The sequence below is a fragment of the Juglans regia genome, chromosome 9 (assembly GCF_001411555.2).
Source record: "Juglans regia cultivar Chandler chromosome 9, Walnut 2.0, whole genome shotgun sequence".
Lineage (NCBI taxonomy): Eukaryota > Viridiplantae > Streptophyta > Magnoliopsida > Fagales > Juglandaceae > Juglans > Juglans regia.
Genome location: NC_049909.1, coordinates 22,409,548 through 22,550,958, shown reverse-complemented (window position 1 = coordinate 22,550,958; position 141,411 = coordinate 22,409,548). Strand labels below are relative to the sequence as shown.

The window sequence follows — 141,411 nt, the reverse complement described above, 5'->3', positions numbered from 1 at the left end:
TGGTGGTGATTTGTGTTCGTTTTCTGTTTTTGATATTAGTAACATTGTCTATGTATTCTATGTAGGTACCGGCATTTGATGTTGAATATGGTGTCGCTCTTGCCCCACTGTAAGAAGGATAACAAGGTTGAGTCGAAGGCTAGTAAGGGCGCCACTTTGAACGAGCTGGTCGAGCTGAAAGGTTGCTCTTCCTGCCTTTTTTTCGAGGTGATTTATTTTTATTTGATTTAGGAATTACATCCATATATGCTGTGAGTAATTGCTACTAGACATGGTATATAACTGGTACTCAAAGGGATTTAATTTAACGTATTGCAAGCTGATTATGGATTTGTTTTAATTCAAGAAGATTAGTTGATTCATTTTTGCTTTACTTCAGCTGTCATCTACGAATGAAACGTTTTCTTGTTCTTCTATTTCAGTGCAGGAAGCATCAAGATCTTTATCTATGGATGGCAAAATGCCCCAACGGGCCATCTGTCAAATTTTTAGTTAATGCTGGTAAGCTTCTCTTTTGATTTCTAACTATATGGGAGTTTAGTATTCCTCCACCGAAAGGGTGGACTATAAAAAAATAGGGGTACGGTTCCTCTTCTTGAAAAAAAAAAACTATATGGGAGTTTCATATGGGATGAATGACGGAAATGAACCATTTTGAGCAATGAGATTATTCGATTCCTTCCATAAATAGATATGGATAATACGTACGTGTAGAAATTTGAGAAAATATGGGTGACAAACAAAGTGATTCTTTTCCTTTCATTTCCAGTGCACACAATGGGGGAATTGAAGCTTACTGGGAATCATCTAAATGGGTCTCGTCCTATTTTGACATTCTCGGACAATTTTGACAAAGATGCTCATTGGAAAATTTTGAAAGAGATGATAATTCAGGTACTTTGGTTTTTCCCCCTTTCCGCTGAAGCAACAATTCTGTCAAACTAATAAATCACATTTATATTCTATCTACACAGATTAATTTTATATTATAGTTCCTTGTGTAATGTGAAGAATCGTTCTTTCAATCCTCAAATGCACCATCTTGATATACATAGTAGACATATTTATCTAATAGCATTGATCAACACCACAATAATTAGCCCAAATTATTTCTTCTTTCTTTCTTTTTTTTTTTTTCTTTTCTTTTTTTTTTTTTTTCCTTCTAAGCAAGCTTGCATATATTATAAATAAATAAAGTACTACAAAGTTTAGGGTGGATCTTTCCCGCTATGAAGAAATAACAGACATCTAGATAAAAGGTTAGTGGGTATACAACCAAAAACAAGGTTGGTTGCTGCCCATTGCATATATTATTTCATTTAATAATTGCTGTTATCTGATATGTCACTTTCTTCTGTCGAATTGACCAACACCATTACATGCTTGTGTGCCTAGTAACTTATAAACTCTTTTTCTTTTCTTTTTTTTTTCTTTTTAAATGTGGATATATAGTATGCCATGAATTTGGTATTAAAAATGATCTTAAAATGATTTTTTGCTTAGTTGTTTCTGATCTTAATTTCACAGTTCTATGCTACTATTTTATTTTACGGATTATTATATTGGTGTCAATTACTTGTCAAATGTGCATACTGACATTCTTTTGTTTCACCTCCCCAGATATTTGGAATACCAAAGGAACACAGGAAATCTAAGCCTTATCATGATCATGTGTTTGTTTTCTCCATTGTTGATGACCACATATGGTTCCGGAATTACCAGGTTGGTAAAAGGATAAATTCATAATGGAGGCTTTACTTATTGAAAGAGAAAAAAAGTAATGGAGACTTTAGGCTTGCCCTAAGGTTCCAAAGTTGGTGCTGGTTTTTTTCTTATTTGACAGTGAGCATTTCTGTATGTTAAAAGTGTGAAGGGTGTACGTATAAAAAAAAAAAGTGTGAATCATTTCCTGATGATGCAAGTTTTTTTAGGGCAAAAAAAAGTCTCTCCAAGGCAAGGCCCTTCGGACCCACCCCTGCAAAGTGAACTCTGATCCTGTGCACCGCACCCTTGAAAGTTTCCCTACATGGAACTGGTTAAATCGCTGGCTTTTCACCATGGGGTGTGGCCCCAAATGATTGTTTGCACCCATGAGATGTTGAACCTTGGATCTTGAAGGGAGTGATATCCCAAGACCAAGGCCTTCACCACTTGGGCCAACCCCTTGGGGTTAGGGCAGAAACTTCTTATGCAGAGAACAAGTGAGTTTTTATCCCTCCCCTTTGTTAAGACAAGGACTGAGGTTGACTTGTTGTGAGTAGGACTTTGTGAGTAGAGATTCTGTTGTATGGCCACAGGAGGGAGGGAGGGAGGGAGGGACATACTAAATCCATGGCATATATCATATAGTTTTATGGATCTGGATTCTGTTGCCAATAGCCACCCTCAACTAAGCTAGGCTTTGTACCTTGTGATTTATGGAACTGGTTTCTTTTTTAGTTTTCCAGAAATAACAGTTTCTCTCCTGTAAGGATTTGAAAAGACCTTGAAGCTCTCAATTTACAATATCTAGCAACAGCAATACATAGGAAAGTTTTCAGTCATGGTATCGATGCATATATTTCTTGATTTTCTTTTGCAGATATCTGTTCCTCATAATGAAGCAGATAAAGTGCCCCGAGGTGGCCTTGAGAATATGACCCTTATTGAGGTTTGCAGGATTTGCTTCATAATATATGTACTGTATCAGGTAATTGTCGTAGTAGTTTAAATCTGAAGATGCTCTTGTATAGGTTGGTCCACGGTTCTGCTTGAACCCAATCAAGGTATTCAGTGGCAGCTTTGGAGGACCTACTCTATACGAGAATCCATTTTACATATCACCAAATCAGGTATTCATTGGTGTCCCGTCATCCCCCCGCTACCCTTTCTTTCCTTTTTATTCTTAGAATTTCTTATAAATCATGGATTATGCTCATCAATTTTGTGCTTCCAGATTCGAGCGTTGGAAAAAAGGAAAAAGGCTGGGAAGTATGCAAAGAAAGTCAAAGCAAAGACAAGGAGAAAGACGCACGAGCTATCTAACCCATTGGAGCCTGACGAGTTTGCAGATATGTGGAAAGAATAATTAATACATTTGAAGACCTCATCCTTTCTGGTAAAACACGTAGCAGAATTTCCTCTTCACCTTGCATCCTCCTCTAAACGGCAGATTTTACAAAATGATCCTGCCTTATCTGGTGTTTGATATTGCTCCCCAGTTGATTAGCTTAAGCGTTCAAGTTGGCTTGTCCAGATTTTCTATATTTTATTTGCTTCTTTGTTATGATTTATCTTTCTCTTATTGTGTTGCAAAATAAATATCTAGCTATTATTTCATATCATTCTTTATAGATTTAAAATCCCTTTCGTTCGTGTATTTCCATGACAAATATCTAGCTATTATTGCTGTCAGAGACCTCTACAAATGATATTAACATCCAGATCTTGCTATGTACTTGAGACAGGATTTAGAATGTTTTGTAGAATGGACTTGAATCGGCAGCATCTCCCACAAAGTACTTGAAAACTTATCGATTACTCGCTTTGTTCTGTCGAACATGACTATATTCATCCATTCTAAGTAATGACTAAGACCCTTGCAACCCAAGTTGGTGTTTGTTTGAATTGCCGATGTTGTTTGCTTGCGACACAAAAGAAGTCCATTTTTCATTTTTTCTCACGAGTTCTAGTGCCTCCAATTGAAAAGACGCATGTCTATTAACTTTTTGGTACGTTTTCCTTTTCATCTTTTATTTGGGAGAACCATCCATGGAAAAAAAGGAACAAAGAAAAGAAAGACGAACAAACTATAAAAAGACGAAAGCACAGTGTCAACATTTAAGTTTGATGTGAATCCCAGTGGGTCCAATTGGTTTCACTTCCGACACGTGGAATGCTGTTGACCCTTGTGTACTTGTCAACTTTGAAGTTGGCTCCACACATTGCCCCTTCACTGTCTACCCTGGGCATGGCTTTCATCTTGTTCATCGGATGCTCAAAGCTCATCAAACCTTCCTCGCTGTGGAAAATACACCCTGCACACACATACAAACCACCACCATGAGAGGCCCATGTTATCTCTTTGTACGCAATATAGAGAGAAGATACGGTTTATTTAAATTGGCTCTCTGCATCATGTTATGCCGGGGTGTTTCCATGAAAAACTGATTTTACCCGTTTTGATTGAAGATGTAAATGGGAAAACCGGGGAACAGAAAAATAATTGCTGAAAGTTCCTTAAGTTACCTGTTGGGAAGGGGGCAAATGATTTGGCACAGCCAGCTTTGATGACTTCCAAATCATCAGAAATCACCACAGAGCCATCAGCAGCAACACCCCAGTAAAGTTTAACACCACCATCAGAACCCTGCTTCCATAATGAACACTTTTGTGAAGATCATCACAAGCTACTTCTAATCACCATATTGAAAATTATTACTCTTTTCCTAGGGTGGGTGAAATGGGTAAAAGAACAAAGGCTTGCATACCAGTGCAGCAAAGACAGTTCCAGCCTTGCTATCATAGACAACAAAGGCAAAGCTGCCATCAAGATCCTTAATAACCTGATCAGCTGGGTATGGACCCCTGTCACGAAGTGTGCGGTAGGCTTCGATCACAAACATGGCCTCATTACTGCCCTTTGAAAGACCATACTGCTTATTCAGTGAGAATAGGTTGTTCAAGCTCCCCAAGAAGAGGCAATATATATCTTCAAACCCACAGAACAACCTGCAATCACCCACAAATTCAATAGAAATACATCTGACATGAATGGACAAAAGAAACTTACCTTTGGTGGAGTGGACAAGGAGGGTCTTGCCCAGCATAAGCAAGCACGGCTGCATCTCCAAAGGTCATGAAGGAAGTGTTACGAGGATGATGAGAAAGGAAATCGTTGAGAGTTTCCTCAGGAAGCTTAGGCTGCTTAGAGTCATTGTAAGATGAAGGACTGTTGAGCTCCTCGGGCGGGTGAGCAAAAGCCTTGTGAAATATAGCCAACATTTCTTCCTCTCTCTCTCACTCTCGATGTGAAGGGAAAGCAGTCAGGAGAGATCTTGGAGTATTTATGTTGTCACCTTTGTGACATTTAGCTGTCAGATTTTATCTTCTAGTGTGATGGATAAGGATTAATTCTCGTACTTTCAAATGCTCTTATCTTTTTATTTTTATTTTTTATTTTTTTTCCAAAGACGACAAAGCTGCCTATTTTTCCAACCTTATTTATTTATCTATCATAAAAAATTAAATGAAAGATACTGACCAATAAAAAGAAAAGAATGAAAGATAAATAAATAAAAAAAGCAACTGCCACGTAGGAGTTTTATGCAGCCGTGCTTGCTTATGCTAGTTTCATGTTAGCTAAATGTTGTCAACTCTAATATATAAATAAATAAAGCCGTTGTTTTCAGAGTATTCCGTGGGCAGAGTATTGCCATTGTTTTGTTGTTTTGAACCTAATGAATGACTCCGCAACGTCACACTTATTTCCCTTTTCTTCAGTGGATATCTCGTATTACGTCTTATAATTTTCTATTTTAAATATATATTTTTTTCAATTTGAAAATATATATTTATAAAATTCACATTTTGTAAATATATTTATCCAAATTATAAAAATTATTTGAGGCAGGAAATTTTATAAATTTATATTTTGCATCTCATGCTACAAATACAGTTGCTTGCAATTTGCAAAGCTTTAATGGTATTCCAAAGCGGGTTTGCACATCGAATTCTTCTACGACTGCGGTAAGAGAAGTCTATAACCTAATTTATTTTAAGAACTTTATATATTGCTTAGTTGTAAAATAATTATATCGGTATCATTTATTTTAAGGTTGTATTTGGATGTTGAACTGAGTTGAATTAAGTTGAGTTGAGATGATAAAATATTGTTAAAATATTATTTTTTAATATTATTATTATTTTGAGATTTGAAAAAGTTGAATTATTTATTATATTTTATGTTGAAATTTGAAAAATTTATAATGATGAGTTGAGATGAATTTATTTACCAAACAAAGAATCTTTCGGTTCTAAATCATTTTTAGTGCATTTATTATCATAAAATGATTTAGGTAAATTTGGAATGTACAAAACCTCGTGCTAGGGGTGGGCAACAGGGCCCGTCCCCCATCCGCCAAATGCGAGGGGCGGCACCCACAATGGGGGTGGGAGCGGGATGGGGTGCACCCCTGCCCCTCCCCCGCTTTTATTATATATATAAATATTTATATGTAAAAAAAAAATCATGGTATAAAATGACGTCGTTTCATACCTGGGATTTTTTTTTTTTTTTTACTTAATAACAAATGACTAAACGATGGTTAAGAAACCCCCCCTCCCCAACGACTTACTCCCTCTCCCTTAGCCCCCTCTCTCTTAGCCCCCCCCTCTCTCTCTCTCTCATCTCCGTGGCCATCCAAGACTCCAACCGTCATTGTCGTTGTTCCCACTACGACGTCGCTGTTGCCGTCGCCATCATCGTCCGTCTGCATCTCTCTCTCTCTCTCTCTCATCTCCGTTGCCATCCAAGACTAGCCGTTGTTCCCACTACGACGTCGCCGTCGCTGAAGGTAAGAATCTGCTAGTCTTCGATTTCACAGTTTTTATTTTTTGTTGAGTTATGAAATGGAGATCGGAGAAATGATGAGATTTAATCGGAGATGGAGGATGAGATTGTATTTGTGAATTGTGTGCTGTGGAGACTCAATTGTGCATGTGTTTTGATGATTGATGACTGTTGTGCATTAATTTTTGTGAATCTGTTCCATGATAGTATTTTTGTGGGTTTGTGATGTGTTTTGATGATTGAATACGTGATAGTGATAATAATTTTGTGGGTTTCAAAATTCAGATTGAAAACTTAAATTAATTTAGGGTTCCAATCCGAAACCCTAAATTAGATTGAAACTTCTAAATTAATTTAGAGTTTAAAAATTTTTGGGTTATTCTCAATAGGTAAAAATTTAAAAGCATAGAAAAAGAGCAAAGACCTTCTGAGTTGAGCAAAATCATCAGGATATTCTCTTGATCATTTGCAAATATATAGTCGAATGATTTGAAAAATAAATATGTTTACTCACAACTGTGACTGATAATATCAACTCATGATGTCGGATATAGAATTACAATGACACTGAAATTGCCATGCATGCAATAATAAGTGGATTTTTTGCCCTAAGAAATATCTTGTTTTTGCCAATAAATTTATATATATTGGCAATCCTCTTAGACTCTTAGTGAATGAAGATTCTATAGAACTTAAAACATGGAATTAGTGGCTATTATGAATTATGCTTTGTATAGATTGTGTATGAATATATTGCTTATTTCCAAATATAAAAATTAAGATATTAATTAATGTGATAAACCTTTATTTCTAAGAATTTGTTTTTAGAAAACTAACAGCAGATAATGTGATATTAATTAATGTGATAAACCTCTCTCTCTCTCCAAATAGATAATTAAGGTTATGTTTGAAAGTTGAAGTGAGTTAAGTTGAGTTGAGTTGAGATGATAAAATATTATTAAAATATTATTATTTTGAGATTTGAAAAAGTTGAATTGTTTATTATATTTTGTGTTGGAATTTGAAAAAGTTGTAATGATGAGTTGAGATGAGTTGAGAGGAGTTAAGTAATCAAACGAATAAAAGTTTATGATGTGACTTTCATAATAGACAAGCACTAAAAACAATAGTATGTTTTTAATTAACAGAATGCATGTTTCTTGATTCTTGGTTACTTTAAGTTTCTATTAAAATAGAGAGTATCATATCAAATTTAATTGTTATAGTGAAACATGAGACGACGTCTATGACTACCTCCGATGCATTATAACTTTGTGTGGATTGGACTCACCATTGCCAATTTGCCATGGTTTGCACAATATGAATGTATTTTAAATTTTTATAATGTTTATAACTTTATAATTCTAATTTCTTTTATTTTTAACTTATTAATATTGCATGTTTTATAATCTTGACACAACTCAGTGAACTCATCACAACTCAAATTGATCAAACTTGAAATGTTATGATTTTATTAATTTACAATTAATTGTAATGTTGCTATAATAGTTAGTAGTACAATTTATAATATTTATTATTTTTAGATGAGTTTGTAATATTGTAATAGTTTATTAGTTCTCTTAATTTGTATAATTATAATAACTTAGTGTCTTAGTGATGATTATTAATTAATATTTAATAGTATTAGTTGAAACCTAGTATATAATTATTAGTTAATATTTTCTATTCAATATCCATATAATTTATTTTTTATTTTTTTGTAATATATTTATTTTTGTAGTTAAATTTTGCCCAAAAATAAGTTTGAATGAGTTTCTGGGCCATTTTGGGTCCAAATAACAAAACTAGGCCAAAGGCCCAATGGGGAGGGGGGCAGACGAATGGAGGTCCACAGCAGACGAGGTACCCCGCCCCCGCATGGATGGGGGCAGAGTACGGGGAAGGGGTGACCCCATCCCCAAGGGGGCGAGTAGCACCCCTACCTCGTGCAGTTTCTTTGTAAATGTAAAAGAGTTGCATGAGATACTCATTTTTTATGGTGTGTTCTACTTTTATTTTAAGGGATTTACATAGAGTTTGCACCCCCTAAATAGGGTTGAAGAATTTTTGGTCCAAACTGGAAAAACCGGATTGAAAATGTGTGTGGTGGTTTTGGTCCAACATTTGTGGGATCGAAGGGGTTTAGTCTGGTCCCCAAGGTCTGCTAATTTGAAACCAACCGAATTAGTATATATATTTTTTAAAATATTTTTTTATATAGTAGTTGTATAAATTAATTATGTAATTTTAATCTAATCTATTATTATTGACCATATAAAATATAAAATAATATATGTTATAAATTAATAATGCATTATAAATCATATGATAATATATGTAGAAACATAATACATTCATACATGCTCTTCTATTTACATTTAATTAAAGTAATTAGGTAATTTTTTTTTTTAAATACCTAAGTTGCAAGCAATCATGAATAATCCATATACAATGAAATTATTTGATATTCATTAACCATATATAAAATGTAGGACATTATTAATAATTATGTATAATAAAGAGTAAAGTCTAAGCTAGTAAGTAGTAACTATCAACATCATAAATATATTTATAGTTAAATATTTTTTTTAATGAGTTAGTTATATAATCCACATTAATAATTCACTTAATTTTAATTTTAGTAATTTAAATAACTTTTTTATTAATTTATTTGCAGAAAAAAAAAAAGATGAAACAAAATAACTGGTTCGGTCTAGTCCAAGAAAATAATGGACCGAAAGTTTCAGTTCATCATCCCCCGGACCGAACCGATTTACACCCCTATTCATAAACTTATATATAACATTACTCTTTATTACATGATTCCAATCACATTAGCGTTCTTAATTACCTAAGAAAATGAATGATTAATGTCTACATAAGGTGTCGATTATTTGTATTATATTATTAATATTCTCCCTCACATATGTGCAAGACTCCTTCTTAATAAGCATGTCCAACATACAAAATATTTAATTAAATAGAATAAAGTGTATAGTCAGAATTCAACGTCATGGCTGCTACTATAATATCATGTAAAATCACTAATTATTTGTATTATATTTTTCAACACATTCCAAGGTTTTTTAGATTTGAAGCTGGTTGGTTCTCCCGCAAAAGTTTCAATCAATTAGCTGATTGGAACTAAAATGAGCAAGATATGAAAACCCTTTTGAAAATGCCGACACTTTTGAAAATGTTAAACAAGATGAGAACTACGCAGAAGTTTTGAAGAAATTTTGATATTTAGCAACAAATATCGCTAGAAGAATAAATTACCAAACATTCTCGATTACAATTTTATGCAAATTCTACAGGAATGAGAGGGAAAATAATCTTATGGAGCTCAGTTCTGACTAAAACAAAAAAACTATAACAACCAACATGCAGAAAGCAGATGGTAGCTCCCCCGAGTGTTATGCGCTTTCAGAAACGTCTGTGTCATGATCTGCTGTTTCTTGGATAAAAATTTCAGTAGGTTCGAGGCATCCTCTCAAAGTGTCGTGACCAAGTTGTGCTCTTTCATTGTCTCCAAATCCAAATAGTCGTCCACGGTTAGTGACCACAACAGTGTGGTATAGCCCAGTGCTGATTTGAGATACTCGGTGAGCTCTTAAGCATTCAAGGATCTGAGGCCTCGTGACTTTATCAGATAGTCCCCGCTCTGGGAACCCAAGGCTACCGAATGCCATCCACCCAAAGCCATAAACTGAACCGTCATCAACCAGAACAAAGGTTTTCCTTTTTCTTGCACAGACCTACAGGATGATAAGCATTGAGCATCATCATGGATGGGAATCAGCAATCTCAGTCACAAGAAAGGAGTAAAACAGGCAGTGGATAAAGATGACTCTAGCTTGATGAAATTAACAGTTTTGTAACAATAAATGTTCCATTTCCTTGTTAATAAACTACTGCATGTTTTCTTAACGAGAGAGATGGTGGACGACAGTAGTTTTCTCCCACACGTAATAATGAATTTCGGCATAAATGATGGAAGTAAATGGATGAACAAACCTGCACGGCAAGATTGCCCATAAGGCCGTTCAAAAGTTCTGGAGTAGTCTTATCAACCTCATCTCCATGGCCTAAAGCACCACAGTAGCCTTTACCCCAAGTATATACCTTCATCCAACATAGCAGAAAATTAATTCTTGCAACTATTGAAAGTAAACAAAAACCATGTACATTCCATGCTCGCAACAGGAAAAAGGCATGCTCTTTACAATAATAATAAACATCTAGAATTCAGAGACTAACAAGTCCACTGGAGTCAAGTGCCACGGCATGCTCATCACCAGCAGAGACACGAAGCACATGAATACTCTTTCTCCGAAATTTCTGAATTACACGTGGCTGGAACTCATCATGCTGTTCTCCATGGCCAAGACAGAAGTTAGAACCCGATCCAAAAGAGTAGACTGCTCCATTGTCAGTAACAGCTAAGACATAACTTGGGCCAGCAGCAATCTGAACTATAGAACCAACTCCCTCAAGCACTTCAATCACTTTGGGAGTTGGTCTGTCTAGGGTGTCACCATGACCAAGCTGACCATGGGTGTTGGCCCCACACGTATAAACCTGGCCTTGTCTCGTGAGGAAGACTGTGAAATTATGTCCAGCGGCAACCTGAAACAAATTTCAACTTCATATTAAATAATTTCTTGCAGAAAGAAAGTAAAAATAATTTGTCAAAATCAAGTCTTCAACTGACAGAGGCCAACCAAAATCAACTCTATATCTGAAGGGAGATGGGGAGGGGGAGTGGAAGAGGGGTAGGAGTATAGGAGAAGAGAAACATAGCACTAGGGTGAAGAGAGCAGAAGAGAAAGCATATTATTGCCTCTTAATGGTGAGAGGAAAGAGTTATTATATTCTCAAGCAGGTGTATAAAGCCTGCCATCCACATCATTTAAATGGTAAGATTTGATTTGTAAGATTCATGTTTTAAAATTTATATTCCAAATCAAATTATATCATGTAAGCACTTTTCTAGGTGTGCTCTACACACCGGCTTGAAAATAGAAATTTTGAGAGGAAAAAAACCTTTCAGTAAATTCATACTGCCCTTGTTAAACTCAAGGTGCTAAATGTATCATTGGAAGAAAAGGTATGTTTATTGTTTAGAGATGGCTTAGAATGTTAAAACCAGCCAGCACAAGGTCAGCAGTAGTTTCTTCAAATTTATGATGTTTCACTGACTGCTAAGGTTAGGACTTCATGCATATATTTCACCTCACAACCACTATATACTTGTTACATAAAGCAGACAATCATTGAACTTAAGGAGCAAAGACGTCTTGGGAAGGAAATCTTTGGATGACAACTAAACACAGACAACAACCAATAACTCAAAATTCAACAACTTCCTCATTCACACTAAAATTGAAAACAAATTACAAACAAAAAGAAAAACAAAAGCATACCAGGATAATGTGAAAAGCAACACACATTAGCTTGCCAATCTATAGAAACTATCAACTAAAACATATCAAATCCATTAAATCCAGAACCCAAATAACTAAAATCTAAAATTATTCTTAAAAAATAAGAATCGTAGTATGCAAGTACCTGCTTACAAGAAGCTCCCTTCAATGCTTCAACAAGCCTAGGCCTAAAAATGGGGCGGGTTGTATCTCTGTGCCCACAACAAAATGATGAATTATCTCCACAAGTGAAAATCTGCATCAATAATGGGCAGCGCCGCATGATTATGGTAGACGTCTCATAATAATGGGCAGCACAACACGCATACACACGCATTCACAAAACTTGTCCCACACCAAAATCTATTATAAGAATGATATGACACATGCAGCATGGTTCAGGCATCTGGATGATGCAAAAGACAAATAGCACAGATCTCAGATATGTTGCCTGGACATTGCCACATCTAACAGTTCTTCACCCACTTTTTTGTTTCATACACCAGAATAATGACCTTGAAGAAAATCCAATATAGTCACCTTAAACTTCTTTTTCCCTTTTCTTTTCTTTCCCCCCACACACACACACCTATCCATGATACCAGAATCGACAACCTCACCCTCTGTCCTGTTCTTACAAAGGAAAAGGAGGAGTGACTTGAACTAGAGCTTTTTGGCAGATATGGTGCTGGACACTAAACTACCTTGAACATGCTAATACCTAGTAGTTCGCTCAGAATAATTAGACTGTCAAAGTACGAGGAGTTACCAACCTCTCCAGACTGCATGACAAAAGCAGCATGATTTTGGGATGCTGAAACTTGCACAACCTGAGCCAAAGATGGGAAATCAATTCGGGTAAATGCTACACATTGTGTTGTTTCAGGACCATGACCAAGAACACCAGACAAGCTGGAACCACAAGAGTACACTGATGAATTGTTGATCAGCAACGTGTGATACCTTCCAGTGGTAATCTGCATCTGCTTACAAAAAATTTGACAATAAATTACTGCTATGCAACAAATTTTCACCAAAAAGAAAAAGAGGAGCTTAGTATCAAAAATCAACTATCTTGCAGATTATTATTATCAACATCATTTTCTAAGGAGATTCTTGAATAATAATATTCTCATAATTCCACAATGGTCAATGTAATAGCGTTTGATATTCCTAAACAACTAAATTTGCAGTACCAGAATTTGTGACAATAGATAAACATTATTCAACATGCTAAAAGGGGAGAGAGAGAGAGAGAGAGTGATATTGATTATGTAAATTTAGACTTATTTTCTATGTAAACTCATTCAAAAAAGGCCTGGGATGTACAAAAGAGCACCCCCAAATATGAGACAAGAGAAACTAAAACTCAATATTATCCTCTTTCCACATATTTGAGGTTCCATACCAAGTAAAATTCAGGGCTAAGCCTATGTAACCTCTACCTGAATTCCAGTATACTCAATTATTTTTACTTTCCATATGATAGTTAAAGAAGTACCCAATATTAATCTACACAATTATATAAGCAAGCACACTTTTTCGATCATCCCTGACCCCCACCTCCAAAACGTACACATAGTTTAACCATGTAAAAGCAACAGCATGTGTAAAAGAAATAGTACATTGCCTGATGAGGTCTCCACCATCTCAGACGATTGCTCCACCGATTGCAAAAACCTCAACAGCCGCTTCCAGTTCCCAACACAGCGATCAGTCAACATCATCTGAGCCTTCTCAGTCATCCGAACGTACACATTGCTGGACACACATAGCTGAAATGCCGCAAAGTCCACCAATGACCGGAATTTTTTTGGGTATAACCCCTGATTCCCACCAAAGGTTCTAGAAGTCAACTCCAAACAAACAAGATCAGTTGCACTGAGTCGGCCCGAGGTCAAAATCTCCAAAATCAAATGTGATGGCAATTCCTCGATCAAAACCGACCTAAACCGATCCGCCATTTTGCTAAATTTGAGCTCTCTCAACCCCACAAGTACAAACTCAAATTAGATTTCCCGTCAAGTCCCGACTTTTTAAGGTTAACTTAAACTAAGCAAGCAATTTTACCTATTGAACACTGATGAAATATCAAATTTTTAGGCGAAATCTAAGGCAATTGAAGCAGCATATAAAGAACACATCGGAAGGAAGAAAAATATAGGAAATTGAGTAGGATAATGGGGGTCTAGATGAGAAATTCACGGGTGGTTGAAACAGTGATTGGAAATAAATCATCAGAAGAGTCAAATCCACACCCCGGAGGATCGTAAATTCGAAGCAATGCGAGGGTTGGCCTGCAAATCAGGGGAAAAAATAAAAATAACAGACAATTATAACAACGACATCAACAGAAAGCAAAATGTTTAATAACTAATGATACAAAAATTGGCTGAGTCCCGCGGGCCGGAGGTGGGGGTGGGGTTGGGGAAGCTTAGTTCGCGATTGTAGCTGATCGAGAATGTAGGTTTTGGAGAAGGAACTTAAATCAAAGAGCTGAAGAGAAGCACATAATTGGCGAAATCTCACCGAGAAAACTGGTCTTTTAGCCGACAAATTGCTAAATTAAGCTCCAAAATAATGAATTCGGGGAGCGAACTGACAAAAGTATTCCACTAAGACAGAAGAGAAAGTTCTAGGGTTTCGAGCGTTCTTTTATAGCGGCATTTCCTAGCTGTCATGCTTTTCTCTCTCTAGTCTAAGCCCGCTGTATCTGTGACTGTTTCTCTCCTCTCTCAAACACACACACACTAAGGAATCTCCGTGCGTGGAATTTCGTGGGATTTTGGAGGGGAGGTTTCTCCAACAACTTCGCTTCCACTTCCCTTGTCTTTTCGTGTGTCTGATGACACGTGTGATTTTTGGGTGGCGACACATAGTCAGAATGACGGGACTTTTGCGTCACCGGGTACTATTCTCCATTCCAAGGATTGTGCGATAAGCGATCGCGCGGGTACTCTAAAAACTAATGTCGCGCTATTTGGAGAACACGTGTCCTGGTCACCCCTGATTAGAAAAGAGATTTTGCCAGTGCTTGAGATTTATTATCTTTCTAAACCGTAAAAAAATTATTACTAATATATTTAAAATCTTTTATATCATATATTATTTATATATTTTAATATATCAAGTGTGGGTAAAATCTTTTAAATAAAATTATTCAAAAATTATATATTTAACATATTTATATCATCGACAGTCTAATTTTGACTAGCTTTTCCTGACAAGTTTGGCGCGTGTTTCTAAGGTTGTGTCGGTGCATGCGTTGGATTGGCCTGTGTATTGATGATTGGGTCATCCCCAACCTGAAGCAACAAAGCGGCGTGATTGGTTGCCTCTATCATTTTTCTTAAAAAAAATACTACATCCAGTATCCACGGCGCCTCGCAAGTTGATTTTAGAAAATAAATCCTTCTAATATATAAATTTACTTTTAAAAAATTTCTTTAAAAAAAACATATAAATAAAAGAGAGAACGAGGTGCTAGCCTTAACGATTAAATCCATATTTGAATTAAAAATTCACATCAACTTATTTTATCATTATAATTTTTTTAAATTCTCACAAAATATAATAAACAATTCAATTTTTTTAAATATCAAAATAATAATAATATTAAAAAAATAATATTCTAACAATATTTTATTCAACTCATTTAAAATTATCTCTCAATCCAAAAAGAGTCAATCAACTATTGCTTAATTCAGCAGCTGAGTCAAAACTTGCCTAAAATGCAAGGAAATGCTATATGGGTAGCTCGTTGTTATATCCTAATTGTAGATTTGGTAGAGATTACCAAAATCAGGATGGTGCAAAGAAGTACCCATATCTCGTGTTTTTTCTCTATTTTTAAAAACAGAACACAGTAGCATCGTAACTTATTAACTTGTCCAATCAGGCCCAAAGATTAAGGCTCATGCACCGGCTCCAGTTCCCAGTTCAATACTCTGGGTGGATTTGGGAAACCCAAGAATTCTTCAGACTTGCTCAGTCTGCTCAGATGTTGCAAATTGATTGTCAGCATCAGGTGCCAATCTAAACTTCAGAATCTTATGAAGCCGTGCCACTGGTTTTACACCCTTGCTTGGCGCTCCATTCGGATCTATTATACATTTTCCTGAGAAAAGGTTTGCTTCGGATGGTCCTGTCTCTTCGTGAACCACTGAGGTAGCATCTGCAAAGAGAAGCGGATTTAGCACACATCCTTAGCCAGAGGTCAATGTGACTTCTAGTTCTTCTGTCATATGGGGGCTCGACCAAGGTAATAAAGGCAGCTGCAATAACCATCATTCTAGTGATATTATATCCCAAACTTCCCTTCTACAACACTAACAAGCAAGCATTTCATGAAAGTGAAATTAAGTAAACAGTAGTATAAATACTCTGCAACACCCTACATATGTTTCGAATTAATGGAAGTGGGGGGAAATTCTGAATCCCTCTTAACTTCTTGGCAAACAAACCGAGTATGACATGTTACAAGGAACCAAAACCATTCACCTTCTTCCGTGAAAACCAAGCATGTGCCAATTGTTTCTTCATATTCACCTATCTGTAAGGAGACCAGTATTAGTAAAGGCTTAAAAGGAACCATGACCCAAGCCTCACAAATTAACACAAGAATCAACGAGGAAACAAAAGATAAAACAATTGGAGTTCATGATACCAAAGTACTAAATTCTACTTAAAGTTATTCCATCAATGCATCAACCTCAAAAATCTCTATCGAGTAACATACTAACTACCAATATAATGAATTGATGAAAGCTAAAATTTCCATCTGGAAGATCAAGGAGGAAGTAAAGATTAATTTCTGACCATCGCTAGCTAAAACCCTAAATTATAATTGTCTGACTATATTTTATGAAAGACATGGCCATCTCCACATAAAGCTGATATCATGGGTTTTAAATCAAGATTGTTATTTCACTCCAGAAATGGACACTTAAAACAGAAAAGAGGAAATGAAGACAATTACTGTAAGACAAAAATTATCCCAACAAATGTTAAGACAAGAATTTTGTCTGACAACAACTCCTAAAGAAACAAAGAAAACATATATTCAAAATCTGGATGGGAAAAACAAAAGGAAAAAAAAAATATACCTGTTTAGATAATTAACTTTCACACTCAAAGCAATGCAAAATTATCAATTGGCAAAAAACTCACCAACTTCAATTTGTCATCAATAATTAATACTGGATTCAATGTGTCCAGGCCCTAAAAATACAAGCAAACGAATGGTAATGAGATTTGAGAAACTAAAATGGATCCATGTAGAACTGAATCAAAGAAGAAAATGAAATTGGACGAAAGACTATAGAAAAAATTCCGACTACCAAAAAAAATATATAAACTCAAAATGTTGCTGAACATCAACATATACACTCAATATACACACACACACAGCCCCACATATATAATTTTCAAACAATGATGTCTCGCATGTCTAGAACTTACAGAGAGAACATATGGTGCATTTGACGGGATGTCAAGTTGCCCAGAAACACTGTTGAGATCAAGCAAAACGAATTCTTCTTCATCCCCTTGATGATGTTGCACCGAGCTTACCTCCATATCTTAAACACAAACAAAAACATGTAGAAGGGAAGTCAGTTTAACATGTCGAGCATTGTGTTCACCATCAAAGTGTTAAACTTCATACCAGAGGCAGAAGTCAAGACTCATTTTCTTAGAACTCTATACAAGTGGATGAACAATTGAACACTCGATCTTGCTTTTTCTTCTTTCGTTTTTCAGGATTTCTATCACTTCAATTTTGCAATAATGTGTCTCCTTGAGGATTCTGACCCTTTCTTTTCAAACCCTAGAAGCAAATCGACGTAGAAAAACAAAACCTCTAATAAATTTTAGTTCTGGGTACCTTGTGTTGTGCCTATCAATGCAAGGACAGAAACCCATCATCAGGTTTTTGGAGACTCAAATGTGGTTATACAAGCTATAATCAACAATTCCAGAGTCTCAGATTGGATTCTGCAACCCATCATCAGAGATATTAAGCACCACCTTGACTCTTTTGATGAATGGAAGGCAGAAAAAATTCATCGACTTAAATATCGATGCACGCACAACATGGCGCAATGGGCAGCTTCAACGCAGGCCTATGGAAACATCCCTTTAATCCAAATCCCGCCTTCTCTATTAGACTTCCATAGTGGCAAGGACCCCCCTAGATAATTTGTATTTTAATAATTCTGCACTAGCGACTTTCTTGTTTTGATAAGTTTTTACTAATAAAAGCTTGATTATTTAAAAAAAAAAATAGATTAGTAATTTTATTAATCTTAGATTTTATCATACTAATTATATTTGTTAATGTAGTATAGTTTAGGCCTATGGAAACAGCCCTTTAATCCAAATCCTCTATTAGACTTCCACAGTGGCAAGGACCCCGCTAGATAATTTGTATTTTAATAATTCTGCATTAGTGACTTTCTTGTTTTGTTAAGTTTTTACTAATGAAAGCTTGATTATTAAAAAAAAAAAAAAAAGCTTCGTAATTTTATTAATCTTAGACTTTATGATACTAATTATATTTATTAATGTAGTATATTTTAAATGATCTTATACGTTAACCATATAAATAGCATTCCCTTAAATTATGTCGTGATAAGTATAATTGACGAAGAAAAAATTTATTTTCAAGCTTGAGCTTTGACACAACTAACATGCAATAATAATAAAAATATTAGTATTTTAAATTTTTTATAACTCTAATGAGTGCCATAATAATTGAGAATATAGTAGTGCTACATGTACTTACATTTTTACTTGCACTTTTACTTACAAGATTCATTTTGTTAGTTTTCTTTTAAAATTCAAAAATTTCAATTTCAAATTTCATGATTTTCAGCGTATAAATAAGTGAAATGTGGAGAAATAAGTTTTGTATAAGTTTTTCTTAAGTATATTTAGTATTTTTCATTGAGAATAACAATGTTTAAGATGAAAAAATGGGTATTTATTTATTGCTTTTAGTAATTTTTTCTTAAACTTGGGTCGACACTAAGCTGACCCAAAACCACTAAGGTCCAGTCCAACACTATTCTTGATCTATCATTGTTCTTTATTTATTTATTTATTTTTTTTTTTTGGGGGGGGAGTCTATTCAACTTCCGGTTTAAACCAACACACACCACACACTTGACGTGGCGAACCGGTTTGTTCGCCCACGTCACGGTTCACCTACGTCTGCCCTCACCAGACGAAAACGATCTCCCACTCCCTCGCCCGTAACCCCTCACCAGCGAAGACCCCCTCACGCCAGTCACCTCTCATTTTCGCCGTCACGCCGTCACGCCTCCACCCAGCAACCCTCACCCTCACTTTCGCCGTCACCCCTTGCCCGAGCACCCGTCACCCTCATTTTTTCCGGGTCAATTAAACTCACCCAGTTCAAGCAGTTTTCTTTTTGACACTTACTCACACCAAGTAGGTCTTCAATCCATTCCTAAGGGGGAAGCGGGGGTGGGGTGGGGGTCAGTTTCCATTTAAGCTATGGTTCACTAGCACAAATGCCTAAAGGCTTCATCTTCCTACTCTAATAGGAATCAGATCTGCAAGTAAAATCCCTTGTTGAACTCAGACGAGTAACAGAAAGTTGTTAACCTGAAATTCACCTTGACTAACTTGTCTGTTCGAGTGATAACCCAATGCAAGTGTTCAGTCACTTAATCCTTGCTACTGTTTATGCCAACTAACTCTCATGAACAAGAATGGACTCATCATTCATGTCTACTTTTTCCTACTCTGTTTTTGCTATTTGTTATTTTTTTTCCTGCTCCAAAGTGAAAGAAAAACCAGTATTGTTGCAGAGTAATCCTTGCTACTGTTTATGTCATTCTCAGATGAGAAAAAACCCAAAATCAGCAACCAAAAATACAAAAAAACAGATCCAACAAACACAACTGTAGATCCAAGAAACATAAAAACACACAAGATGATTCATGCTAGACATGGAGAGATATTGGAAAACGAAATGGAGAGAAAAAAAAAACCTTTATTTAGTGGGTTCTTACCCTTGTCGGCGGTCCTAGACGGCGGTGGAAGTACAAGACGGGCGATGATGTCAGAAGCAAGAATGCGGGAGGAGGGGTGAAGCCGTGAAGAAGAAGAAGGAGCTGGGGTGGAGAGAACGCAGGGGTGGAGGGGAAATTTGGATTTGCAATGCGGAAGAAGAACGAGCTGGGAGGGGGGGGAGGGGGAAATTTGGATTTTCAAATTTCTGGACCTCTAGAATGCATCGTTTCAGTTTTTTTTCTTTTAAAAAAATATTTGCATGGTGTGCAGAGGTTGAGTAGGATTAAAAGAAAAAAGAGTACTATACTCGCAAAACATATTTTATAATAGAGCAATGCTACCTATAAGCTTCACACCTTACACACCCACTTAAAAATAGGTCATCTTACTTTTTTATCCTATATTACTTATAAACATGTCTATAATCATTTTCATTACGTGGTTAAAAAAGTAAAATAATATATTTTTAAATGAATATGCTGAGTGTGAGATTTATGTTTAGAATTTTTCTTCGTAATATATTTTACAGTTCCTCTTCGGAACAGCCCGACTGTTCTTATGGGTTTAACAGCCCCCATTTAGAATGAGACACGTAGGGGATTTTATAAAATGCAAAGTAGATTATTTTTCATCTGATTACACCCATATGAGAAGAGTAAAGGGCCTTTACTCATGCCTCACTGCCTCTAACGAAAGCAGAACACTTTCTCATATCGGCAAAACCAGACCACTGCTGCACCTTGAGACACCAGACTTGTCGCCACCACCAAGCTCAGACGCCGCATCACCTCAGCAACATGAGCCAATCTCATCCAGACATAGAGTCTTTGTTTCAATGAAAATAACATTCTTTGCTCAAACTAGAAATAATACTACCTGAAGAAAATAATATTAAATCAACGAAGACTATGAAGATCTTTTGGAACCACTTAACCAAATCCAAGGAAATAAAAACAGACAGAGAGTCATTGTTTCAGAGAAATACAAAAATGTCCAGTTCAAAGTTAAATCATACATTCTCAATTAGCTGGTAGAGGCCTAACGGAGAGGAGCATGAAGAAGCCAAACTTGAGAGAGAGAACCTGGTGAATGAAAGTCGGCTTCAATCCATGACGAAGGAGGAGGAACCTGGGAGCCGGTCTGTCTTCTGGTTTTTAGGATTGTTGGATTGATTTTCGAAGGGGTGAGGAAGCGAGAGAAACCCTAGATCCTGAAGAAATTGAAGGATCGGAGATTAGAGAGGAGAGAAAACCAAGCAGAGGCTGGAGGATCGAGTTTTTTTAGAGATGGCTGCAGTGAGACGAGCCTCATCGAGCAGAGGCTGGAGGCGTAGTGGTGGATGTGTGAGGCTTCGGAGAGGAGGAGGCTTCGGTGGACTACAGAGGAAGGAAGGGATTTCACGTGTTGATCATTTTCATATCATCAAGTATGGACATGTATAAAGTATATGAAATGGAAGAGCTACGAGTGGGTTTTTAATTGGATGGTTGTTATTTTAGAAGGAACATACGGATCGGTTATAAGATATTCTCTATATTTTATAATACATATTATAAAATAAGGATTATTTTTGGTAAAATATTGTTATTTTTATAAGTTAATTTATTAAGATAATTTTACTTTTAAAAAATGTTGTGAAAAATAATATTTTTATCAATTTAAAAAAAAAAAAGAGTCTCTTTAAAACGGTCAAGTTGGTTTTGAGCGTTTAACAATCCCCAATCAAAAGGTGCCACGTTAGAAAGTTTATACTAAATAACATAAAACCAAAGCAACCAATAATTACATTGTCTTTCATCATTGTCTGTCGCCCAACATTCACATTCACCATTGTCCACAGCAGTGCGTTTGCCTCAGCAGTGTCCATCACCATCGTCCCCTCAGCAATGTCCATCGCCGCCGTACTCAAACGTAATCACAAACCCATTTTAAACATCCCATTTCAGATAATCACAAAACCAATCACAATTTTTCTTAAAGTTAAGAACCACAAGCGACAATGAACAATCATAAGATACATTACATGGCTTTGCAAAATCTTCATTTCATGACGGTGGAGAAAAGTATGAAACTAAAAAGATTACCTTACCAAATGCTTGAATACCAGCGAAGGTTGAGAGGAGTTTGCCAACGAAGGTTCTGCGCGGTGGGCATTGGGCTGAGATGGCAAGATCTAGTGTGGGGGTTCGCCTGGAGGGAGGTTCCGCAGGTGAGGGGTTCGGCTCAAGAAGGGGTGGGGCCAGGGCTCAATGTCAGTGCGAGGTGGTTGCGATAAGGGTGGGGGGAGGAGGGGTGTGGGGAGGTTCTGAGGAGGTTTGCAGAGAGATTTAGCGAAGAGAGAGAGGAGGAGAGACTTGACGCGATGCCAAGTGGTTGCAAGAGGGGGTGGAGGGAGGGCTCGACGCCGATGTGAGGTGGTTGCGTGAGGAGGTGGGGGAGGAAGGCCGCAGGAGGTTCGCCGGGGGGGAAGGGATATCGTGGAGAGGGGGGTAGGGGAGAAGATTTCGAATCTCTTTTTGCTCCCATAAAATTAGGCTGTCTTTGGATATACAGAAAATATATATTGCAGCCTACTGTGTGCTAGCTGCAGCACACTCCACTGATTGAGTGTAAAAATAAAAAATAAAAAATACAGCACGGGTGTGCTGCGGCTACGGGCTGATGCCCAGAATAACTCATTAAATTAATTGTAACATTTTTATTATTTTTAGAGAATAAAAAAATATATATAATAAATAATTATTTGATAATAATATATATAATTTTCCTTTTGAGAAATACTTTAAACTCGTCCAATCTATTTTTCACTAGATAACAGCCTTCTAATGAACAAATATCACGTATAGGTCCCATTTGTCCCATTTTATCAAATTATTATTATTATCAAATAATTATTTATTATATATATTTTTTTATTTTCTAATAATAATAAAAATGTTACAATTAATTTAATATAGTCACAATAAGATGAGAGAGTATGATGTATATATTACTTCTCTCTAAAACCCACCGTCTTTTGTTGTTACTTAAATCCCAGGCTTCCAGTTTAGTCGGATGAAATATCGGCCGCTAATTTTTCCCCCAGTTTCCCAGCGACCAAGCAGACGCAAAAACTCTTTTCTAAGATGACAAAGGCAGCGAAGGAGAAGAAAGTGAACATCTCCGGTAAGCCGAAGCATTCACTGGACTCGAACCGTAAAGATGGGACCGATGGCTCGCGTAGCGCCGCCACGGTTCGGCGCCTCAAGATGTACAACACGAGGCCCAAGCGGAACAGCGCAGGAAAGGTCCTCAAGAACGAGTTTCAGTCCAAGGAATTGCCCAACACTCGAATCCAACCCGACCGCCGCTGGTTCGGTAAGATACATGAGTTTTCGCTTATATCTTATCTGGAAAAGATGAGGTGCTTGTCTGTGATCAATGGTTGAATTGGATGCATGACTTTGAAGTGAGATGACAGTAGTTTGTTGAATTGTTGGGGTTAAGTTTCTTGAGAATTTTTTTTTTTAATAAGTAATAAGAGATTTATTAATGCAAGTAGATAGGCATATCCCAAGTACACAGGAATTATACAAGCGGAAATACCTAAATACAAGCTGAACTAGGAACTAGCAAAGTCTAAAAAGGAAACATTTAAAAAATCCCCTTTTAGCACAAGAGTTTTCGCCCAAAAGCAAAAGTTTGAAAGAAAAACTCTCAAAATTCTCCCAACGAGCGTTCTCTGTCATCGAAACAGCGTCCATTCCTTTCTAGTCATAAACACCACATTAGGCATAGAGGAGTGTTCTTGAGAAATAATGTACTGTTATTAAGTAATTACAATAAACTTTTTGGAGAAGTACTTCTTATATCTAAGAATTAAAGACCTATGTCAGGCCATTTTGACATTAAATTTTTTCAGAAGCTGATTGTCAAGGTTAGTAAACATATTTCCGATCTGATTATGCACAGAGACGATATTCTAAGGCATGGAAATTTGAGTGATCCAGCATTTTTCCCACTAAAAAGCAGAAAATGCTTCTGATCTTTAGTCCGGTGACAATTAACAAACTTGCAATTTTCATGGTAATTTTTGGCTGAGTTTGTAGGGAATACTCGAGTTGTGAATCAAAAAGAGCTTGAATTTTTCCGTGAAGAACTTCAAAACCGGATGTCCAGTAACTACAATGTCATTTTGAGGGAGAAGAAACTACCCTTGTCCCTCTTGAATGATCGCCAAAAGGTATGCAGGCTTGCTTAATTTGATCTCCTTTTCAATTTTTGAGCAGGAATCAGAAGGTGAATTACGCATTGTACACCCAAAGAAAAATGGCAAATCTCTCGCACTGTTTTTAGCCCAACTATAGTTGTCTGCCTCCTTTCATGGAACATTTGTTTTCCATGGTCACCTTTTATGGGACATAAGCACTCATGGTTAACTTGAGGTTGGTCGATAATATACTTGGCAGTGGATTGATGATTAAAATTTCAAGTGTTAATCAATATCGTTTAACAAATTTACCTGATTTAGATGTGTGCAGTCCCTGCAATGCTTGCGTGGAGGTTAGACTGCTTCTAAGTGGACTCGTCAAATGATGAGCTTGACTTCTGCCAAGTCTCACACGAGGACTGCAAATTTTCCTATCTTGTTGGGAATACAATGTCTCACCATGCCTCTTGTTTTCATCGTAGTTAGGTTTTTTTTATAAGTAAAAAGAAATTCTCAAAAAAAAAAAAAAAGGTCACAAAATGACTCGTATTTATAATATAATGCCTTATAATGAATGAGAAACAAACTTGACAAAAAAAGAAAAAAAAAGTTATGAGAAACTTGGGCCTCTTTTGCTGATTATTTCCAACCTCCAGTTAAACATTTACATGATTTATTTTTCAAGAAATCTTCCTAGGCAGAACTTTAGTTTTCTTGCAGAAATTACCATGCATTTGCTTTTCTAATCAAGAGGATTTTATATAACTTTGAAGCAATCCAGAGTTCATCTTCTTGACACTGAGCCTTTTGAAGATGCATTTGGACCTAAGACTAAGAGGAAGCGCCCAAAACTATTGGCAGCAGATTATGAGTCATTGGTTAAGAAAGCTGATGGTTCTCAGGGTATATGAATGCTTTTTTCCCCCACTTTTCCCTCTCTTCCTCTTCTTTCCATTTACTTGGTTGTTCTTTTAGGGCTGGATCATGGTTGGAACAGATGTGGAAAATTTTTGTATAGCAGCTGATGTGATTAACTCATTTTAATCAAATTTAAAATAGTGATTTACTTAATATTCTTTTCATTGATTGCTTTAGGTGTCTTTGAGGAGAAACATGCTGCTAGTGCCTCTGTAGAAGGAAACGAAGAAGATGGACTTAGGGATCTGGTTCGGCATACAATGTTCGAGAAAGGTCAAAGTAAACGTATATGGGGCGAGCTTTATAAAGTAATTGATTCTTCAGATGTGGTTGTCCAGGTTTGTGTTTCTTTTTTCGCTTGGCTGGAATGAATAAAATTATTTTTTTACATGGGTTAGATTTGGGAAATATATGGTGAGACATTGAACTTGTAATTCTTTTTTTTATAAGTAAAAAACTTGTGCTTCTTTTTGCTATTAAAGAAGCATATGTTAGGGTCCTTGATGTTCTATGTTCACAGTATTGCTTGCTTCAGCCTCCTCGACGTTATTTTGGATAGTTAAAAATTTGCATAAATGTCATGGAAGGAGCTTGTTACATGGATGGTTAGAATAATCTGATATTTCTATATATTTTCCTTAACAACTAATCTTTTTTACCTATCAACGATAATTGCTTATGCTTGCTGGCCATGCTTGTTCATGCCAAGGTACTGCTAGTTGGACACATTTTGTGTAATCGAACATCTTTCCTTCCCCCTCCAGTTTTCTTTTGTTTCCTTCAATTTGTTCTTATGCATTTCAGGTTTTGGATGCAAGGGACCCACAAGGTACTAGATGTTACCATCTAGAGAGACATTTGAAAGAGCATTGCAAACATAAACACTTGATTCTTCTGTTAAACAAGGTTTGTTTCATCTTACAAATTGAGACTTTTATGAGACCGTTAAGGATTTCCTTATTATTCCATGTTCCCACCTGAGCTGCTTGAAGATTTTAGTACTTGTTTGTCTAGTGCGATTTGATTCCTGCTTGGGCAACAAAAGGATGGCTTAGAGTGTTATCCAAGGAATACCCTACTCTAGCGTTCCATGCGAGCATCAACAAGTCTTTTGGCAAGGTACCCTTCTCAGCTTATGTATTCAAGATAATAACGGCTAAGTTCTTGAATTCCAACAACTTGTCGTATGCTTTGCATATTAGTCATTGTTATCTCCATTTAAATTCTTTTTCTGTAATATTATCACACCTTTTCTTTACAGTGCCATATTGCACACTTTCAATTTCCATTCTCCTTCATCATAACATTTATTTTGTTGAGAAAAGAAAAAGGCTTTTAGCTTTTACAGGATGTGCAGTTTTCTATGTTAAAAATGGTCTACATGTAACACCCCTTTCCAATAAGGTTAGGAATGCTACTTCATTACATTCCATACCGCAAGGATTAAGAATTCTTTAAACATTAAAATTCCTTTTATATAAGCTTAAACATTAAAAGTTACAAATACGAGTCTCATGTATACATCATGTGTACTTAGGCTATGCTTTTTTTCTAATGAATAGAACTTCTTATTACTTATAAAAAAATTCTAAATACAAGTATGCAATTGATTAACCCTCTAATACTACTAATCCAACATATAAAATCCTTTTTTATAGTAAAGTCTAAACAAAGATCCTAATAGCTTATGTGATAAACCCTTATTCAATTCTTCACTTGGTCAATGTCTTCAATTTGTTGTTAATATAGAAGCTTAAAGCTTTGTATACGTTTTTTGATATGTTAATCCTTTTGGTTCCAATGTTTATTTTTCAAAATTGTATCTTTGTTGGAAACAGGGTTCTCTTCTGTCAGTATTGAGACAATTCGCTCGGTTAAAAAGTGACAAGCAAGCTATATCTGTTGGATTTGTTGGGTATCCTAATGTGGGAAAATCTTCAGTTATTAACACACTGCGTACAAAAAATGTAAGATTTCTCTTTCTCCTTTGCTGCCTACAATGTTGCAGTTCTCTGACATTTTTCTACCGATCGATAAAAAAAAAAAGTTCTCTGACATTTTTCTATTGGTTTTTTGACATTCTTTATGCAATTTTATCAGAGTTGCAGAAACACAAACGCCAATAATTATAGACACGCATGCATATTTTTTGCATAGACGTAGTTCTATAAATGCATCTATATCTTCTGGTTATATGTTGTGTATTGCATCCAAATTGTATGCTTGGTATTTCTTTTGGCTATATGCTGTGGTAGACTTTGATTATCCCGTAATGTTAGGATTTATGAATATATTATATGAGCTCAGGCATCTAGTCCTAGATAGAATCTGCATACATTCAAAGCATATTTTTGTTCTGCTTTTGTTTTTTGTTTTTCTTTTTTTTTGGGGGGGGTTGTTATGGATGTCGCATGTTTTGCAACATTCTGAACCTTCTTGCTCTGTGCTTGTGGTGTCATTACGTGGGGCTGTTACTCAGCCTACTGCATGGATGACATCACACGTGCTAGTGTGGAGATATCTTTATGAGGCTAAATACAAGAAAATCATAATTAACTTCATGTTGCAAGGAAGTTTTCTTGCAAAGGACAGTCCAGTTAGGATTTTTTATCTCAGTATTCCTTGATGAGGGAGGGGTTCAATTTGCTTAGCTATGAGTCGAAAGTGAGTCTGGTTTTAACAAGGATGATGATTTTGCTACGTTAATGGTTTTGATAGCGGCAATTTGGAGATTGGTACCAATATGCATGTGTTGGTGTATTTGGAGGGAGTTGCTAGATGTTTTGATGATCAAGAGAGAACAATAGATGAGCTTAAAGTTTTCTTTTTTAAGTCATTATTCCTATGGGCGGGGGCTACAGTTGGTAACAGACTTAGTGTACATGATCTTCTTCTTCCTATTGTAACCTCTAGCTAGACATTTTTTCATGTATACTTCCTGTGTACCTGGGCTTTGCCTATTTCTATGAATACAATATCTTTGATTACCTATAAAAAAAATGGTTTTGATAGCTGACATATTTGTGTGCCTTTTTTTCACACAAGGTTTGCAAGGTTGCTCCAATTCCAGGCGAGACTAAAGTGTGGCAGTATATAACCCTCACAAAGAGGATCTTCTTGATTGATTGCCCTGGGGTTGTTTACCAAAACAGTGACTCTGAAACAGATATTGTACTTAAGGGTGTGGTATGTTCTAATCGTTTGCTTCTATAGTAAATTTTGTAACCATTTTTGAAGCATTGATTTGCTAGGAATGAGCCAATGGATCAGTGTAATCATGATTGAGTTGTGCTACATGATAGTCCTTTATGTTAAAGTGACTTATAATAGGCCTCATGTTCAAAGGGTAATTAATACCTTAGATTTAGCATGTGAGGATACTGAATGGAGTTTGACATTGTCAAAGAGATATAAGTTCTTGCATTTTATAATGATTCCATTGGGTTCCACTTGTGATATTTATTAGTCTTTTTTACTTACCAAAAAAAATATATTTATTAGTCTCTTTGGAGTATGTGCTCAAATGTGGTTTGAGCTTCTTTAGTTCTTTGGGGGAGTTAGAGAGGCATGAAATTGCCATACTCCAAATTTATTATCTGAGGATGGTGAATGGGATCCCACATTGTCTAGGAGGGAGAAGTTCTTGCAATTTATAATGATTCTATAGGGCTTCAATTGTGATATTGACTAGTCCTGTTGGAGTATTAAGTCTAGATATGACTTGAGCTTTCTTTGGATCTCTGTACACAAAATGTCTTGAAATTGAGTTGAAACGTTTTGGTTATTTTAGTGTTTCTTAGGACAGAAACTGATCTAAACTCATGCAACCACACACAAAGAACTTATGCAACCTCACATCTCGATATTCCAATTAAGTAGAAGATTGTTAATTGGAAATATTTATCATTATAGTCTTTTTTACTGATAAAAAAAAAAAAGAAATATTTATCATTATAGCTATTCTTCCTAATATTTGGTCTTGGCCTTGTATAACAATATGTAAACATCTCTAATGGTGCGTCACAACTTTGTTTTGATTTTCCCGTTCAAATGTTTTATTTTTAAGTTTTTATATATTTCACTTGCTCAATGAGAATGGCTCCATTGGATCGGTAAACTAAATTATACTTTATATCTTGTGTTTGGGGCTTACTTATATGGATTTTACTTTATTATATATGGTACCCTCCCTTGCTTTCCCCCAATTTTTGCAATATTGGGTCTTTATCGAATCATTTATTGCGCCCTAATCCTTTTGAAGCCAGTGAGTTCCACTGTGTGTGTATTTGTTTCATATTAATGTTTTCCTGTGGCTTAAGAGCAATTTCTTTTTATGATCATATATATCCTTTCAAAATAAGGATTTTTCCTTGTGTCCAGGTACGTGTCACAAATTTGGAGGATGCTGCTGAACACATTGGAGAAGTTTTGAAACGTGTAAAGAAGGAGCACCTGGAAAGGGCATATAAGATAAAAGACTGGTGTGTCACTCTCTCTTGTTAGAATCTTAGTGATATCATGGCATGACTAGAACTTCCTAGAGCATCCTGGCTTCCCAGGTGTTTCTTGGCAAATGTCCCTTTACACCTTCTTGACTTACCTTCCTTAGAGATGCATCAATGAGCAAAGTTTCAAATATTCACAAATTACCTATTGCTTTCTATTAATTTCAGGCGATTGTTATCTTTGAGTTTGACTTTAGTGAATTAGAGAACAGGGTAGTTCAATATCTGCCTTGTTTTCTACCAATCAAAAAAAATATATATATATATATATATATATATATGTATCTGCCTTGTTTTCTAATCTAAGAATCTGTGACAAGTGCAGTGAAGTGCAATTACTTTGTTGCAACACTTTATTTTACTTAGGTTTCTGTGTGAGATTACTAATCATTTACCCAACACCGTCCTTAATATGTTAATTATTTCTTATTGTGATGTTCTCAGGGATGATGAAAACGACTTTCTGGTTCAGCTATGCAAATTGACTGGCAAGCTTTTGAAGGTTCTTCTTTTAACTTCAATGCTTAACGGTGAAATCTTCATGTATTGCTATTGAAATAAACAGTTGTGCTTCGTGACTGACTCTATATTATGAATGGGCTGCCTAGGGTGGGGAACCTGACTTGACGACTGTGGCAAAGATGGTCCTCCACGACTGGCAGAGGGGTAAGATACCCTTTTTTGTGCCCCCTCCACGACAAGACGAGTCATTGGAGGAACCCAATATTTTTGGTACTGACAAAGATGAAGGTGTGGAGGGTAGTGAGGCATCTGCAGCTTTTAAAGCCATTGCAAATGTTATATCATCCCAGCAACAAAAAACAGTCCCTGTTCAAAGGGATCTCTTCAGTGAGAATGAGTTGAAGGGCGACACAGATGCACCACTTCCACCTACTGAGGTTGAGACATCCAAGCAGCTCCACCCCACAATGGGTGATTTGCCGGAGCTGCTCCCAGCAACTGAGGACAAGATTTCCGACCAGCTTCCTGCTAGTGAGTCATAGGTTTTTGCTTTGTATCGGGGTTCGACAGTCGTCTTTTCTAGTCTGGGAAATTTTGTTTTTCTAAGTTACAGATGTATCAAATTGCTAGTTCGTCCTAATTATACCATATTGCATAGTTGTTCTTTTGCCAACATGTGCAAGCCAGGAAAAATCAGGAAAGCATACTATAAAAGTGGGTTTTTTTAGCCTTGGGTCTAACAATTCCAAAGCATACCTAAAGCACAAGCATTTGTGTAGGTAAATGTAAATGCAAATCAAGATTTAGCTAACAATCCTATTAAATTGTCTACGTTGGAAGAGGCAAATGCATTTTGCTTTGCTACACCAATCCTAATGCTCCGAGCTATACGACACGTCAACGTCCAAAACGGTGCAGGTGGTGTCTACTCATTATAGCATTAGATGGCTAGTTTATTACTGATGGTTGGTACAATGAGCCTAACGAGGGTTAAAATCTGAACAGGCGACCATTTTAACGAGATTTACGAATTATCAATATAAACTCTCTCGTCCGTTGAGAAATCAATTTTTTTAAGTATTATTTATCTCCAAATCCCACTGTTAAGATGGTCAAAAAGAAATGAAATATTTGTCAGATCAATAATTAAGACAGTTGAATGATTTAATATGTTGTCTTTTGATAATTTGAGAATATATAAATTGTAAAATTCATGTTTAATTTGTAAAAGTGGAAAAGACATTCTCTCATAGCATACGCAACCTAGTTATTATTGAGTGCGTTATCAAATCAAACTTGGACGTAAAAATGTTTGAGGGTGACCCGTTGATTGAAGCACACAAAAGGATGACATGTGGTTGGAACCCAATTTTCTTTTTGTAATGTCAAGTTCAGCTGTCTTTACTGTCTCTAATTGAAACGGTTGAAGATGGCTCAGCGAATTCTGCCGTGATGGGAGGCGTTAGAAAAACACATACAACGAAAAGACCTTTCTTATCAACTTTATTTTGCTAAAGCAGCTGGACATTGCGAAGTGGTGGGGGCAATCTAGCTTGCAATTGGATGGAGATGTTTCAAGTCTTTGTGTCAAAACTACCGATAGATTTTCCCAAAGGATTCTTCCAACTTTTGGAAAAGAAGAAAGTGCTAGAATGATTATATAAGATTCTTTTTATATATTTACTCTATATAAACTTTTTTAAGATTATATACTAAAGTTTAAACTAAGTATTTAAGATTTTTGTAATGTCAATTCACTTCAAAATAAATTTCTTGTCGTCCGATTAAAGCTCGGGAAGCAATATGCTTGAGGTCTCGGAATTTTTCTTCGGCCATTAATACGCGTTTTCCTTTTATGTTGATTTTTGAGTGAAAGTCGTCAGCAATGTAACAATACAGTGCACCAAATGGCGGTTCTCCAAGCGTACGAGGAAGAAATTCATGCAAGACAAATTATGGGATTTGACGAGGGACCAGCTGTCTCTTTCTAAATCTGTTGTCATAGTTCACGTAAATTCGAGCTGAATGCGGGTGCTGTATTTTCCGAAGGGTCGAACATGAGTGAAGTCTTTGTGGTGAAAAAAAAGTCAGGCATTTTGGTAAGAAGAGAAGCTGCAAAAAAATATTAGTCTAGAGGAATATTTTAAACGAGGAAGAGACCAACAGCAACTTCCAGAGAGGGAGTGATTATAACTACTACTAGTTCACCAAGAAACCTGCAGTTCAAATTGGGGTTACTCTTAAAGTACACATTTTTTCCAGTTGAAGGTACTAGAAAGATTTTGTATTTCTTTAATGAAAAACCGAGTCTTTGATTTAAATAGCAGGGACACTTTCCGGTTAGAGAGGTTCTTGAAGCTTTATCTGATTCCGAGACGAAGATGCATGTTCTTTTTGTCTTGGGAATAAGTATTAAGGGATACGCTTCTTTTTTTGAATTGGCTCCTTATATGTTTGTTTATATTTTGGTTAGTGCCACCTGAAACCACTCTGTTTGATTAATGAAATGATGCAGGTTTGATTCCAAAAATATATTTTTGTGAGTGAAACAGGGTGTCATAAGGGATCACATAATATTTGTATGTTTTCTTAGAATCAAGAAATGATTCTGATTTGTCTTCGTAATATGGGTCCTGTTTATGATCAAAGGACATGAAAATTCTGCTGAGACTGGTGCGGGATGGGAGTTATTGGGGAGTACTTGGGATAAAGGTTTAAGGTCTGCTGGTAAAATAGTTGAGAGTGGTGGAAAAAGCACAAGAAATGAGGTCTTTGGCCTTGACTCCGACGTGGTCTGTTGCTACTGTGTTGACGATCTTTGTTGCCATTTCTTTTCTCGTGGAACGATCAATCCACCGACTAAGCTCTGTAAGTAGTATTCTGTATTTTCTTTGCTTATTAAATCTAGCATGCCCTGTTTAATAAAGTTTTGTTCTATGTACATTTCCTTTTTTTCTCTTGTAAAATATATATATATATATATATATATATATACACACTTCTCTTTGCATCCATAAATGACAATTGAAATAACAATTCGGATCAATTCAGCTAATTCAATTTGAAATCGGAAAAAGACCTACCCAATTTTAATATATATTTTTTTAAATTGCTCATAGAGCCGGTGTAATTGGCCGACTCAAGCCCGTCCAAATATGTTTTTTTTTTCTTTGTTTTTTTTTGTATTAACTGAGAGAGCTTTTTTAATGAAAAAATGATAACATTGAGCATATATTAACCTTTTCATCCTTGTGTTTGGTAAGAATGGTATAAAAAATGAATTGGTTAATGAAAAAAATGGTTTCTCTGTTGTTTCAGTGGTTGCAGAAAACTAACCGAAAACCCTTGCTTGCAGCAGTGGAGAAAATGAAAGAAGGTATTTGGCATTACCATCTTATGTATTGGTAATCAGTGACTCTTATTTACATGTTTGTTCATTTATGCTGATATATGAACTTCTATTTTCTGGACTTCTATCACCAGAGTTGATGCTGCTTGGGTTTATTTCTCTCCTTTTAACGGCTTCCTCAAGCATGATATCCAATATCTGCATCCCGTCGAAGTTCTATGATAGCAAGTTTGCTCCATGCACCATATCAGTGCTTAAAGGGAAGTCATCCCAGCACCGTAATCTCTTGATGGTTTCTGTTCTACCTCACTCGTTTAGGAGGATGTTGAGTGACTTGAATGAAAAAAATACCTGCAGTAAGGCATGTGATTTCTTAAAATATAAAGTAACAATTTCTTTTGTCTTGTATACAGTCATATGCATATATATATATATATATGTGTATGTATAAATATCTCTGTAATTTATAAGTACTGGTTACTTTCCAAATAGTCTTGAAGTAATTCAGAACTTCTTCTGTCCTACAGGATCACGAGCCGTTTGTGTCGTATCAAGGTCTTGAGCAGTTGCACCGGTTCATATTTGTCATGGCAATAACTCACATATCTTACAGCTGCTTAACAATGTTGCTGGCAATTGTGAAGGTTGTACATTCTGTGGTATACTAACACTAAACATAAACGAGAATTTCCTTGTTCATTTTCTTTTAAATTTAGTTGTTCTAGGAGATGCAAAAACTTGGAGTAATCTTGATGTCTTGTTTTGGTATGATTTCATATTTATGTCGAATCTTCTTGTTTTTATATTGTCAATATGGGTCAAGACCTGGCAACATGGGCAAGGTACTACTGGGTCATCTTAATCAGAGGTTGCATACTTCTTTGTGGCCAATTAATTCTATCAAGTAGATATAGGAAGTTGTGAACACCCAAAAGAGCAATGAAAGAAAAAGGAGAAGTTGCACATGTCGATGGAAACCATGAAAGCAATGTCCGTGCTACTGAGATGGTTTGCTTGCAGTCAGAGAAACAAGTACCTCTGGATGAAGTAATTAATATCTTGAATCTTTTGTTGCTTCTTTTGGTTCGGAACTAGATATTTCAGTTTTGATTATTCCAGACTGTAAATTTATACAAGAACAGGAACCAAACAGATCTTATCACCAGAATAAACCACCTGTCCAAGCAGAAATGAATGCTAACAAAGTTCAGTAACTTGGACTGATCAAGTACCATATAGGTCCTCGTTAGTACAGTTGTCGGAACATACCTTCATAGTTTTTTACCAGTAGTATCTCTTGGCACTGCCTTAGGTTCTAAAGGACCTATTATATTGACTTTGTATATGTCAAAATAAGAGTGTTTTATATGCACCCCACATACTGTGTACATAAAAATAATAAATAGTCTTTCAAAAAACTTTTGAAGGGAATGCTACATTATTGAATGACTTTGCATTCATCTTTCTCTGAAGCGTACTCATTCTCTTGATATGCAGAGTTGTTTAGTTGAAAGCAATGAAAATAGAATACGTCTTTGTTATATTGGTATTTTGTATGACATTGTAACAATTTTACCAGATTCATAGTTGGAGGGTATGGGAGATTGAGGCTCACATGGACCGGCAAGGTTCATTAACTGGTAAGCTCTAAAGTGGTAGTGAGTATAATTGAATATCAATCATCTTTAGTGGCTCCCACATTTTGGTTAAAGCCTTTTACTTGGTAACTAGTACATTATGCATCTTTTTTACTCTCAGTCAACTTACAAAGAATGGGAACTATTCTTAACATGCAGGCACAGTTTTCAAAGTAATCTACTGGTTTTTGAGTGATCATTTATATTCTTCAGCATGCTTATAATTGGCAATCATATATATTAGTTGATGTGAATAAGTATCACCATTTTATGGTTTCTGTCATTTTTTTTCTTCGATAATTTGCATTTTGAATTGTTAATATATCTATTGTGTAATAGAAATCACGAGAGAGCAGACACTGCAAAGGCAATCAGCATTTGTCAAGTTTCACGCATCAAATCCTTTGGTCAGGAATAGTTTCCTTGTCTGGGTGGTAGGTACACAACTTTCTTTAGTTTCCTGTATTGTACTGTCTGCTTAATATAATAGTGTGCCTGAAAAAACAAAGAAAACTTTAGACTATGGACTAGTAATATATAATTGATAAAATAGCATAAAGAAAGAAAATTAAACTCACTTATAGTGTGTTTGATTTGGGTGCTTTAGCTACATATTGTCTTTTTCCTTCTTTTAAATAATCAATGCAAGAGGGATCTAGTCAGAGGGTCACTGGAAGTGAATTTAAGGAGCTCTTTGAACATATCAGTGGAATTTGAAAGTCTGAGATGTGTTGCAAAAGGGGAAAAAATTTGAGTTGTAATTTAAGTACTGGAATGGGCAACATTGTCATGATGCAGTTGTAAGGGCAGTAATTGCTTGAGATTTGTGGGTTCATTCCTCAAAGTTTCAGTAAATGTCTTCATGTGCAAGTGAACCAACATGTGGTAATTGCTAGGCGGATAATATTTACTTTCTCCCTCCCCTCTCCATGCTGTTTTCAGTTTCTTCTACTGCTTTTTAGTGATGTCAGTTTGTGTATACTTTCTTTCTCCTCTCTCTCTCTACTTTAAGAGCAATTTTATATTTCTCATTGAAAAAACATTCTTTTTTATTGTTCTTCGAGGTTGTTGAGTTGGTGTAAAATTTATATTAAGCTTTATGATTCATTTATATTGTAGACATGTTTCTTCCGGCAATTTGGGCATTCGATGGTTCGTGCTGATTACCTTACACTCCGTGAGGGCTTCATCATGGTATGCAGTACTCTCACTGGTTCACATAATAACTTCAGTCTGGCATTCTCTGGTTTTACAGTCAGTAGTACAGATTTTTGTCTGTGTTTTTTGTTCTGTTTGTTTTTTTTAATCTCCTATAGACCATCATCCACAGATTATGTCTTCAAGCTACCAGATATCATTTGTCACTGTTAATATTGTCTGCTGAGCTTGCAGATCCGTTGTGCTGGAAAAAAGTGTACAGATCAAGTCATGCTAAGACAAACTTATGCAATGTCAATATTTGACTGGAAAAAAAAAAGTTAATTTAAGACTTATGATAATAAAGAGGAAGATGATATCTATTTATGGACAGGTGGGATGGTTCTGAATGATGATCTTATGATCACAATCTGCTAAACAGACATTTCTTCTCATAGCAGACTGCATATCATTTTTGAATTGTTTTAGGAAGTATTCAATTAATTCAGGTTTTAGGAAGTCTTAACAATGTTGAACTTGTCCTGGGTTCCACTTTGGAACTCCCTGATGGATTTCTCATCTGTTATTTTTTTCTTGCAGTTCCATGGGTTATGTTTGCAACATTCTAAAATCTGATTTCTTCTCGTGTCTCCACTTTTGATATTTGAATTAGTGAGGGATTTGGCATTGTAAAAGTTGTTTTCTGATGATATATTCGGAACACTATTATGCCTATTACTTGATTAAATTTATTTCTGTTTCTCCTTATTCATGGCAGAACCATAATCTCAAACAAAAATATGATTTTCACGGCTATATGGTTCGCTCCATGGAAGAAGAATTTCAAATGATAGTTGGCGTGAGGTAATAAATAATTTAAACTCTACTACTTTTACTGCCATGTCATGTTCAAAAGTTGTTTTTATTAGTTTCTGCTCACATATCTCCTCCTTGAGTTCTAAGAATCATTGCTGGAATTGTTATTGCATCAGAATGTTCATTCCTTTTTGTTGGTTTTATACTTCCTGGACATGATTACTGAATTGGCATTCATCAGATTTACTTACCTTATGGGTTCATTTTTTAGACAAACTATTGTACTTTCTTCTTTATCTCAAAAGCTTACTGTGATTACAAATTTCTTGAATGAAATCAATTTAAGGCTAAAATTTTGTAAACTGTCATTGAACTCTCACTGAAAGCAGGTGGAGGTCCACGCCAAGGGTTTACACAGAAGGAATCTCTATATGCCTAACAATGCATCTGGATGAGGGAACAGGACTACTTGGGAATACTCCTAAGTTTCCGTTTTTCACTTAGCATTATATATGTGTGTGTGTATGATGTGCATCAGGAATTTTTATGTTTAGTCTAGGACAAGAAGGAGGTTGGGGGCACTGGGGAATACTTGCCTCTGGGACCTTCAGTCATGTTTGTCTTAACTAGTTTTTTGCTGCTGGTTTAATATTATTTTGTATGATTGGTTCTCTGAATTGATTCTTCTCTTTGGGGAATTTTCCCTTCTGAAATTGACCTCTAATTTACCTGTTTGTTTAATGTCTTGCAGTGGTCCACTTTGGGGATTCGTTGTTGCTTTCATGCTGTTTGATGTAAACGGTACTGCTTATTACAGAAAATGAGGCACAAATAGTTGTTTTATGCCTGTTTCGGGTATATGAAGGAAAAGTTTAATTGTGTTGAATTGAACATACTCTGGTCCCATTATCTTCATTTATTTACTTTTTTCAATATATTGTAGTCTGATTTTATCATACCTATCATTCTGAACTCTCTAAACTTATGATCATTTTTTTATGATGCTTGATACAGGGTCTAATCTCTATTTCTGGATAGCAATCATTCCTATTGCTGTAAGTTCTTTTTTTTATTATTTTGTATTTGTGGCTTTCACAGTTACTTCTAGGCTGATTGAATACGTGTGTACATTCTAAAGTGGTACAATAGATGTGTATTCGCAAATGAAAAAAAGCATGAAAAGTCAACATAACATAGCTCTAAGTTCCGCTCATGTAAATGTCTTGTCATCTGGTTCTACATGTTTGTGTGCAGCTTGTTCTTCTGGTGGGCACAAAACTGCAGCATGTTATTGCAACCTTGGCATTAGAGAATGCAGGTATAACTGGATTCTTCACAGGAGCAAAGCTAAGGCCTCGAGATGATCTTTTCTGGTTTAAGAAGCCGGAACTATTGTTATCCTTGATCCATTTTATTCTGTTCCAGGTTGGAAAAAGCATGACGCATCTGCAGATAGTTGCAAATCTGTTTTCTTGTTCTTTCTTAAATTTCTATGGACTGACTTTCAATCAGTAAAGCAAAACTGATTTGCATGTTCTTTGTTTTAACTCTTTGCAGAATGCATTTGAATTGGCTTCATTCTTTTGGTTCTGGGTACTCTCTTTTCTTCCTTGACTAGTTTGGCATTTTAATTGGGGTGCTGGAGATGACTTTTCAACTCAAAACTGATCATCTCATATTGTCTTGGAAATTTACTTTTGAATTATGGAAATGATGGAAATTTACTTTTGAATTATGGAAATTATTGAAATTTACTCAAAACTGATCATTTGACAGAGATTAGTTGAGCAAATGATGGAAATTTGAGAAATCTGTTTAAATTATGGAAAGCATTAAGTGGTTACAAGATCATAACCTCAAAAGATACAGAAGAAGAAAAAAGATAGTGCTTCCTTTATTTTACTTTGCTAGGATGGAAGATCTGTGCATGCCAACTAAACTATTTTATTGATATAATTACAGTGGCAATTTGGGTATAATTCTTGCTTTATTGGGAATCATTTGCTCGTGTATACAAGGCTGGCTTTGGGGTAGGCAAACTTTTAAATGATGTCCTTGTTTTGGATACATAGCATCATGGGGCCTTTTTTTTTAACTGTCATTATCCTGTAGGTTTGCTGGACAGTTTTTGTGCAGCTACAGCACCTTGCCTCTGTATGCACTGGTTACTCAGGTATTCTATTAAGTGTAAACGTAAGATTTTAAATATAGCAAGGCATGAAACCACCTATATAGTAGTACTCTCTTGTGGCATACGTATGATCGCTAATGTGATCTTTTGAAAAATTGAGATTACTTGATGGGAACTGCTATCTGTGAGAAATGCTTGTTCTGATGGTCAATAAAAATTGACACAGACTTCTTTTTGTAGGTCAGTAGAACTTACGACAACAAGATAAATACGTTTGCCATGCTTTAACCCCCAAATCTAACCTGGCTGTGTGGTCTGTATTTGTGACTAAGGTGTCGTTTGGATAATAAGCTGAGATGATATGAAAGTTGAATAAAATATTCTCATAATGCTATTTTTTAATATTATGATTGTTTTGGAATTTGAAAATTTTGAATTGTTTATTATATTTTGTGTGAAAATTTGGGAAAGTTGTAATGATAAAATGAGATGAGATGAAACACTTCTTGTATCAAGCTTCATTCAAACTTGATGGGCCCACTTTGACTAACTTTTGAATTTTTCGAGTCCAAATATAATAATGCAGTAAATCCCCAACACCCGGTTCTGTGTAGGACCGTGGGTTTGCCTGGTTCTGCTCTCTGTTATTGCTTAAGATATGCTATGTGTGGCAAGATTGTGGTATTCTACTTACAGATGGCAAAAGTGAGGATATACATCATATTAATACAGATGTTTCATGCATTGAAATTTCATCTATTAACATTCCTAAAAGTATTAGACTTTTATTTTTCAATTTCAGATGGGAACAAACTATAAGGCAGCCTTAATTCCTCAAGGGATAAGAGAGACTGTCCACGTATGGAGAAACAAAGCCAGGAGGAGAAGGCTTGGTATTTTCACTGATAACTCCACAGTACACACGGATACAAGCACGGTAATGTCAATCGAGGAAGATCGCGAGTTGCTTGACGATGCCCCTGAAACCACCACTGGTGAATTCACTGAGATCGAGATGCAACCAACTCCTGCAAGTGCAACCAACCTCTCTACAGTTGCTAATGAAACCTCAAGCAGAGTAGTTGCACCCCTCCTTCAATCCTCTGCTTCAGTTTCTTCATCGGTTACATTGTCTTCCAGGACAGAAGGTATTCCAAGATCTTATTCTCTGCCAACCCGAAGATAATGAAGCAATTATCAATGACGATGAAGAAAAGAGAAGCAAACGATATCATGTATGAGTTTAGGCTTTATTTGGATTTCAGATGTGTGTAGATCCTTCCCTATAGTAATCTTCCTCCCATAGTAGAAGCTCATAGAACATTGCAAGATATAAGCTGTATCATAGTGGATGTCAACATACAAGATTTTGATTTAACAAATTAGGGAAACTCAGAATGTAAACTCGCATAATGATCGTGTCAGGTTCTAGTTTCTCGGCCTTTTAACCCAAGGCAACATCCCTTTCATAGCAGAACAAACTAAGGGTGGTTTGAAACACAAACTTACAAGGAAAGAGTAACGCTGTTGCATAAAACGTAACATTTTCGGCTGATAATCCCACATAGGTCCAAAGCAAACAAATTATGGATCTCCTTGAGCCATGTGATCAATTACTGTGTATTGCCCCATGCATCTCCTGAACATTAGGGGCCTCCCCAGATACGAGTGATTTTTTATGACCTTGAACTATCTAAACCTCGAAGTTCAGCCTTGATTTGAATTGAATGCCTTTCAATATTGTATTGAAGTGAAGCCAATAACGGGCGCCAGATCAATTTCATGACCAAGACAAATCTCAACATGTAATTCTCATACTCGACACGTTGGTTTCAACTCAATTCTCTGAAAAATATTTGTATGGTCCAATGTAATTTTTTACGAAGCTTTGTATTTCTCTCTCTTTCATTTTTTTTTTTTTTTTTATATCTTTTTCACCTTCATGGGCTCAATGTTGGGAAGACAGTCCCATGCCCTTACATCTGGAGCATTTCTACATTGACATGGAGAATATCTATATTGATACGGTTGGCAACTTGGTATGGGTTTTGTAGCCACTGCATGCAGCTGGAGGATTTCAGTAACTCGGAGCAGAACAGTCTCCATGATCCTAATTTTCCGCAAGTGGTTAGATCCCTTCTACCACAATGTCCCAGTCCATCAGCGGTAAGTGGAGGCCTCCAGATGGGTACTAGGGATTGTTCTTTTAAGGAATATATATAAAAGCCATGCATCATCCGCTTCTGACGAGCAAACTACACAAATAACATGGGAAATGGCAAATTCCAGTAAACTCTTTCAATTTCCCATTATAAACCTAATGGCGATCCCTCAAGGAACATAATGTGTATAAATAACTGTTGGCATGGGATAAATTTATGGTCTAAACTTAAAAAGAAAGTAAATAATTATCAATGAGAGGCCTGCCGACCAGTTCGGAAAATTTGATGCCATGAGAAGGGGGGAAAAGGGAAAGAAGAAACATTGTGCATAAACAGATGGCCCAATCTGGAAACCTGGGAAAGCACTTTAAAAAGATTTTACAAACTTTCTATCATGTTATATGCCTGTATTTAAGCATGCTCGCCGCTGCCTTCACCCTCCATTGCCTTCAAATTCTCAGCCAACATCCGGTTCCTGTTCTGTGTTTGTCTTTCTACAGCAACCATATATAGGCCTAAACAAGTAGTAAGCACCACCACCAAAGAGGAGGGGAAAAAAAAAGATCATTGAGGCAATTAGTACAAATAAACTTGCAACCTTTCGATTAGGTAATCATATAAGATTCATTGATAGAAAACTATGACAAAAAAGGGTTGGGGATTGTCAGATCAGATTAGTTTCACAAAACAAAAAAGGGTTAGGAATGCATACCCACTGCACTTCCAATTGCACAGAGCCACAGAACCCTCATAGACCACTTATCACTAATAACTCCCCTGGTTCCCATATGTTGCTGTCAAAACCCATTAAACTGCTTTTGAGAATAGGAGCATTAAATAATAAACATCATTACCGATCTAACAGGCTACTAAACTAAACCAGATTCTTAACAATCAAAGAATTGCGAAGTAACAGAATTTTTAATCAAATTCATGACTTAAGAATTTGTTGTCTAAGTAACAGAATTAATTCCTTTCCCAGTACAATTGGCCTGAGTTCTAATAGCTCATACCAATGAAGTAGCTCACAAAGATATGCATCAGCCAAACTTAATGCTGTAACAATGTAGTAAGACTTGAAGGTTGCAAGATGAGCCCAGTTCAGAAGGCAGGCCAGTTGCAGATAGTTACATCATGCAAACCATAAATGTATAAGGAGAAGTTCACTCCTTGAAGGTAAATCATCCTGAACTGTTACAATCCCACATCGACTAAGTATGAGATTGGTTGATGGTTTATAAGCCCCTAGTCACCCTTCCCTTGTAAGCTAGTTTTCAAGGGTGAGTTCTACTTAGTGGGTTCATAACATGAACCTTCAACACTAACCCATGCCACACGCTGTAAAAATAAAGCGATCTTACTTTATCACGAAAGAGAGCAGAAGTGTTAGGATCGCTGCAGAGTGAATCTGGCCTAGTCACAATGGGGAAAAGAAGCATGGAAGTGATTCTAATTATTTCTAAGATTGCCACTCTCTGCATAGTTTGTTTCAAGGAATAACAAAAAAGCTATAAATTATTTTGTGTCAGTAGAAAATCTTCTGGTTCTTTATTTTCGTACATTTTCCCAGTATTCACTACTCAGCTTATTCTTAAATTTTACCATAAACGAAAAACGGCATTCTCGACAACCAAATAATTATCAGTTTTCATAGGAAGAAAGAAAAAAGAAAATAATATTCGGTGTTATCAGCAGCATATACCCGAGAACCAATAGCATGAGATCACAACATCCTAGAGCAAATTCTTCCAAAACTGAGACTAACACAAACCCAACTTCAAAAAAGCGATGAAATTCAATAAATGAGTTGAATTTACAAGGTAAACACGAAATTAAGCCACCAAAGAACATACCCAAATCCCAGAGAAGCTTACATAGAGAATATCAAGAAAGTATTAATACGAATCATAATGTGGGATAACCCATTCATTTTCAATTGTTCCACACCATCCTCACAGATCAATAAGTTAAACACACACAAACGCACAAGAGAGAGAGAGAATACCTTAGGGGTCGAAACAAGTCGAAGAGAGGATCAAAGGAGATGGGGATTTTGATATTACAGGGTTTTTAGAGGTTTAAATCAGTAACCATTTGGCTGGAAAATGGGATGCCCTTTTGGTGCCCCCTCCGTTTGCCCCATTGGCCTTGCCACGTGGTAGGCACATCAGCCAACAGAGATGATCTTAATATAAGAGGGCAAGTTAATGTCAGAAAAAAAAAACAAAAAAACAAAAAAAAAAAAACAAAACAAAACAAAAAAACCTGAATTTCCGTCCCTTTCTAAATTAAAATCAGCAATAATACAACTAGCGCAGAGACTCGAGCAGGAAAATAAAACACACGAGAGAAGATGAGGTACACAACACCAACAGAGACAGGATCACCGATCCTGAACAAAATGGAGAGAGATTGTGAATCGTAGACACCAATTGCTGGAGTCAATATCCGAGAAAATGGGGTGCAGTGCGTACGAGAGAGAGAAAGACGAAGAGGGTTTTGAAGTCCAAACAAATGAAGAAGATTGGGAAGGAAATCTTTTGGCGTTGATTTGGTAACACGGGTGAGAGCCAAAGTTAACAGGGACGTCGGTTGGTTTAGTTTTTAGGAAGGAAAACGACAATTTCACTCTCGAGGAATGATGAGGAAGTAGTTAGTGATATGCATTTTTTTTTAATAAGTATTATATAATGTAGAGCTGTTTAATAAAAATTTCGTGATAAAATAAGTTTTTTATTTTTAGAGCGGGTTTGGATTGGGAGATATCTCACTATTATTTATTATTATTCACAAATTTTAACTCACAAATTTCATTATTATTCACAAAGCATCTTAACTCATCCCATCTCATCTCTAAATCTAAACGGGACCTTAATATTGGCCGACGTGCTACAAGGCCACATTGGGGCAAACGTAGGGGCACCAAAAGGAGAACCGCAACGTCCTAAATTAATTGAATTTTTTTTATTCATAATTTATACACTATTAATAAAAAATAAAAAATTATGTATATAGACTAGGGGTGTAACTGATCCGGTCTGGTCCGATTTTAGACAAAATTTAGGACCGAACCTGTATGTACCGGTTTTGTATTTTCAAAAACCAATTATGCACCGGTTACCCTCCTAAACCGGTAAGTACCGGTTTTACCGGTTCAGTCCGGTTTTCTGGTTTTAGTCATCTATCATAAAAAAATTCTGCCATAAAAAAACTGCTCCCGTGTAAAAAATCTGCTGCCATAAAAAATGTGCTATAGAAAAATGTGCTATAAAAATATAAAATCTGATATTTAAAAAAAAAAAAAAAAAACTGTAACAACAAAATAAACCCTAAATCAGAAGCTCATTAAAGTTTTTACAATATGCAGTTATGCACGTATTGATGCCAGTTCACAAAAAATACACAAAAAATAAAAAATAAATAAAAAAGATCAACCAAAACTGACTTTTTTTTAAAAGAGTTCAATGGACACCAAATAAATTGATATAAAGGAATCTCAAGTACATGAATTGCAATGACAAGCCAAAAGGGCAAAGTACCCTGCCTCTCGTTACATAGCACAAGAGAAAAAGCTTCTAGGTTCCTTATATCAATACACACAGAATAAAGATTAATAGAGAAAGAAAAACCATCAATGCAATAGCAGAAAATTCAAATAGAGAATACACACAATGCAAGAAAACATTGTAATGATTCAAGAAAACACAGAACACACAAGAAACCAAACCAGTAGAATCACTGATTGACATCCATGCAACCCAAAAAAAATTATCAGGTTCAAATCTACTAACAGATATATATGAACAAACAAACAAAATTACCCACAAAAACAAAAAGGAAAGAAATCAAGCTATTTTCAGTTGGATGGGGAGCTATACATGTTCATCCTCGATGGGGAGCTATGCAACATATATAAACCCTAAATCCTAAAATATAAAATATAAAATTATACCTTCCACAATTATAAAATACAGATTCAGCTTGATGGGGAGCTATACAAAAAATAAAATATAAAATATAAACCCTAATCAGATTTCGAAATCTGTAAAAAACCCTAAATCTCAAATCTGTAAATTCGATAAAAAAACCCTAAATGAAATGAATCAATTAGCAATGAATTGAAACATTGTAATGATTCATGAAGTAAATGTAAGATTTTGAAAATTAAAAAGCATATATATGTTCACATACCGATTAGCTCGCCGAGAGAGGGGAAAACAATATCTATGATTCTGTAGCCTCGGGAACAACTGGAAGCAGAGGAGAACGGAACGGACCAACAGTGTCGACGGCGAGGGGCTGTTAACGGCGTGAGAGAGGGGCTGTGCGTGAGAGACGGCTGCGGGGACTCGGACTCGAGAGTCAGAGCAGAGATGGTCGAGCGGGGAGGGAGGTGGGTTATGTAATCGTCTCATTAAACGACGCCGTTTGGCCTTTGGGACTAAAATTTAGGGTACGTTTGGGTGTTGAAAAGTGTTGAGAAGTGTTGAGAATGTTTGTGAATAGTTATGAGTAGAGATTGGAGTGAGTTTGTGGGTCCCATTGAAAGTATTTTGAGTTGTTTGGATGTGTGAAGTATGTTGAGTTGTTGACTTTTGAGTAGGTAGTTGAAAAATGTGTGGGTCTCATAAATATTATAGTGATTTGATTTTTAATAATAAATATTATAATGATTTTATTATAGTGATTTTTTAATATTAATAAATATTGTAGTGATTTTATTTTACTTTTATATATAATAATGATAAATATTATAATAATTTTATTTTTAATTTATATATAATAGTGATAAATATTATTATGATTTTATTTTTAATTTATATATAATAGTGATAAATATTATAGTATTTTATTTTTTATTTATATATAATAGTGATTTTATTTTTATTTATATATTTTAGTGTTTTTATTTTTTATTTATATATTATAGAGATAAATATTATAATGATTTTATTTTTTATTTATATATTATAATGATTTTATTTTTTATTTATATTTAATAGTGATAAATATTATAGTAATTTTATTTTTTATTTATATATTATAGTGATTTTATTTTTATTTATATATTTTAGCGATTTTATTTTTTATTTATATATTATAGAGATAAATATTATAATGATTTTAATTTTTAGTTATATATTATAGTGATTTTATTTTTTATTTATATATTATAATGATTTTATTTTTTATTTATATTTAATAGTGATAAATATTATAGTAATTTTATTTTTTATTTATATTTAATAGTGATAAATATTATAGTGATTTTATTTTTTATTTTATATATTATAGTGATTTTATTTTTTATTTATATATAATAGTGATAAATATTTTTTATTTATATATTATAGTTATTTTATTATAGTGATTTTATTTTTTATTTATATATTATAGTGATTTTATTTTTTATTTATATATTATAATGATTTTATTTTTTATTTATATTTAATAGTGATAAATATTATAGTGATTTTATTTTTTATTTATATATTATAGTGATTTTATTTTTTTATTTATATATTATAGTGATTTTATTTTTTATTTATATATTACAGTGATTTTATTTTTTATTTATATATTATAGCGATTTTATTTTTTATTTATATATAATGGTGATAAATATTTTTTATTTATATATTATAGTGATTTATTTTTTATTTATATATTATAGTGATTTTATTTTTTATTTATATATTATAATGATTTTATTTTTATTTGTATATTATAATGATGTTATTTTTTATTTATATATTATAGCGATTTTATTTTTTATTTATATATTATAGTGATTTATTTTTTATTTATATATTATAATGATTTTATTTTTTATTTATATATTATAGCGATTTTATTTTTTATTTATATATTATAGTGATTTATTTTTTATTTATATATTATAATGATTTTATTTTTTATTTATATATTATAGTGATTTTATTTTTTATTTATATATAATAGTGATAAATATTTTTTATTTATGTATTATAGTGATTTATTTATATATTATAATGATTTTATTTATATATTTAATAGTAATAAATATTATAGTGATTTTATTTTTTATTTATATATAATGGTGATAAATATTAAAGAATATTTGTGAATAGTTATAAGTAGAGATTGAAGTGAGTTTGTGGGTCCCATTGAGAGTATTTGAAGTTGTTTGGTATGTGAAGTATTTTCAGAAGTACGATAATACTTGAAAAGTGTTGAGGATACTTGGTTACCCAAACACAGCCTTAGTCTATATGCATAATATATATAGTGATATCAATATATAGTATATATTTTTATCAAAAAAAAATATATATAGTATATATAGTATACTATAGTATATATTATAATACTAACAATATATTATACTATTATAGTGATACTATCATAATAATACTATATACTATACTATACTAATACTAATACTATATATAGTTATATATATTTTGTTATAGTGATTTATATCTAATACTATAGTATAGTATTAGTTATAGAGATTTAGTATAACTATATTAGTATAACTATAACTATAGTTTATATTAAACTATTAGTATTAGTATATATATTAATATTAGTTATAGCTATATAATATATTAGACTATATAATAGTATTGATATTAGACTATTAGGATAACTATATATCAATATTAGTTATATATTAGTATTATTATATTAGTATAATTATAACTATAGTCTATATTAGATTATTAGTATTAGATAAGACTATATAATAGAATTAATATTATACTATTTGTATAGTTATATAATATAAGTATAACTATAGCTACTGTGGGTTTGTTAATTGTTATATTAGTATTTGTTAATTGTTATAGTGAGTTTAATTTATTATAACTATATTATTGATAGTATTATAGTAATAGTATTATTATAGTAATTTATTATAGTGATAGTATTAGTATAGTAATTTAGTATCAGTAATTAGTATTAACTAATTACTATATCATTATTTTATATGTGACTATTTAGCTATATATAATATCAGTATAATTAGTTATATATTAGTATAGCTATAAATAAAATGTTAATTAATAGTTTAAATATATATTTCGTGTTTAAAGCATATGATAAATTAAATTTTCACATTTAAGATTAAAATTTTATTATATAAATTATAATAACATTATCTTATATATAATTATATTAATAACACATGATCAAACAAATTACAAATGTTCATATTTAACATTAACATTTTATATTATAATTTATAAATTATAATATGAAATTATTTCATATATAACTATATATTATATATAAAACTTATATATAAAATTTATTTTGTATAAAATTTATATATATATTTTTATTTTTTATTTTTCAACTGGGCCGATCTGGTCCGGTCCTGTTTTGGAAACTATAGAACCGGGTCCAGCCAGTTTAACGATTACAAGAACCGATCTCAAACTAGGCCGGTTCAAAATTGATCTAACTGGTTCTGTCCGATTTTTCGGTTTAAATTTACACCCCTATGTATAGTATTTGATATAAAAATAATTAATAAAATTTTTCTTATTTGAGAGAAGAATAACGTAGAGGTTGGATTCCATGCAGTACCACTTTACAGGGTTGAAGACATTGTTGAGCCCAAGCCCTCTTCTTCGAGCTTTCAAACATAGAATGAAAAGCTAGCCCGGCCCATCCCACTAAACACTAATAATTCAACCTAGCCCCTCATGTAATTCATATTTTTCTTGGTAAAAAAAAAAAAAGAATTCATATTTTTCTATCTAATTTCAAATCCTTTTAAACTTGTTTATTTAGCATATTGAAATTAGTATATATAACAATGAAATATTACATATTCTATCTAAATACAAATTTCGAGGCAAGTGCCCTAAAATATAAGTTTTTATCCTTATAACATGAAAATAAAAATGAACAAATATGTCAGTTTGATATATCTTCTATGTATATATAAGCGTCTATCCGAAAAGTAATTGTATTTTTTGGTTTGTTTTCCAATTTTATCCCTTTATGTTTCTGATTTAACGGTTTTATCCCTCGGAGCAGCTTTCTTCCCCGCCATAGTATTTGTCTACATTTGAGGTTGGCCATCCGTTCGAACAGCTGGTCTTTGTTTTCCGTTCAACGTGTTTTGAATTTAGAGATTCTTGACCTTTACGAGGGATACTGGAGCTAGTCATCGTTTCAAGAGCAATTTCTGGGTTCTCTCTCTCTCTCTCTCTCTCACGTGAATTCAAGGGATTGAAATAGTGGAGCTTGCGTTCGAAGGCGAGTAACAAAATTTTGCCCTATGAAGTTAGAGTCAACGAGCCTTATGAGGGGGATTGGGCTAGGCTGCAACAGAACGGAAAAATATAAGGTAGCAATTACGGGTAGTGAAGCCAATAAGGAGAAGTTTAGGGCTTCGTTTGGATCATCAACCTATCTCAACTCATCATTACAATTTTTTTAAATTTCAACACAAAATATAATAAACAATTCAACTTTTTCAAATCCCAAAATACTAATAATATTAAAAATAATATTTTAACAATATTTTATCATCTCAACTCAACTCACTTCAACATCCAAACTCAACCTAAGTCTTTTGTTCAGATCTTGGAGTTTAGTATTTTCAACGAAAATATGTAAATTTAGGTTAATCTGAGACTGGTAAGACAGAACATCAAATTTCACATGGCTAGCGTGATTTACATACCTTGCTATAAAATAAAATAAAATAATAAAAAATATAGTATATGATGTGTGAAAATGATGAATAGCAAAACTCTAATATACAATTTTCATAAGAGACTACTTGTTATATTCCCAATTTCCAAGATATGTAGTTCTTTTAATACAATTGCTACATTTTTCTTTTCTATTATTATTTGCTTTCACATGAAAGTTTTATGTTTAGGAAGAATTTTCCTATTCTTGCAACTGAGCAAATGTGCATGGCATGTTGAGCCCTTACTAGTGTGTATATCTGCCTATATTTAAAAGCCGCTATAACGTTACTATTCATACTGTTCATTATGAACAGTAAATCTAAATCAACCTTTTTTTTTTTCATATCTTATTACTGTTCATCGACAGTATAATGAACAATAATGAACAGTAAAGATTTTTTTTTTTTTGTCCGTGTGAATGCCAATGTGCGACGTAATACCGCAATCGTGCGTAGGGAATGAGAGAGAGGAAGAAAGAAAAAGTGAAAAAAATATTAATTTTTAAGTTTTAAATGATCAATAAAGAAGCTATTTTTTTTTTCTTCTCATATTTTTTTCGCATATCCTATTACTGTTTATTATATCATACACTAAAAATCAACTTTAATTTATAAAATACTAATTTTTTATCATTAAATAATTGATGAAATTTTACTGTACATTTTTAAGAGAAAAAAACTATCTAATTAATTTGAATTTTTAATATAATTTAAATTTCATAATAAATGATGAACATAAATAAATAATAATTTTATTCTTATACATTAGACTATTTTAATATTTGAAATTACATTTTATTTTTTTCTTCAATTTGACAGAGGTGGCAAACGTGCTTTTTTTTATCAATTATAAAATCTTACGCCATACAGGATTTTACACAAGTACCACTAATTTCAAAATAACCAAGCCATTTATAAAATACTAATATTTCATCATTAAATAAATAATAAAATTTTGTTAAATATTTTTAAAAAAGTATAACTATATAAATAATTAGAGTTTTAACATAATTTAAATATGATAATATTCTTAATTAACTAAAGAGAATTGTTACAACTAATAAAAAAGTAACATGAAAATATGTCATGAATTTGTATTTCATTTTTTTATTTTTCTTTTCTTTTCTTCATGTATTTTTTTAATCATCATAAACATTTTTAAAAAAATAAAAAATTTACAACATCATTGGGTCAGGAGGGAATTGACAATTTATCTCTTCCCAAACAAAATTATTGAGTTCGAGGAAGAGATTAATAGATTCTTAGGTTTTCAGAAACTTTTATATATTTTTTAAAATATTATTTAAATGTAAAATATTTTTTAATTTGTTAATCTAATCATTACAATTTTCTTAAATATAAATTTTTTAAATTTAAAACAAAAACTACATTAAAAAATTATATTCCAATAATATTTTAACTTTTATAATATTTTTATTTTAACTTTTTTTCTCTCATTTTCTAAAATTAAATAAAACATCTTAATCCAAATAATTTTATATATTACTATTCACAAATCATGTCACTACTATTAATACATCAATCCAAATCATATCTAAGGATATGATGTCTACGTGTGTTGTTTTTTGAAGGACGAGGCTGCTGCTGGTACATTAAAATTTTTAAGATTTAAATCCAACCCTTCATTTTACCACTTCTCATTTTTTTTTCTTCAGTTGGATTGCTTCGATTTATGCAATGAAGTACTATCACTGTCACAAAAATTCTCCACATCTCTTTTCACTTGTTAGGTGCAAAAATTGAGTTCATAAAAAATTCTCTATATACTATTTATTTTACTTATGATTACGTTTTTTTTTTTAAACCCAAAACATATTTATATTTTACAAAATAAGTTATTTTTCAACCGGGCAAATGTGCCTCGCACATTGCCCAACCACTAGTGTGTATATATATATATATAAATAAAGCAAATCTGTTGTCACCAAAAGTTGTCGTTTTATGGGAACCAACAAATATAATGGCTAAGCCTGTTTGAACAGTGAAAGTATTTTATTTCATTTCGTTTCATTTTATTATTACAATTTTATCAAATTCTCACATAAAATATAACAAATAATTCAATTTTTTCAAATTTTAAAATAATAATATTAAAAAAATAATATTTTAACAATATTTTATTTAACTTTTAATTTTTATCTTAATTTATCCAATTTCAACTTATTATCCAAACGACATTAAGAATGCTGCCATCTTAATTTCCATTAACATAACTGAATATTTGACTGCAAGAGTTGAAAGAAAAATTGTGTTATCGAACTCATTGTATGACAGGAAGAGGACAACATTTATTTTAACCATTAAGGGTTATAATTCTAATGCAGTAAGGGTATCATAAATTTAGTGTTATTATTATTAACATCGTGTTTCACACTTATTTTATCAGGTTCCGACAACTCAGATCTTTAGAAATAGACGTGCAAAAGATATGGGAAAGACAGTTAGAAGAGGGCAGCCTTAGGGCCAGGAAGTCTCTGATGTCAAAGTTAATAAATTCTATTGGAAATTTATAAATAAGTGAAATAGTTTAGGGATTATAAAAATTTCTTGTACCTGAGGATTGATATTTATACCATGGGTCTGGGGAGGTGCAGATCGTGTTTGTCTTCATGGAGTTCGTGTCCCTTTTACTATATTTACTGTCAAAGTCCTTTAATGGGCATAATTTTGAGGTGACACCATCAATGTGGTGTGTACCTTGATAGTGGCGTCATTAACGAAACGTGGTTTTCAAGCCTTACTTTTATCCCTTATGAGCCATAAATGTTCTCATGCCAGTGGATCAAGGATCCTCTGCATTTTCCACTGCGTTCCATGTAAGTTCTCAGGTTTAGAACGTGGTCGAACAATGTCAGGTTGATTTATCCTGTCAATCACTTGATTCATTTTTCCTGGTTGACACCTTGCTTCGAGTATGGTCATGTAGACCCTTGGGCCGGGAATTGGGTCGGGGCCCAGTGGGTTTTGTGAAATGGGAAAATTCCATTACAATTATATTATCAAAGTTTCAAGTTGATGTATAGAACATATCATCGATATCATTTTAATGGTATTATTTGATTTGTAATATTAAAATTTTTGAATTTTTTTTTTTAAATTAAATTATGTAATGTAAACATTCTATTAAGTATATTATCCACATCAAGTTATAAATATAATTTTTCTAAGCTTTAGATAGACGATGGATAAAATATAAGAAAAAGTATTATCATCAACTCCTATCTGACATTAGCCAAAACACACCTCACATGTCAACTGATTTTATCGTTTGATTTTTTTCCTCTCGTTGTAATTGACAATGTCATGTGAAAGAAAACACTCGAAGAGAGAGAAGTGAGACATTGAGGAGAGAGTGAGAGCTTGATGGGAGAACACTTGAGTAGAGAGAGAGGGGTTTGATGAGAGAGAGAGCTTGAGGAGAGAGGGGGAGGTCTGAAATAGATCTTGAGGAGAGAGAGAGGTCGAAGAGAGAGAAAGCTTGATGAGAGAGAGGTGATGAGAGAGACATAGACGAGAGAGGTGATGAGAGAGAAGCATCTTACATTTAAAAAAATAAAAAGTAAATGTAGTGTGCATCAAAACTGTTACGGATCCTTAGCAAAGCTCAAAATATAAATATAATAACATATAGCATATTTAAAGTTATAAGAGAGAGTTAGTCAATATTTTCATCTGAAGCGATATCACTCATTAACTTTGAATTAAAATATTATTTAAAAATTTAAAATCATGATAAGATATCAAGAAAAAACGTACCAAGAAATTTTATAAAATTGAATTTAAAATTTGATGTGATTTAACGTATCGTGTTAAATTATAAAATTATTTTTAGAATAACACTAACTATTTAGGATAGCAGTATAACTACCGACGATTTCCACCAAGAAATCCTTACAAGGTCATTTCAATTAATTTGTTTTTAAAAATATTTTTTTTATATTTTTAAACATTTTAAAAAAATCAAAACATCATCACAAAATAATTTTTAATTATTACGTAAAAAAAATTAAATCGAGAAAATGTCTCGAGATTACCTCTTAATGGCCAAGCATTTATCTAAATTTTATTATAAAATAAATCTAATATATTATATAAATATATTTTTATAAATTTCTTTATGACCCGCGACTATAACACTCTTTTTACGAAAAAAAAAAAAAACCGATTTATTTTTAACCTAAATAAATATTTATTGAAATGGCAAAAACATGAGAACGTTTGACACAAGTTGGCAAAGTGGATCGTGGTAGAGAAGCCACGTCCTGCTTAGACTGTACACAACAAGCGCCCGAAAAGGAGCGTAGCTTTTAATCTCTCTTATGCCACTTTGCCTTTGCGCCCCTCCTCTCTATAAAATCCCACCTGCATCCTCTCTTTTATCAAGCGTCGATTGTGTCCGACAACCTCTGCCCTTTCCAAACTTTCATTATTCCCCTACATACCTAACTTACTCCCAACGGAAACTCTAATGGCTCCGAGAAACGGATCAGATATCGTTTACCAGGACTCGGACTCGAAGGAGATCCGGTTCAGGGGCGTGCGAAAGCGGCCATGGGGACGGTACGCCGCCGAGATCCGTGACCCGGGCAAGAAGACCCGCGTCTGGCTTGGCACCTTCGACACCGCCGAGGAGGCTGCGCGTGCCTATGACGCCGCCGCCCTCGAGTTTCGGGGCGTCAAGGCCAAGACCAACTTTCCCAACACCTGCTCCGACCTCACATCACTTAACAACAATTCCACCACCCGCAGCCCCAGCCAGAGCAGCACTGTCGACTCCTCTTCCACGACGCCCCAGCCACTCGATCTCACTCTGGGAGGCTCTGCTCAGTACCCGGTCGGCCCTACGGTCGCGTTTCCCGTGGTCACGGCTGTGCGCCCGATCTACTTTTTCAACGCGTTCGCGAATATGAGCGGGAACCACCGCGATTTGTGCAGGTTCGATCGAGCGGAGACGGATTTCCTCCGAACCGTTGGCAGTGGGGCCCACAGCGACTCCGATTCATCCTCCGTCGTCGATTTCCACCAGCCTTCAACCCAAAGACTGCTCGACCTTGACCTCAATCTCCCTCCACCGGAGGTTGCCTGATTTCTTCAAATTCCACCTGATCGCAGGCGAAGATCCGAGTTTTCCGGACGTTAGATTCAGTATCCGAGTTTATTTCTCAGTTTCTTACCTTTGTTTTGGGTTAAGATCGAGATAGAAGTGGATCTCGTTAGTTTGGAGAAAGCTAGCTGACTTGGTTAATGGATTCACTGATATGATGACTGCTCCGTTTTGTAAATAGATAACCAAGCTCTCCCTTATTTTTGCAACTGAGATATCTATCTAGGCTTCTCACTGTTGTTCAGCCATTATTGCTAGTACGTGTTGTATGTTGCACCTTTGAAAAGAAAGTTAAAAAGTCAAAAATTTTGTTGTGCCATTATCTCTCTCCATTTCCCTCGTTTGGCAATTATAACGGAACGCACATTCAACTGGTGACCTAACATTCTCGTTTCCCAGCACCCAAACAATCGTTAAAATCCAAGTCTTTCGCTCATATTCGTTCCCCCCAAACACGGTTTTTACTATTTTTGGTTTCCACACGTTAGATTCGAGGTTGTGGTTGCGCAAGAACGAAGATTTGTGTCTCTCATAAACTCTCTGCGCAAACGTGCAGTTTTTGATGGGGGTGTTTACGATTAGGAAAGTCTAGGTGCTTGCGTCACAAGAGGAGCCCACAACACGTACGGAAACTCGCACTAAATTGGGTTTAATTTAAAAAAATAAAATAAAATATGTAAAAGCTGTGAAACACAACACACGGACGGAGCGGGATTGAGAGAAGCATTTGTGGTGTGGTGTGGTGTGGGGGCGCTGCCTCTCTCAAGAGAAAACCCTCGTGACTCACGTCTGGGTTTGTCTTCTGGGGGCGTCAATCGCGAGGCACATTTAATCTATCGGATGATAAGGCAACAGGTGGGCCCAAGACGACTCGGTCGTTTGTTTTTGTGTTGGATAAAATATTTCCCACATATCTCGTTATTAATAGTGGCGGCACCGACGGCGAAACCGCTGGGTTATTTAATTGAAGAGAGAAGGGCGGCACTACGTGCGGGCCCCGGTTGGAGTAAAGTCCGTGTTGACGAGGAGCTACATGTCGGGATTCGGGTGGTCATCACGTGGAAGCTCCGCCGTCCGATTATTTATGGTTTTCTTTTCTATTTTGCTTTTCTTCTGTTTTGGTTTACAGTTTGTTTTTTTTTTTTTTTAAAGCAAACGAGTGCACCAAATTGCGTACTTTTTTTTTTTATTGAAAAGAAAGAAGAAAAATTTTGAAAAAAAGAAAAGAAAAAAACGTCTTTTTAGTTTTTATCTAAGAAAAATTATTTCTGTATTTTAATTTGTACCATTTTATTAAATTAATATTTTATATGTAAATATTAATATGACGTACGAAATCTCTTGTAAGAATTTTTTTTATAAGTTACAGTTAACAAAATTTTAATTAATTTTTTATCTGGTTTATGAATAATAAATAGAATAATTATTTTAATTTAATCATAATAAAATAATAAAATAAATAAATAAGAATAGTATAAATATGATAAGCAGAAGAATTTTAAAAATATTTTTTTTAAGTAAAAATTAAACGCATGATGCGACATCAAGCATTTTCTTTCGTGCCTTCTTTATAAGTTAACGATTCGATTGTTTTTATAATTCAATTCAATTTATTTTATTTAATTATTATAATTTTTTTATATTTTTATATAAAATATAATAAATAATTTAATTTTTTTAAACTTTAATTTAAAATTTAAAATAAAAATAATATTAAAAAAATATTTTATAATAAAATTTTATTTAACTTTTAATTTTTATCGTATCATTTTATAAAAAAAAAACCAAGCGTTAATAAGAACGGAAGAAAATCAAACAACAGTTTGGTCCTAAACGGAGTCCCGACAGTATTTTTGTTTCGTTTTTTGAAAAAGGAACGTCTTCTATATTTTGTACAAATTATATCATTTAAATGAGGTGCAGTATAGAAGACTTATAATATAATTTTTCTTTTAAAATATTTATTAACAATTATAATTGAAGGTAAATAAGTTGAGAAATGCTACACAATCTACCATCTTCTATACATTATATTTTTTTAAAATTTTTAAATATTTTTTTAAATATTTTTTGAGATTATTCTTTTTAAATTAATTCAATTAATTAATTTATTATTTATATATTAAATATTTGATAAAAAATAAAAATAAAAATAAATTAAATATAATGTGTGAAAATTATGTGAATAGTAAGAAATTGTATAAATTTTTAGAAATAAATTTACTACTCAGAATATTATAATTAAATGCAATGTGGTAAAAGCACCGTAGGTGCAAGTCTACGGGTACGCGCTAGACATTTAATAGCATGACAAATCAAATAGTGTAAGTCGTATTTAATTTAACATAATTGGTCATTTTTTCTGAGCATATATTGTCAAGTGAACGGATGATTCGTGACCACCCAATCTTACTATTAACTTTACCCATTCATGAGATTGTCTTGTCATTGATTACCAAATGTTTGCGACGACTACCCATATAAAACCGCATAATCACAAACTTGCCCATTTTATATTTTTTGTATTCATTTAAGTACTAAGCCGCCGGCAAAAAAGCTGAGAATAAATAAATTTATCCAAATATTTTGCTTTAAGTAAATTATCATAAATTCATGATTCGTATCTTGGGTATTCCTTAAAATAATGTTTAAAGAATTGGGGAAAAAAAAGAAAGAGCGAATAAAATGCGGGGGACAGAAGTGAGAAGACGCAAACATGTTTGGGCTTGATGTTGAAAAGGTTGAGACCGACTCTCTTTTCTTTATCGGGGGTTTTTTTTTTTTAAATTAAAATTTTGTTGTGGAGACAGCAACGGTCCACGTGTGAAACAGACCTCGTAGGTAGAGGCGCGGCGGCCGCTTTTGGTGGGTCCTAGGCTGTGGTGTCGTCTGGGATCCGCGAATCGAGGTACTGATCCTTCTCTCTCTCTCTCTCTCTCCCTCGTGCTGTTTTTCTTATGATGCGGTCTTTCACCCAATCACCTCTCTCCAAGTGGGAAATTTCACGTGGTGGAGAGTACGGATGTTTTGGGCTGGTGCAATGACGGTGACGTGTTTGAAGGTGACAGGCAGTTAAGCCGGCGCGTCGGCGGGGTTTCGGCTTTGGTGGGAGGGACATTGATGGTGGGACCCGCGAGTGAGGTGAGGTGAGGTGAGGTTGAGTGGTTGCGTGCCACGTTCGTTGGGGGCTTCTCAGAAGAAATGAGGTGCTTTCAAATCGACCGCCAAAAAATTACAAATAAAAACAGATGAGAGGCGTCAGTCAGTCAAAGCCGCAACTATGTTGGGCTGCGAAGATACGTACCAGCGCCTCTTTTTAGATAGGAAAATGATTACATTCCACTTCGTTTATCGCTTATATATTTAATTTTGGAAAATGTTAGTTTTATCTCTAATTTTATCTGTTGACCGTCTGTGAATTTTATTTTATTTTCTTTAATGATTAAGAAAATAATTTTTAATATTAATCTAATTTTTAATATTAAATATTAAAAAATATTAGAAAAATAAGAAAAAATAATTATTAATATATTATATTAAATATAAAAAAGAAAAAAAAAATTTAACCCAGAGGGCACGTCTATCGATTAATGCTGTCGGCACCCTAACAATATCTTTTAAAAAATGTTATTTTTTATCACACACATTATCACACTTTTATTAATTTTTTTTATAAAAAAATAATACTTATAATTGTGATTTGTACAATCGTCATTTAATCATTTTTAAAAAAATAAATATGAGACTCATATAAAAAAATTAATTTTATAATAATAAATCTCATTTTTTTTAAAATAATTATGCGATATTTATATATTTTACGATTGTGTGTGGAATTATTTTATTTTATAATAAATATAGTGTATATATAATAAATAGAATAATTTAATTAATTTAATAAAATAAAATAGAATAAAATCTAAAAAATGAAATGAAATATATATAATGTGATGAATAGATTTTTTTTTAAAATAATTGAGAAATTTAAATATTTACACCAAACATCAGTCGAGGTATTTTGATAAAATGAAAAGTTTTATAATTTTTTCATAATATTACTTAAATATAAAGTATTTTTTAATTTTTAATTTCTTTAACAAATCATTACAATTTTTATAATTTTTAAATAATATATAAAAATCAATACAACTTTTTAAACTTCAAAATAAAAATAATATTTTAATTTTATAATAATTTTTTTTATTTTTTTATTTTCTAAAACCTAACATTAAAATATTCAAAGTGTCCAAACGAGTCCTATAAAACCTATAAATTTTTGTTCGATGTTAATAATTTTAAGGTGAGGTTTCCTATATTTATTAAATATAAAAAATTATACAAACAACACTAAATACATTAGATTAAATATTTTTCCATTTAAAGCGAATATTATCTTTGGTGTGGTCTCTGTTTACTACCCAACTTTCCTTTTTTATATGTAAATTTTTTAGAATTGTTATGGGAAATAAAATTTTTCATAATTAAGTTTTATAAGGAAGTTCTACTATTAAAACACTGCACCGTTTGATAAGAATATACCGAAAACACTTTTAGATCCTCAATATATTGTAAGATGGTCTCATTTCATCTCAACATTTAGGCTATATTTGGGTACTGAACATTCATCAACACTTTTCAAGTATTCTCGTATTTTTAAAAATATTTCACATGTCAAACAGCTTAAAATACTCTCAATGGGACCCACAAACCCACTTCAATCTCTACTCATAAATATTCATAAACATTCTATAATACTTATCACTATTATATATAAATAAAAAATAAAATCACTATAATATTTATCATTATTAAATATAAATAAAAAATTATTATAATATATAAATAAAAAAAATCACTATAATATATAAATAAAAAATAAAATCACTATAATATATAAATAAAAAATATTTATCATTATTATATATAAATAAAAAATAAAATAGCTATAATATATAAATAAAAAATAAAATCGCTATAATATATAAATAAAAAATAAAATCACTATAATATATAAATAAAAAATAAAATCACGATAATATATAAATAAAAAATAAAATAGCTATAATATATAAATAAAAAATAAAATCACGATAATATATAAATAAAAAATAAAATCGTTATAATATTTATCACTATTAAATCACTATTAAATATAAATAAAAAATAAAATCACTATAATATATAAATAAAAAATAAAATCACTATAATATTTATCACTTTTAAATATAAAAAAAAATCATTATAATATATAAATAAATAAAAATGACTATAACATATAAATAAAAAATATTTATCACTGTTATATATAAATAAAAAATAAAATCGCTATAATATATAAATAAAAAATAAAATCACTATAATATTTATCACTATTAAATAAAAATAAAAAATAAAATCATTATAATATATAAATAAAAAATAAAATAGCTAAAATATATAAATAAAAAATAAAATAACGATAATATATAAATAAAAAATAAAATCGCTATAATATATAAATAAAAAATAAAATCGCTATAATATTTATCACTATTAAATATAAATAAAAAAATAAAATCACTATTAAATATAAATAAAAAATAAAATCAGTATAATATATAAATAAAAAATAAAATCATTATAATATATAAATAAAAAATAAAATTACTATAATATTTATCACTTTTAAATATAAAAAAAATCATTATAATATATAAATAAATAAAAATCACTATAACATATAAATAAAAAATATTTATCACTATTATATATAAATAAAAAATAAAATCGCTACAATATATAAATAAAAAATAAAATCACTATAATATATATAAAAAAATAAAATCACTATAATATTTATCACTATTAAATTAAAATAAAAAATAAAATCATTATAATATATAAATAAAAAATAAAATCACTATAATATATAAATAAAAAATAACATTACTATAATATTTATAACTATTGTATATATATAAATAAAATCATTATAATATTTATCACTATTATATATAAATTAAAAATAAAATCACTATAATATTTATCATTATCATATGTAAAAGTAAAATAAAATCACAACAATATTTATTAATATTAAAAAATCACTATAATAAAATCATTATAATATTTATTGCTAAAAATAAAATTACTATAATATTTATGAGACCCATACATTTTTCAACTACCTACTCAAAAGTCAACAACTCAACATATTTCACACATCCAAACAACTCAAAATACTCTCAATGAGACCCACAAACTCACTCCAATCTCTATTCATAACTATTCACAAGCATTCTCAATACTTCTCAACACTTCTCACTACCCAAACGTACCCTTAAACACTATAAATATAAATACTTATCAATTTCAAACTTTAAATTTTTTCATTTAATCATTATAATTTTTTTTTAAATTCTCCAACAAAACAAAAAAATTATATTTAAAAAAATTTAAAATACTCAAATAAAAATTATATTATAATAATATTTTAATTTGACATTTTTCTCTCATTTTCTAAAATTACATAAAACATATTAACTATTTAAAAGAACTTCTAAGCTCTTAAAAGCATATTTTAAATTTCCAAACTCAAATTACAAAAAGCATTAAGCCAGGGAAAACAATAACTATTATAATATTAAACAATTCTCATAAACAATTCAACTTTTAGAAATCTCAAAACAATAATAATATTAATGAGTTGAAATCTCAAAAAGTTGAATTGTTTATTATATTTTGTGTAAGAATTTGAGAAAATTATAATAATGAGATGAAACCGTTTCTGTATCCAATTGAGCCTAGATGTTCGAGAAAGCTCTTAAAAAAGATAACATCCACATTTTGGATTGGGTCATTCGTAATTATTGAAAAAAATTACAATCAATGGCGCAATAACATTACAGTTTTAATGTGATTATAGCAAACCCTTAATTATGGCGATGCCTTACTACAAAACAAAAATGTGAAAGAGAGAAGATAATCGTATAAATTTTAATAAATACACAATTTCTCACAATGATGATATCTACATAGATCAATCAGAATATATGCCTAAACAGGAAACACACTAAGACAGGCATCTTCAATTAAGCTGGGTGGAGATCCCGTGAAACTTGGCCTTGCCATCTGCATAACAAAAGAGGCCACATATTATGCACAAGCACATTCAATGTCATAAAGTAGGTGAAGTCTCCCCAAACTCAACTGGTGGATGCGAGCGCAGGGTGGAGATGGAAGGTGTAATGATCTAAGGAAAATTCAAGACACATTTGAGCTTGTATTTCAAAAAGACATCACTGTTATAGTTGGAGGTTTTTTTAGAACGACACAAATTCCAAGAACTTCTCCTTCTTAGGAATCGCGACATCCCATTTCCTAGATATATATATTTAGGACCCCATAAAAATAAATCTAAAAATTGACGTGAGTTGATGTAATATGTTAGATTGTAAAACTATTTTAAAAAAATCTAATTGTAAACGATTCTGCGCACTAATACGCGCACCCATTCAATATGATTGGTCAGAAAATAGATTTTATTGAAAACAGTGCTAATTTGAATTTAAAATATGAAGACAACAATATTAGTACGCAGATTAGTACGCAAATTTGCTTGTACATAACAAAACTAACTGCTTTTATTGTCCACCCCTCTCAAATCTCTGACATTTTTGTCAAGTTGTTCTGTTGTAGGTGCATGGCTCATGTCGCAAGTGCACGCAAGAAAGTCACAACCTTAGTACTATGGAATTGAGGTGTGACAAGGAGGGCGGCACTCACAACAGTGTCATCAGAAATTGACATGTATGTATGTACTGAGTTGGACCTAAGTCATAAGGCTATGGAGTCCCAAGATGGTTCGACAAGGCGTGAGCACTCAATATAAAAATAATACAATCAGAAGAACGATCACTTGACTAACCTCGAGAGCAGAAATCTAGCAAGTGGACTTAAATTTGCATTTGAATTAATTTCCTTGTTCTGTTGCTTTTTCTTGTTATCGTTTACTGAATTTGAACTTTGCGTTTCAAGTGTTGGCTTGACCTTGGTGAATAAGCGAGCAGCAAGCTCCTGTAGGTCTTTCAGGGAAGATTCCTTTGAACTGCACAAAAAGTTCACAAGTAAATGTTTAAACATAGCATGAAGTAAAATAATTAGGTAATAAGACACTAGGACCCGAAAGAGAATATAGAGAAGGATTCAAAGGAAGCAGAGTTTCTGAACCTTGCCAATTGCTGAAGCAACCTTCTTACAAAAACTTCACAAGATCCAGGCTTCTCGTGTTCCATATTAACGAGTGAATTTGCAATAGAACGCACAACAGAACCTTCTGGATCCTCAGCGATGGCCTACATTATAAACAAGAAGTAGGAGGTTCAAGCGTTGAACACACTAAAACTTGACAACACATGCATTGGGAAGATTGCTTACAATAGTTTAGTTTGTATGCATTGATATGACTAAAGATATTTAATAACCCCAATTTTTTTTTCTTAAATCAAAAGACTTTCCAGTCATGGTATCAGTTCATCCCCTCCTGCAGAATATTAGTTCCTTTCCACTGAAAGTTAACCATTCTCATCTGGCAAAGAATCTGCACCAAATTTAACTTCTTTGGCTGGAAAAACCGTGGCTCATTCTTTACAAATTGTGATTAGCACAAGCAAATTCACATTGCCCCACAAATAAAAAGTGACTGTTCATAGTAACCACGTGAGTGCTCACCTCTTTTAGTGAAGGAATAAGCAGAACTGACAATGGCACAGATGATGCAATTTTTACATATTCTTCGTCATCACTCTCATGCTGCGATCTTGAAAGACCTTTTCGTGCATCTAAGTATTCACGAGAATGTCTGTGGTAGAAATTGTCTGTTAAAAAAATTGTAATAACCATACCAGGACTTTTTTTTTTACTAGCACCGTGCCAGCAATGGATGTACCTATAAAAATCTGAGCTGCTTATTATCTGCTCTTTTCTGTTTTCCTGCCAATCATTATTGATCTTTCCCATTGCTGATCTCTCTCTGGCATTTCCTCTCCTCAACCCTCCTTGAAGTGCAGCCTTTGCCTACTTATACATACCAATCAAACCATTCAAAAACTTCTCTACGAAGTTTAGTAGCACATTGTGAAAAAAAAAGCTTAGTGACATCCTAGATCAGGAAAGCCATATATTATTTCAAGTTCTGCTGCTGAGCATATGAGCATAATCATCATAAAGGAAGTCAGGAACCCAAGTGGTGAAAGCATGATTCTACAGAAAAATCTAGAAATGTCAGAATAAAACGTGTTTAAAGATTATGAAGACGAGAAAAACAAAGGGAAAGAGTAATGAAATACACTTGGACATTTCGAAAATATAATTGGACAAGTTTCTGTGGTTGCTCAAGAAAATGCAATAAAGCCGATGCATGAATCAGAACAAGGTGAAGGGTGTGCTCTTGGGTTCAGGACTCACTGGCCAAGTAATTTACCAATCAAAAAGCATCTAAACTATTGTTCAGAGTATACAAAGCTTAAAAGCTAACTCTTATTTATTTATGTATATTTGCTAAGCACATTGGAAGCTAACTTATAAAAAAATTGAAGGTAGCATAGCTACTAAAACAACCTCTGCAAGGTTCATTGCACTGTCTTCAAGTGAGCCAGTGTAAGTTCTCTCTTGAATTCCCAGTTTGGATTTTGGAGTCCAAGGAGAGTCAGAATCATCATGTTGGCCCCGGAAAACTACAGTTCCACTGGAAGATGAATCTTCAAAAGCTGCATATGAGCTGCTAAACTACGCAGTACAGTGAATTCGAATTAAATGACAGGCTAGCATGGAAAAAGGAAATAGAAACTTAATTTTTCTCACAATAATAGCTGGACAGAAACGATACCAGCGTGCTTTGATCACTAAACAGGGATGACTGTGATCCCCTGGGTGAACGTATAACAACAGTTCCAGATCCACTCGCAGAAAATTCATCCTGGAGATTGAGCGGCTAAAATAACTTGAGAAGATTTGACATTGAGAGGTTTATGTGCATCAATGCAAGAAATCTATCAATTAACTTGAGACTTGGTTAGTTAAATGTTAATGTACATGGTTAAAAGGTCAGTTTTGGCAAATTTAGCTGCTCGCAAAACTTGAACAACACCAACACCTCTCCTACAAAAGTACCTTATTATTGTATTGATTTTACCATATAACATACAAACAATAGTAGACCAGGCTCCTGAATAAAGTTAAGTCTTTCAATTAGCCCAGACAAAACCTAATTCAATTGAGTATTTAAAAAAGTAACCCATAATTAACAGCTGTAATACATACATGGATTGGCCGATTTTAGCATGCTGAATGAATGGTGACTATCATAGCTTGTGCTTAAAGTATATGTATTACTTCGAGAAAAAAACAGGCAGAAGTTGAGATGAGAGTGGGGAGAAAGATGATTACATATCCATGGTAATTATCCTGATGTTCGTGGTTGAATGCTTCTCTAGCATCTTTCCTGGAGGAAGCCTCGAGTGACGCATGATTCACATTTCCAGGTGCAGAAAACCCCTGGTTACTTCTATCTGGAGTTCTTTGCGCAGTCTGAATTTGTACAGCATCTGGTCTCCTTTCTCTAGCTGGAGGTGGTCTTACAATACTCCGAACAGTTCCTGTGCTCTGTGATCCACCAATGCTGAAGTCCCATCCAGCATTTTTCAGGGGTTTCCCCTGACCACTGCAGATCAGAAAATATATCAGGATTCAAAAAAATACCAAGCAAAGCACAAGTAATCAACAGATTCAACCCACCTGGCTCGGAGAGTTTCTTCTCCTCTCAGATCTCTCATCGCCTTAACAGTATCAGATGCCTCCCCTACAGCTTCAGGTCCAATTCTAGAAATGTCTGCTTCCTTTATTTGGTATTTTGGACGCTCTCTATCAAGATAATAAAAGGCAAGACATTAACAAGAAGCAGCCTTTGCACCAAGACACTATATTAACATTTCATTGCCATGACAAACATGCTGCTGCATGCATCTCAGCAATTGCATTATGAGCAGAGGCCAAAGGTGCAGTTCAGGATGTTTAAATTTCCCCTAGACTCTTCCGAGGTCGAGCAGTCTCAATTTCACTACAGGATTTTGCGGATGAATGCTGGGCTGGGCCACCTTGAATGGTGTTTGCACATCCATATACATAGCCAGACACAAAGGTGTACAAGATGGTCAAAATCTGTGGTTCTTTTAAGTTCAAGACTCAAAAAGAAGAACTGCTCAACAAGAAGGAAATGAACTCTTAAAATAGCATAAGTGAACTTGAGTAAGGGAGCAAATAAAGGGCGCCACGTCTGGGCAGGCAGGCGGAATGGATGAGCAAAAGGTGCCATGGTCATGTTGTCTGTGTTGAACACAGATGCATGTAACTACTATCATTTCATGGATGTTCACTCACCTTATTCTCTCCAAAAGTCTCGGACTCTTCTTAGCATTTTTTATGAAACGGTGTTTGAGAAGTTCCTTTGCAGTTGGTCTCTGCATTTGATTAAAAGAATATAATAAGAAACACAACAGAGCTCAATAAAAGCTAATATATGTTGTGAAAGAAGACAATGCATTTTATAACTTCTAGTCAAGAATGCGTTAAATGTGAGAACCATAGCCTCAAAGAAACTTGCCAAACTTGCATTATTTACTAGATAAATGTCTTGCAATACAATGCAAAAAGAATATGCCAACAAAGATTTCTATACGCATTGTTCTACCTATTCCATCAAATGATACAGCAATTCAAAAATGACAGATTATGTCGATGATCTTGATAGAGGGAGGTCTCTTACAAGATATTGTTCACTCTCTTGGGTTGCTCTATTAGATGGAAAACTACCAAACATTCTATAGCAACTTTGACTGCTATAGAGACAGAGTATGTGGCAGCGATAGAGTAGATGGAAAGGGTCATTTGGTTGAGAGGATTGGCCTCTGAACTTGGCTTACAACTAGATGTAATTATGTGTTGGGATAGCGAGAATGCCATAAATCTTATGCAAGAGGACCTAACATATTTACAAGACGCTACTTCACTCGTGAAGTTGTCTTGGGAAAACATTACAGTAAACCAAATTTTTATTATGGATATATTGACTAAACTAGTGCTTGTGCCCAAGTTCAAGCATTGTTTGGACTTGATTGTTGTTTACAGTTTATGACTGCTTATAGAGGCTTTGATGGACATGAATAAATTCTTTTTCTGAGTCTTAATCCATCTCAAGCAAAGGTGGAGATATGCTAATGTGGCTTCGAACTGCGCTCACGTCACTGAAGTTGAATGGGATTTGAATTACTATCCCAGTGGCTTCTAAAGCTAAGAAAATAAACCCATATACAACTTTCCCAATCTTAAATCAATTAAAGCATCTGAAATGCCTGCAACACAATAGAAGTTAAGATACTGAGATAGTCCAAATAGAAATATATGATGCTCAACAGATGCTCCCAGCTATTGACCTTAACGGAATGGGTCTTGTACTGGGTAATCTAGAGGGGAGACTGGAACTTGATCGAACATTCTCCAGATGTTCTTTATCCTCAATATAAATATGCATTCAATCAAATGACCATAATCAAGTATATTAAACAAATAGATTCTCTACTTACAAGAAAGAAAAGTTCTAATACATCCTCCAGCACCAAAGTATTGACCCTAATTACCAGCCCAATTGGAGGCATAAGTACCATTTGAAATACATGCACTTACTGCTCAGAAAAAATCAAAGCCATGCACTCACTACGTGGTCATTTGTGGCTCTATTATTCACTGTAATGCCCCAATGGAAGGCCCAAACCACATGGCCTATACTCCAAAAAGACTAGTCAATGATACAATTAGAGCCCCATTGGAACCTTATAAAGAGCAAGAACTTCTCATTTCCCAAGCAATGTAGGATCCCATACACCACCTACCCTTATCCATATCATATGGGGTATCACAATCTACCCCCCTTAAATTCTCGACGTCCTCGTCGGGCCTGTCCATTGTAGGTGGCACGGCTCAAGTCCCATATTTCTAGTTGGGATAGGCTCTGATACCATTTGTAACGCCCCAATGGAAGGCCCAAACCACATGGCCTATACTCCAAAATGACTAGTCAATGATACAATTAGAGCCCCATTGGAACCTTATAAAGAGCAAGAACTTCTCCTTTCCCAAGCAATGTGGGATCCCATACACCACCTACCCTTATCCATATCATATGGGGTATCACATTCACACACCTACAGTATCAGAAGCGAAATAAAATGAAGATAGAGGGAGGTACTTGGAAGGGTGTAATCACTTGCCTCTGCAGGCACTTTCTTTAAACACAATGCAACAAATTCTTTCATTGGACGGGAGAAATGATCATCCAGCTGCACGAAAACACATCACGATTCCTTTAAAATATGAAGAATGATGTTTCCATCAGGAAAAAAGATATCAGTACTCTACAATCTTTACCCAGAATTAGCACTGACATCAATAACAAACCTGTGGTGGATTTTCTCGAGGAATGATAAAAAGAACCCTCATAGGGTGAAGATCTGCAAGTGGAGGTTCCCCTTTGGCCATCTCAATTGCAGTTATCCCCAAAGACCAGATATCTGCCTGCATCAATAAGAGGGTGCCAGCATAACAATGTTCAAAGCCTCAACGAGCTGACATGAAGACAGATTGGGGTGAAAAAGGGAAGCAAGCAGTGGGGGTGGCAGTGAAAGAGCGGTAACACAAATCACAATCTCCAAAAATAAAGATTGAAACACTGCTTTGAGAGATACCTTCTCATTGTAACCTTCTGAATTCTGAATGACTTCTGGCGCCATCCAGAAAGGTGTTCCTACAAAAGTCTGTCATTGTTAAACAAATTAGTGCATCCTCAAGAAATGACAAAAACCGAAAGACCATATTGAGCACTTATAAAAAAGATACATTTCATATGAATCAAGTTTCTCTCACCCACTACCCCCACCCTTCTCCTCCTTCATAAGAAGAGAAAAAAAATAGCCAAGAATGCTGTTGTCCCATGATGCAATGACACTAGGAGATGAATAACTTGACAGGTACCAACAGCACTAGGCAGTCAAGGAGAAAGCAATTATCTGGTTGTTCCACAATGTGTCTCACCCCTCAACACCAGAGGAGGCAAACCGTGACCATTAGCGGATATATTATGTGCCCATCTGCCCTCACGCCTCCCCCCAACCCTCTCTTCCTCCTCCTCCAGCCCAGCCCATGGGAAAGAAGCAAATAATTACGATACGACAGAATGAAGCATTTCTGAAACGCTATCTAACAATAGCCTCAGGAAGCACTCTGTTGACGAAAAATCAGCAACACTCTGCTAATGAAAACTCAGCAATGCGCTCACGGCAGAGAGGAAAAAAAAAACATTGGTCACGAAACAAGGGGCCTCAACCAACTTTGTAAATGGAAAATAGAGCAATACATCCTACTTTGATTAGCAATTTATCCTCAACAAAATAGAGTACCTTTCTTCTTGATATAGTCCTTGTTAATTGTGCAGAAACCCCAAAATCTGCAACCTGTGACAAGTCACACACTGAATGCAGAAGACCAGAAGCAAATCTATGTAACTCAACCCATATTATCTATATTCTTCCAGTTAGTCAGCCTCTATATAGAATTATGCCAATTGTAGCCCTCATGAGTATAAAAGTTATACCTTAACATCACCATTCTCAGTCAACAAAATGTTTGCCGCTGCAAAAGTTATAATATCAGGCCATCATGACAAGAGAATTAAAAAATGCAGAGTGAAAGAAAAAATGCTTTGAACACAAAAAAAAAATGTATAAATCTTGAAGAAAAAATAGGGAATTTCGCAGGATTTGCATATGGATGTTCAAGTAAGGAGGCAAGAAAACCTTTAATATCACGGTGGATTTTTCCTTCATTGTGCAGATACTCAATTGCATGCAGCAAGTCACGAAATATACAAGCAATTGACATTTCATCCAGTGGTGGGCCTGATTGGAGCTGCAGAAGCAAATCTCTGTTAGCTCTCAAGAAGAGTGTATGAAATATGTCATTTTTTAAAAGATAATGGATATTTCAATTGACGAAAGGAGCAGCATCAAGAATACAATTATCATACAAGAGGACATATACGAAATGTAGAAAATTATGTTTAAACATGCATATGTAGCTAAGAACTTGTTTGCATTAGTCAAACAATCAGTAAAATGACTACGCATACCTAAAGATACTACAGTGTTTTTTTTCAATCTAAAGCCATAGAAGACGAAGGGCAGAAAGACAAGTACCTATGAAAAGGTGCATTAGTCTATCAACTTTCGACCAAAGTTAGCATAGCATACGGAGCAACTGTTCTATAATCTGCTCTGCTATTTTATTTCTCAAAGGGAACAATCCTCCAAGTCTAAATGGGCTTTGATATTGCTTTAAAAGGAGGCAATAGATGCTTAGTTTTATTTTTTTGAAGTACAATAGATGCTTTATTACAAGACCCAAAATACAAAACCAACCAATTACAAAGGAAATACCATTTTATTTCAGGTTGCAAAGTAAAAGAGAGAAAGATCTCACCACAAAACTCAAATCCTTAAATGAAAACAAAACTTCAAATCATCATGCAATGAACATGCAGAAGAAAGTCAATAGAAGTAACCTACTAGGTCAGCAACAGAGCCACCGGCCATGTATTCCATTATAATCCAGAGCTTAGTCTGGTGGAGATAGGAACCATAATACTCAGTGATATATAGAGATCGACATTGTGACAAAACAGAAATTTCCTGTCATTAAAATAAGATAGATGAGCAACATAATTTTCAATTTAAGGCAGATTTGAGCCAATGAGTTGTTGCGCAAATGGAATATCCTCACGTCATAAGAACAGAGTGAAAGGTGCAGCTGTGGTTTCAAGACCCACCAGATGCGTGTGTAACTAACTAATAAAAAAATGATAGATTTGATCAACTAGCAGAACAAATTGTGAAGTAATACCTTCTGAATGTCCTCAATTTCATCCTCCCTGCAGAAGACAATTCCAAACTAGTTTTCGTCATTGCTCACTAAAAATGAGTCGGAAGATAAGAATTGAGTAATTGTTATGCTGTAAGTTGGAAAGTGCTCACTTGCTAACAAATTCACACAGCAAAACAATGAAGCAAAGAAAAAGGTAACATGTCATATGCAGGTTACTGGCATATTTTAAATATGTATTTAAATGCACATAATTAAGACATGAACCTTATAAAATCTCTCCAAGTTCCCCAGGTTGGTATATAAGCAACAATGCATGTTGAATTTATCTAATACCTACCTCCTAGGACACGAGGATACTGATACATTGTTAAAGATTCTGGCTGGTCTTCTTTAGTATTGGGTATTGAATCGGGAGCATAACTCATCCAAAAGTTTTATTAGACAAATGGCACTTGAACATGTTTTTTTGGGAAAGTGATTAAAATAATTTTAGTTTGACAAGGGCATTGGATGATCCCGAGCATTTTCTCCTAAATTTTGTGCTATTCAAAGAGTGTATATCAGAAGAAGAAACAGCCCCCAAAAAGAAGGGGGATCAAGGCTATGATTAGTTCCAAAAACTTTTTACATTTTTTTAATTTCAATTTCAATCCAAGCATCCTTTGAGTTTCTATTCCTATTTCTCAAAAAAATCACATCTAATCATTTGGTTAAGTTTTCATAAAAAATATAAAATAAACACACAAACTAAAACAACTTTCACAAAACCCCCCCAAAAACTACCTCTCAAAAAATTATCCAAATAACTTTTTCAATTCTACCTACCTACTTTCACAAACCCCAATACAAAATACATCTCAAAAAGTTTTTACCCATTCTATCAACCCACTTTACAAAACCCAATACAAAACATTTAAAAATTGCTTCCAAGAATTCTAGTTTATGTCCGTAAATTTTCACTTACAAAGCATGCCCTAAAGTTGTTCAAAAATGAAGAGAAAAAAATCTCAGTAAGAGCAGGTTTCTGATGCTGAAAAGTGAATCTAAAAACTTCAGAACAGATATGTGGGAAGCTATCTACTTACGACTCTTCCAAATCAATTACTTTGATAGCTACTTCTTTGTTATACTCCTTATCAAACCTGCAAAGTAGGAAGGCATCAGTGTCATCAGTATAGTGTGTAAATCTTCATCCGATAATGATGATAGAACTTTATTCACCAACTTATATAAGCATTATATTTTACTAGGTTGACTTCAATCTGTACATGAAGCAATCGTGATCAATCACCCATTACAATCTAAGCTATCATGGTAATCCATCAAAATTATGGCATGAGTTAACATCTGACGGGCCACAGTGTCAAACAAATGTGCACTACTAAAATGAAATAGAATCTACCAGTGCTTCGAATATAAAACAAAATGTGCATTCTCCAACTTGATCAATTAAAACAGCGTAATCTAATATTAGAAGCATAATCACAAACAAGAAGGCTGCACACAGGAAGCTGACCGTCCACATGAACTGATGGCATTGCATAAATAGTAAACCTAGAGGTCCATGGTTCAAAGACCGTCGTTTTCTTGGGGGCTGGAAGTCAGAACCCACTGCGATCGACTAATGAATTTTGTGTAATAAAGAGATTATTCATTGTTCTGTAGCATCTCCAATAATAAGAGAAAGTGAGGGAATACCGATCATTAACATGGGCTTTGCTTTGACAACTAATTAATCATAAAGTGTAAATAAGGAAGCAAATGATATTACAGTAAAGTGCAAATAAGAAGAAGGATGACATCAATCAGACTTACCCTTTATAGACATCGCCAAATGATCCTTTCCCAATCAGCTCCAATGAACTAAATCTTGATCCTGCAGCCTCTACTAACACTGCAGCATCGGCCATTTTGACAAGGAAATCCTTTCTCTCGTCACTCGCTTTCTACATAAATCCAAAACACTAAACCGAACAATACTTGGAAACAAACTCAAGCCGAATACCTCCACATTCCCACATTCTTCAAAACCTACTACCAATTCACTATTCGAAATTCACAAAACACCAGTTTGGTAATTCATAAACCAGAATATTTTCTGAAAATACCAAATCTGAAAATGCCACGTGTAAGCAAGCACCAAATCAATCAGCCCATGAACTCTCCCACGATCTTATACAAATCACACGTTAAGTCTCATGCCTCACATAATAAAGAAATCTGAAGAACAACACAATGCAAAGAAGCTCTTGGACTCAAAGCAAAGCACATGGGTCTGACATGATTTTCCAATCCTTGTTACGTAACGTGGGATAACGACAGAGTGACTGCCCAGCAGAATTGAATTTTTGGGGACAAAATACACGCACAGAAATTCCATCAAAGGAAAGCGAAACGACAACATACGCGCTAGCCAACTCTAATGACATTCAGCGCGATTAAAAAACATACGAAGAGATTGGGAAACGGAACGCTCGCAATCCCACATCGATACAAAACCTCAAAATTTAACGCTATATAACCTTTTTTTTTTTTTTTTTCAGATAATCTTCTAATTAATTTTTTAAAATTTAATTTAATAATAGCTGTAACTCTATCATTTTACATTTATTTAATTCGAAAGTATATTTGGATGATGCTACATGGTTATCTGAAATTTATTGATCAGATGGTTCTCTTAACGTAGCACCACTATGCGATGCAATGTGGTTTATTAAAAGAATCTAAAACAAAAACATAAAATGAATAGGAAGAATCTAGAGCTTAATTAGTGTTTTTTTTTTTTTTATATTTTTGGTCGCACTTTTTGTTTGAATATATTTTTTATTTTTTTAATAAATTATACGTTGTGGTGCCATGTCAAGAGAGTCATTTGAAGTGTAAGTTTTAAATAACCCACTGGCAATACTCATATTTGGATAGTTGATGAGAAAATTATGGCAAAAATGTCTTCTAAAATTGATAGAGATGAACATATTGACAAATACAAATAGGCATAAGCAATACGTGTTGGACATCATTTCACTATTATTGCAATATCAACTTCAACAACTAATCCCAAAATAAAAATGATTAGAAAACAAATTTATTTATATAAATATTCTTCATTATTGATAATAAATAATGATAAAACAGGTACATGAATTGACTAGTTATACTTGAAAGTTACATTTGTCTTTCCCTCCTTATAATAAATTCATGAGCTTTGTTGTGTACATATAAATCCACGCTGCATGTGTCACGTAATTAATTTCATGCATTCACAAGTTATACTTGAAAGTTACATTTGTCTTTCCCTCCTTATAATTAATTCACGAGATAAATTAAATTGCAGGTCGTTCATGTGCAGATGTACGAAGTTCTTCTTACACGTGAAGTTTATCATTACCGTTTTGATACGTAACCTTATCGTTCAAACTTCAACTCAGAGGAGGTGTACGTATCAAGTATCAACCCAAAAATTAATAATTCATTAAATAACTCGTGACAAGGACAGAAACCAAAGAAAAATCATAAATTTATTATTAATTCACAATTCTATTAAAATTTATTTTTTATAAAATACTTTGATTACATTAATTATAATAAAATTAATTATAAAAAATTTATAAATATATCATTATTTAATAAAACAAATTATGCCATTATTTTAAGAGTTCTTCTACCGATTACTAGCACACCTTAGCTGTATTTTTTTTTAAATTTTCTCCTAATCGCTCGTTTGCTAACTAAAGGTGTGTTTTGGTCTAATTTGAAATTTTCTCAAGCCCTCCATTCAAAAATTCCTCCGCCCCCCAGCACGTGCCAACACCCTTCGTGTGCGCTCCACTGCACCGTGCATCCTCCACCGTGTTCTCTCTGAACTGCCGATGACCTCTCTCAAGGAATTGTCCACGACTACCCTCCTGTTCTGTGAGATTTCTAATTTTGTATGTGTTTTTAATTCCATGTTATTTTAATTAATGTGTTATTTTAATTATATTGTTTGTGTTTTTTTATTTATGGTATTTTATTTTTTTATATTGGTGTATTTTCAGTTTGGACCTTTGAATTTGTAGTGTTTTTATTTTTTTGGTGGGCTCTGTGTGTGTGTGTTTCTCTTTTTGGGTCGTGAGTGTGTGAGTTGGGAAAGCCATATCTAGCCCAAACCGTGTGATTGTTTTTAAAATCCCAATTGTGTGACTGCTAAGCCCAACCCGTATGCCTGGCGAGCCCAACCTGTATGCCTGGTGAGCCCAACCCGTGCCGTGTGAACCCAACCCCTCACTTATCTATACGGCGCCGTTTGGGTCAAGGAAGATTAGGGTTTCATCTCTTTCCCTTTGGCGCCGCACATCACTTCTCCTATCTTCTTCTTCTTCCTTCTTCTTCTTCTTCTTCTTCCTTCGAGCTCCTTCCTCCACGCAGCAGTTGCCGATGCCAAGTTTAGTTTAGTCACACAACTCAACTGCAAGCCGCCACCTCCATCTTGCTCCTTCCTCTCCGTGTCGTTTGGCATGAACCCCGAAGGCTCACTGTCAAGCCGTGGCTTCGCACGGCCACCACCACCTTCCACCTCGAGCTTCCATGGCTTCTCCGTGTCCATCCTTCCTTTGTTGTCGCGACCCGCACTGCCACGCATGGCTTGAGCTGCCGTTTTTTCTTCTTCCACCCGTGCGACACGCAAGCCTCTCGAACCGCCACATTTGGCCTATAAATAGGCCACGGCTTCTTCAACAAACCTTCCGAGTTTCTCTTCCTCCCACTCTTAGCTAAACCATTTTCATCTCTAAAGTGTTTAGTGTTTTTGTTTGTGAGTTTGTGAGTGAATCTGAGTGATTGTGTAGTGTTTGTCGTGTCCTATTTTGTCTTTAGAAGTCGAAATTCCCTCGATTTCTTGGTGAAATTGTTGGTTTGTTTGTGTTGAGTTTTCATCCACTTGTGTTTTGACCAACCCGTGAGTTGAGCGGCCTGTTTGGAAATGTTCTGCCGTGAGCTCCGCCGTGTGCCGCCGCTTTTGGCAACACTTCCTTCCGCTTGATCTTCCAGATTTATTCCCTTTTCTTGTATGTAATTTTTCAATTTTAAATAATATTATTGTATTTGTCCTTCATAAATTGTTGATTGTATTGGTCTATTGGAAATTGGGCCTTGGGCCGTTAAAATGTTGGGTTGTGTTTATGGTTGGATTTGGTGTTGGGCCTTGGGCCGGATTGGAGGATGTGATACGCGTGTAGCTGTGAAACTGTATTTCTGTATTTATTGAGATTTTGTAAAAGAAATATTTAAATGTGTATTTCCAATAAATTGTGAAATATATATTTATCGTTTTATTAAATTGTGAGGTGATGTCACGTTGTCTGTTGGAAACTGAGACTGTTGTTATTAATTGTGAGGGTGCGTGTGTATCACGACCCCAAGTCGAGATGGGGCATTATCTCGGTGGAGCTCCTCTGGTCACTCGGGAGCGTAAGACTGACGTGACGTCCCCTGAGTTGTCGCAGGGCGACGATGGGAACAGACGAGACGGTAACGCTCTTGTACCGATTCTATGACCTTTTGGCTAGCGAGGTTAGAGGATGCTTGGCCATGTACGCGCTGGGTGCGGAACTGGGCATCGCTTGTTACGAAGTCTCATGCACGGACGTTATCCGTGATGTGATGATGAGATCCAGGTCGTGCGGACGGTCCATAAGGGAGACTGTGGTGCATGCTTATTAATTAATGGTTATGATTGGACCAAAAATGAGATTTTTAGCGTGAGTGGTTAAAAATTGTATTTTTGGAAAAAAGAACATATGGTGTTGTTTTATCTGAATTATGTCCGTATGGGGACGCGTGTTATTTTTATATATATCTTGGATGTCATTTTTGGTTAATTACTTGTTGAGATGTCATAATCTCATTGTGGTGTTTTACTCTACAGTTCAGTTTTATGGTGCCGTAGAGTCTGACGCAGAGCCCGAGGGATCAACTCCGCCGAAGGTTTGAGTTGCTGAGAAATTGTTCAGCGTTATGAGATTTGTTTCCCTTATGCTATTTCATGTTTTTAATTTATATGTCGGATGTCTGTTTAAATCCTTGTAAAGTTATTTTTATGTTTTTGAACAATTCTAGTACTTAATAAAGAAATACATTTTATTTCCCCGCTGCGAAGACTTATTTTGTACACTTATTGCATGATGTACACACTCTTTGCACTATCGTTGGGGTGCATGATCCGTGTGGTCATCATCTAGGTGTCACGAACTCCACAAAAATAACACGTGGGGGTTGGGGGCGCCACATGTTCTCTCAAATTTTGTAGTCCAGCTTTCTCTTTCTCTCAAGGTATTGTCCAAAATCTCTTTTAGTTAACTTTTGCTTTAAAGATTTGTTCTTTTATGAGAACTATGCCCCTAAAGATAATTTATTTATGAAGCTTATGTTAGGTTTACAGGTAAAATCAATATTTGTTAGATCTACGAATTTGTTCTTGGTAGATGCCTTTGTTCTTTGTTCTTGTGTGAGACCAGCTAAGAATCATAATTTTTCTTTGTTCTTTTTCTCAGTTTACTCATGCGTAATTTTTCTTTCATTATCATTATTTTGCAATTTGGTCTCTAATTTTTGTGTTTGAGTTAGTCTTGCGTTTAATTGGTCTAGCTATATGTAAAAATCCATCACGGGCACATTTAAAAGATGAAAAAAATTTAAGTATATTGAGATTTTAAAGATCTAGAGACCATAACCTCCCTGCCCCTCACCCTCTTGCCTACTTTGCCATTGATCACGAGACATGTTGGAATTTGAGTGACGATCCCAGCCTCTATCTCGTTGCTTCCCATAGAGTAGAAACTGATTTCTATACAATCTTTCAATGTATTGTGATATACTTGTCTTTCCTACCCTACATACTTGATATTACTCTTCCGAATTCAGTTGTCACTCAGAGTTCTCATGGCTTTCCATTCACAGTGATACATCATATAGGAAATTATAATTCCGCCTCTTGATACCCTACACACTTCCAATCAATCATTTGGGATTTTATGATCACATTATTTATCATGAATTTGGAATTTTATGATCACATTTTTTATATCGTAAAATATTCAAATCAACCATTTTTTGTTATCTTTGTTCTAATTACCCTCAATGGAACCCAACATGCATATCAACTTAATAGTCATTTTCAATCCATTCCACTTTTAAAAAATGGGGAAAATTTCAAGAAAACAAAGAACTCGTGGTGTACTGGAGACAGAACAATTAATAGAAAAGGGAAACAAAAAGGGAGGAGTTATGAGGCACCTGTGAATTTACATGAAAGTAAAGAAGACAGAGTCACAAACAATGATCATGTATAATTTGTGTTTCTGCATCTAATCAAATCATGGATCAAGAAGATGAAATATTGGTACAAATATATCTTGTCTCAGATAAAATCATCATGCCTATTAATTGGGCTCTTGCTTATTCTTATAATCAATAAAATTGTATTTACTGAAAAAAAAAAAGATCGTCCTACTATTGTACTTCCTTTCAATTTGTTGGTTAGTTAATTTTGTTTTTGGTGAATATTCAATGCAGTGTAAGGTGTGCATGCAGACATTTATGTGCACCACTACGAAGGTGAAGTGCAGGGAGCATGCGGAAGGAAAGCACCCCAAATCTGATGTTTATACTTGCTTCCCTTATCTCAACAAATAAATGAATGTGGAGATGGATTGAGAGTATCATCGTCATATATGTAAATCTTTCTATTATGATGTGCTTATATCGTGGTTGCTTTATGTATGTTGTGGTACTGTCTGTTTGAGAGAGGGAGAGGGAGAGGGAGAGGGAGAGTCGTGTATACTTGTTCTTTGTTCAAGTGGAACTTAGTGTTCAATTATAATGAATATTGATGCCATTGGTGATGCAAGCTTATTTAATTGTGATGAAAAATGCATTGATCATGAAAACTTGGCAGAGTCATTTTAATCATTTTCAATAACTAAGAAACCGATCTAGACATTTCCTGTATGAGAAATATTTTCATGTTAAAATTTGTCATTCCCAAACACAATTGCCATGTGGCATGTTTTACGGCTTATTTTAAGTCATCAATGTATGAAAATTACTTAAAATATCACAAAAATAAGTGCAACGAAGGATGATAAGATCTAGGATGAGAAAAATATTGCCCTTCCAATAGTGAAACAAGGTTGCCAAATTGTTGCTTATGATTAATCACTTAGATGGGTCATACATGATGGAGTTTTCATGCGAGCTGCCCCAAGCTTGACTTTCTCTTGACTTGTCATATTTTAGTGTATTTCATAGATCATCAATTGCCTCGTATATATGAGAAACATCAATTCGGAAAGTCTTCATATCTCATAATCTTGGCCATTCTTATCTTGGCCCTGGGCAAGGGTAGTTGTAATAGAGGATATCTATCCAGCTTCACCACTAGACTTGATGTGTTAATGTTACTCACTAATCAAGGACAGTCATGGATGGCATTGAAGTACATAATTGAAAATTTCACAAAGTTTCATTTAACTAAACATTAGTCTTCGCATTAAGAACCCACACACAAAATTGACTGCCCACATTCAATGAGAGGGAGCCATAAAATTTTTTAGGGTTTACAATACATATTCCAAATAGCATGGCCTCTTGTTTGTTTACACACAAGACTCCATGGGATCAAACTACGGTGTGCACATCCTACCACTTTCTGTTGCCCTCACCTAAGAGAAACATGGATGTGCCTGCACCACTAATATCAGAGTGACAACATTTTAGTATGCCCTAGAATAACACTGAGATACTTGAGTCATCAACACAAAATTAGCACACGAACTCTGTATTATCATTTTTTTTTTTTGGGAGGGGGGGATAGAGAGATGAAAACTGAGTTGCATGTCAGGGAAAGCACAGTCTGAAGGTTTGGGAGATGAGATAAGAATTTTGTGTTTTGTTTTAGTGTTTAAATTATTATGTTTTAATATTATTATTGTTTTGAAATTAAAAAAAGTTGAATTGTTTATAATATTTTATATAGAGATTTGAAAAATGTGTAATGATGAGATGAGATGAGATGAGAATTTTGTGTCTTATCCCACTCCTCAAACCTGCCTGATCAACCAAATATGGATGCATACAATATGCAAATAAGAAAAAGGCCAATGACAATTTTTTTGTTTATGCAGCAACTTCTTGATCTTTAAATTTCAAATTCATAATTTTTCTCAACAATCTAAATAGATAAACTAGTTAGCATCCCTTAATAACCACGATTTCCCCACTGCAAATAATACTCCATAGGACATAAATGATGGTTCATACTCCATAAGGTCAAATTACAAAGTACAGATCGCCTACAAACCCTAGATTCTGAGATCCACTTTCAGTAATTTAGGGTAAAATTTCTAATTTTAAATCGACTACAAACCCTACAAATTTCAAATCTATTTGTATATGAACAAAATTGAAGTGTGTGTGCGTGAGTGGTGAGAATTTGAGTATGAGTGAGTAATAATAGAGAGTATGTGAGAAGTTTGGGAATAATGCTAACCGGCGTCGAAATCACAGAGAAAAAGAAGCCATCCTTGTCGCGACGACATCCAAACCTGTAGTCGATTGGGAGGTGGGGGAGAAAGTAGGCTTAAAGGGCTTACATGGGAGTTCGGGGAGACTGAGAGGGCCTCACGGGGGAAGGGGGAGATTGAGAGAGGTGAGGACCTGTTCACTTTTAGTGAACCTGGTCTACCAGCTAAGAGCACTCTCATTGGAATAGCTAAATTAAAGTACATTTTTTATGAATGTAAGATGAATTTAACTTTTAGCTATTCCATTTATATAAATCTCTACATTGGAATAGACATTTTTTCATTATATGACAATAAAATAATATAAGATGAATTTAATTTTGACTATTCACATCAAATCTCCAAATTGAATTATCCATTTATTCATTATATAGTAATGAGTAATTAATAATTTTGAAAATTTTTTAATTTTTTAAATTATGAATTTATTTTATTTTATCATATTTTACTATTTATAATATTATATATTAATTTGTAATTGTATTCTAATTATATTTTTTCAATTGTCATTTAAAATGGAGAGAGAAATAATTAATATTAAAAGGAGAGAGAAAGAAATAATATAAAAATGATTTGATGAATAAATAGTGTGTTCCAAATTTAAAAATTAGTTTAGATATTACTGTAGTTATATTCCAAATATTTGAAATATAGCTAATTCAATGTGAGTAATTTATCCACCTAATAGTTAAATTCTCATTGGATTTAACTTTTAGCTAATCCAATGAGAATGCTCTAAAGTTTGCTTTGGTTGATGTCGTACAGTAGACTGATGTCAAGACTTTTTATTATTTTAAACTTTTTTTGAGTCGTCACGGCTTGATTTGATTTGCATTGACCATTATAAAGGAATAAAAAATTCAAAATTCGACTGGTTGCCAAAAATTAATTACTTTAGTTACGCAGAAATCTAAGGTCGACGTGCTTTCCAGTATTGAACTAGCATTAAACTCAAAAATTGCATTATTCACGTATAATAAATAATTCTCCACGTTTTTTCAAATGTGTTGAATTATTCACAAGGTACAAATCCATTTATAGACTTGCAAGTTTCTATTCACTCAGATCATCAGAGGCAACAAACGGTAGAGGCCGCGTGAATACACTTTTCACGTATACTATATATTGTGTTATGTAAGATGTAGTTATGAGTTGTGTAAATATCGTACTGCATTTATTTTTTAAATAGAGTAGAATCCATTGTTAGAAAATTAATTTTTTCATAACACAATATATAGTAAAACCGACAAAAATAGAAAAACCCATGCATCGTAATTATATTATTTGGCTAGCATCCAATGGAAACCAAACCCAGAAAATGAAAATGAAGACAAATGAGTATCCTATGTTTTAGGTTGACGATTAATAATTCCTAGTATTCTCGATTTAAAATTTTAATATATATATATATATATATATATTTCTTTAAGCTTATGATGCCATGCCGTAACATAAGCTTGATTTGGAGTCTCTCTCTCGCCCTTCAAGCCATGTACTTAGTTTATAATGTTGTTTCTTAAGTTGTTATACTGTTTAAATATTTCATGCATTTAAGACTCGTTTGTTTTCAGAAATAAAATAAGATGAGATTAAAGTTAAAAAGTTGAATAAAATATTATTAAATTATATTTTTTAATATTATTTTTACTTTAAGATTTGAAAAAGTTGAATTGTTTATTTTATTTTATATTGAAAGTTAAAAAAATTGTAATAATTAGATAAAATGAATTGATATGAGATGAGATGTTTTTTAAAAATAAACGAGAGCTTAATAAAAGAGAAATACAATTTACTTGTCATTTTATCTTGTATTAAAAATATTTTTTTTTCAGGTAAAACGTTGTTCGAGTGTTCGAGGAGGTTCCAAAAAAATGTTAATGAAATTTCGTTACTTGAGATTCATGTAATTGTCAGACCTTGCACGACAGTGTTAAAATATTTTAAAATCCATAGATGGTATTAGTTTCTATCTAAATTAATCTATGAAATAGTTATAATTATGAATATATAAATGTAGTATAATTATTTAAAAATAAATAAATATAAAATTTATATAAAAAATTAATTTTTTAATAATAAATTTTACTCACTTTGTTATATAATATTTGCTCATTTCACGTAACATTCTCAAATAATTATAATTGTGAGTAAATTGTGTATAGTAGTTTATTTAAAAACATATTATATTTAATAAAAAATTTTAAGAAGCACTTTGACCTTTGACACGTCGATAGATGAATCAAGGAGTGGGATCCACAAAGGATACGTTCATGCGGTTCGGAGCGAAGTCCGGACTTCGGAGCCGATCAATGCGGGGAGGTTAGTAGTTTTCACCCACGCGCTTTAGCTTGGATCCTTGGAAGAGGAGGGAATGGTTATGAGGGCGCGTGGCGATGAGGGCGTGTCGCATGTAGGAGACGCAGTGCCCCGCAATTCGTGCGTCAGTCTCCGCTTTTAATTTCTTTATCAGAAACGATAAACGGATTCAATGAGGCGGCACGTGCGCACGTGACACCTGACTAAATCTTCTTTGTTTGTTAAAAATACGCCACGGCCACGCTTTGCCCTGCAGTCTGATCTAACTTGAGGCGATAGCCCTTTGTACGTGAAAAGACAGTTATGGTCCTGTATCGACGATAATTGTAATTCGAATTTTACTACGCATTATATAATTCGATATATTAACCTCACCACTTATTATGATATTTATTATAATTTTAAAATAATTAAAAATATTAATATTTATTAGCATGTAAAAAGTTACATCAGTGATATATTAAATATATAAAAAATAAGTTTTATAAATAAGTTTTAATTTGGATTAAAAATTCATTTCATTTCATTATTTTTTAAATTTTTTATATAAATTATAATAAATAATTTAATTTTTTTAAATATTAAAATAATAATATTTTATTTAATTTATTTAAATTCATTTAAATTCATCTCTAATCATAAACAAGACTAAATCTTTTGATTAACTGTTATTTTTACATTTTTATCTAAAATTATTTTTCATCTTGAAAAATCTTCACTTGCCTTTTTCAAAAAATAATATTTTATATGCAGTGCTACTCCCATCTCTAGGAGCTCCCGTTAATTGTTTTAAGATGAATTTTTTTTTTGTATTTTTTTATATATATATTTTTAATACATTTAAATATATTTTAAAAAAATAAAAAAATTATAATATTATTAAAAAGTATTTACTTAATTATTAAATAAAAAATTCATAACCATAAAAATTAACGGTACAAACTAATGATAAAAATAGTATTTTTTATATTTTATTAAAAAATAGTACGTTTAAGCAATCATAACAAGGAGCCGGAGTGCTCAAATAGTTATTATTATTTTAACTTACTACAATATAGTACGAAATTATCATGATTACTCTTTAAGTTCGTCCTTACAAAACTGACATAATAACATTATCATATTCCATTAAAATATTAATCCAAATCTAAAGATCAGGATCCACCCGCATCTCTTTTGACTGGTAATGATTCTGTCTTAGTTGTCCTTCATCTCCAGCTATTAAAAAAATGATTGGATTTGTTTGGCAAGTCAGAAAATAGAATAGGGAATTAGACAGTGAAATAAAATGAGATATGATAAAATAATTTTAAATAAATTAAATAAAATATTGATAAAATATTATTTTTTAATATTATTATTATTTTAAAATTAAAAAAATTAAATTATTTATTATATTTTATATAAAAACTTAAAAAAATTATAATTATAAAATAAGATAAATTAAAATAATTTATATATCCAAATCAGCCCTCGTACTCATCCAAACACAATTCATACTACCTTTTATATTATAAATTTTAAAATAAAAATATTTTTATAAAATTATATTATTTTTATAAATTATTTTATAAAAATATCATTCGCTTTAAAATATAGTTATATAATATGTTATAAAAAATATTGTGTGTTCATCCTTTTTTCTGAATATATCCATCTTTGCTATAAGCAAACCATGAAACCATAAAAAATAAAATAAAATAAAATCACCTCAAAAAATAATGTCAAACCAATTAATTTTTTTTTATATAATAATTATATTTCAAATATAATTATTCAAACAATTTTTTAAAAGAGATTATTTTGTTTATCACAAATATTCTCTAAATTATGCTGTACCGGGACATGTTAAATTATGAATTTTCTTGTGATTGATACCACACAAAAAAAAGCTGATACCAACGTGGAGTTTGCTTAAATATCAGTCCAAGCTTAAGATTAAAAGCCAAAGATGCACTAATATATACATACAAAACCTATGAGCAAGGAGGAGCTCGGCTGCTTGACTTCCAAACCTTGATAAATTTATTTATTTTATTTTTATTATTTAATAATTAAAAAATAATTTCAAATATATTGATGTATTTTATTTATATTTTAAAAATATTTAAAAAAATATAAATATAAATAATGTAAAAATAATTAGCGGTAAGCCTGAACGGCGCTTTTTTTTTTTTTGTTTTGTTTGACCTATCTTTTTATTCTTTACTTCCTCCTCACTTTCACTGTAGTGCTTTGCAAGAGACATGGAAAGAGGATAAAAGCTGTCCCACAGTTTTTCATGGTGTGATACTTGCAATATTCATCTCTTTCCTTTTTACTTTTTTTACCTTCCTCTATCAAGATCGCCGTGCTTTGTTTGGGACAGACAAAAAGAGTAGAAGACAGAGGGGGGCTGGTGGGAGAGCCAGCCAAAAAATACAACTGAGTGAAGAGAGAGAGAGAGAGAGAGAGAGAGAGAGGGTATTGTATGTGGTGGTTAAGAATTGTAGAGTTGCAAAACTAGATAAAAAAAACTGAGTTGAGTTTGAAGAATCAGTGTTTGAGAGGTTGAGAGGGGATAGAGGAGAGAACTGAAAAAAGGTCTAGTGTGAAGTGAAAGAGAAAAAAGAAGAGAAAAGACATAAATTAGAGAGAGATAGAGAGAGAGAGGGGGGCGAAAGAGAAAGAGAAAGACAGAGAAAGAGAGATGGTGGGCTCGGGAACATCAGATAGGAGCAAAGAAGCTGTTGGGATGATGGCCCTTCATGAGGCCCTCAGAAGCGTCTGTCTCAACTCAGACTGGACTTACTCTGTCTTCTGGACTATCCGTCCTCGCCCGTATTTATCTCTGTGTCCCTTTAATTTCCATCCTCTCTCTTATCTCTCTCTGTATTATGCTTTGATTTGAGCTGCTTCCTTAACTTTAAGTGGTTCTCTCTACCTTTTATTGCAGAAGAGTCAGAGGTGGTAATGGGTGCAAGGTTGGAGACGACAACGGCAGCTTGTAAGTATGGTTTGCGTTCACCTCATTTTAGTTGCTGTGAAAGCAGAGGAATTAGTGAGTGAAGTAAAATTTTCAAAAAGTGTTAAGCTCAGCAGTATAATTTACTTTTTCTGAACTTTGCTCAGCAGCAAGGCAGGGCATCACTGTTTCTCTTGTTTGGAACAGAGGAAAAACAGTAAATTATATCGATGGAAGATGGATTCTTTACTAAGTATTTTTGTGATTGATATACATGGATGGGATGGGTATTGAGTAATATTTCAATTTGCATGGTATGTTTTACAGTAATTTCTGAGTTGATGTAACTTTGTCTATCAAATTTTGTGAAGAATGTTGATGTGGGAAGATGGGTTCTGTCGAGGAAGAGTCGGGGATTGTCTTGAGGAGATCGATGGTGAAGATCCCGTCAGAAGAGCCTTCAGCAAGATGTCCATTCAGTTATATAATTATGGAGAAGGGTGGGTACTGGGTAGGTGTTTTTGGTTGTGGTTTCAATGCTCTATCTCTGTCTCTCTATCAAAATCTTATAATAACATGGAGAGTAGAGAGATATAGAGGGTGAAGGATTCTCATTATTTTATGGGTCCTGAGTGGGTGAATTGGTTTGAACAGGTTGATGGGGAAGGTTGCATCTGATAAATGCCATAAATGGGTCTTCAAAGAACCAACAGAATGTGAACCAAATATATCTAACTACTGGCAGAGTTCTTTTGATGCTGTATGGGACAAAACACCCACACCCTTTTATTTTTTTGTATATTTAGTTTCACTGCTGAAAAATTAAGTATCAGATACCATTGATTTCCATTGGTTAGATGGTACAGTTTTAATGATTGGAGGTAACCTTCCTATTTTTGGTGCTATTGAATGCAGCTTCCTCCTGAATGGACTGATCAGTTTGAGTCAGGAATTCAGGTCAGAACAGAAATAGTTATTCCACTGTTGCAAGTCTCACGTTAATCATTTTCCTTTTTGGTTTTTTTCAATTACTTAGACTTTTGTGCTCCTTATTTCAACTCCATGAACAGACAATAGCTGTAATTCAAGCTGGCCATGGCCTTCTACAGTTGGGTTCTTGCAAGATTGTGAGATTTGTTTTTCTTCTTTTCTCTTCTACTTCTTTTTCTATTCACTGTTTTTCTAGAAGCTGCGATTACATATTTGGTTGAGTTTAAGGAGTAATATTTTCAACCAAAACATATTAGCATTAATTTTTTGGAACTGTTTGATAAAATGAGAGAAAATATCTAATGACAGATAGCGGAGGACCTCCATTTTGTACTAAGGATGAGGCACAGATTTGAATCTCTAGGCTACCAGTCTGGATTCTACCTCTCCCAGCTCTTTTCTTCAAACAGAAACACTTCCTGTACTTCCTCACTCCCTTTAAAGCAATCACCCATGCCAATCCGCCCTCCTGCATCACTCTTCAATTGGGGCCAAAGGCCCCTTCCATCTGCAACTTCTATGCTTTCTTCACCCAATTTTCCAAACTCGGCCAGACTTGGATATCCAGATGAAACCCACATGTTTCTCCTACCTCATTCATCTGAAACCCGTATTGAAGACATGGCAGGAGAGCATGAAAACGACATCAAGTGGCCAAACGGACTGTCTTTCTTCAATGCACTCACTGGACGTGCTGAAGATGCCAAGTTGTTGTTTAATCCGGAAAGCTTAGGAAGCAAACTAGATCAGAATCCAAACCCAAATTCGGATGCGTCAAATATGCATAATGGTGGTGGAGCAAACCCCAATGAGTTATTGAGCTTGGACAGCCATCCGGGGAGTGCAAGTAAGATGGAAAACAAATTTAAGAGGAGCTTTACTTTACCAGTCAGAATGGCTTCATCCTCTTCGTCCACATCTGTTGATCATCACCAGCAGCACCAACCTGTGGAGTACAGTAATCCCGAAGCGGCTATGTACACGGATGTTATGGAGACCTTCTTGGAGTGAATTGAAGAGTCTAGCTTGTATTAGAGGGAAAAAAGGATGAGATGTTGTATCTAGGCCAAGCTTTTGTGTTCCTTCCTGCTCATGTTCTCCTGCTTTTTATGAAATTTGTATTTTGTTTTTCTTTCATCCATTACTATGACTTATGATCATTTGTTGTGGTAGATCAAAACATAAGTTTTCCGCAAAATCCGCAGAATACTGCAAAAACTCAGGAGAATACGGTATATGGTAACTTGCACTCATCGGTGCTTGTTCCATATTAATGCAAGTCAAATTGGCATCAATCTTAATCACAACCACCTTAGGCCGGGCCTAGTTCAATTTCCAGGGATAAGAACATATCCGTTTAGAAACTAATTAAAACCATACCCCAGGCGCCATAGTTTAGCAAGGATATGGGTAGCCGTATCGAGATACCTTCGTAACGCCAATCCATCAGCTAATTGATTTATCCTCAGGAATGTTCCCTGCCTTTCGCGGATCAAACCTGCCCCTGCTTGCGCAGACATGCTTACAGTGCATGCGTATGCCGAAACGCTATCCCCAAGGGGATGTGGAATTCTATGTACGAAGAGCATTCTCACTGCGACGTTTTCTTTCCAGTATCATGTGAGCATCCATGCATGCAGAGAAAGGGTGACAAAAAAAATATACAGTATGCATGACTTCATACTTCGATAACGATGACTTCAAATTTCCATAAAAAGGAAAAAGGCCTAGGTAGCATGAGATGGATTCAACAGACATCTCATCACGAATTTGCAGTGATGATCATTACACACACACACACACATTTATATACTTCGTGGAAACAAGAAAAAAGCTACATCTCTTCCGCCATAGGGAATAATATCAAATTGGAAGCCTCTAAAAAGTTTTCTTCGCGTAATCCTCCACAACTTGGAGGCTTGCCAATTTGGCATTGATCATGATCGGCATGAATGATGAGTACTTGCAATTTGGTATAAAACTTTTTGGTATGGCTTTATTTGGTAGCAGTTGTACCAAGTAGATTAATGTTCAATTTAGCACGCTTTAACTATGCACTCTGTTCACTAAACTCGACAGACGTTTGATACTATAAATTAACAATATGTATAGCGAAATGAGTACAGCTTATATATATATATATATGTATGTATGTATATATGTAACAATTTCCTTACTCCAATTACTTAAAACTAGGGGTGGACACCTGGCCACTGCATCTGGCTTGTTTGCTACCCCTGTCCGCAAATGGACGGTGTGAGAGCAGATGCCCGCATGCTTGGAGTTGTCGGGGGATGGGGCTCAAGCCCGCCTGGGACTTCTCCCGTCCAATCCATCCAAATAAATTTCTTTAATAAAACAACGTCATTTTGGGGATAATTTTAAAATGACGTCGTTTTATTATAGAGTTTGGTTTTAAAATCCCATCCCCTCTTTTCCCCTTGTGTCTTTTTCTTTTCTTTCTCAGTCTCTCTTTTTATGACCGACTATATGGTTTTAAAATCTCATCCCCTCTTTTCCCCTTGTGTCTTTTTCTTTTCTTTCTCAGTCTCTCTTTTTATGACATGACATCCGATATAAAGGATGATTTCATAAATCAAGGCCAAGATCACACAACAGCTAATCGGGCAAGAATCATGTCTGTAACAATCACAAAATCACATAAAAATAGTCTATGTAACAACTAGGAAATTATAGCCACAATCTTAGTTTATTTTCCTTGAATAGAACTTGTAAATCTTGTATTCAAGCTATACGAGTCTATGTATCAAGTAGTGTGTTAAAAAGATTTGTTTGTTCAATCATTGAAAAACTTGGAGCTCGTCTCTCTCTAAAGGACATGGGTCAGCTTCATTTCTTCTTGGGCATGGAGGTTATCTCTACTAAATCTGGTTTATTCTTGTCCCAACATAAATATATTCGTGAAATCCTATCTACAACTAATATGATTGGTGCTAAGGATGTTTGTACACTGCTGTCTACAAGTATTGCCCTCAAATTGGTTGATGGTACCTCCTTTGTTGATAGCACAGAGTTTCGACGTGTCATAGGTACTCTTCAATACCTTTCTCTCACACGTCCGGATATCTCATTCACAGTGAAAACTCTCTCACAGTTTATGCATAAATCAACTATCACTCATTGGACAGCTGCAAAGAGAGTCCTTTTCTATTTTGAAGCAGACCATTTTTCATGGCATCCATATCCACAAGAGCTCCAGTTCAAATCTCACAACATATTCCGATGCCGATTGGGCTGGCAACTTTGATGATCATACATTTATTTCTACATATATAAGTTTTATTGGCTCTAATCTCATTTCTTGGAGTTTAAAAAAATAAAAAGTTGTCACTCGATCATCCACTGAAGCTGAATATAGAGCTCTTGCAAATGCTGCATCTGAAACAATATGGCTACTGGCACTATTTACTTAGCTCGGTTTTCCACTTTCATCCCCACCAAAACTGCTCTGTGATAATTTGGGAGCAACTTCAATCCAGTTCAGCATTCTCAGATGAAGCATATTCAGATTGACCTCCACTTTGTTCCTGACATGGTTCAATGAGGCACACTTAATGTTCATCATGTTAGTACTCAAGATCAGCTTGCGGATTTTCTAACAAAACTACTGTCACGACAACGTACGGAGCTTCTTTGAAACAATATTGATCTTGTCGATGGCAGCTCCATCTTGCGAGGTTGTATAAAGGATGATTCCACAAATCAAGGCCAATATCACATAGCAACTAATTAGGCAATAATCATGTCTGTAACAGTCACAAAATCATAGAAAAATAGTCTCTGTAACAGCTAGGAAATTATAGCAACAATCTTAGTTTACTTTCCTAGAATAGAACTTGTAAATCTTGTATTTATGCTATACGAGTCTATGTACTGTACAAGTAGTATATTGAAAAGATGGTTGATTGTGAGTAATAAAATTTTTGTCAATATTCGAATTTCATCATCCGATTGCCTCGTCGCTATCATAGTCTCTCTCCCTTTCGCCGTCGCCTACGATCAATATATCTCTGAGTTGGTTTTGGTTGGTGGGTGGGTGGACGGCCGTAGGTGCCAATCCGCCATTGGCCCGCATCTGAATGAGGTAGGGATCTTATAAGACTGTTCATCTGGGTTGTATTTTTTTCCAACTCGGTCCGAAACTCGGGTACACCTGATCCATGTTTCGAGTTTAACCCAGGTTTACAACACGAAACCTTTTTTTTTTTCGTTACAATCATAATATTGTACCCCAAAGCCGGAGAAATGCAATGCATGAGAGATGGCGGTCGTTTTTCCCGTATGTTTCCCTTAGCCAAATGGTTATGTGCCCCTTGATCGCCACTCTTCCACCAATCTCTTCGTTGGAGGTCCTTTTTCTCTTACTTTCATTTCAACATTCAATTTCCTTTTCATTTTCGTTTCCTACCATTTATCTTCACACGCCACTCCAGCCATGTTTTATTAGCAACTTCTAGGTGACGCAAGTGCCTAAGTTCAACCATTTTATCTAGCTTTTTTTTATTTTTTTGCCCAGTTTTCTCGATAACCAAACACAGGCTTTCTACCCTTCTCAGTCGTAATCTTTTTTTTTGGATTGGTAGTTTCTATCTTCAAAATATTATGATTGTAACCAAAAAAATGGGGTTTCGGGTCTAACATGGCTAATCTGATCCGAATTTTGGTTAGAATTTAAAACTCGGGTTCTGGTCCGAGTATACCTAGATTTTCGAGCTAAAATTCGGATGAACAGTCCTAATCTTGGGGCCCAACTCTTCTGCATTGCCTATGTGGCGGCGGCGGGGGGAAGGGTGGGGGGACTGCTCGATGGTCACCTGATGCGGGTATCACCCCTACTTAATAAGAAATAGCTCTAGCTTTAAAAGTATTAGCATTAGAATCATCAAATGAGTCTACTCTTCAAATTTTGATAAATTTGGCTTTAAAATCACTGCATTGGATTCACCATATACACAAATTTAAAACTTTGAGGTACAGGACATTCTTCTTGATTTTCAAATTTGCAGAGCTACTATTCATAACTATCCGGATTATTTTATGCTTATTTAAATGCGTATTGAGACTAGCCAAACATTGTGGTTTTGACATGTGAAGCTAAAAACAAAACCAAATAGAAAATTGTGCATATATTGTTACTCAAATCACATGAATTTGTAACTTTTTAAACCATTCTCTTTATAATCTTAATGTTTTTCTTCGTCTCAAATAATTATATTAAGTCTAAAAATGCATAAAAATTACAAAATTATATAAAAATTATGCATTGTAATTTGTATATATGTTTGTTGGGTAGAAGAAAGATTGATAAAATGTCTTTGTTGGATAATTAGGTTGAGGAAAAAAATTAATTGAAAAACAATAATTTAAGTATAAAATTAAATTATTAATTAACATATAGTTAGTGTAATTGTAAAATATGAAAGAAAAAATTAAAAATATTATTATTAAAAAAATAATATTATATTATTATTTTAATGAATCTAATAACTAATCCAACGTGAAATTATAGATAGAAAGGTTTTAAATTTATAAAAAATATATAATTTTTATTAAATTTTAACGATAAATTTGATAAAACTAAGACTAAGAGCATTGGCATTGGATTAGCCAAATGCCTTTTCATCTTCAAATTTAAATAATTTTATAAAAAGTTGACCTACATTGAATTAGCTAAGCACATTTCAAATAAAATCTGATCTACAGTCTTTTCATCTTTTTTTCTAAAGATGAAAAGAACTGTTTCAAGTCCAAATTAATTGTTTCATGTCTGAAAGAAGACAAGCGACTAGTAAATTGGATGCTGATAGGGCTCAATTACTAGTGGAGAAAAAGAGGAGAAATGATACGGAGAATAGGAAGATCGATATGGAGATAATGAAGATGGATCTTGCTGGCATGAATGGAATGCAACGAGAATATTTCTTGAATCTTCAAAAAGAGGTTTTTGAGAAATCAAGGAAGCGATTTTCATCTCTATCTCAATCTTCATCTTTTGAAGATGTGTAGCCTTTTGTTGGTGGGAAGTTTTGGGGTTGTAGCCTATGATATTTTGTGGTGTTTTGTTATTTTGGATCACAAATATGGGTGTGATGTTCATAGTTTTGTGGTGTTGGTTACTACCCTATTCATTACTCTTATTTTGTATTAGTTGGTGATGATGTTTGTGAGAATTGGCTTGTTGCATTGAAGATCGATGAAATTATTTTGATAATATTGATATCGTGTGATTAAATTTTATTTATTGAATTGTGAAAATAAATATGATTGTTGGAGATTATAGGAAGTTATGAAAATAGAATTAATTAAAAAATAAAAATTAATTATAAAAAAAATAAAAATAAAAATAAAAATATTTTATTATTATAGAGAGTATGATGACTAATACAATATAGACTTTAAGTTTTGAATGGTTAGCTAAAAGTAAAAAAGTTACGTATTCTCAAAATTTAAAGAATAAAATAATCAATCCATGCTATAATATTCTAAGTTTTCTCGTCGGCTGCATTCAAAGCTCAAGTGTCGATACGTTACTTTTACATGTTCCAAATCCTAATAGATCTAGAAAGAAGAGGGGGGGCCGGGAGGTGCCGGAACGGGGAGACAAAATGGATAAAACAATTAGGCACTCCTGCCTTTGGTAAAAGAAAACCCGACAAAGTTGAACAAACCACATTCTTTTTCCTATGAAGCAACCCCAGTTACAGAGAAATTACGCTAGGTTTAAACTCTTGACAAATGCCCTCGGCCTTGGCATGGGTACTTATTGATTTCAATTGATTATTAATGTTATAAACAAAACTTTAAAATCATAACAAAATCATTAATATTCTAATAACCAATCTCGAGGGGCTCTTCTAGGAATTCTGAAGTACTTCTGCGTCTTACATTTCAAAAACCAATGAAACCAAATCACCATGCCTAGCGACATTAGGCTGATCAAAACCCAAAAATTAAAAGGAAAATAAGAAATGGATGAGTTATTCTAACATCAAGTGTCCTTGCCAATCATGATCATCTTAATTTGCTCGACGGTTCCATGGCATGGCATTCTTTGCAGGCCGAGACAATCCCCCAGAAAAATTCAGTAAAATGCCACAAGCTTTCCCCTTTCCTCTCCCGAACTTGTTTCTTTGGTTTTGCTTCTTTCCCGGCCAATTTCTTTCTACGCAAAGGGTCTTCGCGACTCAAAAGAGGTACAGGTGTAATATATTGCCACCTTTGAGAAGACCCATATATTTGTGCTGAAAGAGCTTTATTATAGGCTTGGTGTCTATCTCTAGCCATAGTTGCTTTGGATGCAACTTTGTACTGGTACAACAATTTTCTCTCAGACATGTCGCTCGTGCTCGTCCTTGCACTGCTGCAACTACTGCTCCGACTATTCGTGCTATTACTTCGCGACGACCTTAGCGAGTCCTTGCTGCTAACGCTGCTGTTGCGGCTCGTTGTACGAGAACCCTCGATAGCGACACTGGCGGCTGGTTGAATAGGAAAAGCATGCGGTAAGAGCCGGCCATTGAAAAACAAATGGTCGGCAGGAGAGTTTTTGAAGGATGAGTCCGGCGTAATAGAACCGAACTCGAAGTCGGAGTCTTCGTCTTCTACCGGAGTGCTTGGGAATGAGAACACCTCGCCAGAGCAGCTCCTTTGCCGGCGATTCTCCATGGAGTTTTGCGAGTAGTGTTTGTGCTGCATGGGGGGAGCTTGGTTTTATAGAACGCTTCTTGCTGGGGACACGTGGAGTGATCTGGACACTTCGTTGGGAAAGTTCGATGCCCCGTTGGTGCAAATCATCAGATCACATTTGCCAACTCGACCTCAATTTTGACACATGAACGATGATGGAGTTGTAATTATATGGGTAGCGCGGGATATTTGTGGACAAGTTTTCAATGATTGTACCATTCACAGTCAAACTTAAACCCCCACACTGTCGAAATGGGCCCACCATTTCAACCTATGCAAGCAATTCCAATAGAGCTTTGCGAGGGATATGGCCACGTTCTTAACCTTTTTCGTACCACGAACACCTTAATAATTTGCTTCGGAAAATCAAATATAATGTAGGGAGAGAGTGTACGAGTAATCACTTTAATTCATCTTTTATATTTTTTGGCATGCATAAGTTTTGAATATAACATTTCTTTAGCATTTTTTTTTGGGTACATAAAGCATACTATCTGCATAACTTAAATAGTAAGATTTAATAAGTAAGACTAAAATTTTAAAATTTTACTTTCAAATCAAATCTTGACATGCCATATAAGTATTTTATTGAATGTGTTATCCGCACTGACTTATAACTAAAATTTTTTCTTTTCAAAACTTTCATGTTTGCCAAACATTCCCTTAATCTCAAAGATTACTCTTGCTTATTAGTCTTACTTTGAAAGATTCTCATTTCATCTTTATCCACATGCTTTTGTTTTGTTGAAGGGCACAGCCTCCAAAAAAATACTCATCCCTTATAAAGGAAATAAAAGCTTTCCAATCCGAGAGAGAGAGAGAGAGAGGTGGGTCAAGAAATACAAAAGAAATAGCAAATTGAGGTTTCGGCTAACGAAGAAATGGTGGCAAAAGCATAGAGCTTTGTTTGTGTTGTGGTAGCAATGGCTCTTTAGGGACTAATTAAAAATTGAGCCAAGTTGATCAAAATGCATTTGATAAAGAGAAATGCTGTTACGAAGCCTTACACCGTATATTTCTACGATTTCTTCTAACTAATATGGAGTTTATCATTTATTATTATTTTATTTAAATACACATATTTAAATATTAAGATAAAATAACAAAAATAAAAAATTACATATTAATTAAATAAAAGTGTGTGATATAAAACTTTCTTGTAGAAATCCTTTTTAATAAATAGGCAATAGTTGTAGACAAAAGTAGCCCTGCGAAAGGGCCATTGGTCTCCGGTTTGGGGATCTCTAAAGAACCTCTTGGGCCCAATTGAAATCATCTTGCCTTCGGGACCACCGGCCAAGCCAGATCTGTTTGTACTTTTTTCTGACCCACCACCACACCAACCAATTCATCAGGCAATCTTCGCTCCGTGACATCAATGGGCCTAAGCCCAAGTATCTGTGGGCGAGAGACTTCGAAACTCTAATATGTAACCAGATTGAAAAAAAAAAAAAAAAAAAATCTTACCACCAAGCCATTCAAATAAACTGTAAAGAGGTGTACAATTTAATTTAATAAACTCGATTTTACTCATTATTTAACAAACAATCAAAGCTTGAACAAAAAACTTAAAATTCAAAGAACTCAAATCGACTATAAATCAAACCGTAAATATGAACAATTTATTTTGTGAAAAAACAAAATGATGTATGGTTTATTAAAAACACAAAACTTGTTAATATGAATTTTAAAATTTAATTCATATAAATTTTCAAAACTAATTGAACGAAAAAATCACAAAATATTAACTCAATAAGAGAAAATATATTTATAAGACTTATTTTTTATACATTCAATACATTGCTGATATAAAGCTTTCTATATTAACTATGTTAAAAATATTAATATTTTAATTTTTTTAAATTATAATATATTTTACTATAAATATTGTATTCACACATCAAACTTAATATGTGTAGCAAAACTCACAAATTAATAAGAAATAAGCTATAAGATTTCGATGGTGAGAATTATTTTATTTAAAAAATAGTAAATTGATCGGTGAAATTTTTTAATAAAAGCGGGTTTAAATGATAAAAATATTTCATCTAATCTCATAATTATAATTTTTTTAAATTTCTATTTAATTTAATAAATAATTCAATTTTATCAAAATTTAAAATAATAATAATATTAAAAAATAATATTTTATTAAACTTCAACTGTTATTTAAAATTTTTTATCCCATTTTATCTTATTTTTCTATTCAAATCGAACGGATAGTAATAGATTAAAAAAAAAAACCGCATTTTATCCAAAAAGAAAAAAATGGGCGAACGCCGGTGACACGGTGTCGGGGACGTGTCTTCCTGACTGTAGAGAACGTGGCATAATTAGCGAGGAACACAAAACGCGGGGCCGTGGGCGTGTCAAACTGGACAACTGATCCCTGAAGTAGCTGCTGTACGCATGGAACGGGGGCAGAGAGAGTAACCATGGCTGGCAAAGAAATCCTCCACAAGATGAAGGTACGCCTGAAAGGTTTTTCGCTATCTACTTTCATCGGTGTCAATCCCTTTTTCACGGTTTATTCTTCGTTTTCCGTCTGTATCCTTGTGTTCGATCACAATCTAAAATTTTAAATAGTGAGTCGTAGTTCGATCCCGGACCGTCATGCCACCAGATTGATTGGGGCTCCCTTTAGTTTTACGGCAGCTTGAAGTTTATTCCCATCATTTCGTCAATTTCAATCAGACTTTAACTTCACCGAAGAACTAAGGACTTCCGATACTTTCCCAATCGTTTTTAATAGACTCTCTGTTTTTTCGTTTGTTTCTTTTCCTTTTGTTGGCTGTCTTCTATCCCTGTAACATATTATGAATTATGAATTACAACACAAACCTGCGTAGTCACTGTTACTAAGAATTACTTTTAAAGAGGATGGCAATTGGACTTACCAGAAAGAAAAAAGGATTGCAATTAGATTCCTACAATGGTGGTTAGAGTTTAGTTTGGTTATGCTGGTTTCTTCAGCTTTCTGAAGTAGTTTACTCATACGTCCTTCACATCATTGTAAATATATTTATCGTAGGAAAAAGTTGGGTTAGGTTCGTCAGATCCCGACTCTGGAAAAGGAAAAAGCAAGATGTCAAAGAAGATAACGCATGGCTTTCACTTGGTGAAGGGAAAATCACATCATGCCATGGAAGATTATGTTTTTTCACAGTTTAAGCAAGTTGAAGACAATGAGCTTGGTCTGTTTGCAATCTTTGATGGCCATTTGAGTCAAGATGTTCCCGATTATCTGAGGTCTCATTTATTTGAGAATATTTTAAAGGAGGTAATCCATGCATTGAAGTCTTTATTCCTGTCATTTCCCAAAATGGTAAAATTATTTTATTTAGATATATCAATATCTTAACTCTCTCTCTCTCTCTCTCTCCCCTTCAAGTAGCCTGACTTCTGGAGAGAAACAGAGAAAGCAATCAGGAAAGCTTATCGTATAACAGACGCCAACATTTTGGAGAAAGCAGTTGATTTGGGAAAAGGCGGTTCAACTGCAGTTACAGCAATATTGATTAATTGTCATAAGTTGGTAGTAGCGAACATTGGGGATTCTCGAGCTGTTATCTGTAAGAATGGTGTGGCCAAGCAACTATCAATTGATCATGGGCCAAGCATGGAAAGGGAGAGAATTGAGGAGAGTGGTGGTTTTGTGTCCAACTTTCCCGGTAACCTGATTTCTGAAATACAAACTGATTTCTATCTGGGATGACAGGGATGATATTTGTACAGATACCGCATGGAAATTATGATATCATTCCACCATGTATCTCATTCCATTTAAAAATTAGCTTATATTACTCTCCGTAGTTTGTTTGTTCGGTTTTTTTTTTTTTAAATAATAAAGTTCACTTTGTGTGCAGTTTATATGACAATAGACATTATATTAAACTCTTCTTGCATTCTGTGGTGTCCTAGAGTCCCATTTAGTAAGAGTTGGGTTCATTTGTTTGATACACTGGCCTGGGTTCGAGCAATCCAACCTTGATCTTTGTTTTATTTATCACGGAAGAAAGTAAAGTTGGATGGTTCTCTGAATAATACTAAATGTTTGCACTGTTCCAAGCTTTGCTGCTAACACCATTAGCTCTTCGTTATTTAGATCAATGAGCAGTTCCAAAGATATTAATATCTTGAACAGTTTTGTACTCATTGATGTTTTCTTCTCATCTTTATTAATATCAAGATCACAACTCCGATAAATTCAGGGGATGTTCCACGAGTTGATGGGCAATTGGCAGTGGCAAGGGCATTTGGTGACAAGAGCTTGAAGGAACACCTCAGTTCAGAGCCCCATGTCACGGTGGAGTTTATAGATGATGAAACGGAGTTTGTTATCCTAGCAAGTGATGGATTATGGAAGGTTTGTTTTGTTTGAATCCCTGGTTATACTACCTCTTACTTGTAGTGTGGCATAAAAATGGAGAAAATCAAAATCAAAGACATTACACCCGATTTTATTTTCATTGCACTTTTTCCCCCTCTACATTTTTATTTTTTGTACCTTTGGCTGTCACTAAAATCTGTCGTTTACATTGGTGCTAGGTAATGTCGAACCAAGAAGCAGCAGATTGCATCAAGCCAATAAAGGATGCTCGGTCAGCAGCAAAGCACCTGACCGAAGAGGCGCTTAATAGAAAGAGCACAGATGATATTTCCTGCATAGTTGTAAGATTTGGGTGATCTATAAGTATTGCTCTGCAATACTTCTGTTGGGGAAAACCTCTGTTTCAAGTGATGTATATAACTATAAATACCCATCTTCTGCCATCATAGCCTTTTTGTGGTTTTCTTTGGATCAATGTCAGACATGCAAACTTGTGCGACAGAGCTGCCTAAACTATTTGTTCTTCCATTTAGATGGGAACAATGAGAACAATGTTATACTTCTGAATTTTATTGACGCAAACACCTCTGAATTATAAACTGAATCACACCAGAAGATGAATAGGCTAAGTGCAAATGCTCTATAAAATGAGCGGGGATATTCACTCACAGTTTGCAAGCCCCCAATTCCCAGTACCTCCTGCATTAGCTGGATATGCTTTGTCCAATAGAGCTATGAAAACTTTTTATTCAACAGTCCGCAATATTTCAATTGTTTTTTGGTGCATTTCTTATTGTTGTTCTTCTTTTTCTCTGGGGAATCGATCTAAACTAATTATTACGGGCAGTATGATAGTATCAGTTATTTTTTAGAGAGAATAAATTCGCTGTTATGTTCTACTGATAAAGAGCAACTTTAGGAGAGATTTAGAGTATCAATTAATTTGTTTGTTACTTTTAAAAAAGAACATAAAGTATGAGCAGGAGTTAAACTATATATAAATCCTGCCCAAAAAATCTCGACATACGTAGCACGATGGCACTGAATATTAGTAAGCACAGGAAGTTTAGTACGTATTAGTAAGCATAAATGCATTGATAAACTGATCAACAAGTTGGAAGAAGCAGTGGGGTAAAGAGATTGAAGCATCGTTATCATAGAAAATACCAACTCAAAAGCCCATTCCACATAGCACAGTTTGCAGAATACAAGCTCATAAACAAGAATACAAAGTAGAACCAAGGCAACTACGTCCAAGGTGGTAGTTACCAAGATGTTCTATCTTAATATGCCGTAGACAATTTCTTAATACAAGATCCTCTGAGTCATGGTAGCTTGCTTCTGTTCCCTTGAAAACTAGTATATATATAGTTTATGCAGGGCTAATGAAGCTGACAAAAGAGAGAGAGCAGATAGCATTGATCTTATCTTATCTGGAGATGCTTGTAACTGGAATTATTCCTTGGTACTCTGCTTCTTTGATCATCACCTTGCCTAATCTGACTTTCGTTTTGACTGTTGACCAATCCCTTCACGGCTTGAGCCTTCTCCACTAGATTCAGCTGAGCCCTTTCAACGCCACTCATTATGTTCGGCCAAGCGTCTGCGGCAGCTTCTTTTTGCTTCATCAAACTCGGGTAGCTCATGGAACCTACTACGTCCAATTACACTACAAGCGTTAGGAAATACATCCTTGTCCTAGTTTTTATGGAAGTTCCATGTGTTAAATTGAATATACTGGCACAGAAGACAGAAGCAAGTTCATTAGATTAAGTAGCTTCTGTTGGGTTATGTGTAGAGCCTGATTTGTGAGTAGAAAATCGAGAAAGAGAGAGTTTGCTCGACTGTCACTCTAAAGTTCGCTTGATCTTTATGTTGTTACGTATTTGCGCAAGTTCCATACAAAAAATCTAAGTTTTGGGGCCAGCCAATACCTATCCTTGCCAGAAAATGAATAAAAGTTGTTGATTGATCACAAAAGCCTTTAACAGAAGTCATTAGTCTTAAATTTCCAAATTAAATACGAAAAAATTAGTATGCACACCAAAAGAGAAGGAAGTTTAAACCAGCCTGGCCTGCCTATATGATCTAGAATTAGTTTTTGAGAAATATATATATGCCATGATTCGGCCATTTATATATGGGAACATCGTGCCAATTTCAATAGGCTTTTGCGTTGCTCGTCTTTTCTGATTGAGAATCTACATCTCAGCTCGCTCCTTTATTTTCTTCACACTCAGTAGTATATTTTTTTTTAAAAGAAGAGGACGATACCCTAATTTTATTGATAGCCCTCACTTATGGCAGAAGAAAACTGTGGTTACAACCAAATGCATGGGGGTTACAAATATTCAACAAAACCAAACTCAATCATCAAAAAAGATTAAACAACCCAACCACAAAAACAAAACAATAAAAATATGCATAATAAAAACACATGAACAACAATAAAGAAGCAAATGAAAAACACCTGCAATAAGAGGAAAACCAACAAGAAATATCAACTCAAGAGAAATAAATAGAACTTACCAAAGGAAACTTACTTAAACCGCAGGTAGGGGAGACCAATTTTATCCATACGAAAAAGACCTTGAATGTGACTTGTCAAATTCTCGCTATTAATGGTCCAATCCAGATTCACACCCTTAACACCCTGCTTAGCTAAAAAATCCGCCGCAGCGTTACCCTCACGAAAAACGTGGGACAATCGATACTCCACGCAGCCCAAAAGACCCTGCAGCTTTTCCTAGAAATCCTCTAAATACAAAATATTACAAGCTCCTTTGGTAATCCAATTAACAAGTAATTGAGAATCTGTCTCAATCTCAATTCTACCAAAACCTAGGTGACAACACCTTCGAACGCCCTTTACTAAACTTCTCAATTCAGCATAATTATTAAACCCCTCATCTAAGAAAACAGAATAAGCAGCATGCAGTCTACCACAATTATCCCGGTACATGATCAGTTGGATTTTGGTCCCCTCTCGTCCCTCTTATTTATCTTATTTATCGTTACAAATAGTTAGTCAAAGCTGGAGACACGTGATTTTAAACTTGTTTTATCCAACAACTTTTTACTACTACTAGAAGCAGGCTTGTTGATCAATATTTCACTTGCAAAAAACTGCATGCTTTCAAATGTGGCCCTTTCAGATCATAGAGCAGCAGATCATAGGGCAGTACTGCATGCACCGCGGCACTGCAACCCACAAAGGCATTCGAATGCCTTCATTAATCATGCCCCTGCCTTAAGCCAGGCACAGGTGTGTGTACGCCTCGGACATCAAGGTCAAAGATCATCATGGATCATGGAAAATAACTTTCAACTTGGTTGAGCACTGGGGTCTTCAACCGGGTATAAAATCCGGGTTCTGGGTTCCGGCCCAGACCGGAACATCTAGATTCCGAACTATACCTGATTTTTTTATTATTATTATGAATGTTTAAAAGCCCATATTTCAATTTAAAAGCCTTTTTTTTTAAATGCTTATATTAGAGACTTTTCAAGAAAAATTCATGTAGAAGAGCATAATTCCCTTTATGTAAAAGCCTATATTTATTAAAAAAAGTGTTGAAAATCATAATTCTTTATAAAAGCCTATATTTTATGAAAATCTTTTCTAAGTCAAGTTAAAAAGCATAATACTAACATTGTCAAGAATAATAAAAATATATAAAAATAAAAAACTAAAATGCATGCAATCCACTACATATTACATTATTTATTATTTATACATTAGATTACAAAATACAAAATTACAAGATATGAATTACAAAATCATTAGCATGGTCTTCCCACTACAAAGGGAAATACTTTTCAAGAACTATTTCTTGATGGATCCATCAATTATTTAATCTCACACCGAGTAGCAACTTCAAGTGATCTGACCGACTGACAGAGATCTTGCAAAAAACAAAAGTTTTGAATACTTAAAAAAGCTATGTAATCTTTTAATCTCACAGCAAAATTATAATGCCAAAATTGTTGATGAGAACAAAAATCATATTGAGATAACTTTCAATTATTCTCTTTACGGAACAGCAAGATAAATTACATTTCCAAGCTATGTTGCTCACCGTTCATAACAAAAAGAATGACAAGTCAACAACATATCCCAATACTTCATCAGAAACACTAGATAATAAAAGGAAGACACTCAAATAATAAACCAAAGATGTCGGATCTAAAGCTTTTGGGAAGAAAAATGCTACCTCTGGACAATAAATTGGAGCATTAGCCAAATGCATAAAACTAATTAATCCCCCAAGCCTTCATCAAATCACATGACGCATCTCTAATTAGCAGCCTAATGTTAGTACATTTGTCGAGGCTTAGTTTTCAGCTTAATTTCCAGTTAAGATCGATCAACGTAATGTACGTACGTAAAGTCTACCCGAATTGTGAATATCTCGTCATTTGTACATCATGAGCGTCTATATTGATCAGTGTATGCATTTTAATTTCCAAGTGCAAATTAATTAAAAGGAAGATATTGTACGTACGTTTATTTTGAATTGTAAGAGGTAGCTATGCTATGACCTATTTATATAAAATCGTAAGTAAAAACATTATGACTTGGTAGCCATGCAAAAGATTATATACTGCTAGATTTGAGACTCATGCAGAATCAACATCAACGCAATTTTCATGTTTCAACAGGATCGACCATGCACCAAAAACATCATGATCAGCTAGCTTAATTTCCTGAAGAGAGCCCTGATCATGCTTCTTTGTCCTCGGAAGACATTGAAAATCCATTACAAAAATAATCGCTTTGTTTAATTATCTCTTCTTAATTTTTTAGACCCTAATTTTAACTGATACACTATTTCATTTCCAGCTTGCATATTGCGTACTGCGCATCACGAAGATTGAAGATCGGAATTCCTTAATTTGCTGTCTGAAACTTTGTATTTTGACATGCGTACAACTAGAAATTAAAACCCTCAAAAGATAAATAAGTTCGAGGCGTAGATCACTGTATCCGAACCTAGCTTAATTTCCAATAACCAAAAGCATGCATAGTACAGCATGAATATATACTGCACTTCAACTTCATGAACGAATATCTGAAGTCCGCGAAGGGGTGTCTCCCACTGCTGTGTCTGCCCGTTCCGCTGCTTTGACTGCGTATTCTTTCGCAGGGTCGTTGATCATGTCTAAACCATTTGCTACACCAGGCGGCGCTGATGCCCCGCGGTCTCCAACTCCTCCCGTTTCTGCTGCTGCATTGCTACCCTGGAAAGTAATTAATGGCCATAAAAACATAACGCCTGAAGAAGTCAAGATCATGAATATTGTCAAATCCTCTATGTCGACCCAAAAAAGTCACTTTCCCTAATTTTTAATATTAACTTAAATACAATTAATTAACCAAAGAAATGTCTCAATGGATCATTTCAGTAATTAACTTCAAAAAAAATGAGAAAGGGCCGATGTCATTTGATCTCACTCGACACCGTTGAAATGTCATTGCACGACTAAAAGATATATATCATCAGTTGAGGATAACGAAGGAAAGATCATACAATGACTACCAACCACTTTTTATTTATTTATTTATAGATTTAACACATTTGTTCAAATAGTGGGAATGGTTTAACGGATCAAAGCAGAATTTAGACATTCTATAAATGCTTATATGTAGCAAAAGAAATGGCCAAATATAGATATAGCATGCGTAGCGTATACATAGTTCATCGGTCAGTCACTTGTTGAAACTCGCCCCAACCTTCTAGAAACTTGAGACAATGTTTCTGTACAGGTATACTTTCCTTTTCTAGGAATCCTGACATAAAATTAGAAGAGAGAAACTAATGTAGTTCATTGCTGTGCATCTTTAAATCCAACACCATCAAGCCACGAAACAACGTGCTCAATAGAGGGCCTCTGTCTTGGATCTTGATCTATGCATTTACAGGCAATACCAAGCACCTCTAAGAGCTGTTTCTCATGATCCATATCCCATATAGCTGAATCTATAATTTCCTCCGCTCTCTTCTCATATTTCATCTGAAACACCCAAGACACCAAGTTCCTGCAGTTTTTTCCTTTGCAAACTTCCACAGGCCTTTTACCAGTAAGAAGCTCGAGAATAACTACTCCAAAACTATAGACATCACCCTTGAAAGTTGCCATCAAAGTTTGACTATATTCAGGAGGGATATAACCCAAGGTACCAACCAAATCCGTAGTAACATGACTATCATAAGGTTGCAGTAGCCTCGAGAGACCAAAATCAGCCAAATGAGCTTCAAAACTTTCATCCAAAAGGATGTTGCTAGATTTTATGTCTCGATGAACTATGTTTGGCTTGCAACCCTTGTGCAAGTAAGCTAATCCATGAGCTGCACCTTGAGCTATCTTGAGCCTTACATCCCATTTTAGAAGTGAACCCCCATCAACATTCTCATGCAGCCAATAATCCAAGCTTCCATTCTCCATGTAGGAGTAAATTAACAACCTGTCATTCACATATCGGCAATAACCTTGAAGAGCAACGAGATTTTTATGCTGAGCTCTTGACAGGGCTTCCACTTCAGCTTGGAATTCACGTTCCATCTGACCACAATCCCCAGAAAGTCTCTTGATTGCAGCTTTTGTCCCATTAGGAAAGCTGGCTTTGTAAACCAGACCAAATCCACCACAACCAATTATGTTCGCTTGGTTGAAATTGTTGGTAGATTTCAACAAGTCTGCAACTGTGAGATCTTTGCAATCTGCATTCTGAAAGAGTACCAGCTTTGAACACCCAAGTGCTTCAGATAATCTGCGTGGCCTGCTGAGTTCCTCATCAAAGTTATCAATCGGATCCCCCACATCCCTCCTAGACATTTTAAGCAGAGCCATTGCAAGTAGCACAGCCAATCCAACACCAATACTGATTGTTATGCCAAAGATGTTGCTTCGACCAAATTTACTGTTTGAACCAGAAGGAATAACAGGTTCGAGTCCAGTATTCCCCTCGACATCACAAGAATCTATTTGCCCACAAAGTCCCAGGTTGCCCTCAAAGCTTGAGTTGGGAAAGCTAGAGAACTGTCCCCCAATTGGAATTGCTCCATGCAAGTGGTTATATGCCACACTAAACTTTGACAAGAATGTGAGCTTGCTGAATGACAGTGGGATAGTTCCAGAAAAATTATTATATGATAAATCCAATACTTCTAAGTTCCCCATCTCAGAAATGGAGCTAGGTATGGCACCCGTTATGTTGTTTCTGCTCAAATCTAAAACATGTAGCTCTTTTAGCCGTCCAATTTCAGGGGATATCATTCCGCTTATTCTGTTATTGCTCAAGTATATTGAGGGGGGGAAACTTTTGGCCTGGTTGTATTGCAGACCACTAGCACTCTTGTTACGCTTTACATATAGCGGAATGCCAGTAGAAGCAGTAAGATTTGACGAACTGAAATTTAAAAAAACAAGGCTCTTTAGCTCTGTCAAACTTGTTGGGATTTCACCTGTGAGAGAATTATTTGAGAAGTCCAAATAAAATAAATTCTCCATCTGACCAATCCAAGAAGGGACAACACCATCCAAGTGATTCCAAGACAAATCCAGGACTTGCAACTTCCTACAGCTCAATAACCAACCTGGGATTTGGCCTTTCAGAGCGCAATTCCCAAGCGCTAAAATCATCAAGCTCTCAAACCCACTCACATTTTGTGGAATTTCCTCACCATGGAAATTCTCGGTAAGGATAAGAGTGGTGAGATTTTTGCAATGCTGCAGCACAGATAGTGCTGCAGATAGGTTCCCAAAGCTGTTGTTTGATAATGAAAGAAACAACAGTGACCCGAGCTGTGCCAAATTTTCCGGGATTGGGCCAGTCAATTCATTCTTAGCAAGGCTCAAAATCTTCAGTTCACGGCAATTAGATAGAGAATTTGGAAGAGGCCCAGAAAAACGATTAGTGGCAAGATCAAGTGTGCAGAGATTGGGCAACCCAGTGAAATTAAGATCAATAGGACCCATGAACGAGTTGTTACGAAGATCAAGAACTCTAAGCTTTGAGCAGAGTGCAAGGGTAACTGGCAATGACCCAGAAAACCAATTCGAGTGCGCAACTAATACTTCTAGCTTTGTAAGGGCCCCAAACACATTTGGCAGTTTGCCAGAAAATTGGTTTCCAGAAATGACTAAAGCTTTAAGATTGGAGAGCTTACTTAGCTTCTTGCTTAACTTGCCAGATAAATTGTTCGCAGAGACCGAGAGTTGCTCCAAAGCTGACAGAGTATACAAGGAATCAGGTAGAGGCCCTGAAAGAGAATTGAAATCCAAATGTAACTTTTGCAGAGATGTGCTGCAATTGTCCAAGGCTTCAAGACCGCCCACCAAATGGTTCACCGACAAGTCAATAGTCTGAACCCCATTGGAGGAACTGCAAATGTGAGAATCAAATCGGCCGGTGAATGAATTGTTGCTAATGTTGAACACAAGAAGGTTTGGCAATACCCCAAGTTCGACAACATTCCCATTGAATGAATTGCTAGAGATGTTCAGTATCTGAATGGATTCAAGACCAGAAAGCGCCACTAAAACTGGTCCTGAAAGAATGTTATGGCTCAAATCAAGAACTTCCAGCTGCTTCAAGTTTGAGAGGTCCGGGGGCAATTCACCATCGAGATGGTTGTTTGAAAGATCAAGCCACTTCAACTGGTCCAAACGAAACATAGAGTGTGAAACTGTCCCTTTGAGACCCATTTTGGAGAGAAACAATTTGGTCACTCTACTGGCAATTGAAAGATTAGCCTTCACATTCTCACAGACAACACCCTCCCATTTGCAGCAGTTGGATTCATTGGACCAGCTTGTAACAATGGAGCCATTTGTGAGGCTCCCTGCAAATTCCTTCAGTGCCAACAGATCATGTGGATCACATGACGAGGCTGGGCTGTTCAAACCCAACGATGAACAAAGAAAGCAAGCAAAGCATACCCATTTGAGGAAAGTCATCGGAACAAACCGCAGCGACACCATCGCTAAAACCACAGGAGTTTTTCCAGCTCAAATCAGGGTCAACACTCCCAAAAACTCAGCCGAACCAGTCATCATTCTGCGTGCACTGCTTTTCAGAAGCAATAACAAATTATCCAACCGAAGAACCTTGCATACATACCCACATGCCAAAAGACTTCTGCCCAAAAAACCCCAACTTGCAGCTTTAAGAAATAAGAAATAAGAATTACAGGTACGAAAACTGAGATCGCCAATCCCCAGCAGAAATCAGTTCCCTAGACCAGTAATTTTAGGAACCAACCCCCCAATCCTAGTGCAATCTGAAATCGGTCACTAATACTGCCTCTTGCAGAAAACGAAAGGACGCCCCAATGGAGAAACTTTATATATGACGTCCCAAAATGCCTCAGAAAGCACAAAAGGACCAACTAAGAACAGCTTGTTAAAAAAAAAAAAAAGTGAAACAATAATAAATACCGGTAGAACAAGTGAGCTACCCAGTCCCAGAAAGAAATCTAAAACCAAAAATCAACCTTTGACCCTATTTTGCAGAACACGCAACGGTGCAATACTCCTCACAGAGAGAATGAAAAAGACCCAATTGAAGGATTTCCAAACCCGCCTCCCAAAAACCACCAGGGGACCAAAATGATAATAATAATAATAAACCACGTGCAAGTTAGGCAACAATGACCAAAAAAACCAAATGACTAACTGATATCAGATCCCAAGATCAAAGATTTCAAGTCAAACAAGAAGAGTTGAGGAAGGAACTTTAACTAACCGAGTAGACCCTTTGATTGTTATTGTAAGAAAGCTGGTGAACACGACCCCAAAGAAAGGCCCGCAATGAAAACCTTCAAGATTATTATATTCGCATTACCATCCCTTGCAAGTGAAGCAACAGTTACCCGTGAACCCAAAACACTGTAGCCACCTTTTCCCACAAATGGATCTTCTCCGATTTCAAATCCAGATGCTCTTGCCCTCCCTGTCTCTTCTCCCACTAATTATTCAAAGCTTGTTCAGTAGATGACAGAATCTAGAGGAAGAAAAAGAGTGCCGGATACATCAAATCAAGAAACAGTAGAGAATAACAGTGTCATGTGTTACACTGTTAGTGCATTTTTCTGATACAGAAAAGGAAAGTTCCTTATCTTCGTTTGAGAACCTATGTATTATTGGACAAAACTTGGGGAAATGGGGCAAGTCATTTGAAAGTGAAGACGCAAGAGCTGACTTTTTGAACGATTTTCTTGGAGTGTTTGTTCACAGTATATCAATCCCACGTTGTCTCTCCCCTGGTTTTCTAAATCAACACCTACATTTGTCTGTTTGTTATCTATTTCTCTCCTACTTCTCGATAAAGCAGCGATGCGGTGGTGGGGTTTGATAGAGTTGGAAATGTTTTGATGCGGTAACGAGGAGAAAAGATATCGCCCTGCCCACGTTTACATTTTGCGCGTGCACACACTTTCAAATCATTATCGTGGACCTTCATCATGTACCATTGTACCGAGTGGATTGGACCGTTGGTACGGTCCCCTTGCCTATCTCCCAGAAGATACAGAGTATTCACATCCGATTATTTAAAGGGAATTTTTCGGAGAATTTTAGAGATTTGGTTAAAGTTTTTCCTATTTTCGAATTGAAAAAATATTTAGAAGATAAACAGTAATTCTTTAAATAAATTATTATTTATCAATATTTTATTCTAATAAATAAAATAAAATTTTCTTCCAATCATCTATATTTTCTGTCATACTCATATTTATTATAGTTTTAAATAATAATTTTAAAAATAATTTAAATAATTACGAAAATTAAAAATATTAAAAATATTATCATACCCACAAAAAATAATTTAAATTTTTGTTTAAAATATTCATTAGAGTAATAGTTCAAAATATGAGAAAAAATATTAAGTATTTAAGTTTGTAAATAAAAATGAGAGAAAAAAATAATAAAAAAAGAATAGAAAAATATTATTTTAATAGAGAATAGAGAAAAAATATAAGAAATGAGATGAATGAGATTTTTTATAAATGAGTAAAATTTAAAAAATAATTTTAAGAAATGTGGTTTTTACCTAAATTATAGGAAATTTTGTAGAGAACAGGATGTGAATGTTCTAATTGGAGGAAAAATTATATTTATCATCTTCACATATTACATATTATTTTTTTTTATTTTTTTATTTTTTTCTCTTATCAAATATGTTGTATATAGATTATGAGTAGAAAAATTTAATAAATTTAAAAAGTTTAAAACTAAAAATAATTTTAAAAAATTAATATATATATATATATATATAGTATGTATTGTGTGGAAATAATGTGTAATCAATCTTATAATTAGAGTGGCGTCACACGCGCTGAAGTGGAAGGTGGTGAATAAAAATAGTGACAGAAAAAGTGATGCTGGGAGTCAAAGAGATACTTAAAACTTTGACTTGAATATAAAGGCGGTGGACTAACGTGAGCGGCGGTAGGCGGACGTCACGGGGTTTCTTTCCTTCCTTCCGTGATCTCTCATCTCTGTCCTGTTTTGTTTTTTCTTGGAAGTTCAGTCAAGAGCCTTCTGATTATGTAAAATTTGAAGAAAATATCTCAATATAATCTATCTAATAGATTTATGTATTTTATAATTAATACTCAGTTTATTATAGTATCATCTATATATATATAGAACACTATTCGTATAAATATTTAATTCATTTATTTCTCTAATTTTTATTCTTTATTTATTTTTATATCTATTTTCTACTTTTTACTTTATTTAAAATGAATATAATATATTAAAAAATATAATATTTAAATGATATAAAATAAATAAATAAGTTGATATATGGTATATTGTAAAAGTTAGTATATAATATAAAAAATGTGAGTTTTGGTGATGTATTTTAAAAAATAGGATGGAGAATCTATTAGGAGTGTTAAGAGCATTCTCAATAGTTCCTTTATCCAATTCTTTTTTTTTTAAAGCATTCCTTTATCCAATTCTTTAAAATACATCACCAACACCTATTTTTTCTATATTACATATTAATTTTTACAATAGGTTATATATCAATTTATTTATTTTTTATTTATATCATTTAAATATTTTTTATTTATTTCAAATATTTATTCTAACTACTAATGAATTTACAAATAAGAGATAAAATAATTAAAAATATTTTACAATTGTGAATATTATTCTCCATATCTAGAGAATTATTGTAGCAAAATATAAAATAACTTTATATTGAAATGGTCTTTTATTAACTTTCTTTATATTTTACAAAAAATATATTTTACATGAACCATTGCGAAGTCTTGTCTACCAATTTATTACATGCTGAGTCTCCAAACCCACTTTTTTCATTATTTATTTTATTTTATTTATTTTCCCATCCAATTCACCCGGGATGGCTTGTAGCTTTTGATATTTTGATATAATTTTTTTGAAAATATCTTGTAGTGTTATCAAATGAATGATAACAATAATTCAATATAAATCCTGACTCAAGAGTGGTGCCCATTTATGAAATAGAAGTGATACATTCAAAATATATATATATATATATATAAATTGACGTAATTTTATATGATATGATCATTTTATTTTATTATAAAAATAATTTTATAATCTGATGTATTGTATTAAGTCAAGTTAATTTATGAATTTAATTTTATAAAAATTATTATGATTAAAATATTTCTTTTTATAAAATATATTGTTTAAACTAGAAAGAAATTTGTGGAAAATAAATATATTCAAATTTGACTTTAGTGACGGCCAGAAGTGTGAGGTAAAATAGGGAGAAAAGTTTCTAATGATTAATCTTCTTTTTGTAACATTTTTCTTTATCGAAAATGACTCATGATTGATCATGTCGAATAAGGTTGGCACAAAGCGAGAGGATTTTCCTCGTTAGATTGATGGGGTTGGCCACAATAAACACATCAATGATAACCATTGTTAATGCCTATATGCCCTTTCTCTTCGTATCGTTGACATTAATGTGGACTGAAAAGACTCTCCACTACTTTACTTTTAGCTTTTAGCCTCTTTTTTTTTTTTTTCACTTTTCATTTGATTAAATTTGATGTCACACAATTTATAATAAAGATTTACTATAAAAGAAATTAAGAATAATTTTATTTAAATATATTTACATTACACAAAATTTACAGATATAATTTAATTTAAAAAATAAATGTTAAAATTTAAATTTTATTATTCAAATTATATCATGTAGATGATGTGCAATATAAAATATTTCAAATATCACTACTCGAAATCTAAGTCTCCGTTTATATAGTGAGATTAGGGGTGTAAACCAGTCGGTCCGGACCGAAGAAACCGACCGGATCGATAGAATAAAAATAAAAAAATAAAATATTATATATATTATTTATATAATAATTGTACAATTAACAATATAAAATTTTAAATATGTTATTAATACTTGTTAATTTTCTATAAATTAACAATATTTTATATATATCTTCATCTAACCTATCACTATTAACAATATAAAATTTTAAATATGTTATTAACACTTGTTAATATTCTATGAATTAACTAATATATAATATCAATTAGTTAATTATATAGTAATTATATAAATTAATAATGTAATTTTCATTTAATTTATTATCATTGACTATATTAAATATTTTTTATTGAGTTTGTTACATAATCCACATTAATAAATCACTTAATTTAATTTAGTATTTTAAATAAATTTTTTTATTAATTGATTTAAAAAAAAAAAAGGTCGGACCGAATGGACCGACCGATAACTATCGGTCCGATCCGGTCCCTATGGGGTGTTCGGTCCGGTCCGGTGATGGATCGAAAATATTCAGTCCATCACCGGACCGACCGGTTTACACTCCTAAATGAGATGAGATGAGATAAAAATTAAAAATTAAATAAAATATTATGATAATATTATTTTTTAATATTATTATTGTTTTGAAATTTAAAGAAATTGAATTGTTTATTATATTTTATATGAAAATTTGAGAAATTTATAATGATGAGTAAGGGTGTTCAACCGATCCGATTTTTTTTCGGATCCGGTCCGAAACCCGGAAATCTGGGTGCATCCGGGCGATTATCCTCCCGAATTAAACCCGGGCGGTTAAAATATTCCGGATCCGGTTATGTGACCCGGTTATCCGTAATCGGGTCATTTAAAATGAAAAAACCGCATCTCTTTCGTTCTCGAATCCGCTTCTCCTCGTTCTCGAATCCACTTATCTCTCGCTTAGGTTTGCAGCTTTCTCGTTGTCTCCAAGCTTCGCACATCTGGGTGAGACATGCGGAGGCTACCATCGAAGGCTCTCTCTCTCTAAGAGCATGGGCAATGGTCTATGTTAAGTCTAAAGTTTGGCTAGAATCTTAATTTTTAGCTATAATATCAATTTTTAACTAGGTGAGTCCACATTGGACTAGCCATTATAAAGTTAAAATAATAATATAATATTATATTTTTTACTTTTTTTATTTTTTTATTTGCAAATACAATTTATATATTTCTTAGATCTTCATGCTTTGTAGAAATAATGTGCTTACTCTATCAATCACTATAAATAATGTGCATGCCATACATGTTTTACCATTCAAAGAGAGAGGAAAGTGATGAAATAATTAAATATTGCTTTCCATTGTGAATAGTAGCTAGTCATATTTGGATATGACTTAAGATTTACTATTCATCAAGTCTTAAACTTTGGATCATTGGCTAGTCCAATGTGGAGGCTTTTTCTCACATCTAGCTAAAGTTTGGACTTGCATTCACATTTGGCTAGTCCATTACCAACGCTCTAAGCTCTTAAGGTACCTTTCTTGAGTTTGGTAAATTTTTTCCGCTTAAGAGCTCTTTCCAGCAACTCCTGCTTCATAGCTTCTCTCCTTGGCAGTAATTTCCCGCGTCTGCAGCTCCTGCTTCAGAGCTTCTCTCCAGATCTGATCCCAGCAACAGGGTAACATCCCAAACCCTACCACTCGATCTCTGTTCCTTTTTGCTCACTTTATTTGGCTTTCAATCGCAATATTTTTATTTTTTGTTAGATCTAATTTCTTCTTTTTTTAACTATGGTAGTGTGTGATCAGAAATTTATCTTGCTTTGATTTGGTTGGTGTTGCTTCACTGTGGAATAAAAATGATAGAGGATCTGATTTTATTATGGGATTTATAATAATTTTTTACTTATTTACTAAACCTCAATCACCCTGCTCCCTACGTTTGAAATGGAATAGTTTATCTTACCAGTAATGCATTCGCTGTGAAACTTAAACCTTGCTTTGAGCTAAATTCGTTTCTGTTATTTGGATTAGGAAGGAAGAATGAGCTATTTGTGTTGTTTTAGATGAATAAGCTATTTTGGTTTCTGTTATTTTGCTATGGATGAATGAGCTATTTGTATTAAGCCACGAATTTCAGGGTTGAGCCTTGAGCAGTTTCTTTAGCCTTGCTTTGAAATAGAAACCTACTCATTTTTCCTTTCTCTGCTTCTCATCAATAAATGGTATTGGTTTGAACCAAAAGGCTAATCCTAATTGGCAATGAGTTACAGGTTTCTCTTGTAACACTTCCATCCCTGGCCATTTTCTTTGTATAGTTTAAGGTTCTATTTGTTTCATTTATTTGCTTATCAATTCATTACGTAATAAAACAAAAATATTTGCTTATGACTTTAACATTCAGGTTGTTTTTTTTTCCTTTTTGTAGTGGGATTCTATTAGTTACTCCTTAAAGCGATCATTGTTGCTCAATCCCTAATGAATGCAACTACAATTTTTTGCCAAGGCTTTTACTTCTCTAGGAGGGTTTAGGCATTAAAACTATAAAGGCATTAGAGATGTTCTTGTTTCCGTTTTACATGGGATAGTAGCATTTTCCAGATGTAGAGGACAGCATATATGAAGTAGTTAGATGGTGCCAAGCAATATCTGAAGCACGGCAAATGATAATTCTGGCCACACTTGAGTGATGAATGATAATTTGAGTGATCATGTAATATGTGGGTAAAATGTGTTTTGTTGTTATTTTGGTCAGCAACCATATTGTTGACTTGTGAAAATGAAAATAAAAATGAAAGTAAAGATGCTAATTGTATAGATTGATACACATTTTTAAGTTGCCAAAAATGTTTTCTGTTGCTTTGTTGCTGTGTCTCCCTTAGGCAAAAATAGAAATTTTTATGTATACTCTGTTTGTTTGGTTTATATTATTTTTCTAGCTAGCTAATATATAATATGATATGGTTAATTTACTTTGATCGAATGACTGACAATGGAATTCAGGTGGACATTGTGAGGAAGCTACTCAGCCCCTCAACAAAACTTCAATCATCAACTACCTGAGAAGAATATCACTGTAGAGCAAGTCAGAAAGCAGATGAAAACTCCTGTGACTTTCTTGAATACTACTCATTTATGAGTTTTTTTATCTGGATCCATTTTGCAGGCAGCTTCATTTGTATCTTCATCCATGTGGTGCCACCAAGAAATAGTTTAATTAGTTATGATTATTATTATTTCTTTTGTGCTTTGTAAATTTATGTTTTAATTTAATTAGTTGTGATATATTATCATTTTTTTAAGTAGATAACTGCCCGGATTTTAGCATCCGAATCCGGATCTGGATGAATATCCGTAATAATGAAATAAGATGAATTGAGATTAAACTTATGCATAAAGTCAAAAACCCGGCCCACCTGAAAGACCCGACGAGACCCGTTCGTTAAAATTAGTTTGGATTACATTTCGGGTCGAACCCGTTAAAAATCGATTTCAACCCAATCAGTGAATCAACTATACTAACACACGTTTATAAATTCTCGGTTCAAAACTTCAAACCCTAGCCGCTTGCCTTCCCCATTCTCTTCGTCATCACCATACACACACACACACAGATTTTAGTTGTTCAAATGGTGTTTAGACATACACACATGCAGAGAGAGAGAGAGCTCTTGGAAATGAAAGACGAGGCCCAATCTTGGAGCTCCTTCGCCTGCTCCACCACTCTCCCGACTTCTTCCTCTACATTCTTCGCCTAATCCTCCAATGTAGCCTTCGAGTTCGCCATCTCTTTTTCTGTTCTCAGCCCAACCCAATTCTTTTCTCTTACGTATTCAACAATTCACAAAACCACAGCACACGGCATCAAAAAAGGAAGGAAGCAAAGAAAATCTTCCTCGCTTTTTCAACTTCTACAGTTCTACGCACTTGCTTTTTCTCGAGTTGTGTATTCATTTTCTTTTGGGGAACTGAAAGCTTGGACTGAAGGTGGAGAATCAGAATACAAACCAACCCCCCTTACCCCTTACCCCTTTCTTTTCTTTTACTCCTCCTCCTTAATCATATGAACCATTTTTCATACTTTTCCTTTTTTGGTATATCCATATAAGCTTATATTGATTTGCGGATGGGGCTCCATTAATGATTTTTTTCGGGTCGGATTGTTAGTTCTAGTTGATGGGCCAGGCCCAAACCCAGCTTGGATTGACCGGGTTGCAGCCCTAGTTGAGAATGATCCACACCATAAACATGGGTGAGGGGTGGGCTCCCAAAGCTTTACTGATTGCCAAGTTTGGTGAACTTGGTCCATAAAGAGAAAATGTGCCTCTTCTGTGAGCTGGACCTGAGATGTCATGGGCTCTATATCAATCCAACCATTACAAATCCAGTTACTTGTACTCAAACACAGCAGAAAAAAGGCCGAAGAAGAGTCCATTTAATGAATCAAGGACCCATGGAGAGCATTCGATGAATCAAGAGTAAAATCTAAAGATGTTCCTTGCCATCTTCCTTTCCTGTGCAATGTGTCCATGCGGGTCGATGAATGGTGGAAATCAATGGTATAAAGAAGTTAGCTGACAAAATTTACTAAGAAGGGGAAAGAAAGGTGAGTATTCAATGATGTAAATATTTTTTTTTCCGAAATAAATAAATGCAGCCACGTTACTTACTGTTCAGGATAGTAAATGTTTTGTAGCGGAAAGTTGAATCTGATTACATTATAATATAACTCCGGATATATAAATATATATATTTATATATGTTGTCGCAACATAGGAAGATGAACATGTTATAATTGTGCATCTATTATGATCATCTTTAGAATGATCTTTTCGTGCTATTTGAGGATAGTATATAACCATCTTTTAAATTGAAGATATTTATATAAAAATATTTTATTTATATAAATTATTTTACAAGAATTCCTTTAATTTAAAATACAATTATGTAAAGAGCTGTGAAAAAATTGTACATCTATATATATATATATATATTTTGCTTTGAAAAAATATGCTTTCAGAAATGGTCTTTGTTTTTATATATGAGATGAGATAAAAATTTAAAATTAAATAAAATATTATTACAATATATATATTTTTTTAGGAAGTTTGAAAAAGTTGAATTATTTATTTTATTATGTATAAAAATTTAAAAAAATTATAATAATTAGATGATATAAAATGAGATAAGATAAAATTATATATATATTATAAAACTAAAATAATCTTTAAACTATTGAACAATATTATAATCTGATTAATAAAACGAAGGGACAAACAACAAAATGACATCCGGAAAGAATATCACATAGCTCCTGCATTGGGCCGGATGTCTTTCACTTCACTCTCAATCACTGCTTAGATAGTATATTATCTTTCCCTCATCACAAACTGTCATTGTATTTGCTATTAACTTTCATCCCGTTTTCATGATTTTGTCTTTTTTGAATTTTTGGACCGCAGTATTGATATTTATGAACGGAATATCGTGCTTTCCAAGACAAACTCGATGACTCTTATACAAGTCAAAAGCATAATAATTAACAAATAAACAAATATTAGAAAGAAAAATCATAATTATCATCTCTTACATCAGGCAATAATATGTAATTTATTATTTTTATTTTTTATTTAAAACATATATATTAATACGTAAAAATATATGTGCTTAAATTGAAAGACAAAAATAAAAAATTATTTATTTATATTTAGTGTGAGATGATAAATAATATTTATTTATTAGATATTAGGTAATGATACTCTTATACATTTATTTATTTAATATGTAATGATAGTGCTTTATTATTCAGTTATTTTTTTTTTCATTTTTCATTTTAAATTTAGATTAAAAATCTCATAACATAATCTTCTTATATAATTTAGGAAAAAATAAATTCAATTAACTAAACGTAATCATAATTTAATTCAAAATCTTTTGTCTTTTGAGTCAATTTTTATAAAATTGAATTTATTTTAAATTAATTTATATGATTATGTTGGTTGATTGAATTTATTTTATTCTATATTATACAAGAAAATCATATTTTAAAATTTTTAATCTAGAGTCAAGTAACAAAATGAAGAAAAAAATAATTAAGTAATATAATAATAAATAAGATATAAGAATATCATTACCTTTAGATATTATTATTCCACAATTTTTGTACAGAACTACTACAGATGTAAATAGAATCTTTAAAATTAAATATATAAATTTACATGATTTTATATAATATTTTAAATTTATTTTATAATAAAATTAATTTTATAATTTAACGAGTTCCAACATTAAATAGTAAATTCGTGCGGTCAGTCTTGTGATATCTCCTCAATAATTTAACGTCAATAATTTTATATACATATCACGCACGTGAAGAAATAGCTAGGATACAAGAAAGAAAAAATATATGTATCAGCCTATAGTCGCTGCACACCCGTATATTGAGAGTTGAAAGAAAAAAAATATATATATATATATATTACGTGAGATATGCTGCGGCTACAAGAAATATTTAATCCGCGTTTACTAGTCCGACACATAAAAGATATTTTCTATCCTCGTCCGGTGCCTCGGAGCACCACTTATAGATATTTAGGAAGGAAGGGAAGAAGAAGGCAGTCGATCGGGGAATAGCTATGTCGCCAGACACCAGTTCCGATACTCATATCTCCCCTTTGTTAGACACTCGTACTGGTGACGAGCATGGCGAAGAAGAATCCAAAGCAGTGTGGTGGAAGAGACTGTTGGACTTGGAGGAGGCCAAGAACCAACTGTTGTTTTCCCTGCCGATGATTCTCACCAACGTTTTCTATTACTCTATAACCTTGGTATCCGTCATGATCGCCGGCCATCTTGGCGAGCTTCAGCTCGCCGGTGCAACTCTTGCAAACTCGTGGGCTGTTGTCACGGGCCTCGCTTTCATGGTAAGTACTAACTCTTCTATATTTATAATCTGCTTCTTCTTCTCCTTCTCCTTTTCATTTTACTCTTCATTTTGTCTCTGAAATCTCATGTTAAGCATGCGGCTTTAGTTTATACTGTATCCTAAGAAATTCGATGTCGCTCATTTTTTACACCTCCGAAATAGCTTCCCGTTTTTAAGAGAGCAAGAACTAAACCGAATTCTATTAGAGATTAAGCAAGAAATCCAACTGATGATAGTATGGAAATGAATTTGTACGATCTCCTTGATCATTCTCTGCCCAGTGAAATGTATATAGGTTTTATTTTCTTGTGGAGGCTAGGAAGACGAAGAAAGGGTAAATGCGAGAGCAGAAGGCGCAGGAGGACCAGTTGTTCAGAATGATTTTTTATTGTTTAGTTGTTTTTTCTTGGACGGATTCATTTTCGTCCATATAATTGCTTCTAAATGTGACGAGGATGACAATGATGGTAAAAGAAGGCTTATATATATATATATATATATATATATATATATATATATATATATTAACAATCTGTGTAAAGAAACCGCACATTCTGCACAAAAACAAAGATATATATTTAAATAGTAGAAATGCAAACACTGATGATTCAAGTAATTCATCTGTTTTGAACAGTATTGCTAGCCGATCTTCCTGCAAGAGGCAATCCTTCCAAACATCTAAAATTCTTCCTGCTTCGATTTTTAATGGATTATTTCGTGTTGAATCTTGTTTTAGATTGGGTTAAGTGGAGCACTTGAGACACTTTGTGGGCAAGGATTTGGAGCAAAATTATACAGAAGTTTGGGGATTTATCTACAAACTTCGTGTATCATATCTTCCGTCTTCGCCGTCATTCTATCTGTCGTCTGGTTTTACACTGAACCCATACTGATCTTACTTCATCAACAGAGTTCCATTGCAAAGACATCCGCTCTCTATATAAAGTTTCTTATTCCCGGACTATTTGCATATGGCTTCCTTCAAAACATGCTGAGGTTTCTTCAGACACAATCTGTTGTATGGCCCCTGGTTTTATTCTCAGGGCTACCTTTGGCCATTAATGCTGGTCTCGCATATACTTTAGTACACTGGACATCTCTTGGTTTTAAGGGAGCTCCATTGGCAGCTTCGATTTCATTATGGATTTCAGTTCTTATGTTGGCCATTTATGTCAATCGTGCAAAGAAATTTGAGCATACACGGGCAGGATTTTCTTTGGAATCGTTTCGATACATTCTTACAAACTTGAAACTAGCCCTGCCCTCTGCTGCAATGGTGTGGTAAGTTTCCTCAACATAATCTTCTCTGCCACATTCAAGTTCTTATCAAATTATTAAGTCCTCTATTTTCAAGATTTTGCCAGTTTGGAGTACTGGGCTTTCGAGATTCTGGTTCTCTTAGCAGGACTGTTGAAAAACTCAGAAACAACTACCTCGTTGATTGCAATGTGGTAAGTCCCATTATCATTTCCCACCTAGTTGAATCAGTTATAGACTTGATCTTTATTGTTGAAAATTAATACTTTTTTGTATTTTTCTGGATTATAACTTCAGCGTGAATACAGAAGCTATTTCTTTCATGTTTGCATATGGTCTCAGTGCTGCTGCAAGGTGAGTTGGTAAAATAACTTCTTCCAAGTTAATCTCAGTCTTTCTTGGCTCTCCATTTCCCCATTTTGTACCAGACAAAGGTAATTAATCTTTAAACTTAATGTGATTGACAGCACAAGGGTGTCAAATGAGTTGGGGGCAGGCAATCCAACCGGGGCTAAGAAAGCCATGGAAGTGACTCTCAAGCTCTCTATCCTTCTTGCCATCACAATTGTTTTGGTCCTTGCACTTGGGCACAATTTGTGGGCTGGTTTGTTCAGTAGCAGCACTACAATCATCAAGGAATTTGCTGCAATGACACCTCTGCTTGCCATGTCAATATTCTTAGATGCAGTGCAGGGTGTCATATCAGGTCTTGGATCATACAATTTTCAAATTGAACACTCTCATCTCTCCCAACTCTTAAAAAGATATTTACTTCATTAGTTTCAATATATGCTCATGACTTCGATATTGCAGGGGTGGCCAGAGGATGTGGTTGGCAGCACTTGGCAGTGTATGTTAACTTGGGAACCTTCTATATAATCGGTATACCGATTGGATGTCTCCTTGGATTCAAGACGAAACTAGGAGTTAAGGTGAGCGAGCTTCTAATATCTTGGTAGTATGGACAAAAGTAATCTAATTAGATAGATAGATATCATAAAAACACTCCAAAAAAGGAGAAGAAAATTTCAATATCTTATTACTTTTTCCCCTTGTGTGTAATATTGCAATGAACAGGGTTTGTGGATAGGCTTAATCTGTGGCCTATTCTGTCAAGGCAGTACACTTTTGTTGATTACTCTCCGCACAAAATGGGTCAAGGAGGAAGTACCAGGGGATGATCATAGAGACACCCCAGTTTCGTGTTAGATTGAAACTGAATGTGCATGCCAAGCAGAAAAGTCCGTTCGACGATCGGGACACATTTTTTTGCGGTGTAGGGACTTCGTCAATAACGTACCACATACGTGGCGTGGCGTGGCGTGGCGTGACATGACAACTCATGATAATTTACCTGACAGGGGAGATGCGGTGAGAGAGAGAAATTATTCTGCTTCGGTTTTTTCTTTTTCTTTTTTTGTCATTTTTAATTTACTTTTTCGTCTTGTCGTGATTTTATCTCTTAATTTTGATTTTTTTTTAATAAGGGTTATTAAAATTATCAATTGATGCTTCAGTAACGTGTGTGGGACATGAATTATTAAAGGATCTCCTTTTCTTTCCACATGCTAGATAATAAAGATGATGCTATTCTGTTGCTCCATCTGTATTGCTGTCCTTGCTCCTATTGTAATTATATAGTTTGTAAAACTACTCGTAATAAAATTAGGAGATGACGAATCCGAGTTGACCGGAAGCTACGCACATATCTCACCCAACTGTCAAACCCAGCTGAGCTACCTTTCCATGCTTTAGATTTGGCGCCTTTAAATAGCTCTTCGATCGGACTGACCGTTGGAATGTTCACGATTTTCCTGCCGTACTCCCCCACATGGAAAATGTGAAGTAATATGACTTCAGTCAAAAATATGTTTTTATAAATGGAATTAATTAACTGAAGCCTGAAGGTATCTACATTTTCAGCCGATGAATCTAATTGAAGACTTGAAGTTATTTCACCTCAAATTAAACTTTCAGTCCGACCTTGATTGAATAATTCGGCTTTGAGTCATTTCATTCCAATTTCTCTGGCTACTTAAATGATATTCATCATGTCTAGCTAGTAATTGTAGAAGGAGAAGTTGACTGACCATTTCCGAGATGAAAATAATCTTTGCGATTTGTCTTCCATTGTACCTAATCTTAAATTTAATTAATGATATAATTAGGTAGGTATAGTGACATGAGTGGATGTGTGGCCTCTGATATTCCAGCCAAGCCCGTGGTAATAAATGATCGTTTATTGTATATTTTTGTATTATTTAATAATAATAAAAATGACTACATACTATACTAATAATATAATATATAATATTACTCAAGAAAAAAATATAGTAATAAAGAAAAATTTTATACATCATATTATAATTTTATTTTTATTCTACTAAGTGTAATATAGTATATTTATTATAATTAAATAATTATTTATTACTTATTTTTTATTATTTAATAATAATAATTATATGGCATCTTATTTAATATGATCAAAATAAAATAAAAATATAATATATTGCATTCCTCGATGATCAACAGAGAAAACCCAGTTTCTGTCGGCCTAATTGAATGCCCAGGGCCCAAGCGCATGCAGAAATTAATGCAACGAATGGTACAACTTCCTATGACCGACCAGTGAATATTTCTTTATGTGTGTGTGTATAAATATATATATATATATATATATGTGTGTATATGTTGGTTTAAATATTTCTTCACCGAATCGTCGTGATTTTATTTCCTAATAAATTTAGAAAAGAAGTTGATCTGATGATTGGAGCTTCACGTACTTGTTAAAGAACGTTTCCCTTGTTAAAACGATCTTAACGTACGTAGCGTAAATAGATCATGGCCTAATTTTATTCCAACGTTGTTTCAAATGCCATTTCGATTTTCGAGCGGAGAACGAAGCATGATTTTGGGACACTCGATCGGATAAGCGTCAGGTTCGAATGCACATCAAACCGATCGATCGAAGACCATTGTCCGAAGCTGGAGCTTCGGACGCATTAATGCATGTTGTCCGTGTTCGGCGTATCTTGCATCTTTTTGGTGGGCTTCCACCGAAGAATGATTGGGCTAGCTTCTGCTGCGTGCATGTGTGTTTGATCTCCTTAGCCTCCAATTTTTCCGGCAGCATGCATGCAAAACTGTTTTTTTTTTTTTATTATTTGTTGGAACTCAACTTGATGAGCTAAATTCTCAATTCGAGATCGTCTCACAAACGAGTTCGAACTCGAATTGTTTATATTTTTTAATAAGATTTAATAATTAATAAAAATAAATAAATAAAATAAAAGATTTAATATTAAATTTATACAACTAACAAGTATAATCTCTTTTAAATTTTAAAATCTTAAAAAATTTATAAATAATTAATATATAACTAGTTGATATTTATCTAAAATAATAATATATATATATTATATATATACCTACATATATTATTAATGCATACATTTAATATGATAGCATATATCTATTTCATATATGGTTCTCACATACTAGTATATAAAATTATTAAATTTTATTGACTAGTATACAAATTATAAAATATATATATGAAGTATATTCACTATATAAATATAAGTAATTAGATTACATATTATATATTTAATTATAAAAGTGGTATGTTTATATTATTAGCTAATACATATGTATATACATATGTGTATGTATATATTTATCAATATATAAATAAATTTTAATCGAATCGTAAAGGAAATCAAGCTGGTAGTGGAAAAATGCTAATGAGGATGATGTAGGAGAACAGAATGACAGAGTGCAGATGAGGAAAAAATGAAGATTCTATTATATATCAAAGATATACAAGTGTTCTGCTATATATATATAGACAAATGCTTAACTGTATAAAAAAGAATAAAGAATAACTAAAAAGGAATATATGATTACAGCTCATTGTAACAACTTCATAACAGAAAGATATTCCACCACTACGTTCTGGAGTCATGCAGCATTTGCTCTGTGACTTGCTTGTCTGGAGGAACCGGAGGAACTTGAGAGGTTTCATGTGGTAATTTCAACATCCCCCCGCAAGATGGAGAGTATATATTAATAACTCCCATCTTGGACAGTAGTTGAGTGAATGCAGGAGAATGTAAAGGCTTGGTCAGCAGGTCTGCTAATTGGAGACTTGAGGGAACATAAGCTGTGACCACTTGTCCATCTGAAATTTTATCTCTAACTAGATGACAATCTAGTTCAATATGCTTCGTCCGTTCGTGGAAAATGGGATTTGCAGCGATGTGGATAGCGGCCAAATTATCACAATATAAAGTTGCTGGCTTCGAAATAGTGATGCGTAAGTCAGTAAGAAAATATCGAAGCCACGTAAGTTCACAAACCACGGCTGCTATTGCTCTATACTCAGATTCCGCAGATGATCTTGACACTGTGGTTTGTTTTTTTTGACTTCCAGGAAACTAGAGAATTACCTAAGAAGACACAAAACCCGGTAGTGGAACGTCGAGTATCAGGGCAACTTGCCCAGCTTGCATCACAATAGGCATTAAGCTCCAATTTGGAATCAACAGAAAAGAAAAGTCCCTGCCCCGGAGTCCCTTTCACGTACCTTATGATTTTAAGAACTGCATTGTAGTGAGGAACGCGAGGTGCCTCCATGAACTGACTTAGTAAATGCACGCTTTGGCTCAAATCTGGTCGAGTATTTGTGAGGTAAAGAAGCTTGCCAACCAATTTTCGATATAGAGAAGGATCATTGAAAATTTCTCCTTCATCTTTTCTGAGTTTGAGGTTGGGTTCCATAGGTAGGTGAGATGGTTTGGACGCTAGCAGCCCTGTCTCCGCAAGTATGTCTAGTGCGTACTTCCTTTGAGAGAGCTGTATTCCTGTTTTTGAACGCCCCACCTCCATTCCAAGAAAATATTTCAGGTTGCCGAGGTCTTTGATTTTAAATTTGGTCTCCAAAATTTTTTTTACAGCTGCAGTGGAAGTAGCATTCGAACTTAGCAGGAATATATCATCCACGTAAACGAGTAGTGCCGTAAATGAGGTTGTTGTGGACTTGGTGAACAAGCTGTAATCAGCTTTGGACTGGATGAACCCAAACTCAGCCAAAGAAGATGATAATTTTGCATTCCACTGCCGTGAGGCTTGTCGCAGACCATAAAGACTTTTCTGCAATCGACACACTTGGTTGGTCTTTGCCGAGGGATGACCCGGTGGTAGTTTCATGTAAATCTCTTCGTCAAGTTCACCATAGAGGAAGGCGTTATTCACGTCAAGCTGTTGAAGATCCCAGCCTTTAACAGCTGCTACTGCAAGGAGACATCGAATAGATACCAACTTAGCAACAGGAGAAAAAGTATCATGAAAATCGATACCTTCACGCTGCGTATAACCTTTTGCAACCAAGCGAGCTTTAGCTCGTTCTATTGTTCCATCCGCTTTGAATTTGTATTTATAAACCCACTTACAATTAACTGTTTTCTTTTCAGGAGGTAAGTCAACAACGATCCAAGTCCTATTAAGCTCAAGGGCAGCAAGCTCTTGCCTCATTGCCTCACTCCAAATTGGGTCTTGGATTGCTTGAGCGTAAGAGGTGGGCTCAGTGTGCAATGATATGGAAGTAGTGAAAGCTTTAAATGTAGGTGAAAGAGAATCATAAGAAAGAGATGAAGACAGAGGAAAAATAACCTGTGAATTTTTGGTGGAATGAGATGAACCTTGCGGCTTGGATGTCAACTGGAAGGCTGTCAGTGCAGCAGCTTGTTCATGATGAAAGTCATGTAAATAAGTAGGAATTTTTCTGGTCCTGGTTGATCTTCGTAGAGGTGTTTGGGAAGGAGCAATGTTAGACGAAGGATCATTGGTGAGGGGTATCTCGGTGGGAGCTGTGATATTAATGGTATTCATGGAATCTTCTGTGGCTGGAATTGGAAAGTGAAAACACTCTTGAGGTATCTGTGGTATGGGAGTAGTGGGGAGTATTTCATGTGGTAATGAAGAAAATGGGTGGTTACAATCTGATGTAATGTTGGTAGATTGTTTTAAGGGAAAAATATCCTCATGGAATACTACATCTCGGGAAAGAAAAATCTGATAAGTGGCTAAATCTAATAGTTTGTATCCTTTGACACCATATGGATACCCCAAAAATAAACAATGACGAGCTCGTGGATCAAACTTTGTTCGAGCATGACTAAGAGTGGAAGCAAAACAAAGACTCTCGAATACACGCAAATGTGAATATGAGGGTTTGGTATGATATAGGACTTCAAAGGGTGACTTGTAATCAAGAGTTAGGGCTGGTGTTCGGTTGATTAAATAAACTGGTGTTTGTACAAAATCAGTCCAATACTTCATGGAAAGACCGGATTGAAATTTTAAAGCTCTTGCCACGTTTAAAATATGCTGGTGTTTCCTTTCGGCTAAGGCATTTTGTTGTGGTGTGGCGACACATGTAAGTTGATGGACAATGCATTTGTTTTGATAAAAATGAGGCATTTGAAACTCGGCTCCATTGTCAGTTCGAATAGTTTTAACATGGGTTTCAAATTGGGTCTCAACAAGAGAGCAAAAATTTTGAAGAGAACTTCTTGCTTCAGACTTAGCTTTTAACAAATAAATCCATGTGCACCTAGTGAACTGATCAACGATGGTGAGGAAGTATTTTGAGCCATCATGGGCTTGCATTGGATTAGGACCCCATATGTCAGCTGCTATAAGTTGAAAAGCTTTGGAAACTTTGTGGACAGATTGTGGAAATGGTAGTTTGTGTTGTTTGGCAAGGGGGCAAATATCACATGGCAGATTTGCAGTAACCGAAGGTCTAACATAGTCCTTGTTAATTTCATTTAAAACATGTTGGGTCATGGAGCTGTGTCCAAGCCGATAGTGCCATAAAGTAAATTCGTCAAACTTTGTAACAACAGCAGTATTGATAGATTTTGAAGGAAATAAAGTATGGAAAAAGGAATGTAAAGCAGTTGGGATAGGCCTCTGGAGTTGCAAATGATACAAGCCATCGTGCACTTTACCCTGTCCAGTCGTCATCCAAGAGGAAAGGTCCTGGATGTAACAAGAATCTGAGAAGAAGATTAGATAACAATTTGAATGTGCAGTTAAAGATTTTGCAGAAATAAGATTGAAAGAGAAATCAGGAACACAAAGCACTTTTTTGAGGAGTAAATGAGGTGAAAGGTGAATATCACCAATGTGGGTAGCGGCAGTATTGGTGCCATTCGGCAGCTTGACCATATGAGTGGCTGGGTAAATATTGTGTGTGAAGAACTTGGGGCTACAGACCATGTGATCTGTAGCTCCTGTGTCGATGATCCATGGTGGAGTTTGAGTGGTGCTATGTGTGAGTGCTGATAAACAGAGGATTTTACCAGACATGGAAGGAATGTTTTGGTCAGATTGGATGGCTTGAACTTGGTTAACGCCAACAGAGGTGTTGTCATTTGTTGTTGGCCTGAGCAAAGCAAGAAGTTGGCTGTACTGCTCTTGAGTGATAGGTGAGCCATTGGTGACTTGTTCCTGCTCAAGAAAAATATTGTTAGCATAGGATTTATTTTTGAAACTATTTTTGTGTCCAGGAGGGAAACCATGTAATTTGTAACATTTTTCTTTGGTGTGTCCAGGGATTCGACAATGAGAATAGATAGGAAGATTCGGATTAGCTTTGAAGCATCTTTCCATGGAATGACCAGAAGTATTGCAGTGAGAGCAATATAGTCTGTCCTTGCGAGATGAAGGAAGGTGCCGTTGGTCAGGTCCTCTTGTGGCCATTGCTATTGGTGCTGGAATGGAGAGTAGCTGGCGGCGTCGTTCTTCTTGTTGAATCAGGGACAAGACGCGATTCAAGGTAGGCAGTGGATCATGTAGAAGGATCTGTGCTCGAATAGAGTCATAGGAATCCTGAAGTCCCATTAAGAACTGCATCACTTTGCCACGATGATGATAGTCCATCAGAGTTTTCACCGAGCCACAAGTGCATAGAGGCATTGGCTCATAAATTTCTAGTTCATCCCAATAACTTTTGTGTTTGTTGTAATAGATGCTTACTGAGTCAGCATCTTGAACTAAAGAGGAAATGGCCTTTGTGAGTTGAAAGATGCGGGGTGCATTTTGAATAGAGAAACGCTCACGGAGGTCATTCCAAACATTAGCAGCAGTGTCAGAGTGCGCGATGGTGGATCGATGCTCAAGACCAACAGAGTGTTGGATCCAAGCTATTATCATGTCATTGCATCGTTCCCATAGAGTAAAGAGAGGATCAGATGAATTAGTAGGTTGAGAAATTTTACCATCAATAAAACCAAGCTTGTTTTTTATGTTGAGGACACGTCTCATAGTTCTTGCCCATGTGACGTAGTTTTCTGTTGTTAGGAGCTCAGGAACTAGGGGAGAAGATGCACCCTCACCAGGTTGAATGAAATATGGACTTGCTGGATGATGAGGATTATTCTCAGGATTTGACATATTGGAATTAGTTGTGGGACTATCTTGACTCATAGCTCTGGTACCATAATGGAAATGAAGCTGGTAGTGAAAAAATGCTAATGAGGATGATGTAGGAGAACAGAATGACAGAGTGCAGATGAGGAAAAAATGAAGATTCTATTATATATCAAAGACGTACAAGTGTTCTGCTATATATATATAGACAAATGCTTAACTGTATAAAAAAGAATAAAGAATAACTAAAAAGGAATATATGATTACAGCTCATTGTAACAACTTCATAATAGAAAGATATTCCACCACTACGTTCTGGAGTCATGCAGCATTTGCTCTGTGACTTGCTTGTCTGGAGGAACCGGAGGAACTTGAGAGGTTTCATGTGGTAGTTTCAACAAATCGAACTAACGAGTCGATTCGAGCATAAATGAGCGGACCTTAATGAACCTTAGTCGAGTCGAGTTTTATCGAGTATATGTTATTTACAATCGAGCGACTACTGAGCGAACTATCAAACAAACTGATTCATTTACAATCTTACTTCTATATATAAAACGTTTGAAAAACGGTGCGTTTGAAAAATAGTGAATTGAGATAGAGTGGACGATGATTGATCAGTAATTATAATTGGGCTGGTTATTGAAAGAAAAATGCAGCCTGCATGCATCTGCTCCCCCTATTATTATTTAATTTGCAAGCGCCTTGCAACATACCCTTCTTATTATTCATCATCATGTTGATCAATGATCATATCCATCGCCGATCACATTGCAATCATGACAGCGGCTCTCTGCCGCATGAAATCTCTTGCATTGATCTGGACTGTCTGCCTATGTCTTTCAGCATAATACATGGGAAGGATTTTCATTGGATTCATTCCATTACTTTTTCTAATATCTTGAAACTAGCCCTGCCTCCTGCAGCATTAGTTATAACTTATGTTGTGGTAAATTTTATTTACCTCACAAACTGTTCTATAAATAGTTTAGTTCTCTCCAATTTGGATAACAATTTAGGCCCTTTTTTCTCCCTAATATTTACCAAGTTTTCTATTTCGATTTTTACCTCAAAGTTTAAGTTAATTTTTAGATATTTTATAAATAATATTAAATATTAAAAATAAATAATAATAAGATATATCTACCCAAATTACACCTTAGTCGATCCAACCCATTAATTATATAAAAAAAAAAAAAAAATCGAAAGAAATGGTCCCACTCACCCAACAACCTTAAAGGTTTCAACAACCTTAAAGGTTTAAGGTTAAAATAAATAAGTAAAACAAAAAATCTAGAAGGTAAAAAGATTCTTTTATCACTCTTCTTTTATATATTTACTTTTACAGTGCTTTTGTTGTGAATTTTTGGCTCGGCTAGGAAAAAGTCATTTTGCTTCCCATACTGTACTGTTTAAATATACTGTTTGATAAATTTGCAGTACTGTTTGATAAATTGTTTTTTTTTTACTTAGTTATTAAAGAAAATTATTTTAAATATATTGATATATATATTTTTATTTTTTTAAAATATTTAAATATATTAAAAAATATAAAAAGAGAGAGAGAATAACCTGCGGCCATAAGGGGGCGGTGCTACTGAGCTCGGTTGGCTATTAGATTAGACTTGAGAAGTCTATGCCAGTGATAATAACGTGACAGAAAATAGAAACAACAATATTGATAATCAAGCACAGCACTCTGGATCACTAGTACTGAATCAATGATGATCTCGTCTTCCCGAAGATAAAAAATTAAATATTTTTTTTTCTGAAATAAGAAATTCAATAAAAATTAAAACCTATCAATGATGCTCCAACCGACAGCTTGTGCAAGTGCACTAAATTCCCTAATGTTACCGTTAGGCTCGAGAGTCGTTACGATTATGCCACGTCTGGAGTTCCCAACATGGCTGAAAAATAAACGGCAGTTGATTCGTCGTACCCTACCAAATTTACACGGTTTCTGCAATATTTCTGTCCCTCTGAAGGTTAACGTCAATGGAAATGCCTTTATAGTCCAACCAGTCCCCGGCCTCGGTTTCCACACGTACTCTCTCTCTCTCTCTCTCTCTCTATCTATCTCTCTCTCGTGCATCGATCGCTTATCTATGGCTGTATATATCTAAATTACATATATATACTTCTCTTAGATTTTCGAAGGATCATCTAATTCTTTGTTTCCATATATAATTCGCTCATGGAGTTTCAGAGACATATCTCCCTCTTTATTGTTCTATTTTCTTGTTTTCTATATTTATCCGAAGCCTACAAATTCTACGTTGGCGGAAGAGATGGGTGGGTCTCGTACCCCTCCGAGAGCTACAGCCACTGGACTGGGAGAAACAGATTCAAAGTCGATGATAAACTTGGTAATTACATTCTCGATCGTCAAGAAATCGCATTGATACTTGTTTTCTTTTCTAGTTTTTGTTTTTGATCGATTTATTTTGTGACTTTTGGACCTTAATTGATTTATTTTTTGTACGTGGGTGTTTTCGATCGTTTGTTTGTTTTGTAGTCTTTAAGTATAAGAAAGGAACGGACTCTGTGCTTGTTGTGAACAAAGACGATTACGACAAATGTAACACAAAAAACCCCATCAAGAAATTGGAGGACGGTGATTCTGAGTTCAACTTGGATAGGTCCGGACCATTCTTTTTCATCAGTGGGAACGAGCAAAACTGTGAGAAGGGGCAGAAATTGATTGTTACTGTTTTGTCGGTAAGACACAACAACAAATACCCTCCTCCTTCGTCTCCAACTCCACTTCCTACTCCTAAAGGCGCCCCAGCTCCGGGTACTCAGACCCCAGTGTCTCCCAAAGCATCCCCTCCGGCACCGGCTCTGGCGCCTAAGTCATCAGCTCCGGTGGCTAAGCCCCCTGCAAACTCACATTTTGGACCAGCCTTTTCCCCAAGGTCACCGGCCCATGGTTCCAGTGCTCCGACTACATCACCAGTATCTGCTCCATTTCCTAGTCCTAAAGCTCCAGCCCCTGGTACTCAGGCCCCGGTTTCTCCCAAAGCACCCACTTTGGCACCGGCTCTGGCGCCTAAAAACTCGGCTGGACCAGCCTTGGCACCAAAGTCGTCATCAACCCCTATGTCAAATGCTCCGGAAACAACACCAGTATCAGCTCCATGGTCTTATTATGGGCCTGTGCCAGCAGTATCGCCACCATCGACGTCAACTTCTCCAGAATCAGCAGCCCCAGTGTCGCCGTCCAGCTTGGCACCTTCTCCAGAAGCCAACACTCCAAGTACGGCACCATCTTCAACATCTCCAGCGTCAACACCTGAGTCAACCCCGACGTCATCTCCGCCAGAGCTATCAGCTTCTACGCCATCGACGGAACCGACAACTTCTCCACCGGATGCGGCCGGTATCCCATCTGGGAGCCTAAACGCACCGACGGCGCCACGATCATTTGCATGCGCTGTAATAGCTCCTACGATTACTAATGTGTTGGCGGGTACCGTTACACTCGCGCTGAGTATGGCTCTGAGGGGCGCTTTGGGTGGTGTTTAGAAAAGCCCCCAAAAAATAATATTATGTCTAATGGTGTAATAATTTTTCTTCCTTCTTGTTTTGATTTGTTCATTTTCAGTTTATTAATTCGAGACCAGATATAATTAGTTCTTAATTTTTTATGAGATTTTTTTTGGTTATCATTATATTCATATCAGTTATATGAACAAATAATATTTGCTTACCTTTTTATTTTCTCCTTTCTCATTTTCCTCAGCATTCTATATACAGTTTTTTTCCCCCAGTTAGTTAGTTTGTATATCTGGGTTTAGTTTTCTAGTTAGTTAATTTTGAATATGTGTAACTCTTTAAGTGTCAAGATTTAATTACAGTTTTTATCAATAAAATTAAAATACCACCGTCTTCTTAAAAAAAATACAATTTTCCCAATCAAATTCCGCAAGTAAATCATATTAAAGGGCCATAATATTATTTTAATACATGGATTATTATTATTTTTTTTTTCTCAATACTATCAAACTGAGGAGGTACTTGTGGTTTTGATGATATGTTTTCCTTTCACCAAGAGTTGCCCTCCCCCCGGGGGCCACCCCAACTTGCTTTGCTTGCAATTATTGAACTTAAAGCCGTTGTGATTAAAAGCTTTTTCAGTCACGTATGGGGTCGCACAACTTTATTTTCCTTGTAAAGCGAGAAAAGGACACGAGCTTTCTAGCCAGCTAGCCAGCCAGCCAAAAGTCTGTGCTTCACACTACCTACTTTAACCACAAGGAAAAGATTCTTATTTATGGGAATATGATCTTTATACACGGATATATAATGTTCCTTTTTTACATCAATGATAACAGCTTCAAATGTAAGCTTCTTTCAACCTTATGCTAAGAGCTGAGAGCTTTCTTCGGATCCTTGTAAAATAAAATTTAATAAAAATTTACAAAGTATACGGATCGGATCTTACATTATTTAATGCCATGTCGTTTACGCACAATACTATGATATATATCTCTTTTCTAGTACCAAAAATTATTTAGGACAGAAAATTATGTGAAATTATTGGGCCAAATCTCCCCCCCTCTCTCTTAATTTTCCCACACTCTTTTCTGGGTGTTTTTTTTTTTTTTTTAACATGAACTACAAATGATTTCATCAAGATTATATCATATCTAAATTATATATTTAGGTGGATATGAGATATTTTAAGTGACTTTTTATTTAAGTGACTAATTTATAAAATTAATAAAACTGTGACATATAACTATTAATTGATGTAAGTGAAATAATAAAATTAATTACATTCGTTTTTTATTAAAATATATATCGTTGATAGACATCGAATTGTCCAAAAGATTAATTAAAGTGGGATGTGGGAGCATGCAGGACCATTGACTTCAACTTAATTAATTTGGAGTGTCAAATGGTTCTTGTTAATTTGAATTAACTGTGATTTTGAGTGTCAAGAAACTAGATAAATTTTGGTTAATTCGGTGACGGAGCTATCGGCCTATCACACACTATCACACAGTGCAGCAATTAATTCCAAGAGTCTACGACGACTTGATTACCTCGGATATTATTTATTAATGCTGGAAATGAGCAACCCCATCATACCGCAAGATGATCATTAATGCTATCATATATGGTTTATATTTCTTTATTTTTCAGTTGAAGGGAGAAGATTAATTTTTGGACTTAAATAGAAAAATTAACACTTACCGTGAGGAGAGTAATCTCCAGGGCCAGATTAGGGGAGTAGGCCCGGTCTACAAGGCCCGAAGAGTACTAGAGCCCCAGGACAAGGGATGGGTCGGGCCGGGTCGGCCTAGGGGGGCTCAAGAAGGGAAGCAATTGGTCAACACATGCACGCTGACTAAAGGACGGAAGACATGATTGTCTAACACTACTATTGATCGACATTTAGGGATATCCATTCTCCCTTAATCTTAGTGTTTGGACAGATCAGAGGGATGAACATACCTGACTGGAATCACACCACATTTAATGGGATAGAAACGGGCACGCCACGGTAGGGAACCACACCGAATTTAATGCATCCCGAGGCTCGGCATGCCAAAACGTGTCTTCTGGAGTGTCAGTTACAATCGCAATCAGGTCTGACAAGTCTGTTGCGCAGCAGGGATTTGGCAGGGACACTCGACCCCAATACTAAGCGGCACACCCACCACCTCCATCTCGATGATCGTCTCGGTCAGGCATAAAGATTGAGGGAGGGTTCAGATTCTTTCACACTTTAACTCATTACTTTCTTTGATTGAATACTCTATTCTTTCACTTGTTTCGTCACTCTATTCCAATAATTGATTTAGGCATCGGAAGTACTACGACGACCCGAGTCCCCACTCTCTGTTTCAACAGGATCTAGACCGAGCCCAGTAGCATAGAGTTGTCCAAGCTGTGAAACATGACTTCAACACGGACGATAATAAATACTGTAATGCTAGCTTAATTATTTTATCTTCTTATAATTTGATCAAGTCCTTAAATTCGGTTAAAATGTACATGATGATGCACTCATTTGCCATGCACGTAAAAGTACTCATATATATATATATACATATATATATATATATATGTATATATATCTTAATGAGCTAGAATATTAAGCCAGTAAGTGTAGGACTAAAAAAGCTCGACCCATTTCCACCAATTATTATACACAGAAAAAAAACCACAAAAATTAATAATTATATCGATCGGCAATAAGGATTCGAGACTCCCAACAGCATCAAAACATATTTAATGCTTTCCCAACCAGTGTCATAAACTTGATTGAACCCTGTGATTATGTATATACAACATGCAGATGATCACCTGGATTCACGCTTTTAGTTAGGAGTACGACAAACTTGATTGAACTTTTGATTAATTAAGAGGTGCTTAATTCACGTGCTTGTACGTACGCACGTACCTTTGATTAATTTGTATATGTGGACACGGACAGTACTGCCTCTAATCATGACCAAGTGCAAGAGTATTATATATTAATGTACAAGGATCTTATGTAACTATGTTTCTTCATTTTTAAGCCGGCTTTCAATCATGCAATTAATTAATATTATTTAATGACAATCAATTATACATTTAGATGTTGAGTTGAGATAATAAAATATTATTATAATATTATTTTTTAATATTATTATTATTTTAAAATTTTAAAAAAATTAAATTATTTATTATATTTTATATTGAAATTTAAAAAAGTTGTAATAATGAATTGAGATGAGTTTAAGAAGCAAACGTGATGCCTCGTTTACATTCAAAACCTACTTTAACTCATCTCATATCATCATTATTATTTTTTTAAATTTTTATACAAAATATAATAAATAATTTTACTTTTTTAAATTCTAAAATAATTTTTTTAAATTTTTATATAAAATATAATAAATAATTTAATATTTATTCTCTTATTCATAATCTATCTTAACTCATTTTAATTCACTTTAATTTATTTCTAAATTTAAACGACTCTCGTCACGATATAAGTTTTAAAGAAATTCCAAATGTCATATCAATATTCGAAACACGTACATATTATTATTTTTTTGTACTTTTAAATTTAATAATCAAAGAAAATCAAATTTAAAAAATTTCACAATTAATTTATAACTAAAATTAAAAGTTGTTATATAATAATTATTTTTTCGTGCACCATGCATATTATATCTTCATCAGATGTTGAGTAAAGTTTAGGCTTCTTGCAGTATTTACGTGTCCGTGTGAGGTTCCTCCAAATGGCCAATTAAAAAGTTTTTCAGTCGGCATGATCCAATTAGTGTCAAATCGATAAATGAAAATGACTTTCTTTCTGCAGAATCTGATTCTCTGCCACGTCTCACATGACGACAAACAGTATTATTTAACAAAAAATTTACTCAACCTCCTACTATTCACACAACCTCCACACTTCACATTATTTTTAATTTTTATTATCTTTTTCTTTTATTAAATATTTATTATATGAATAATAAATAAAAAATTTGAAATAATTTAAAAATAATAAACTTAAAAAAAAATTTTAAAAAAATATTAAAAATTTTAAAAAGTGTGAAGTATGGAGTGTGGTGGAGGTTGTATAGCAAAGCTCATTATTTAAATATTTGGAACTTTTGCAACACCACCAATTTATTTCCACGTACCCTCTTGTCCAAATTATTATCGCCCCAAAACTATTTGCCATAGTTTTTATTTTTTTTAGGAGCAAGTAATTATACAAAAATAATTTTAAAAATTAACGTGAATTTATCTGTCGAATTTATTTATAATAAAATAATTTTATAATTTAATAAATTATATCAAATCATATTAATTTATAAAATTATTTTTTATGATTAGAGTGTTTTTTTTTTAATAATTATATGCCAGCTAGCTAATACAACGTCAACGAGCAGCATATATACATTATCCGTACCAAAAAGTCCCACAGTTAAGTGCCACACAAATAAGGGTTCGAAAGCCAAACCCCATCGCTTATAAAATACTGATCTGCTGCGGATAAGGTAGATCAGTATTTTCGTTTTCTTTCATTTTCGTGGAGCAGGGTCCAGAGTCCAGACACGTGATGCATGCAGCTTTGATGAGACAAAAGAGCTAAGCTAAGTTTCGTCCATATCCTGGCATCCATGCAGCTTTATGCGATGTCGGCAGCTTAGAGAGAGAAAGAGAGAGAGAGAGATTTAATTGTCGGCAAGAGCTAGGACAGAGGAATCGACTTCTCTAGTCATCGCATCCTAGGGCAACAGCGACGCATCCCATGCATGGCCCTTCGAGTAATTGTTGGGCCAAGAAAGAATTTGAAACTTTTCTGCAGGCTAGCTGTGTTTTGTTCCGAATAAAACGAGGAAATTAACTAAACGCGTAAGACCATATTTCAAAAGAAAACTACTTATTTTTCATTCTTTTTTAATGAAGATAAAAAATAAAATAAAAATGTTGCGTTTCAATGCATGTGTTTGGCTCCAATCTTTGGTAATTAGAAGTCCAATTTATTTCAGTTAATTTCTTTTTATAGTTTCTTTTACGTTTGTTCTGCATTTATTTATATTTATTTTTCCCATAACATGAATAGATATTTACATATTGGATCGAAAAAGTACCTTAGGCCTCCAAGATCAGGTCATGTAAATAATTTTTTCTGGCCTGCTTTTTCTGGTCATCATGATCAATCTATTTTCCGCTGATCAGAATTTTCCACTTCCAGTACCAAACAGTACCGGAGATGATACAAAACCAAACACAGGTCAACTTATACCGACAATGAAGTCAATACATGTATCATGAGGGTTCACCTGTATCAAACTTAGCCCACACGTTCAAGGTTAATCATGTTAGTGAATGCACGTACTTTTTTTTTCTATATATAATGAATCAATGATTTTGCGGGTGGATCTTTTGGACCTGTGAGAGTTGAGACCAGACAATTTTATGTAGAGGTAATTGACAAGATATATTGAAACCCCGGCCATTTAAACCAATTATTTGAGTATTCTAAATTTCTAATAAATCTTACCATACCCACGTACAAGATGATCAACTAAATTCTTTCAAATTCTTTTAAGATCGATCGTACTCAAATTTAAATGAGATCTAAATATATAAAGTGAAACCTATAATATTTAGTGAACATTTAATATTGCTTAAAAAATATTCGTGGATATAAAATATATTATTGTCGAAGATAATATCAAATCAATATTATTGATTTGATTTTCATAATTATCAAATCACTTTGATTTGATTTTTATAATATTTAAGATATTTATATTAACTTATTTAATGTAATTATAATATGCCTTGTAGTAATGTAGTCAGTAACAATTGATAAAGAAAATATGTAACCCTCAAAGTCTTTTTTCCTATTTCTCTCTTCTCGATCTTCTTTTATACTATATTTTATTTTCGTTTCACTTTATGTGTTTATCTATATATATATATATATATATATATATGATATAGATATGGGAACTCTTGTGTATGTGGCTTTCAGCCATGGTTGTATTTATTTTTGTCTTTTATATATAATTATGTCATTGAAAAGCATATTTGTAACTCAAGCCGTATGGATGACTGATAATATCGGCTTAGTGGTAGATTAAATATATAGCCAATGTACATTGAACACAAATAATCTCGATATAAAAATCTGCGCCAAAGAATTAATTTTGATCCCATTAAGATTCCAAACCCTTGTCAATTAATCTCTGTTTCAAAAAAAAAAAAAACTATTGTCAATCTCTGTCGTATTAAATCTCTCGGTTATTCAACACATGATGTATTCCACATAAAAAATAAAACTCCATCCCACACCACCACACCTCATGCAACGACAAACTTATAAAGAAAAGTCAAAAACAAGAAAAGAAGGCCAGTCTAACTAAAAATAAAAATAAAAAATTATACTTATCATTCCACGTCATCACATCACATCATGTATGTAATTTTTTTAATATTTTATTTATTTTTTTCTTTAACACATATATAGTATATAAATGATGAATAGAAAATTTTAATTAATTTAAAAATAATAAATAATAAATAAATATAATTTATAGTTGTGTAAAGATGATGAATAATAAATCTCCAAATAAAAAAGTAAAAGCTTAGAGAATTGGTAGATTAATATTGTATTTATTAATGGGCTGGGCTCTACTTGTGCCAATAATATATGGGCTGGGCCCAGGCTTTCCTATGTTCACTGCAAGTGCAAATTAAATTGTAATGCTCTTTGTTACTAATGAAAAACCAACTTTAGCATAGCTAGATCGAGGAAATTAAAAAATAATAATAGTAACATTAATAATAGAGAGGCCGAAAAAAAAAAAAAAAAAAAACCCACCCTGCATGGTCCAAACCAAAATAGAGCAAAAAAATTGTTAGGCTTCAAAACATTTGAACACTTGATGTCATTTTTAGCAGGATTTAATTAATTAAAAGAGGTATGCGGGCGGATGAGACAGAAAAATGAAAGAAAAACAAGCTAATTAATAATAATCCAGCAATATTGATATGTACATGATGGGTTAAAATATTAATAATATCTAATTAACACAAGAACCTAGCTAAGAAGTACTACTTCAATTAGTAGTGTCAGGCTCATGCATTAATGAGTAATTTATACAACGGCTCAAGCAAAGCATGCATTACTGCACGTACGTTAATGTATTATGTATCAGCCCTCATCCACTAAGAATCTAAATCTGAATTATTCAACCTATTTGAATATCATAATTCAAAACGATCCATGCATGAAGCAGTATGCATGCGATCAGAACACACAAAGATCATAGAGGTATATGATGAGTATGAGATCAGCTTGGAGATGAGCTCCGGCCTCGGGGACGCCGAAGCCGCGAGGAGCAGAGAGCCCACAACGTCGAAAGCGAGGGTGAAGGGAGAGAGCACAAGCTTTATTTCTGCAGGGGAAGTCGAAGATGTCAGTGATTTACTGATCATGGCGAGCTGTAAAGAGCTTTTACCGAACATCCACCAACTTCTTCAAGACTTCAAGCTCTTCACCAGACCTTCTGTTCCTCTCGACATGTTGGCTAGGCAGAGGAGTGAGAGAGAGAGAGAGTGTGTGTGCGCGCGCGCGTGGTTTGGATAATGTAAATGCACATATAGCATGGGTTGCTTCACCTTCTCTATGACCATGACCAAACACTCCGCTGTGGTGTTTAAAAATATTATAACAAAACCAGATTTATTATCGTTGTAATAAATACGAAAAGAAAAATCCCTCAGATCACGAGCAAACGCCTTCTCTATGCTTTGTTTTGTACATAATGTTGTGTGTATTTATAAATTACTATATTAAATAGATAAAATATTCCAAATCCAGATAACCAGCCCAGCCCATTAAAGAGTTCTACTAAAAGATAAAAGAAGGAGAGAGAAATGTCAAATAAATAAGGGACAAGGGAAGAGAATATGTCAGGAAGAAAGTAAGGAAGAGATGAAGGGAAAAGTAAAAAAATAGAAAGAAAAGAGGATGTTAGGCACATACATGCAAGGAAACACAAGGAAAAAAACGGCTATTCCTCACCACCACCAAGTAGCACGCACAAAGAAGGGTTAGATAAAATTCCCACAACTTTGAGTTTTTCATCTTCAACTTCTTAAACCTCATGATGAGAGCTTTGGCAACAATATCTGATATCTCATTCGGCAAATAAATCTCTGACTTCTATTATACAGTAAGAAATGAGAGACTATGAGACTGTAAACAATTATATTATAATAGATTTCTCATCCCTAAACGCTCGTAGATGTAGACATTATGTTGAACCACTAAATTGGTGTGTTCCACTCTCTTTATTTTTCCTGCATTCACTTCTTATTCATCACTATGGATATACGCACCGACACTGTATAGCCGCACTGGACTACTGCTAGGGGCTCCAAAATCCAAACCACCCCAATCAAAGTCCAAATCGTTACAACGGGCCAGAAATGACTATTTTTATCCTTTCGACCTTTTGTGCCATTTTTTTCAGCATTAACACTGACAAATCAAATATTTCTCCATTAAGAGATTTAATTTTCTTAGGAATTGAATCTAAATCATTTTTTTTTCTCTTATAACTTTGTTATTTAAACGTGACAAACTATTTATTATTATGAGTTTTAATTTTTTGAACAGTACTAAATATTCAATAAAAAAAAATTGTACAAACCATACTTTTATTCACTATGATGAGATGATATTTTTAGTCAATTTTTGAGTTTCCTTAAAGTTAAACAATAATATGTTGATAAAAATATCACATTATTCCTAATGCGATAAAAATGGGATGGCTGTATAGGTTGTAGCATTACTCTTCAATAAATATCATGAAATTTATTTCATGTCTATCTTAAGTTTTTGGTAGTTTATAAACAATATAAAGAAAATCTTAGATTCAAATTTAAATATTTGCCTTCCAAGAAAAGAAAAACCATTGAATTTGAATGTATCATAAAGCCCCGACATCGACATAAATAAAATGTCAAACTATTTTTTGTTTACTTGAATTTGAAGCAAACATCTATGTAGACAAATTCTTTTAGCAATTAGTTCATGTTTATATATA

At 34.3% G+C, this 141,411-nt stretch overlaps 15 protein-coding genes across 27 annotated transcripts in view; 8 read left to right on the top strand and 7 right to left on the bottom strand.

Annotated features, from left to right (window-relative positions):
* Nucleotides 1-3,434, top strand: part of LOC108993049 (ribosome biogenesis protein BRX1 homolog 2-like) — a 4,026-nt gene extending 592 nt beyond the window's left edge. For 2 of the 3 annotated variants that reach the window (XM_018967822.2, XM_018967828.2), the window contains exons 3-9: nucleotides 66-207; nucleotides 423-501; nucleotides 770-894; nucleotides 1,621-1,722; nucleotides 2,582-2,650; nucleotides 2,733-2,831; nucleotides 2,936-3,434. In XM_018967822.2, coding sequence (XP_018823367.1) covers nucleotides 66-207; nucleotides 423-501; nucleotides 770-894; nucleotides 1,621-1,722; nucleotides 2,582-2,650; nucleotides 2,733-2,831; nucleotides 2,936-3,067 — 748 coding nt within the window. In that variant the 3' untranslated portion in view covers nucleotides 3,068-3,434. Of the gene's footprint in view, nucleotides 1-65; nucleotides 208-422; nucleotides 502-769; nucleotides 895-1,620; nucleotides 1,723-1,931; nucleotides 2,202-2,581; nucleotides 2,651-2,732; nucleotides 2,832-2,935 lie in introns of all 3 variants that reach the window. The other variant, XR_004802403.1, reaches the window with a different exon arrangement.
* A 234-nt stretch (nucleotides 3,435-3,668) lies between these two features.
* Nucleotides 3,669-5,069, bottom strand: LOC108993066 (stem-specific protein TSJT1-like). The gene is made up of 4 exons (XM_018967834.2): nucleotides 4,772-5,069; nucleotides 4,470-4,710; nucleotides 4,228-4,348; nucleotides 3,669-4,016 (listed from the first exon to the last, which is right to left on the bottom strand). Exons 1-4 carry the CDS (start codon nucleotides 4,981-4,983, stop codon nucleotides 3,820-3,822), a joined length of 771 nt encoding a protein of 256 aa, XP_018823379.1. The 5' UTR covers nucleotides 4,984-5,069; the 3' UTR covers nucleotides 3,669-3,819.
* A 4,709-nt stretch (nucleotides 5,070-9,778) lies between these two features.
* LOC108992976 (ultraviolet-B receptor UVR8-like) lies at nucleotides 9,779-14,725 on the bottom strand. The gene is made up of 7 exons (XM_018967717.2): nucleotides 14,506-14,725; nucleotides 13,602-14,273; nucleotides 12,750-12,959; nucleotides 12,122-12,232; nucleotides 10,811-11,179; nucleotides 10,568-10,675; nucleotides 9,779-10,308 (listed from the first exon to the last, which is right to left on the bottom strand). Exons 2-7 carry the CDS (start codon nucleotides 13,938-13,940, stop codon nucleotides 9,967-9,969), a joined length of 1,479 nt encoding a protein of 492 aa, XP_018823262.1. The 5' UTR covers nucleotides 13,941-14,273; nucleotides 14,506-14,725; the 3' UTR covers nucleotides 9,779-9,966.
* Nucleotides 14,726-15,687: 962 nt separating this feature from the next.
* Nucleotides 15,688-21,480, bottom strand: LOC108992986 (general transcription factor 3C polypeptide 6). Of its 5 annotated transcripts, XM_018967728.2 has the most exons (6): nucleotides 21,032-21,467; nucleotides 20,016-20,892; nucleotides 17,437-17,555; nucleotides 17,146-17,196; nucleotides 16,477-16,528; nucleotides 15,688-16,150 (listed from the first exon to the last, which is right to left on the bottom strand). In XM_018967728.2, the coding sequence occupies exons 3-6, from the start codon at nucleotides 17,551-17,553 to the stop codon at nucleotides 15,954-15,956; spliced, it is 417 nt and encodes a 138-aa protein (XP_018823273.1). In that variant the 5' UTR covers nucleotides 17,554-17,555; nucleotides 20,016-20,892; nucleotides 21,032-21,467; the 3' UTR covers nucleotides 15,688-15,953. The 5 variants fall into 5 exon arrangements, with proteins under 5 accessions (XP_018823273.1, XP_018823291.1, XP_018823300.1 ...); XM_018967746.2 differs by lacking the exon at nucleotides 20,016-20,892 and having other exon boundaries at nucleotides 21,099-21,480; XM_018967755.2 differs by lacking the exon at nucleotides 17,146-17,196 and having other exon boundaries at nucleotides 21,032-21,470.
* A 1,561-nt stretch (nucleotides 21,481-23,041) lies between these two features.
* LOC108992948 (nuclear/nucleolar GTPase 2-like) lies at nucleotides 23,042-30,817 on the top strand. The gene is made up of 11 exons (XM_018967677.2): nucleotides 23,042-23,373; nucleotides 24,105-24,238; nucleotides 24,979-25,108; nucleotides 25,301-25,461; nucleotides 25,928-26,029; nucleotides 26,138-26,242; nucleotides 26,962-27,090; nucleotides 28,169-28,309; nucleotides 29,504-29,604; nucleotides 30,073-30,130; nucleotides 30,237-30,817. Exons 1-11 carry the CDS (start codon nucleotides 23,142-23,144, stop codon nucleotides 30,630-30,632), a joined length of 1,689 nt encoding a protein of 562 aa, XP_018823222.1. The 5' UTR covers nucleotides 23,042-23,141; the 3' UTR covers nucleotides 30,633-30,817.
* Nucleotides 30,818-31,886: 1,069 nt separating this feature from the next.
* Nucleotides 31,887-40,594, top strand: LOC108992959 (MLO-like protein 14). Of its 3 annotated transcripts, none has more exons than XM_018967689.2 (16): nucleotides 31,887-32,358; nucleotides 32,740-32,958; nucleotides 33,409-33,466; nucleotides 33,574-33,800; nucleotides 33,967-34,098; nucleotides 35,019-35,079; nucleotides 35,416-35,510; nucleotides 36,196-36,270; nucleotides 36,992-37,077; nucleotides 37,781-37,830; nucleotides 38,044-38,084; nucleotides 38,284-38,454; nucleotides 38,587-38,622; nucleotides 38,992-39,059; nucleotides 39,142-39,202; nucleotides 39,963-40,594. In XM_018967689.2, the coding sequence occupies exons 2-16, from the start codon at nucleotides 32,854-32,856 to the stop codon at nucleotides 40,344-40,346; spliced, it is 1,650 nt and encodes a 549-aa protein (XP_018823234.1). In that variant the 5' UTR covers nucleotides 31,887-32,358; nucleotides 32,740-32,853; the 3' UTR covers nucleotides 40,347-40,594. The 3 variants fall into 3 exon arrangements, with proteins under 3 accessions (XP_018823234.1, XP_035549849.1, XP_018823250.1); XM_035693956.1 differs by having other exon boundaries at nucleotides 32,606-32,958; XM_018967705.2 differs by having other exon boundaries at nucleotides 31,888-32,358; nucleotides 33,967-34,083.
* Nucleotides 40,595-41,443: 849 nt separating this feature from the next.
* Nucleotides 41,444-45,739, bottom strand: LOC108993010. Of its 2 annotated transcripts, XM_018967782.2 has the most exons (4): nucleotides 45,514-45,739; nucleotides 43,328-43,507; nucleotides 42,035-42,116; nucleotides 41,444-41,837 (listed from the first exon to the last, which is right to left on the bottom strand). In XM_018967782.2, the coding sequence occupies exons 3-4, from the start codon at nucleotides 42,108-42,110 to the stop codon at nucleotides 41,734-41,736; spliced, it is 180 nt and encodes a 59-aa protein (XP_018823327.1). In that variant the 5' UTR covers nucleotides 42,111-42,116; nucleotides 43,328-43,507; nucleotides 45,514-45,739; the 3' UTR covers nucleotides 41,444-41,733. The 2 variants fall into 2 exon arrangements, with proteins under 2 accessions (XP_018823327.1, XP_018823322.1); XM_018967777.2 differs by lacking the exon at nucleotides 43,328-43,507 and having other exon boundaries at nucleotides 45,514-45,736.
* An 8,567-nt stretch (nucleotides 45,740-54,306) lies between these two features.
* On the top strand, nucleotides 54,307-55,457 carry LOC108992941 (ethylene-responsive transcription factor 4-like). Its single transcript, XM_018967669.2, has one exon. The coding sequence runs from the start codon at nucleotides 54,504-54,506 to the stop codon at nucleotides 55,119-55,121; it is 618 nt and encodes a 205-aa protein (XP_018823214.1). The 5' UTR covers nucleotides 54,307-54,503; the 3' UTR covers nucleotides 55,122-55,457.
* Nucleotides 55,458-61,996: 6,539 nt separating this feature from the next.
* LOC108992928 (germinal center kinase 1-like) lies at nucleotides 61,997-73,552 on the bottom strand. 2 transcript variants are annotated; one of them, XM_018967652.2, is made up of 20 exons: nucleotides 72,921-73,552; nucleotides 72,191-72,247; nucleotides 71,124-71,151; nucleotides 70,790-70,912; nucleotides 70,022-70,133; nucleotides 69,820-69,857; nucleotides 69,626-69,679; nucleotides 68,915-68,983; nucleotides 68,628-68,744; nucleotides 68,441-68,509; nucleotides 66,555-66,634; nucleotides 65,913-66,038; nucleotides 65,565-65,838; nucleotides 65,005-65,094; nucleotides 64,737-64,904; nucleotides 64,066-64,193; nucleotides 63,849-63,978; nucleotides 63,348-63,472; nucleotides 63,046-63,225; nucleotides 61,997-62,249 (listed from the first exon to the last, which is right to left on the bottom strand). In XM_018967652.2, the coding sequence occupies exons 1-20, from the start codon at nucleotides 73,013-73,015 to the stop codon at nucleotides 62,210-62,212; spliced, it is 2,103 nt and encodes a 700-aa protein (XP_018823197.1). In that variant the 5' UTR covers nucleotides 73,016-73,552; the 3' UTR covers nucleotides 61,997-62,209. The 2 variants fall into 2 exon arrangements, with proteins under 2 accessions (XP_018823197.1, XP_018823204.1); XM_018967659.2 differs by lacking the exons at nucleotides 71,124-71,151; nucleotides 72,191-72,247; nucleotides 72,921-73,552 and having other exon boundaries at nucleotides 70,786-70,897.
* Nucleotides 73,553-85,303: 11,751 nt separating this feature from the next.
* On the top strand, nucleotides 85,304-88,052 carry LOC108992919 (protein RICE SALT SENSITIVE 3-like). Of its 2 annotated transcripts, none has more exons than XM_018967642.2 (7): nucleotides 85,304-85,801; nucleotides 85,917-85,967; nucleotides 86,297-86,425; nucleotides 86,580-86,685; nucleotides 86,841-86,882; nucleotides 86,996-87,052; nucleotides 87,225-88,052. In XM_018967642.2, exons 1-7 carry the CDS (start codon nucleotides 85,671-85,673, stop codon nucleotides 87,924-87,926), a joined length of 1,218 nt encoding a protein of 405 aa, XP_018823187.1. In that variant the 5' UTR covers nucleotides 85,304-85,670; the 3' UTR covers nucleotides 87,927-88,052. The 2 variants fall into 2 exon arrangements, with proteins under 2 accessions (XP_018823187.1, XP_035550175.1); XM_035694282.1 differs by having other exon boundaries at nucleotides 85,669-85,801; nucleotides 86,297-86,436.
* A 5,895-nt stretch (nucleotides 88,053-93,947) lies between these two features.
* Nucleotides 93,948-94,601, bottom strand: LOC108991968. The gene has a single exon (XM_018966397.2). It carries the CDS (start codon nucleotides 94,599-94,601, stop codon nucleotides 93,948-93,950), a length of 654 nt encoding a protein of 217 aa, XP_018821942.2.
* Nucleotides 94,602-96,957: 2,356 nt separating this feature from the next.
* Nucleotides 96,958-99,528, top strand: LOC108992910 (probable protein phosphatase 2C 39). The gene is made up of 5 exons (XM_018967630.2): nucleotides 96,958-97,090; nucleotides 97,654-97,902; nucleotides 98,017-98,293; nucleotides 98,834-98,988; nucleotides 99,171-99,528. The coding sequence occupies exons 1-5, from the start codon at nucleotides 97,058-97,060 to the stop codon at nucleotides 99,306-99,308; spliced, it is 852 nt and encodes a 283-aa protein (XP_018823175.1). The 5' UTR covers nucleotides 96,958-97,057; the 3' UTR covers nucleotides 99,309-99,528.
* A 4,987-nt stretch (nucleotides 99,529-104,515) lies between these two features.
* LOC108992892 (phytosulfokine receptor 2-like) lies at nucleotides 104,516-109,229 on the bottom strand. Of its 2 annotated transcripts, none has more exons than XM_035694265.1 (2): nucleotides 108,701-109,229; nucleotides 104,516-108,094 (listed from the first exon to the last, which is right to left on the bottom strand). In XM_035694265.1, exon 2 carries the CDS (start codon nucleotides 107,935-107,937, stop codon nucleotides 104,779-104,781), a length of 3,159 nt encoding a protein of 1,052 aa, XP_035550158.1. In that variant the 5' UTR covers nucleotides 107,938-108,094; nucleotides 108,701-109,229; the 3' UTR covers nucleotides 104,516-104,778. The 2 variants fall into 2 exon arrangements, with proteins under 2 accessions (XP_035550158.1, XP_018823163.2); XM_018967618.2 differs by having other exon boundaries at nucleotides 104,516-108,022.
* Nucleotides 109,230-118,719: 9,490 nt separating this feature from the next.
* LOC108992886 (protein DETOXIFICATION 19-like) lies at nucleotides 118,720-122,005 on the top strand. Its single transcript, XM_018967600.2, has 7 exons — nucleotides 118,720-119,141; nucleotides 119,880-120,424; nucleotides 120,508-120,594; nucleotides 120,698-120,754; nucleotides 120,868-121,106; nucleotides 121,214-121,332; nucleotides 121,478-122,005. The coding sequence occupies exons 1-7, from the start codon at nucleotides 118,854-118,856 to the stop codon at nucleotides 121,607-121,609; spliced, it is 1,467 nt and encodes a 488-aa protein (XP_018823145.2). The 5' UTR covers nucleotides 118,720-118,853; the 3' UTR covers nucleotides 121,610-122,005.
* An 8,834-nt stretch (nucleotides 122,006-130,839) lies between these two features.
* On the top strand, nucleotides 130,840-132,560 carry LOC108980940 (early nodulin-like protein 2). The gene is made up of 2 exons (XM_018951997.2): nucleotides 130,840-131,205; nucleotides 131,355-132,560. The coding sequence occupies exons 1-2, from the start codon at nucleotides 131,034-131,036 to the stop codon at nucleotides 132,362-132,364; spliced, it is 1,182 nt and encodes a 393-aa protein (XP_018807542.2). The 5' UTR covers nucleotides 130,840-131,033; the 3' UTR covers nucleotides 132,365-132,560.
* Nucleotides 132,561-141,411: the final 8,851 nt, after the last annotated feature.

Bases quoted from the DNA above. Each gene is read 5' to 3' on its own strand.
- LOC108992928 (XM_018967652.2), bottom strand. From the start codon at position 73,015: ATGGCCGATGCTGCAGTGTTAGTAGAGGCTGCAGGATCAAGATTTAGT. The intron at 69,680-69,819 runs GTATAACTTTTA...GACTTGTCACAG, and splicing joins CTGAGAATGGTGATGTTAAG to GTTGCAGATTTTGGGGTTTC. The intron at 63,473-63,848 runs GTGAGCACTCAC...TTTATAATGTAG, and splicing joins TTATTCCTTCACTAAAAGAG to GCCATCGCTGAGGATCCAGA.
- LOC108992886 (XM_018967600.2), top strand. From the start codon at position 118,854: ATGTCGCCAGACACCAGTTCCGATACTCATATCTCCCCTTTGTTAGAC. The intron at 119,142-119,879 runs GTAAGTACTAAC...ATCTTGTTTTAG, and splicing joins TCACGGGCCTCGCTTTCATG to ATTGGGTTAAGTGGAGCACT. The intron at 121,333-121,477 runs GTGAGCGAGCTT...TGCAATGAACAG, and splicing joins AGACGAAACTAGGAGTTAAG to GGTTTGTGGATAGGCTTAAT.
- LOC108980940 (XM_018951997.2), top strand. From the start codon at position 131,034: ATGGAGTTTCAGAGACATATCTCCCTCTTTATTGTTCTATTTTCTTGT. The intron at 131,206-131,354 runs GTAATTACATTC...TTTGTTTTGTAG, and splicing joins CAAAGTCGATGATAAACTTG to TCTTTAAGTATAAGAAAGGA.
- LOC108992976 (XM_018967717.2), bottom strand. From the start codon at position 13,940: ATGGCGGATCGGTTTAGGTCGGTTTTGATCGAGGAATTGCCATCACAT. The intron at 11,180-12,121 runs GTACTTGCATAC...AATTTGTTTCAG, and splicing joins AGGGAGCTTCTTGTAAGCAG to GTTGCCGCTGGACATAATTT. The intron at 10,309-10,567 runs GTTTGTTCATCC...ATCATCCTGTAG, and splicing joins TGGGCAATCTTGCCGTGCAG to GTCTGTGCAAGAAAAAGGAA.
- LOC108993010 (XM_018967782.2), bottom strand. From the start codon at position 42,110: ATGGGAACCAGGGGAGTTATTAGTGATAAGTGGTCTATGAGGGTTCTG. The intron at 41,838-42,034 runs GTATGCATTCCT...CTACTTGTTTAG, and splicing joins TGCAATTGGAAGTGCAGTGG to GCCTATATATGGTTGCTGTA.
- LOC108992986 (XM_018967746.2), bottom strand. From the start codon at position 17,553: ATGGAGGTAAGCTCGGTGCAACATCATCAAGGGGATGAAGAAGAATTC. The intron at 16,529-17,145 runs GTGAGTTTTTTG...GTCTCCTTACAG, and splicing joins TTGATGACAAATTGAAGTTG to ATAGGTGAATATGAAGAAAC. The intron at 16,151-16,476 runs GTGAATGGTTTT...TTCTCTTTGCAG, and splicing joins CTTGGTTTTCACGGAAGAAG to ATGCTACCTCAGTGGTTCAC.
- LOC108992948 (XM_018967677.2), top strand. From the start codon at position 23,142: ATGACAAAGGCAGCGAAGGAGAAGAAAGTGAACATCTCCGGTAAGCCG. The intron at 26,243-26,961 runs GTACCCTTCTCA...TGTTGGAAACAG, and splicing joins TCAACAAGTCTTTTGGCAAG to GGTTCTCTTCTGTCAGTATT. The intron at 28,310-29,503 runs GTATGTTCTAAT...CCTTGTGTCCAG, and splicing joins ATATTGTACTTAAGGGTGTG to GTACGTGTCACAAATTTGGA.
- LOC108992892 (XM_035694265.1), bottom strand. From the start codon at position 107,937: ATGGTGTCGCTGCGGTTTGTTCCGATGACTTTCCTCAAATGGGTATGC.
- LOC108991968 (XM_018966397.2), bottom strand. From the start codon at position 94,601: ATGGAGAATCGCCGGCAAAGGAGCTGCTCTGGCGAGGTGTTCTCATTC.
- LOC108992941 (XM_018967669.2), top strand. From the start codon at position 54,504: ATGGCTCCGAGAAACGGATCAGATATCGTTTACCAGGACTCGGACTCG.
- LOC108992919 (XM_018967642.2), top strand. From the start codon at position 85,671: ATGGTGGGCTCGGGAACATCAGATAGGAGCAAAGAAGCTGTTGGGATG. The intron at 85,802-85,916 runs GTATTTATCTCT...CTTTTATTGCAG, and splicing joins TGGACTATCCGTCCTCGCCC to AAGAGTCAGAGGTGGTAATG. The intron at 86,426-86,579 runs GTGGGTACTGGG...TGGTTTGAACAG, and splicing joins TTATATAATTATGGAGAAGG to GTTGATGGGGAAGGTTGCAT.
- LOC108992959 (XM_018967689.2), top strand. From the start codon at position 32,854: ATGAGGTCTTTGGCCTTGACTCCGACGTGGTCTGTTGCTACTGTGTTG. The intron at 32,959-33,408 runs GTAAGTAGTATT...CTGTTGTTTCAG, and splicing joins CAATCCACCGACTAAGCTCT to TGGTTGCAGAAAACTAACCG. The intron at 33,801-33,966 runs GCATGTGATTTC...TCTGTCCTACAG, and splicing joins AAAAAAATACCTGCAGTAAG to GATCACGAGCCGTTTGTGTC.
- LOC108992910 (XM_018967630.2), top strand. From the start codon at position 97,058: ATGGCTGGCAAAGAAATCCTCCACAAGATGAAG. The intron at 98,294-98,833 runs GTAACCTGATTT...CGATAAATTCAG, and splicing joins TTTTGTGTCCAACTTTCCCG to GGGATGTTCCACGAGTTGAT. The intron at 98,989-99,170 runs GTTTGTTTTGTT...CATTGGTGCTAG, and splicing joins CAAGTGATGGATTATGGAAG to GTAATGTCGAACCAAGAAGC.
- LOC108993066 (XM_018967834.2), bottom strand. From the start codon at position 4,983: ATGTTGGCTATATTTCACAAGGCTTTTGCTCACCCGCCCGAGGAGCTC. The intron at 4,349-4,469 runs GTATGCAAGCCT...TTATGGAAGCAG, and splicing joins GAACTGTCTTTGCTGCACTG to GGTTCTGATGGTGGTGTTAA. The intron at 4,017-4,227 runs GTAACTTAAGGA...ATGTGTGTGCAG, and splicing joins ATTTGCCCCCTTCCCAACAG to GGTGTATTTTCCACAGCGAG.